At 53.2% G+C, this 139,633-nt stretch overlaps 5 protein-coding genes across 11 annotated transcripts in view; 3 read left to right on the top strand and 2 right to left on the bottom strand.

Annotated features, from left to right (window-relative positions):
- Positions 1-16,111, top strand: part of SPMIP8 (sperm microtubule inner protein 8) — a 16,718-nt gene extending 607 nt beyond the window's left edge. The window contains exons 2-7 of the mRNA XM_077831389.1: positions 4,952-5,013; positions 10,739-10,913; positions 12,277-12,338; positions 14,274-14,338; positions 14,426-14,458; positions 16,081-16,111. Of these exons, the coding sequence (XP_077687515.1) occupies positions 4,952-5,013; positions 10,739-10,913; positions 12,277-12,338; positions 14,274-14,338; positions 14,426-14,458; positions 16,081-16,111 (428 nt within the window). The remainder of the gene's footprint in view (positions 1-4,951; positions 5,014-10,738; positions 10,914-12,276; positions 12,339-14,273; positions 14,339-14,425; positions 14,459-16,080) is intronic.
- A 13,093-nt stretch (positions 16,112-29,204) lies between these two features.
- On the bottom strand, positions 29,205-37,503 carry ZNF319 (zinc finger protein 319). 5 transcript variants are annotated; one of them, XR_013347653.1, is made up of 3 exons: positions 36,711-37,202; positions 31,142-33,196; positions 29,205-29,501 (listed from the first exon to the last, which is right to left on the bottom strand). XR_013347653.1 is itself a non-coding variant. In XM_077831039.1 (3 exons), exon 3 carries the CDS (start codon positions 32,897-32,899, stop codon positions 31,250-31,252), a length of 1,650 nt encoding a protein of 549 aa, XP_077687165.1. In that variant the 5' UTR covers positions 32,900-33,196; positions 36,711-36,868; positions 37,338-37,503; the 3' UTR covers positions 29,205-31,249. The 5 variants fall into 5 exon arrangements, 3 of the variants coding, with proteins under 3 accessions (XP_077687165.1, XP_077687166.1, XP_077687168.1); XR_013347654.1 differs by having other exon boundaries at positions 31,180-33,196; XM_077831039.1 differs by adding an exon at positions 37,338-37,503 and having other exon boundaries at positions 29,205-33,196; positions 36,711-36,868.
- Positions 37,504-38,796: 1,293 nt separating this feature from the next.
- USB1 (U6 snRNA biogenesis phosphodiesterase 1) lies at positions 38,797-48,120 on the top strand. 2 transcript variants are annotated; one of them, XM_077831110.1, is made up of 7 exons: positions 38,797-38,971; positions 40,368-40,522; positions 42,915-43,098; positions 43,735-43,788; positions 44,651-44,756; positions 45,994-46,077; positions 46,460-48,120. In XM_077831110.1, the coding sequence occupies exons 1-7, from the start codon at positions 38,814-38,816 to the stop codon at positions 46,562-46,564; spliced, it is 846 nt and encodes a 281-aa protein (XP_077687236.1). In that variant the 5' UTR covers positions 38,797-38,813; the 3' UTR covers positions 46,565-48,120. The 2 variants fall into 2 exon arrangements, with proteins under 2 accessions (XP_077687236.1, XP_077687234.1); XM_077831108.1 differs by lacking the exon at positions 38,797-38,971 and adding an exon at positions 39,095-39,817.
- Positions 48,121-54,261: 6,141 nt separating this feature from the next.
- MMP15 (matrix metallopeptidase 15) lies at positions 54,262-83,324 on the top strand. Its single transcript, XM_077830984.1, has 10 exons — positions 54,262-54,842; positions 67,727-67,875; positions 68,403-68,525; positions 69,890-70,197; positions 71,100-71,261; positions 72,191-72,432; positions 72,789-72,927; positions 73,873-74,023; positions 75,071-75,186; positions 76,619-83,324. The coding sequence occupies exons 1-10, from the start codon at positions 54,678-54,680 to the stop codon at positions 77,113-77,115; spliced, it is 2,052 nt and encodes a 683-aa protein (XP_077687110.1). The 5' UTR covers positions 54,262-54,677; the 3' UTR covers positions 77,116-83,324.
- A 38,827-nt stretch (positions 83,325-122,151) lies between these two features.
- Positions 122,152-139,491, bottom strand: CFAP20 (cilia and flagella associated protein 20). Of its 2 annotated transcripts, XM_077831183.1 has the most exons (6): positions 139,278-139,490; positions 127,724-127,803; positions 126,376-126,487; positions 125,373-125,561; positions 123,980-124,090; positions 122,152-122,647 (listed from the first exon to the last, which is right to left on the bottom strand). In XM_077831183.1, the coding sequence occupies exons 1-6, from the start codon at positions 139,359-139,361 to the stop codon at positions 122,642-122,644; spliced, it is 582 nt and encodes a 193-aa protein (XP_077687309.1). In that variant the 5' UTR covers positions 139,362-139,490; the 3' UTR covers positions 122,152-122,641. The 2 variants fall into 2 exon arrangements, with proteins under 2 accessions (XP_077687309.1, XP_077687308.1); XM_077831182.1 differs by lacking the exon at positions 122,152-122,647 and having other exon boundaries at positions 123,971-124,090; positions 139,278-139,491.
- Positions 139,492-139,633: the final 142 nt, after the last annotated feature.

The raw sequence follows: 139,633 nt of genomic DNA, 5'->3' as shown, positions 1-139,633 counted from the left end.
CACTGGTAACCCAGAGCACTCTCGTAGCCTAGGTCACATGGACACTGCAGCGAGGCACGAATGTGACTTTCTTCGGTAATGTCATGCAATATCTGGGCACTAGGTGAGTCCGGCATAACCCAAGGGACTCAGCTAAATACACAGCCTGCCCTTGACTACTTTACTGATGCTTGTATGAAGCATGCTACTGGTCCCCAGACAGACTATTCTACCAACCTGTCTTCAAATTAAGATCAGGCTGGTTTCAACAATACAGCCCTCCCATCCCAGGGTAACTTCTCACTTGTACGCATGCGCTAGCAAGCACGGCATAGCCCAGGGGTTCTACTGTAATCTTTGCCCTGGCTCTATAGAAAGATGATCTGAATCTAGATAATACTTAGGCCTGCCATGAGGGCAGGGGACTGGACTAGATGACCTCTCGAGGTCCCTTCCAGTCCTACAATTCTATGGGCTCACCTGAGGTTTGCAGAGCTGGGCACACCTCGGTGTCTTTAGGCTTATCCCTGAACCCGAAGCCAGCAGCTTTTCAGTTCTTTTTGGAAGATGAGACCCCATGCCCACGCCTCGCAGGACAGACGTGGATTTCCGTCCCACAGGAACAGCCCCCATTCACTATCTGCGGTTCAGATTAGCTACGATAAAACCAGATGTGTTTGTCTTAGAAAATGACAGGGGGGGAATCAAAGCAAGTAAAAGTTAAGCAGAATAAGACATGACTGTCTAGACTTCATAAAGTCTACCTAGCCAGGCCAAATCCCATAGCTAGTGTCTATTGATCAGTTCCTTTCATCTCGGCAACGGCCTAGATTGTTCTTGCCAGCAGCAGGCTGGGTTCAGTCAGTTCCAATGCATGTCTCCCCAGGGCTAAGGCTCGTCCCCTCTCTATTTATAGATTCCAGCTCCTTTGTTTTAGGGTGTCAAAATCCCTGGTTGCAATGTCAAACTTCCAGCCAAGCCTCCCTGCTCAATTAGCACGGAGACATTGCTCATTAAGTTTGTGATCCCTGCTCCCCTAAACTGAGAGCAGTTCCTCCCCAGTTAGCAGCTGCAGTGTAGTTAGCATATCAAAGAGTATCACCACCTCTTAGACAGTGCCTTTGTTTTCCTGCCTGAATGAGTGGGGTAGCATATTTCCTTTACCTTGTCTATACACAGAAGTTTATTTGAATCAGCTGAACCGAAATCAGTTTAATAACTGATTTAGGGCTTGTCTACATGGGGAAATTTACCAGCATAATTATACAAAGCTCTATAAAGGGGTTAAGCGAAACTGGAAAAAGACACCTTCTGGAATAAGGGTGCGGCTTCACTCAGATAATCAGCACCTGGCTTAGCCTAGTCTAGGTGCGAACAGTCACGTTACAAAGCCTTACTGCGTCCTCACTGGGGCTGAACTCACCTGTGTGTGTCAAAGACTCCTCAAGGCACATCCCATGGGTCTTTGTGCTGCAGAGCACTGCACTGCTCTCAGAGTAGCAGCCGTATTAGTCTGTATCCGCAAAAAGAAAAGGAGGGCTTGTGGCACCTTTGAGCATTTATTTGAGCATAAGCTTTCGTGAGCTACAGCTCACTTCATTGATGAAGTGAGCTATAGCTCACGAAAGCTTATGCTCAAATAAATTTGAACTGCTCTGTGAGTCTTTCCTAGTGAATTTGTGGATGAACTTAGAATCATAGAATATCAGGGTTGGAAGGGACCTCAGGAGGTCATCTAGTCCAACCCCCTGCTCAAAGCAGGGCCAACCCCAACTAAATCATCCCAGCCAGACAACTTGTTTGTCTTACTGGGCACAGGAGGGGCTTGTGGGAAGGCAATGGACAATGCTCGGCACCCGAGGGGTTTAGCCTGCATCCTGGCTGCAAAGTGGGCCTTACCAGACCACGTGAAAGTGGCACCCAGGTTTTAAGGTGTAGTCCAGGCTGAGGCAGCTAGCCTGGGTGGAAAGAGGCACTAGAGTTGAGTGAGCGGGTTTTGTGTGAGAGGGGGCAACACCCAGTGAAGAGCCAAGTGCTTCAAAGACATCCCGAAGAGTGTCCCCACAGGGAGTGATACTCCTCTAACTATAGTGATATAATTATACTTGGCATAGTTGTACTAGTGACTTTCCCCATGTACACAAGCCCATCATTTAACAGGCGCAAACCTCTGTGTGGACACACATATCAAGTTACAGCTAGCTCTGTTGGTGTAGCGTTGTGCCTGCCAGGCCTTGTCCGCTTGAGGAAGTTGTACCAATTTACCCCCAAAAAAGACCATCCCTGCCCACAGGACAAGCTCACCTCAGGTTTTAATTTACAGAAAACAAATTAACGCTGCATTCAAACTAGCTGCCAGGGCGTTAAAGTCCATACCATGCACACTCGTCCTGCACAGAGCCCCGAGGCCAGTGTCGTCAAGGTTAGGCCCTGACCATGCTCTACGGGTTCGGGCCAGGACGGAGAGCTTCCTTTCCCTGCACTGGCTTCACCCTGACGAGTGACAGACTTTTTATCTGGCCTGCTGGGTCCTGATTGGTCCACGCCTCCTGCCGGGCTGATCATGGGAGGCCACTCCAGGCAAGCACTGGAGGTCTGAACTTGTGGCTCTTCTCTGCATGGGGGGTGCCCCAAGCTGGCTGGTAGCAAACACCTGGAACACCCCGTCACACGGCCCCAATGAGATTCTCACAGATTCATAGAGTTTAGGGCCAGAAGGGACCATCTAGTCTGATCTGTAGGTCACAGGCCATTAAATCTCATCCAGTGACCCCCCCCCGCCCCCCCATGTTGAGCCCAGTGACTCGTTTTGGACTACAGCAGCTCCCAGAAAGGCGTCCAGTCTGGATTTGAAGACAACAAGAGCTGGAGAATCCACTACTTTATGCGCAGGCCAGGCCTGACACGCCATCTGAAATGCACTGTCCTTCTTGAATAGTGGCAATATGTTTGGAACAAGAAAGGCTCATCTTGTCACAGATGACATCATCCTAGGTCACTGTCCAGTGATCCTCACAGTCCGGTGAGGACAGTCGTAGTGCCTCCTAGTGGTTGCAGATGTGAGCCGAGAATGCGGCTAAGAAGAGGGTGCACAGTGCGATTTCAGGGGGCCAAGCCTTCCTCTCTACACCAGCCGTCTTGGGGTCCACTTCCATTTGTGGTACCAAAGGGCGGGGGCTGCCTGTGTATCCTGGGGAAGGGTGTCATGCTCTCTAATCCTGAGGCCTAGTGACACAGAGCTGAGACCTCAGGCAGCTGCCTGTGCCCCGTTGCCACAGATCCTAGTGAGCCTCCCACTTGGCCTCTCACTAGGACTGTTGTGAGGGGGGTCCAACCGTCTATGCTCTGGATCCCCTGGTGGGTTCAAGCCCCTATAGACCAACAAAGTCGAGCCACTGCCCCAATCCAGGAGTCACTATGCACACGCTTAGGGCACAAACGTTCTATCAGGCAGCCCCCTCCGAGTGCTGGGACCTGCCGTCCACGCCCCCCAGGGAACAGCGCTGACCCTTGGGACTCCCTGTCCTTAAACACACCCCTCTTCCAGAACTCCACCCCAAAGGGGCAATTCGTGAAGCTTCTGCTTACAGTCTAACTCTCTCTGGGACACACAGTAGTTGCTAAGCAGTCAATATGCACACACGGTCCAGTCGAACTCCTTTCTGTACCAAATAAAGCACAGGAGACCGTACAAAGCGATCAAACATCCTAAAAGCAGTGTGTCCCTCCCCGCTTACCCTCCCTTTGGCGAATCATCCATGCTCCACAAGGCAGGGTGAGTCCTCCGCCCCCTTGCCTGCCCTGCCCCTTGCAACAGCCTCCTTCATCTTAATCTGGTACAAAATGACTCTCTCCCCCCAGTTCAGTTTTCCCCAGTGAGTCCCTTTATAGACTCCTGCTGGGGTCACCTGCCACTTTTGTTCTGCTTTTTGGTAATTTTCCACTTCTCTCAAGTACCCCCCAGATGATGTCTAGAACAAACCCATTGTCCCAAGTTGTTTTACTTCCACCAGCTTGTCCAGTGCTGCTGATCACTCACCAGGGTCCCTGGCTTGGCAGAGACACGTCACAACTCTGCTAACTCTGGGTGGATCCACACTAGAGGCTTTCCTTGACTGTAACTTCCTGATCCAACTTCATCAGATCAGCCCCAATTCAGAATCAGTGCCGACAGAACTTCGACTTCATCGCACCCATCCATGCTAACATAGCCACTCTTGTTACCAACGCTGGAGGAGCACCCGGATGGCAGGCTTCTGAGGCAGTCTAGCACATAGAGGGCCTCTGCAGCCCTGTCTGTGCTGAAGTCTCAACACAGTTCCTGCTAAGCTGGTTTTTAACACTATTATTTATTTGTAGTATTTCAGAAGAGTCTAGAAGCCCCAATAAACATCAGGACCCAATTGTGCTAGGTGCTGTACAAACACATAGTGAGATAAGCTCCTTGAACCAGGGAGTGTATGTCCTAAACAAAGACAGATGCAGCATGGGAGGGGAAACGGAGGCAAGGAAAGGGGACATGACTTGCCCAAGATGACCCAGCAGGTCAATGGCCAGGCCAGGCAGGAACCAAGGTCTCCTGACGTCTAGCCTGGTGTCATACCCACTAGACAACACTACCCCAGCATGGTTTTAATCAGCAGAGGTGGGGCTAAACTGTTTTAAAGCCATTTTCTAAAGCCCCATTCAGAGTGTTCCATTGCAGGACTCCAGGGGTCACCCTTGGGAAATAGGATCACTCCTAGATTCCAAAATATGTTCTAAAATAGTTTGGCCTTTTGCCCTCACTGGCTGGCCAAGCTGTGTCTGGAGCCAGTTCAAACGCAGTTTTCGAACAGGCTCCAAAGCCCAGTGCTTTGTCTTGGACACACTCCTGGGCCAAACAGGTGGGCGAGGCCAAACCTGCTCTCCACTCTTTGGAAATGACCAAGAAGGCCGCGGTTCTCATTTCTCTCCCTTCTGTTTCCTGCAGAGGATTTTGCCAACGCATCTTTCACTCTGGGAGGAGTCCCCAACAAGCGCCTCTCATCGCTGGTGAGTCACTTCAGCCAAATGAAGCAGCATTATGAGGGACACTTACACATCTGGTGACTTTCTGTCTAGGTCCTGGCCTTCATGTAACCCACTTGTGCCTTCCCCTCCCTATAAGCTCAATCCTGAATATCACCCAGATCCACCTTTGCTTAAGCACTGAGGGACCTTCAGACATTAGCCAGCATCAGCTGTTTGCTTGGCCCTGTGCAAACAAATAAGGAACTACAGTCCCTGTTCCAAGGCACTTACAATCCAGAACAGGTACAGACAAACCAGCTCATGTCTACACTAGGATAATGTTCTTGAATTTGGCAATCAGTTTCCACCACTGGTTCCCAGCTTGTTCCCCAACTGGGGTTGAAAAGAACATGGCTGCTAGTAGACAGAGGCAAATCAGTTTCAATACCAGCTACAGAAACATGCCAAACACCTCCTTCCAACCAGGGCAGAGTATCCCTTCTGGCGTGGGTGTCAAACCAATTGGTCCATTTGTTTTCAGCCCTGGTTGAAGGAAGATGTGGAGAGGGGACCTACGGCTGACATCCGTTGCCCTTGCCTACACTGGACTATTCAATTCTCCCACCATTGCTACCATCAACATAGTTCTAGCAGCAGGAGCCTGAGTGTAGACAGGGCACCTGCATCCTGTGGCATCTTAATCATCATGTTGGACCAGACCTGGACAGGGTTAGATGACTGGTAGGTAAAACACCAGCAGAGGCTCCTGAAAAAAAAAACAGTCCAACTCAAGAAGAATGGTTCACAAAAATCTGGGAGGTGGTTATGACGGGAAAAATAATGCACCAGTTACATACTGCACTGGGGTGTGTACCTGTGGTGGGATATCTAAACCCCTCACTGGACAGCAAAGGGTTAAAGAGCAGATCCCACCCCTGTGCCCTTGCAGAGCATGCGCCAATTGGAGGCGGGGCTTAAAAGGGAGCCGGCGGCCGGCTCAGCTGGGGTAGGGAAGAGTTGCTCTGAGAGTGTCGCAGGAGGATAGAGCTGGAGCTGGTTAGGCAGCCCACGAGATAGCTCTTATGGGGACAAACAGCAGCATGCTGTAGGAAAGGTTTCAGAGTAGCAGCTGAGTTAGTCTGTATCCACAAAAAGAACAGGAGGACTTGGGGCACCTTAGAGACTAACCAGTGTATTTGAGCATAAGCTTCTGTGAGCTACAGCTCACTTCATTGGATACATTCAGTGGAAAATACAGGGGGGAGATTTATATACACAGAGAACATGAAACAATGGGTGTTACCATACACACTGTAACGAGAGTGATCAGGTAAGGTGAGCTATTACCAGCAGGAGAGAAAAAAACAGAACACCCCAAACCTTCTGTAGTGATAGTCAAGGTGGGCCATTTCCAGCAGTTGACAAGAACGTGTGAGGAAGAGTGTGGGGGGACCAAAATGAGGCTTGAATAAAGACTGGGAGTGGATGTGTCATAACACAAAGTAAAACTATTTCCCCATGTTTGTGTAATGACACATCTATTCCCAGTCTTTATTCAAGCCTTATTTCCCCCCCCACTACTGTTCCTCACACGTTCTTGTCAACTACTGGAAATGGTCCACCTTGATTATCACTACAAAAGATTTGGAGTTTGTTTTTGTGTTTGTTTTTTTCTCTCCTACTGGTAATAGCTCACCTTACCTGATCACTCTGGTTACAGTGGGTATGGTAACACCCATTGTTTAATGTTCTCTGATATAAAATCTCCCCACTATATTTTCCACTGCACGCATCTGATGAAGTGAGCTGTAGCTCACGAAAGCTTAAGCTCAAATAAATGTGTTAGTCTCTAAGGTGCCACAAGTACTCCTGTTCTTTTTGCTGTAGGAAAGGGGGGGATAGGAAGTGACCCAAGGAGGCTGACTTGAGGTGCCCCAGGGTGGAAGATGCTGGATGGGCTCTGAGTTGGAACCCAGTCGAGCAGGAAGGCCTGAGTTCCCGTACCCCTCCTACAGCAGTCACTGGGTGGTGGACCATGGACCTGAACCTGTTCACAGCTGCCCACACTAGCCCTGAGAGAGCTGAATTAGGCCAGGTGGGTCTAATCAGCCAATTAAGCTGCAAAGGGGGGAGATTTAGGCTGTGTGGAGAGTGCTAATTAGCGGGAAGCTCACCTGTGAGGGGACAATCAAGGCTTCTGTAAAGCCAAGAGTCTGGTAACAGTGAAGGCTGCAAAGAAGAGGCCTGAAGTCTGCCCCCCACAGGGGGGCACACCTGAGAAAGAGGTTACCTAGCAGCCTTAAGAGGGGGGGTCTGACTAGGACTTCACTGGAGAATGAAAAGCTTGGGGAAGCATAGTAGGACAAAGTCCAGGGAAGAGAGCACTATGGTAGGCGTAGCCATAGCCCTTAACTACTCGCTGTAGGGCTCTGGACTGGAACTCGGAGTAGAGGGTGGGACTGGGTTCCCCGCCCTCCACTGCAGAATGGCCATGCTTGGGGCAGTGAATAGGAAGAATGCGGGAGTGACACAGGGCAGCAGGTGTGAGGCTGCCTGATGCTGCTCGTGGAGAGACACTTTGAAAGACTCCCCTGGAAGGGGGATCACAGTGTGAGCTGGCTGGAGAGCTGAGTCACGAAGCCACATTGCAACTCTGTGAGCAAAAGAAGAGCTGCAAAGGTAGAGGAAGAGAAAGGGGGTGCTGAACCAGGTGGAGCTAATCGCCAGGAGGCGCCACCCAGCAGCATGTCCTGTGACACATACCCAGCAAAATAGAAGATGCTTAGATATTTTGTTACCATTTATTCAATACTCAGAGTACGCTCACTTGCCCCAAAAAACAGCACATCTGTTCAATTTTTTTTTTTGAATAGTAACATTTGACAGACATACCTGGTCTGTTAAATGTGTGTAATCAGAGATTTCAACCAAAAAAATCTCACACACAAACCCCCCAAACAGTAGATGTTCTCCACTAGGATAAACTGCTGGTGGCAAAAGTTGGGATTTTTAAGGGGGAAAAAATATCTAAGCCCTAATTCTCATTTGTACTAAGGCCACTTTTAGCTCTCCAGCAGCTTAAAGGGTTTTTCTGCTTGCTTTAAAACCCTTTACACCATCTTAGCATAAATGAGATTCAGGGCTCTAATGTAGACACATTCTTGGACAACTCGTGGTAAATATCCCTTTGTGATAAGGACATCAGCTGCCAGGAGGGGCATGACTCATTGCTGAAAGGCTTTGGGGAAGAACTGTGTTGATAAGGGAGAGGAGGGGGAGAAGGAACAGGGGGATTGGAAGTGGCAGGAGACGAAAAGGTGTAATTGAAATTGTAAATACACTTGTTTCTTTGATATATTTGGCCCAGATTTCTCCTGAATGTGGGGTGTGTGGATCTTGTTCTCTCTTCGGGCACTGTGGGGGGCAGTTTGAGCTCAGTTTTGCTCCATGGCGCTCTCCCAAGGCTTAGCTTTCTCAGAAGCTAGTTACCTGCAAGGAGCAAACAGAGATAAAGAGGAACTCCTTTCTAAGCTCATCCTCTAAGCAGGATTTCCCTATGCTCCACTTCCTGTCAAAGTTGGATCCATCTGGCTTTTACTCCAAGCTCTGTTAAACTTCTGTTAAACATCCGTCTTTCCTGTTTCAGAACAGGAGCGAGTAGCTTGCAATCACTTTTTATCAGCTCATGCTCTGACTAGTTAATTCCGTTGCCTCTGTTTTTTGTTACCATGTGCCATAACTGTGGGGCCTGGAGATTAAGGCAACAGGACAGTTTCTACAGGTACTGTAATCTGAGGATTTTAGAAGCCAATGTAAGCCCAGAGAGCAGCTATTCATAAAAAACTTTAGAGAGGTAAGCGATGGTGGTTTTGCGGTAGAAGAAGGTAAGGATCCTGGATTGCACCATAAAAAGCTGTTTGCAGTGAGTGAATTCACAGAGAATGCAGGCCCTCATTTCAGATGCTCAAACCCCAGTTTAGCCTAAGCAGTGGGATCATTTTCAGGGCGGGTGATAGGATGCCAGTTATTAGACCAACATACGCTTTGCAATACCCCAGCTGACAGTTGTTGGGACAAAGGGGCTTCTCTTTGCATATTTGTTGGCCTATTCAAAGGCACTATGTTGTGTACTTTTAGTAACCAATGCAAATACAAGCATTTTCCCTATATAAAGGCCATGTGTGATGGAGTGGGCCGAGCATAGGAGCCAGGAACCCCTGATGTCTAATCCTGGCTTTGACACTGTCTGGCTTTAAGCATGTCACATCACTTCAGTTCCTCAATTGTTCCTATTTGTAAAATGGGGATAATACTTTCCCTGTATCACAGAGTTATTATGGAGATTGATGTTACTTGACAGTTCTGTAGCACTTTCTATCCCAGGCTCCCAAATTACATTGCAGGCACTGATGAGTTGATCTGCATAAACCCTACAAGGTAAGTATCTATTAGCAACTCCATATCACAGATCATGGGACTGAAGCACACAGAGGTTAATGAGACATAGCTATAGGGAGTCAGCAGGGAGTCACTAGCAGATCTCAGAGTAGCAGCCGTGTTAGTCTGTATCAGCAAAAAGAACAGGAGGACTAGCAGATCTGCTGGCTCCCTGTACTCTCCCTTGGCCCAGACCCTCAAAGGTGTTTAGCTGCCCAACTCCCATTGAAATCCTTTAAGGATCTAGGCCCTTAAGTGCAAGATTGTTCTTCCTCCATTAATCAGATAAGGTTCACAAGACTTTGCCAAGTCTATAGCATTCTGATTTACACATATTTGCTGCATAAAAATAAGCCAACTAGCCAAGAATCTGGAGCCAGGCCCCTGCCAGGTGGATGTGGATCAGTCTGACTGTAAAAGGATACCAGAGTGAAAAGATGGCTCTGGATTTTCTACTTGCTGGCTGCAGATTAGGGGGAAGGGGAGACTAAACCAGGGGTTTTCAAAAAAAATTTCTGGCGACCCAGTTGAAGAAACTTGCTGATGCCCGCGACCCAACGGAGCTGGGGATGAGGGGTTTGGGGTGTGGGAGGTGCTCAGGGCTGGGGCAGAGGGTTGGGGTACAGGGGTGAATGCTGCAGGGGGGGCTGGAAATGAGGGGTTCAGGGTGTGGGAGGGGGCTCTGGGTTGGGATGTGGGAGGGGGTCAGGGCTCTGGGGTGGGGCCAAGGATGAAGGGTTTGGGGCGCAGGGGATTGGGGCGTGGGATTGGGGCTTACTTCGGGGGGCTCCTGGTCAGCGGCACAGTGGGGGTGCAGAGGCAGGCTTCCTAGGTGGAGGCACGCGAGCAGCTCCATGCGGTTCTCACCAGCAGGCACTGCCCCCCTGCCCCCATTGGCCAGGAACCGGCCAATGGGATTTTGGAGCCAGTGCTCGGGGCAGAGGCAGTGCGTGGAGCCCCGTAGCCCCCCTACCTAGGAGCCGGACCAGCTGCTGGCTGCTTCCGGGGCACAGTGCAGTGTCAGAACAGGTAGGGACTAGCCTGCCTTAGCCGGGCAGCACTGCCACCAGGACTTTTAACGGCCTGGTCGGTGGTGCTGACCAGAGCCGCCCCGGCCCAGTGCCTTCCATTGCGTCGTGACCCACAGTTTGAAAACCACTGGACTAAACTCATGAAATGGGAGGGCACTCTATTGAATTGGCCTGCAGGCCAACAGCATGGGTGGGATGCAAAGGGTTCAACTTTGCTGCTTGCCCTGCACCCCACCCTTCCCTGCTGAGCTCCCAGCTGGGAGCCTGGCGTAACATCCCTTTTTTGCTTTGCTACTCAGGGGATGACCGAGCTGGGCCAGTCCCTCACTGCAAGGTACCGAGCAGGGAAGATGGCTCCGCTCACTCCCAGCACTAACCACGAGGAATGGCCAAGCTACACACAGGCGATGGCTGACTGGTCACGCTTCATCTCCTCTGCTGGAGAATTCAAGCTACCCAGCGTGAATAAGAAAGGTACAGCCAGGCACATGGGAGGGGCAAAGCCTCCCTTTGAAGGAAGGGAAAAGCCATCCTCAGTTCCTCTCTTAGATAGGCAGCTCGAAGACCCTCCTGCCTGCCCGTTTGGGAGACGGGCTCCCATGCTGCCTACTCCTTTTGAGGTTTAATGACTGGAGGCTCTTCCAACGAGCAAGATGAAGCCAGTCCAAGACTTCACTGATAAAATGACAGCTGTGATATTGACCAACACGGCACCCCAAGAGCTGCGAGGGATTGTAGGGCCACTGCCTTGTGGCTTGCCCAGGGGGTTGTAAGTGTGGCATTTCCACACGTACATGCTGCATCAGAGCCAGCCTATATGCACAGTAAACTGCCCTCTCTTTTTGGAATAGCCGTGCCGTCAGATCAGGCTACAGAGCCAGCCGGAGACATAGATGAGCCGGATACCGAAATCCATTCACTCTCCCTGTATTTTCCAGAATGACTTGCTCATAACCAGAGCCCCGTATAGAATGTGATAATGCAGAGTTTTACTTTTAGTTGCCACGTCTGTGGTATTCTAGATTCTTTCCTTTCATAGTAAAAATATTAAGTCTCTAATCCCGATGGCGGCGAAGAAAGCTTTCTGGTTGTGGAATGAACATAACCAATGCTGTGCCCGAGCTGGCTCAGAAAGGTGCAAAAGCTCCCATTTGTCTCCATGGGGTGTTAACTCAGGAACTTAGTGATGACAAGTCAACACCAGTTTGCTGATCGCTTTTGCAGACCGTGCTTCCGCCAAACCGTCCCCAGGCCTTCCTACGTGCCAAAAGCCCCCAATGTACTGCGGAAATTGGCAGCAAACTGGCCAGCGCAGAGTTGAGGGCAGTGTAAAATGAAATGAAATGAATATCTAAATATGTTAGCCAAGGGCACCCAGATGCTCTGGTGATGGGCACCACATCAGTCCCGGGCTGGTTGGGGCAGTGAAGGGGAAAGGACAGGAGGGGCCGTTGCTTTATTCTTTCATTTTACATGGACACTGGCGAGCAGGGCGAAGCAGCTCTCTTGACAGCGCAAAGACCATCAGTGTGGACATGCTGGCCGGAGCTCCCTCCGCCTTTCTCCCTCAGCGCACCCAGCTGAAGGGGGCCAGAAATATTTTAGGCTCTTGCTGCCAACCTTGGAGGACAGGAGCCTAGCACGCAGGGGGGATATTCACCATGAGGAAGTCAGTCTTTTCGCATTCCAGTGGTTGCCATGTGGCGTTCTCCCAGCATGCCCTGTTGCCTGGGTATTGTGTGGGGCTATCAATTCAAGCCAGAATTAAAATATTAGCGTGCGACAGGGCTGGGGTCACTAGTGATAACAACGTGTGCACCGTTCTCTCTCCCCCCAGTGCTCAGGTTCAGCTGTTACGCCGTCAGGTACTTAAAGCCAGACGTCTCTCAGACATGGAGGGTAAGGAGTTCTCGGTGCCACTGAATTGCCGTGCAGCTGCCTCCTGCTGGGAGCCCTGGGGATCGCACGTTGCCTGGGGAAAAGTGGAATTTACGTTTAACCTCCTCCAGACAGGCATTTTGCATCAACACATGGGATATCAGCCACGACCACCCCGTCCTTTCCGTATTGCTCACTCTGATGGAGGTCCTGGCTAGAGGGGAGGGGAATTCTAGGAGTTGCCAGAATGGAGAAATTGAGACCCACTGGGTTAGTGGAACACTGTTATAGGTAGGAGGTCAGACTAGATAATCACGCTGGTCCCTTCTGCCCTTAAAGTCGGAGTCTAATTCACTTCCAGAGCCGGTTGGCTGGTGCTGGGGAAGGCTCTTACTGTAGTTTCATAAACGTGGGAGGAGGAAAGGGCCTTTCCTTCATAGCCTACCAGACTCCTCGACCCCCCACAAGGGTTCTCAGATTTCTCTTTTAACAACTACGACTCGAGTTCATATCCCACGCTGGGCTTTACCACTGCAGAGAATTCCATTTCACCATTCCCCACCCCACAGCCCCCCCGGGATCCACTATTCCAGCCTGACTCTGACCACAGGTAGTTACAGGTACACTCATGCCCCAATGTATGTGCACCGGGGGGGCTGCCTGTATACAAGTCAGGTCCCTTGGGAGATTTGGGTCCAGAGATATAAGGAAAAGCTGTCTGGCAGTTAGACTGCGGGAGGGGAGGCCAGGAAAAGGAAAGGAGCAGGCAGCTGCCAACTGGCAGGAGTATCTTTATAGTACCAACACCATCTCACCAGTAGCAGCAGCTGTCACAGCCCTGGGCTGCCTAAATCACAGGAACTGAATGGGAAGCAGCTCCAAAGTTCTACATTTCCTTCACAGTAATAACTCCCACCACTTCCAGACTGGACCTCCTCTCCTGAAAGCTTCTAGAGTGCTGTACAAGTTGTACTTTCCATTCCCTCGGCACTAAAATGCAGCCACATCTAGGGTGGAACATGGGAACCCTTCTGCACCTGCCACAAGGTTTTTTGCTCTTGTTTCAAGAGCCGGAAGCCCCATGGGCCCACCACTGACCACAAGAATTTAGGTTTTACATCTCATTTGAGCAACTGTGACCCTGGGCACCAGAGGCAGACAGACCTTGCAGTCCCTTCTAACCCTATGATTGGCTCAGGCCTGACTGAGACAAGAGCGCCACCTATTGAAACATGTGCACCACTGCCTACAGCATCTGGATTTTCCATGATTATGTCCCATCCAAGGTGTGACCTGTTCTAGCACTTACTAGCTTCCAGATCTCACCATGTTTTGGAAGAAGGTCTTCCCTGGTCACAGAAAAGGTTTCTAGGTATCTTTATTCTTGGGAAATACCATTTCAGTTCCTTCTCTTGAGACTAATGCAACCTGCCAGTATAAATCAGGTGTAACTCGACTGAAATCAATAGAATTACACTGGGTGGGAGAGGAGAATAAGGCTCAGGTCCTAGATTCTAACATTAGGCACGCAGCACGTCACCCAGGGGGGCTGCTATGGAAACCAATGGGAAACTTGACTTCCACACGTAGTGGTCAGGAGAGACTGGACTCTAGTACAGTGGTCCCCAAACTTTTCCCTCTTGCACCCCCCCCCACCCCTTACCAGTAATGGAACACGTCCACGACCCCCTGGGCCGGGAGTGGAGTCACAGCCGAGGGCCAAGCTAGGGCCAGGGCCAGAACAGAGCTTGGGGCAGAGTGGGGCTCCCTCCCCACCCGCCCGCGGGGGCTGGCTTGGGCCCCGCCATGCTCCTCAGATGTTCCTCTGTGTCACAGTTTGGGGACCACTGCTGTAGTGGCTGGCCAGGTGGCAGCAAAAGGGTGCAGCTGGAGGGGAGGGGGGTGCTACTTGGTTACAGTGACCATTTCTGACCACTCTCTGCGCTGTCCTTCCAGTACTGCCTCAATCAGAACCCCAGCCTGGACAGATATGGACAGAAGCCCCTCCCTTACAACAGCACGTAAGTAGCCCCAGGTTCCCTGACCCAGGCTGCCGTTGTAACCCCTTTGTGCCTTTCTGTGCCTTACAGTCTTCTGTTCCTTTGCAGCAATACTTTCAGGAGCTTTGGGTCAGCCTACAGGTAAACAGCAGAGATGCTTCTGAATTCAGCAAGTGGGCCAAGGCGAGGGGGCGAGAGCTGGGGGGACAAGTGAGGGAGGCAGGGTGGGGGGAGATGGGTTGAGGCTGAGCGCTGAGGGGAGGGAGTGCATGGAGGGAGGTAATGTGTTCTCTCACCCTCGGGAAGTTGGCTGTGGGGAAGGAGGAGAATAATTTGCATAAAGCCCCTTGTCATCCTCCCTCTGCCAGATATTCCCTGAGGGCCAGACAGTAAACTCTATACGCTCCCTGGGGGACTATGCAGGTGAATAACTGCTCACCGATGGAAGGAAGGGGTTCACAGTCAGGATCAGAAGCACACCAGCACCGGCCCCATGCTTACAGCTGGGGAGAAGACAAATGCCACACGCACCCCAGTTTTGATTTGCAAGTGCTAATTGGATTCTGCGTGCGCACACATGGTCAAGGGACTAGCTGTCCTACTTCGGCTTGCTGCCGGCTGGGACAGTCCTAACCCATCTGCCTTTAGCCTAGCCTACATTTGGACAACACAATGCTACTAGGCAACTCTGCCATCACACTGGACTGCTGGCAAAAAAACTCTCCCCATCATGGGCCTGTGCAGAAAGCTAGCATAGGCAGGGAAAGGAGTTAGTGAATCATTCAGCCCTCGACTCCTTGCCGTTTAACATCTTTGAGCCTGTAAGAAGCACAAGAGCATACCAGGGCTGTACAGACTTTACAAACAGTATTGTCTACTGCAGTAGAGTGTATGAATGCCACACTGTCGAGAAGTTTACAGCACAACACTCAGACTTTAGACGCTGTGGTCCTTACACCAAGTGCAATTCCTCCTCCTTGTCAGTCACTCGTATTCTGCTTTAACACCCAGGATTGCTGTAACTAAACCAGCATGGGATATGGCATATGGAAGTGTAGCTTGTGGCCGCTGTCACAAGTTACATTTTTTTCATTTGCGGAGTCTTGCATTTCACTTCTCCACCTCAGCATGCTCTTCACATAGCATGAGCTTTCCTGAGGGATTTTTTTTAAATTGAAATAAATCCATTTCAGGTTACATGCTGTGTAAGAAATCCAGATGCCAATTCCAGATAACTCCAGTTAGGTGTACGTGCTCAAACATTGATCCCATGCCAAAATGAATTACTCTGCACATGTATACATGGAGCATCTACCAGAGCGTGCATGCAAGCCATTCGAATCAACACACTGGTTTGTGCAAGCTCCTACTAGGTGTGAGAGAGCGCGAGCCTGGTACCCTAGGACAAGACAAGTTAGTTCCAAATATTAGAGGTGGGGGCATGTTTACTCTGCACTTTAGAGGAAGCGAATAGGGATGCAGCTTAGGGCACTGCTAAGAAGAGTAGGGAGGAGAGCGGAGGTGGAAGGGACAGAGAAGGGGAGGGTCCCTGGAGTGGATAGAGAATAGGTGGGACTCTGGGAAGGAAAGAGAGGGAGAAGAGGTTTCTCTTAGGAACAGACAAGGGGAAAGGAAGTGCTCCATGTGGGGAAGATGGGCCAAGGCCCAGTACAAGTGCTTAGGGGAAAGGAGGATCACCTCGTGAAGGCATTTGAAGCCATTTGTTGTGCTTCATCAAATGCTGTGTCTGTTTTCCTTCCCAGCTGCTCTCACTACCTCCAGCCCCGGCGCTAGACGGCAGGAAACAGGAAAGGGTGTGGAGCCAGAGGTGAATCTACTTGGCCTCCGACAGCCAGGTCCAACAGCCAAAGCGCACAGGATCCTAGGGCAGCCATGGGGAAGGGCAGGAGATACACATTGGTTCCACTTCCTAGCAAATAAAAACCACTCTTAAAATGTCTAAATATAAACGAAGAGAGGATGAGGGAGGGACTTCCTGGAGGTTTTCAGACCTTTCTCTCCCCTACCCTGCCATTCAGCCTGAGCTGTGAGGAAACCAGGAATGGAAAGTTGGTGTGAGCTGGAAAAGAAAGATGTTTGCTGGACATTTTCAGAGATGCACCAGTCAATTATATGCAGAAGCACCAAAAGGCCCCAGTCAAAGATGAAGGCACCACTGCACTAGGTGCTGTACATATATCAAAGATACAGGCTCTTCTCCTTCCCTGCCATGCACATGTAGCTCAAACAAAGAATGCTGGGCAGAGGCAACCCTTGTGTCCTGTCTGTTGGAGATGTCCATAGTGTCCCGGTTCTCTTCCCCCCCAACCTCCCCATCCATCTAAACCTGCTAGCATTTACTTCCTGTCATTCACTGGGATAAGGCTCAACTCTCCCGCACCCAGCCCTGACCTCCAGAGCACTCTGTGCCTCCCAGGGCCAGGGCCCTCCCCCTGCCCTGTCTGCCCAGAGTCCCTGCGAGAGAGCCATTTCCATACCATGGCGCAGAACTTCCCAGCCCAGCTCTCTGTGCCTACTGGATAGCGTCATGCCTAGCAGCATTCTGCACGGTCTGGCAGAGCAGATTTAGGAATAGTTGGAAGGTGCCTTTAAAATGGCCACAGGCCTAGGCTGGCCCAGAGGAGCTCTTTAAACTTGGGTGAGTCAGCCCCTCTGTGCCTCAGTTCCCCGCCTGTGAAATGGGGATGGATATTTGCACTGCTCTGCCTCTCAGGACTGTCGTGAGGATAAATACCTGAATTGTGCAGGGCTCAGATGCTACAGTGATAGGGTACATGTCTTGCTCCCAGTTAGACAGACAAGCTGGGCGTAACAAAGCAAGTTACTGGAGAGCACGGAGAAGCAGCACTGGAATCGGGCCCTGCTGAGCGGACAGTCTTCGGACAGATGCCAAAGCCAGAAATGCATGGCCCTGTTAGGAGCTGGTGAGGAAAGGGCCATTGCATTAAGTTTTACACTGACCCCTTGCTTAAGAGACATTCCCGGGCTATAATGCTACCCGGAGATGGGTGCTAAGGGAAGGCATGGAGCTGCATTATGCCAGCAAGAAATAGCCACAGTATGTTTGATGCTTAACCATGGGGCAAAAATAGATCCCTTCAATGCCAAAGTGTCTAATTTCTGTGGCTAACGCATTCTGGCACCTCCGCTTCGGTTGAAATTGTAACAAAGGGCAGCTGCCACCATCCAGCGATCAAGGGCATCAGCAGCGACTGGATGCCGGAACTTCAGCGCCAAAAGCACAAGCCCCTACCCCCCCACCCCACCCCGGAGCGACTTGGAACGAAGCTGCAGCTGTTTGAGTGGCTAGTGCAAGACATACTAACTAAGCCAGCCCATTTCAGAATCACCTCTTGGTAGAAGGTGCCGAAATGGAAAGAATTCAGAAGGCTTTGAGTCAAAGACTAACATCTTATCCTGGAGTTTGGCTTGGAGAAGAGTGGACGCAGACACAGGGAGGTAATGCCAGGGGTATATTAATTCTTAAAAACCTACACCAGAAAAAAACAGTATTAAAAAGGTGGACAAGCACCCACACACCAAATGGCTCAGTAAGAAAGGCCAATAGTGGCAAATGGGAGCCCAGTGCTAGGCAATGTCCCATACTCCCGGGAACTAGATCTTCATCTCTATGAAAGGGCTTTAGATTGAATTTGGTTGATTCCTCCTGGCGCGGTATTCATGGCACGTCCGTTGATTAAAACCGGGCTGCGCAGCTCACTGGGCATTGTACAGGGTTTCAGGACGGCAGCACAGTCCAATGGAGTGGAGCACTGCCTGGGAATCTACAGACTAAGGTTCTTATCCCAGCTCTGCCAATGACCTGGTCAAGTCACTGCACCTCTCCCTGCTTCTGCTTCCCCTCCCTCCCTTTGTCTTGTCCATTACACTGAAAACTCTTCAGGACAGGGAGAGTTTCATACCCTGCATGCACAGCACCTAGCCGCACTCTCAGTGGGAACCTTGAGGGTCCTGTTATAACGGGTGTATGAAATAGCGTGAAGCACCTACAGCCAAGGACAGGCATGGGGAAAAGATCAGGAAAGAAACCACAGCAGCAGGATGCTGGAGTAGCTTTTAATAGGGTAATTGTACTAGAGCGATGCAGTCCTAAGCCAGCAACCACAGCCACACCGCTCCACACAGGGCATACCGCAGCAACAGCTGCTTGGTCACAAGACAAGTAACAGGGCTGGGGCAAGTTGGTGCCTGCGATGCAGTTCTATTCCCGGCCGTTCACGTTCTGCCTCACCCTCTTAAACACAAGGACAAGCGCCAAAATCCTACCTGAAAGCTACGAATGCTTTTTCGGGACAACTAAAAAGCCATTCAATGTACGTTAAGCCTGTGCAATTACTGGTTTTGAGGCAGGATGAAAGGAGTCTGTAAAATGAAGGTTATCCCTTCTCTGCTTCAGTATATTTCAGGTGGAAAACACATCACACGTTTATACAGAGCACAGTTCTGTCACCCGCGTGCGGAGCAGTAGGATTTACCTGCAGGAGGTAGGAGCGTCTCAGCGAGACCGGATGGCAGAGTCAGGCCCAGAAGAGAGCAGGCAGATACCCCAGCTGTCTAGTTGCTTGGAAGATCTCATAGTACTTTCTTGTTCATTGATGAGACCCAAGAGTAGCAGGGAGACTTCTGTTACCTGCCATTGAACAAGGCATTGCCAAAGGCATTTAACAAAATGGAAAAGGGAGTTAAGAGACTAATACTTATTTCTGTGTGGCAGGCCCCTCCAAGCAGGGTTAGAAGGAGCTTTTGGTACAGAAATCAGTGTTCACCAATTCTATTGTGCAGTTAAAACCTACCTCAGAACTTTGAGTTGCTCAGTCCACTCACGCTGCTGTAAAGGCCATGTTCATCGCCTGCAAGGAGCCTTACCCCGACTCTACATCCCCGAGAGCTTTATAGGGGCACCAATATAATGGCTATCACAGCTTTGATTCCAAAGGAAGTTTCAGCTCATGCTGCCCATGCCTCCGTGTGTTTTGACGAGCACAGCGGTCTTGTGCCTAGGGTCAGTTTAGAGTGGACAGGCTAAGTTACTAGAGAGCAGAGCTTTAGAGCCATGAGGAAGGATAAAAGAGGGAGATACAGTGCTCTTCCCGGTCTATCCAAGGAAGGTGGATGATCAAAAGGCAACTTACAAATAACAGGACATATCTGCTTCTAAGACAATTAGGAGGTCAAATCAAATACAGCATTTCACTTTCCAGCGAGCTAGGAGTAACAGCACAGAACACTACCAGCTCCTGTCAGTAAACAGTGACCCCAGTCCCTGAAACGGAGAGAAGCCTCCATGATCTTTGACACAGGCCCAATTAAAGGGATTGCACAGAAAGGTGGAAATGAACGATACAAGCCGAGAAATAAAACAGCCCTTCAGTACTTTCAAAGCAGCATGAAGCCTTTCAGTTGAGTGGATTCCAACCACTTCCCCACTGGTCCTTAGCTGATTGCTTCCATTGGAGCCCTGCATCACAGTAGGATGGGAATAATGCCTATAAATATAATAGCCTCTGATGCTACTCACATTCCCACCTGAGTGGCATGCTGGTTTAAAGTTAGACGGAGAATGATAACGGGAGAGGTTTTCAAGGCCAACAGAGCCAATGAAAAGATTAGGAGTGCTTACCTTACAGAGGAGACGACACGGAGCAAACATGTTAACAATACACAAAACATCGAGTGGTCTGGACAAGGAGTATTGACTGGACACTGCTACCATCCTCTCAAACATTTTAGATGTGGAAAGTGAGGCCGCGAGGGGACGTGCCCATGGTCACTCAGCTAATCAGTGTCAGAACCAGGAACAGAACTCTGGTCTCCTGATTTGTGGAATGGGAAAAGCAGTAGCCCTTAAACAGCACTGAACAATGCAAATATCATCACAGGCAACACAAGCTGGTAGGAGAATTCCAGAGCAGCACCACCGAGTTACTCAAGGTGGTGGTGGGGGTAGGCACAGAAGAGGTTTTTCCAATCACAGAACAGCCTTTTTCAAAAAAAAAAAAAACTAAGTGTGATGAGAAATGGTCGCCATTGTGGATATTCTTTCTAAACACCTTTCCATGACATCATTCATTTCCCAAAGACGTTTTCTAAATTACTGAAACTCCTCGTTGACCAAACCCCAGTTTCCAGTAACAAAACAGTGTTTTTGGTAAACGACAAATGTCTATCGCAGTTTCAAAAGCTATTGCAAAATAAAAGAGGGGGACCCCACCAACTTTGAACCCTGTGAAACAGGAACCACTTCAACATTTTGAGCAGAGTCGTGTTCCCACCGTTTGGCCAGCTCTACTTATTACTCGTTAGAATTTAGCCAGCTCTTAACCCTTTGATTTATGCAGATTTCTTGGTTTTATCGTTATTTAGCGAATTCCAAATCAAAAGACACTTACTGTGCAAAGCTGCCAGCGTTTGGGGGGTGAACCTGCCCCAAAGACATACAATATTATCTGATGCTCTAGAACAAAGTTCAAACAGTTCCATATTTTAAAACCCTAAAACACAATTTAACTCCCCCCGCCCCATGTCTGGCTTGGAAATAACCTTACAAAAGAATAAGGAAGCTAGGCAGTGGTGAGGGGAACCCCCCCCATTTACATCAATAATTAGACACAAGGCTTGAAAAACATGCCACAGAAGTTTTAATGCATCTGGTCAGAACCATGCTTCTCTCCCCTCCAAAAAGCCAGGAACCCCAGCAGCACAGAGCCACTCACTCAATACTGACCCAGAAGGGAAGGCAGCCACCTAGCTGAATTGCCAGCACCACCTTCCTGAAGGATCTAGGCCAGGGGTTCTCACAACAAATTTTTTGCTGGCCTCAGAGTGCGGCCACCAACTCTTGCTGGTGGCTGCTCTGACAATTTTTTCCTAAAATACTTAATTAACTTTAGGAAAAACAAATAAATATGCACATATCCATGTCCAAATCATTGTAATTTATTTATGTAGGGGTTTGGGTTTTTTGCAGACTCAATAATAAAAATAATGTACAGTTGTCCCTATTCTTTACTGGACCTAAAGAGAATAGAAACACAAAAGGTGCTTTGCATGTTTTGCTTCTTTGGGTTGATTTTTTTTTTTTAAAGACTTGCTAGCTAGTAAGTCTGTTATTGTGAAAAGTGATGTTTGTATTTTTGTTAATATCACTTTTCACAGCAGACTTACTCAGCCCTGGCAAGCTGAGGAACAAATTAAACCCTGGATGGGGAGGTGGGTAAGGAGGCTGGAGGGCCAGGGCAATGGAGGACTGGATGGGGAGGTGGAAGTGAAGGTCAGGGCGATGGGGGTGAGTCTGGGGATGGAGCCTGGAATCCTGCTGCACGGGTGAGGGCTGGAGGAGGCAGCAAGATCCAGGGGCGATGTGGAGGCATGGGAGGACGGGTTGAGCCCAGGGCCGGAGCCTGAAGCCCTGGGACTGGGGGACAGAGCCTGCTGCTGCCGCATGGCCAGAGCCTGCCGCCCACCACCCCAGGGCAAAAGCCCAAAGCCCAAGCCCCACTGCCCCCAGGAAGGTGGAGAACTCACACTGGTTGCCTGCTCCTAGTGTTAGTGGCTCCAGAAGAGGGCAGGGACCAACCCCTGCTGGCAACCCTGGGGGAGGGGCCTCTGCTTTGTTCTCCCCCCTCCCAGAATCACCATCCAGGAGGCTGTGGCTGCAAGAAAAACCCACGGTGGCCACATTTGAGAAACGCTGATCTAGGCCTTAATTAAAGATTTCCCAGCCATATGATGCTGCCCTGCCCAGGTTAGGGGGTCAAAGTCTCAGGCAAGCCTCCCTTCACAATAAAGGATCTAAGCACGCAATAGATCCAACTTCTAGGATACAGAATTGGAACATTTCCCCTCCCCCTCAAAACCAGGAAAACGTAACATGCTGTCCACATAGTGCAGTGACATTATGGGCTGTTTCTAGAAAGCCAAGAATTTCATTCACTGATGCAAGTGCTACTTAACACAGACCTGGGTTCTGTTCCCAGCTTTGCCACGAAGTCACTTTCCCCCTGTGCGCCTCCTTTCCCAACCTGTAAAATGCAATGACTACTTACCCTTCTTTTGTCACAGTGCTTGGAGATCTAGGGCTGTATATTTATAAGCAGGACCATTTAGAAGGGAGAAATGTTTTGAAGGAGCGACTGCTACAGGATAGGATCCCAAGGGAGACACCTAAAAATGAGGAGGGAAACCGGCTACGTTTGTTGCAGCGTGAGTTTTGATGTCAAGAGATCCCTCGTTCCTGATCCGGGTCTCTCGTTTTCAGAGTTACACAGCCCTGCCATCTCAACCCCCTGACATTAATCGTGTGCTGCTGGACTGTATGTTCTCTCCCAGGTTTAGATCTCAAGGGGGGGTAGGGAGGAAGCAGGGCCACAAACAGGCAAAACTGTTTTCCTCTTTGCATCTCCATTATCTGGCCAAAATAACAAAACCCGCATGACGGAGTGGGTGGAGGGGAGAATAACTTTGTGCATTTGAGAATTTCTATGCCTGGTTTCTGCCCAATTCACCGCCAAACCACAGAGTCATTACCATGCGATGACTAGATGAGCGTTGAGGGAGAAGCAGAGCTCCGTTCGCCGCTGTGGGAGCCTTCCCTGGAATCAGAATCCTTGGAGCAGGAATCGATCCATTTCACCAATTAAACCGTCACTAACTGTATTGGATCCACAGAGCGCCTAGAGCCATCGCTGCTAAGCTGGTGGCAGCGGAAGCCTTTGGCCATAACCTTCCATCCAGGGAAAGCCAGCAGATGCGACAAAGGAAAGCAAAGCACTCATTTCTAGCAGGAGTGGAGCACATCAGAACTTTTCCCTCTTTTGTTTTAGTTTTAGCAGCTTGAATCCTGAACGTTTTCCCATTTCGTGACCTTCGGTATCAGCAGCACACGCTCTTGTTTTTCCCTCCACAGATGCTCAAAAACAGGAGCAGCCCCAGGAGTAGATTTACAAAAGAAGGGTAAACGCCATGGGAAAGAGGGGGTCATGCGTGATGTCCCCCTCTAGAAACCTTACACACCCACAAGAAGGTATAAATAACTATAAATTTATTAGTAAAGCAAAACCATTTGACAATCACACAGGAGAGCTGGACATGTTAATACAATATATATACACACACGCACGGGATACAGTCTTAACACATGGAAAGCAGTGTTAAAGGCACTGCAAGCCACACCGAAGCCTCATCGCTCACGAGTACAATCTCACACAGCCCTGCCAATTCACAGGCACGGAGTCACAACCATAGGTTATGCGGATCCACCTATAACCTCACCCCATCAGAGACTGTGGGTGGGCCAACAAGCCCTCTGCTCCACTGCACCGAAGAACTGCCCCTGAAAAGAAATCAGATCCATGGATCACATAAAACTTTACAGACAAGCACCTGGAGTTAGGGGTTAGAAATCCACCTTGGGGTTCTGGCAAACAGATTCGCTCTCAGAGGTCTAGGGATGTTGGGAAGCTCAGTTCCTGGATGTCTGTAATGTGCTTTCAGATGGCCAGCAGGGAACATGCCATAGGGGAACAAAGCGGATCCCAAATCACAAGAGACGCTCAAGTTGCCAGAACCCAAGACGGAGTGGTAGCCCAAAATTCATACTTGCCTGTCCTTATTGCATCTCTATGGGATGTCTGCATATACAGGAACAAAAATCTTCCTGCGAGTTAACTCAGCGTGTCACAGCTTGATCAAGAATAGTTAACATTCAAGGTTAAGGTTTTTGCATCATTAGTTAACACCCAGTTACCAGCTGCAGTCCTGGGTTGACTGCAATGCCCGAAGGAAATAAAAAAGTGCTCTTCTCCTCCCCAAAAACATCTCGCAGGCAAGTTATTCCAGCGGAGAGCCAGGAGACTGTGCCAACCCATTGTCACACGCCGCTTTTGTCCTCATCCATCCTCCAGTTTTTCCCTTTATTGTTCACTTTCATCAGCACCAACTCTTCCAGAAGCCACATGGCAACCCAACGCTGAGCACACACATTAGCACCCAGCTCTAAGAGGGACACCCTCGCTCCGCATCATGCCCCTACGCAATCACTGAATATGGGACCAAGATCAGACAACTGTACCCAGGGCACAGGTACAAGTAGATTGTACCCATCATGGTGAAGCCAGGATATCCTTCCACCTTGAGAGCTACAGCATGACAGCCCCACCGGCAGTAGTAGGAAGAACCATTTAAGGAGAGATTGAAGTTTTTTAAATTCCATCTTCACAGTGTCAGTGCGCATCATGATACACCGCTACCTGACCATTTCTACCCCATGAACCCTTTAGGGCCCTCCACTAAGTTACTACCAAGATTTGCCTTGACAGTGTCAATGGACATAATTTATTGGAGAAACTGCAACTCCTCAGGCTATGTCTACACTACCGTGGTAAATTGATCTAAGTTGCACAACTCCAGCTATGTGAATAATGTAGCTGGTGTCGACGTAGCTTAGGTTGACTTACCGCCCTGGGTCAATGGGAGACACTCTCCCGTTGACTTACCTTACTCCTCTCGTTCCTGGTGGAGTACCAGGATCGATCGGAGACCGCTCTGCCATCGATTTAGTGGGACTTCGCTAAACCCATTAAATCAACCCCGGTGCATCCATCGCCGGAGCATTGAGCCCACGGTAGGGTAGACATAGCCTCAGGCTGGCGCCTGTTTTACAGCTATGCTGACCAGTCTCCTCTTAGCTCCACCACCTCAGTTTCCTACACAGGAGCATTGGGACACACTTTCCCCATACTTTGTTGCCAACACCCCCGCATGCAAAGCTGAATTGACATGCCCAGGATGGAACTGACCCTAAAAGAGAATGAGGAACAGTGCTGCGTAAATCCTTTCCTAGCTTTGGCTGTGCCACTCAGGGCAATGGCTCTGTAGACCGCAACTGAGTTAGTTGCTCAAATCCCACTGGAATTCAATGGAACTGGGCACCTTCCCCATCAGGTTCCTTTAAAATCCCCACCATTAGAGGTCTTCAAGTAAATGAGAACTACCACTGGTCTCCGAAAGGTATTTATTTTAAAGAAATCCATAGTAGAAAAATAATCAAAATGGCAAAAGGGAAAAAGGTACCATCCTTTACAAGGAGCAAAGCCAACATACGAGGTGCAAGGCAACCCCGAGGTGGTTATAAAAGGATAATCCCCAAAGACGGCTGAACAGCACACAAGAGACATGGGGAGGGAGAAAACAAAGATGTCAAGGCCTCCTGTGGCTATGCTGAAAGAAGGGAAACAGGAAAAGGGCGGAGGACAGAAAGAGACGGGTAAGAAGGAATCTCTCCTTCCTGGAGGCAAATACACAGCTACGAAGAACTGAACACATTGTCTGCAAGCCAGTCACCCGGTTGCAGAGGTATAATGTAGGCACCCCCCACCATCCCACCTTTCTATGAGTTTCCAAAAGTTCCGTCTTTTCATTCCTATTCTTCTGATCTTCTAGAGAAACAGCCACACGCAAGACATACCCCCATCTAGCCAATAACATCTTACAGCTATTGAGCTATTGCGCCTGGCTTCCCGCGCTCAGGGAAGCTAAACCCGTTGGTGAACAATATTTTATCAAGGCTGAGTTACAGCTGGCCGGGACTGTTAGGTACTATGAACAGATGCAGGAGTATCTTTTGAAACGCAGGGTGTGGGGCTACAGATACCCCAGCCGTGTCTCTCTATAAACGTCAGAACGGAAGAGAAAGGAAGTGCAACACAGATACAGAGTTTAACACGTTTTACCCCATAGAGGCTTTGGCCACATTTGCTCTTTGGTTTGAAAGTAAAATGTCAACTGAAAACAGTCAATAGCTGATGAGCCCTTCCGCCCTGTAGGATGGTGTCATCATAACCCACTTTGGAAAGGCAGCCATTGTATCGGCTTCCTGAGCCCCCCAGAAGCAGAACCAGGGGGGTTCTCTTACAAGATTATGTTCCACTATTTCTACCACTTACTCCAGTTTAAAAAACAAACAAACAAAAAACCTGACTCTGAAAGGCACAGCAATGTAAACCAACCCTCTTCTCCCCAACCTAAACATCTTTAAGGGAACAGCTTGTAGTTAAACAATTTTCTTTACCTAATAAAAATCCAGGGCTATAGCATCAGTTCTACCACGTAACTTGTCCCCACCCTGCCCTCGTCCCAGGAGATCAAGGTATGGCCACATACACCTGACTAGTAATCTGCTCCTGCAACAGATGCTGTCATCAGCTGTTAGGACAACCAGCTTTAAGTGGAAATGGACTGCACTGTTACCAAACAGAACACACCAACGGTAGTCCTGAAGCCACACACAGAATCACAGAAGTGTAGGGCTGGAAGGGACCTCAAGAGGTCATCTTATCCAGCCCCCCGGGGCAGAGGCAGGAGCAAGTAAACCTAGGCCATACCGGAGAGGTATTTGTCCAACCTGTTCTTAAAAACTCCTACAACCTCCCTTGGAAGCCTATTCCAGAGCTTAATTTCCCTTATAGTTAGGAAGTTTTTCCTAATAGCTAACCTAAATCTCCCTTGCTGCAGATCAAGCCCATTACTTCTTGTCCTACCTGCAGCGGACACAGAGAACAACCGGTCACCATCCTCTTTATAGCAGCCCTTAACATATTTGAAGACTCAAATCCCTTCTCAGTCCTTCAAGACTAAACATGCTCAGTTTGTTTAACCTTTCTTCATACGTCAGGTTTTCTGAACAGTTTATCATTTTTGTTGCTCTCCCCTGGACTCTCTCGAATTTGTCCATGTCTTTCCTAAAGTGTGGTGCCCAGACCTGGACAGAGTGCTCCAGCTCGGGCCTAACCGTTGCCGAGTAGAACGGGGATAGTTACCTCCTGTGTCTTACACATGAGACTCCTGTTAGTGTACCCCAGAATGAAATCAGCCTTTTTTGCAGCTGCATCACACTGTTGACTCATTCAATGCGTGATGTGCTATAACCCCCAGATCCTTTCCTACAGTACTGTCACCTCTCCCATTTACCAACTATTAGGGCTCCTGGGATGCATCTGCCCTATCTCGGAGAGCTGGGTAATAGCCCTGGGTGTGACTAGACCTGAGAAATGCATGCCTCTAGCTTGCAGGGTTGCAGCTATGAACTGCATTTCCACAGACAGATTGGACATAGATTCAAGACATCTTGGGCCTGGTTCTATTACACTAAGACCCTTTTATGGTGCTCTGGCAGCATGAAGGTGCCTTAAAGTGGGTGGAAATGAGTAGCCCCCTTGCAAAGGGCCTCCCCAGCCACTACTGAACAAGTCTAACATTCCTGTAACACTGGCATCAGGGGCAGGCCTCTGATGCGTATTACCAGCTATTTACTTCACAAACGAAGAGTCTCTGGCAACTACAGTCATACATCAGCATCCTCCATCCCTTAAAATGTGTAAATAAGCATTCCCTTCTCAGAAAAGGGCCAGATCTCGCAACTACGCAATACAAGCCATCCTCTCCATCCCCTTCCAGTTCATCACCAATCATCCCTGCTTTGGGGACTAGCTTAGAAATAACTCACACAGCAGGAAAGACAGAACTGCTGTCTTCTGCCACTGCTGAGTTCAGCTGCCCACTCCAGCACTGAGCAGCCAGGGTACCAGCTACACGCTGGGCTGCCTAGCTCCCTGCTCCCGCCCTGAACAGTTCAGCAGCTCATAGATTTCCTGGCTGGAGCAAGACAGCTAAACACAGCAGGAGAGAGCACCAGAGCCAGCGGGGAATGCAACGAAGGTTAGCCTGGGTTCACATACTTCTAAATTGGCTACAAAAACCAGGGAGAGGTACTGAGCTGAGAACAGATCCTTCGCATCCAGAGCTAGCTGGTGCTCTGAAGCGGATGGGACAGAGACCAGAGTGGGCGGAGAGGAAGAGGGGAAACTATCTCGTTAATAAAAGTAATACTGCCGAGATGCAACAGGAGTGGAGCCTTTATATCGGAAAATAATTTATCTCCCTACCTGAAAGGGGTTAGGAGACTGTAGATGCCACCTATACATTCATATCCGCCTCTACAGCACCACTCGTATCTCTTGTGGAGGGTGTGGTATTTGCCACCCACAATAAATCTATTGTTTGCTGTTTAACTACAGTAGAACCTCATTCATCCACTTTTGGTCTCTCCACAGCCAAGTTTAATACAGTAGCTGGCAGAGCACTAAGAATCATAGAATCTCAGGGTTGGAAGGGACCTCAGGTCATCTAGTCCCACCCCCTGCTCAAAGCAGGACCGATCCCCAATTTTTGCCTCAGATCCCTAAATGGCCCCCTCAAGGACTGAACTCACAACCCTGTGTTTAGCAGGCCAATGCTCAAACCCCTGAGCTCTCCCTCCCCATAAGAGCAAGGTCTGCTCCCCTATCTCGGTGGTGCAGTTTACTGCAGAACATTTACCTGTAGGTTCTGAACTATCAATGCTTCTGGCTGTCAAAACAAAACGAGGGAGGACACTGGGAGCCATTCTTGATTTTTAATTTTAAGTGGGTTTATCATCTTATGAGCCAATCCACCAGCGTTGGTGGTTCCCAATGGATGTCCCAAAGGCATTAGTGCAAAACGCTCTGCAGCTGGAACAAAAATAGTCTCTATAGCCAAGTGTATTGCATGTCGAACAATTTGGTTCTTTAGTTCTCTCCCCACATCCTGAATTTCCATTTCCATTAGCAATGTCCCCTCCAATGCCACCTTTCCCTGACTCCCCCAATCTGACCCACTTATAAAGACAACCTGAACAAGATTAGCTTTTCTTGTTTGTGTTTCAGTTTTACTCCTGTAGTTAAGGATACACTGAACTCTATATATTAACATCAAAAACCAGCTACCTAGAACTGAATCTCTCTTTTTAAAGATCCAAAATGACATCAAATTAAACTATACAGGATTTCTTTTAATGAATATTAACAAACTGCTTTAAAAAAAAAAAGCAAAATGGAAAATAAACGCAGACAGAAAACTTGGTAGAAGTCGGTTCTACATCTCTGAGGCAGTGTGAAATACGAAGAGCACTGAGTCACTCCTCCTGAGGTGCCAGAGGTTCATTTAAACGCCTTAAAGCTGCTCGTGAGGAAAACTCGGGACCTGTTACTTCAACCGTTCCAGCCCCCTGTGGAAATAAGCTCTGGTCCTCTTTACGGTGCTGGAAGTGGACACGGAGTGGGGGATCCTTTGAGAGAAAACAGGTATGACTTAACCTTTTACAGGGTTAATGTGGGTTTCTGTCACCCACAATGGAACTGCTTTTGTGGCCCTATCCATTTGGGCAGCATGCAGGTAGTCTTACCACCACTGCTCTCACTAGTTACAACCAGTGTGCCCCAAATTCAAACACTAGCCAGCCAAGCTGGTGGCAAGGAAAGGATTTTGGGTAATGCAGCAGCACTCTGGCCTAGGAAGTGCCAAACTTTAGTTGAAGAACCCTTGGTCGTGAGAAGCCAACAATATTCTGTAAATGACAGCTTTTGAGGCTGGATCAGCCCAGTCAATGGGAAAACAGAGGATGGTGACTTTTTTTTTTTTTAAAATGGTTCCTGGCTGCAATATAAAGATGCAATTCCCATGAAGGATACAGGTGGGATAAGGGGCCAACAAGAGGGGCCCACAGGCACTCCCAGAAAGGAAAACGTTCATCCCTGACCCTCTGCTAACCTGCCCTCCCCAAGAAGCCAATTACACAGGAGAGAATGAATTCTCCCCTACTCACTGTCTGATCGGAATAAAAAGGTCATGCCCCAAAAGATCACAATTTAATGCCACAGAATTTGGGAGGTTCAATTACAATCCCAAATTCTCAAACTCATTTCTAAACAAACTTCTCTTTTGCTGATTTTTTTTCAAGTTGTATTTTAAGAGTAGTGTTTTCCCTATCCCGTAGTGTTTTACTGCTGATCCCACTCAGAGACCTCTCGCTTTCAGCACAGAGCCCCCCGAGCCTGGGATTGTATGCCCCTCCAAGTGCATCACTGAGTAGCACTATGAGAGAAGGGCTTGCTTTGGCAGCAGTTTTAAGTCTTAATAGCAGAGCTATGCCTCAAGACAGCTGAACTCTTAGGAAATTCAGAGACTCTCCCCAGGTGAGCAGCTTGCAAACTTAAGGTTCTCAGCCAATTATAGAACCAGGAGTACTGGAGATCTAGAGGATTGACCTAGCCAACTTCTCCAAATACCGTCCAGCACTCATGTAACCCTTAGATTGCATCAGAGTTACTGGGGGTCAGGTGAGAGGGAAAGGAACCTTTGCAGACTTCTACAGCCAGCAAAGACTGGAAAAGCAGCAATGGACTTAGTACATTAGGAGCACAGCAGTCCTGTTGCTGTTCCCTCCTGCTCACTCTAGTGAGAGGAATGTCTGGGGAGCTCCAAGGGCCATTTGGTCAACCAGTGCTACTGGCTCAAAACTGCCTTTAAGCAACTTAACTGTATTTGGACTAACAAGCACGAAGGCTCCCACAGCGGAAGCCTGCTGTTTCACTGCCTGGGGGAGAAAGTCGTGCCTGGGTCTGGCTTGTTCCTGAGCCTCTATGAAGGCCAGGGACAGTCAGCCGGCTCTCTCAGGGAAACTCGTTACTAGGTGGTGTGTGTAAAGGGCTACAGTCCCCGGGGGCGGCTGAGCGGAGACCTGCAAACTCACGTCCCTTTGAACTGCAGGTGCAGTGTGAACTACAATCCAGAAAAGGACAAGCAGGTACGGGATTTGCTTTCACTATTTCCTCCCCTTCTCCTCCACTCCTCTGGATTCTTCACATACGGTCCAGCAGATCAGTAAGACACTAATACAGGTGGGACAGAACAAAGAGGCCAGCGCACCGTCAGCCAGGCCAGCAGCCCATCTCCCACTGCCCCACCTGGGTGCGGGTATCGATCCTGTACGCTCGGGGAAGGGACGCGGGCGGGCGAGGAGCCTGCCGAGGAGGCTCACGGCAAGCAGGCCGCCACCTGGTAGGCCCCCTCCGCGGTGTGCTGGACGCTGTGCTCCTGCAGCAAGCCCAAGTCCAGGAACCGCTCCCCGCACCACATGCACTTGTACTGCTGCTCCCGGGCGTGCACGCCGTGGTGCTTGTTGAGGTGCTCGCGCTGCTTGAAGGCCTTCTCGCACGACGGGCACTTGTAGGGCTTCTCGCCCGTGTGCACGCGCCGGTGCCGCTGCAGGTCCGAGGCGTATTTGAACCGCTTCTCGCAGTCGGGGCACTTGAGGGGCTTCTCGCGCGCCGGGTCGCAGCGGTGCTGCACGAACTCCGAGGAGGAGAAGAAGCGTCTCTCGCACAGCGTGCACTTGAGCGGCTTCTCGGCGCAGTGCGACAGCTGGTGCTTCTGGAGGGCGGAGGCCCTCTTGTAGGACTTGCTGCACACGGTGCACTGGAAAGGCCGCTCGGCGTTCTGCACGCACTTGTGCCGCAGCAGCTCCGAGGACTGGTTGAAGCCCTTCTGGCACACGTTGCACTTGAACAGGTTCTCTATGCCGTGCACGTGCTGGTGATAGAGCAGGTGCGAGGGCTGCACGAAGCCCTTCTCGCACAGGTTGCACTTGAAGGGCTCCTCCGCCTTGTGGGTGCGGCGGTGGCGCATGAGCGCGTACTGCTGCTTGAAGCTCATCTGGCAGAGGTCGCACTTGAAGGGGCGCTCCTCGCTGTGCGTGCGCTCGTGCTGCCGCAGGTCGGAGGGGCGCTTGAAGGACTTGTGGCACTCGCCGCAGCGGAAGGGGCGCTCCCCGCTGGGCGTGCACGGGTGGTGCAGCAGCTCCGAGGACTCCTTGAAGTGCAGCTCGCAGACGCTGCACTTGAAGAGGTGCTCGCCCGAGTGAGCGTACATGTGGCGCACCAGGTGCGAGCGGTGCTTGAAGGTCTTCTCGCACACCGTGCACTTGTACGGCCGCTCCGAGCTGTGGGTCCGCTTGTGGTGCACCAGGTGCGAGGACTGACTGAAGCTCTTGTCGCACAGGGTGCACTTGTAAGGTTTCTCTCCGGTGTGGATGCGCTCGTGCCGCGAGAGCTCGGACAGGTGTTTGAAGGTCTTCTGGCAAATGGAGCAGCTGTAGGGCTTCTCCAGCGCGTCGAGGGCCTGGGAGGGCTCCGCCTCGGGCGGCTTGTAGGTCTTCTCACAGATGGAGCACTTCACGGCGCTGCCGTTGTGGACATTGTGGTGCTGCGCCAGGGAGGTCAGCAGGGAGAAGCCCATCTTGCAGACCCCACACACGAAGGGCTTCTGCTCCACCTGGATGCACTGGTGCTCGAGTAGATCAGTAGCCTGGTGGAAGATCTTCAGACACTGAGTGCACTGGAAGGAGCGGTCGTGCCCTGGCAGGCACTGGTGCTCATGGGGGTTGGACAGGTGAGTAAGGTCGTGGCCGCACACACCGCATTTGTGGGATGGCTCCCCAGCCTGGATCGGAGGGTGCTGGTGATGCTGCGGATTGGGGTCTGGTTGGAGCAGGATGCCGTAGACAGCGCAACCCAGAGGGTTCTCAGCAGTGCTCGAAGGGATCGAGTGCTCTGGGAGTGCTGCTGTCCCGGCGTGATGTTGTTGCTGTTGTGGTTGTGGCTGCTGCTGCTGCCAGCTTTCTGACATGCTTGGGAAAAAAAAATGGGGTTTTAGCAGACACAGCTTCAGCTTTTCGGTCGAGGGGAGCAATTCAGAAGATACTGATTCCCAGCAGCTGGTCCTCAACTGGGGGTGGGGAATCCAGCCCACGCTCTAGATCTCAGGATCAAATGAAAAGCACTCCCTTTCGCAAGTTTTTTGGGTAAACTAAATGGAAACCAGAAGCAAAAAAAAAGCGTCTTGAAGACAACAGGAGGCCTTTGTCCGTGTTGACCCAATGCACTCACGTTGGCAAAGGTGAGGAACACACTCCAAGGAACAATTCTGCAAGGAAAGAAGACAGCTCACATCAGTTCCCACAGGTAAGCAAGACAACTGTGTGTTCAACCCTTTAACCCACGGATCAGACTAAAAATAATCTGTTATACCTATTCTATCCAAGCCACATTTACGCAGAAAAGGGGGAAAACTAACTGAACCAGGAGGAACACATACAGTCTAGGCCAAGTTTACCTAGGACCAGAAGGGACCAAGTCCTGCCCTGACAGCCACGCTCCCATTAGACAGACTTTGTCCTAAGGACTAGCAGCCTTGTTTTTTGGCTCCCTGCATTTTCAATCAAGTGTGATGGCCCAGAAAGGGAGGCATGTGTACATGTGGCTGTTTCAGTTTACAGAGAGTCTGGGGATTCTTTTGCCCTGATTTGGGGCTCAGATTGAGACTATCTAATGACCTGTCACCATCTCTTTCCTAAATTCTCAGCAGAGAAAACTATGTAGTCAACTGGATTAATTTAATCAACATTTCAATTTCAAATCCCCATGCATTCACTTGTTATGAAACCATTGGCTAGAGATAGCAAAAGTGGATTGCTCGCCAAAAGACAAGCCCGACCTTTCTAATTATTTCATGTAAACCTCACTCAAGAAGACATACAGACCCTACTCTGACTAAAAATACTGCCCTCCACAAACCCATATGAAAAAATCACTGCACAGGAGCGTGACAGGATCTGCTGGGGTTCAACACACCTACTAAAACCAAAATGTTGTCTCACTGTTGTGCAGCCCAAGGGGGTAGATATACACTGCTGTATGCTAAGAGCCAATCAAGTTTTACGCTGAGATATAACATCATAAGCAGAGTCCACTCTGATCCAGTTAGGACTGGTTGAGTACCAAAGGCTCACTGGGGGAAACAGTCTCTGATATTTCAGGATTTACTTCCAATCCCCAACTTTGTTAGTGTACCTGACACCACAGCTGTAGAAATGAAACAGCCTCACTAAAGAGGGGATTCAAGTGAATAAGATATCTTCTTATTTTGAGACTCGGAAGAACAAGAGGGCTCCAGGGAAACAACTACCCTGCTTACGATGCTTACTACCCCCACACGACATTAACCCGTGAGACTAGAGCAAAGGCCTACTTACAGACAGATCACAGTACCCAAAAAAGTGTTTGTAGCCATATAGGTCTTTTAGTGAACGTGGCCAGAGTACATAATGTGATTGGTTGGTTACAGAGACTGCCAAACTGCTGAAGGGAGGATCACTGGAGCCTACAAACTTGTGCATAATTTACTCATTGCCCCCAATGAAAGGTATCACATTTTCTGCCTCACAAAGATGACTCAACCAGAATTGTAACCCTTCCCGACGCATAACATGGGACTAAGAAAATTTACCTGCTAGTAAGAAGACTAAATCTATTACAGATACAAGAGAAAGATAGTGAGGTAACAGCGAGACCCAGGAGCAGGCCAATCCCCTGGCAAGAATTCCAACACCACCTCTTGGGAAGAAGGAGGGTACCGATATTCCTGCTGGACCACTATCCCAGGCCCTGCTCAAAAGCTCCATCTTTCATACGAGTTTCCCATTAACAGGCGACTTTGGATTCAGCAGAAACTGATGGCTTAGTCTCCCACTCATTGCTGCAACTGTCTCAAACATCAGTGGCAAGTGGCAAAAAAAAACAACCCAAAACTTCAGCTAGCCCATGGCATTCAGCTCAGATTGAGCGGCACTATTTTGGTACTCAATAGGATGCTGCACTAACCAATTTGCCTTTACAACATTATATTTAATGGTGCACTATTCAGAGAAGCCACCAAACTCCTTAGGGCTGGCAGCTTCACTGGGATCTCCCTTTCCAATCCAGCACATTCCACCCTATCCCCAGCTTTAATTTAGAACTATTTGAACTAAAAGAATATCTGCAGTTACACTAGCTGGAATAAGACTAAGAATAGATAATCTCATGTTTCAGGGCATAAGCCAACCACTAACTGTCCAGGAAGAAGAAGAAAAACTTCTCCTGTGGGCAGGTTTAATCTATAGTTAGTTGTTATGCAGTCTGATAGATAAGCAGAGACCGCACTCTGGACTATGGCCTGATGCAGTATGGAAACGGCTAGGTAATACCCAAACAAACAAAGCCCTTAGGAAATACCAACCTGGGTATATTGATATAAACAAACAAGTTAATGCAGGTGTTCAGTCTGGCTCATCCCTTGGTGGGACACAGAAAATGACGACACTTTAATACAGGGGTGGCGAGCCTGCGGCTCCGGAGCCAGATGCGGCTCGTCAGAAGTTAATCTGCGGCTCCTTGTATAGGCACCGACTCTCTGGCTGGAGCTACAGACGCCAACTTCCCAACGTGCCGGGGCGTGCTCACTGCTCAACCCCTGCTCTACCCCCACTCCACCCCTTCCTGCCCCCTCCCCTGAGCCTGCCATGCCCTTGCTCTCCCACCCCCCCGAGCCTCCTGCATGCCATGAAACCATTGATCAGCGGGGCTGCCGATGGGTGGAAGGCGCTGAAAGCTGGGTGGCGGGACGAGGGGGGGGGACACGACTGATATGGGGGTTGCTGACATATTACTGTGGCTCTTTGGCAACGTCCATTGGTAAATTCTGGCTCCCTCTCAGGCTCAGGTTGGCCACCCCTGCTTTAATAAGAGCGTCAGAATGAAAGAGGTACTCTCAAGTTGGAGAAGAGGCTGGCAATGTAGCCATCTCAAACACAATCTGGCCCTTCTGCACAATAATTTGCACCTTCTGCGCATCATTTCTCTTGCCTTTTTGTTATGAACCTATTTGTGTTCTGATCCCCACCTCTCCATTTCAGGCCCAGCTTCACTTCCCGATCAGCCTCCAGGTCACAATCACAGCACCAAGTCCAACTAACTAATACGTCACAAAGAGAAGAGTAACTCCAGAGTGCAGGCCAGCAGCGGAGGCTACATGCAAGAGAGTAGGGCTCAGAATCCAACCCACATAGATTCACAGCACCAAGGGGCATAGAGGAAATCACCTGTGCCTTAATTAAATGGTCTGTTCCCGCAGGTTTACTCCAGCACAAGTGTTCCTCTGAATTTCCTGGCGTTTGTCATCTGCAGCCTACCCTTAATGTTAATATGCTTAATAAATATGTTTAACAATTCCCTAGGAGAAGATACAGCTAGATCTTCAGACGAAACCAAGCACCCTCAGCTGCTACTTGTTCCTCAAAGATATCTTTACCTTTTTACCCTACAATCTGGTAGGCTACCCCACACTCAGCCCTCTATTCAGCTTTCACCCTGGTGGGATCAAGGGAAACCCAGTGCTGACTAGAACAAACTACACCGTTATGTTACGGAGAACTCACAAGATAGTTAAAATATGTAAAGAGAAGCAGGAAACGCTACAAATACCCCACTGAAAGTCCTCTTTGTAATGAGCGTAGAGACATGACAGGAAATAAAGCCTCCCCCTCCATGCCATTCATATTACACCCCCTGTCCAACCAGACCTTAAGGTGAGACATCCAAACCACAAAAGTTTAACTTACAGATCAAAAAAAGAACGTGTTTCCTTTACTTGGAAGTAAAAACCCTCCTCTTTCCAGACCGTGTCCTACGTGTGAAGCTGGGGACATTTCCAGCTGGGAGGAACAAAAAATGCAGGGGAAGAGGAAGGGAGAGACATGAGACAAATCTGGGAGTAGAGCTGGGGAGGAGGGAGGAAATAAACAAAAACAGACCTAATTAAATAACTGGACTCTGTCTCAAGGAGGAACCGCTCCCGGGGTGGGAGGAGGAGGAGCGGTAGGGCGCCCCCGGGGACAGGCTGGCCCCGAAGAAGCGGGTCGCGGAACCCCACAGCCCCCAACGCTGGCTGGGGTCGGGAGGGCCGGGGACACCCCCAGGATTTGGGACACGGCCCCCTGGAGAGGGGAGCGGCGGGGATCCCCCAGCGACAGCGCAGGGAGCGGGGCAGGGGAAGCCCCGCCGGGGAAGAGGGGGACCCACCGGGTTACGGGCAGCCCCACCGTGCCGGGGACCCTCCAGCACTCGAGGCGCAGAAGCCCCAGGTCCGGGGAGGGGCGGGGGGAGCCCCCGGCAGTGGGGGCGGGGAGGCCCCGGGTCTCGGCGGTGGGGGAGCCGCCTGGCCCCGGCGCTCCCGGCTCCCCGCTCACCTGCAGGCCGGGCCCGGCGGGGGTGGGGCGGCCTGTGTCAGCCCGGCTCGGTCCCGGGGGCCGCGGCCTGCGGGCTCCTCCCGATCCCCGAGCTGGCGTAGCGGCCGCGGCCGGCGGCGCAACCCGGAGAACGGGGGCCGAGGCGGGGCCGCGGCGGAGGAGGAGGCGGAGGGCCAGGCGGGCAGCCGGCGGCTCGGCGCTGGGGGGGGGTCCCGCTGCCGGGTGGGGCCCGCTCGACTCTGGGCGGCGGCTGCGAGCCCCGGGATGGAGGGAGTCGGAGGAGGCGGGGCCGAGGGAGGGACCGGGGGGGGGGGGGTGCGCCTTGCCGGACCGCGGGGGGAACTGCGCGCCCACACTGCCCCCTGCCGGGCCGCGACGAGAACTTCTGGGGGCCGCTTATCCCGGGCACCGAGGGGCGGGGGTGGGCTGATGCCCCCGGGCAGGCTGGGGGCTGGGGCAGTGCTGCCCCACATGGACGGGGCAGGGGACATTCTGGGGAGGTCTTGGCCGCGACAAAGACCCCCTGACCCTGACTGCAGGGGCCCAGAGGGGGGTGCGGTGATCCGAGCCCCAGGCCATCGGTCTGAGACGGCCCCTCCCCGCACCCCCTGTAAACGGGGCGCCGGAGGCTGGCCCCCGCTGTCCCGTAAAGCTCGCAGGTCACTCATGATCCTCCCCACGCCGGTGCCCGCTCGCTGCTGCACGCGTCCGGCTGCGGGGTCAGCCCGGATTCCTTGCTCCCGGCACCAGTGCGGGGCTCCCGGGAGGGGAGGGGAGGGGAGGGGGGGGATGGTGCCACGGGCGAGCTGCCCTCGGGGTACCCGGGAAAGAGCCTCCATCCCGGGAGCTGCTCGTGCGCAGCACCCCGCCCCGGGCGCATCAGACAGCAGCAGCCCGGGGTGAGCGGGCGGACGAGACCAGGGTGGGGGGGATGGAAGTTAATTCCTTCGCTCGCTGAACAAGGCGGCAGAGAGGACCCGGTTCCTGCTCCCAGCCCCGTGACGGCTTCCGCGCCCAGCCCCAAGCCTCTTGCCCCCCGCATGCTCCGCTGGGTCAGGGGAAAGCCCGGGTCCACCCACCGGGGATGCAGAGTCCTTCTCTGCACGCTGCGGCCTGAGAGCCGCCCCTCCGCTGCCCCTAGGAAGCGCAGCCCCGGTCCTCCAGCCACCCCGCCGGCTCCCTGGCCCCTCCAGCCTCTCGCCAGCTCGGGCCCCCCCGCTGGCTTCTCGCCCCCTCTGTGGACTCGCTCCGGCTTCCTGCTCCACCTCCCCCGCTCCACGCGAGAGCCTCCCCCCGGCGGCCGGGCGCCCCCGCTGCGGCCTCCCTCCGGCCCCGGGAGGGGTTCGCTCGCCCCAGCCAGGCGGGGCCGCGGGAACGGCGCGGCCGGGGCCCCGAGCGCCGGGGGACGCGACACGCTGCCGCACGGAGGCGCCGCGGCGGGGCGGGCGGGAGGGAGGCGGCGGCGATCCGGCCCCCATGAGCGGGGCGGCGCTGGTGGGCTACAGCAGCAGCAGCGGCGGCTCGGAGGATGAGTCCGGCGGCTCCCCGCGAGCTGCGGCGGGGCGAGAGGAGGGGGCGGGGGGCGGCTCGGCGCGGGGGGCGGCGACCCACGGAGCCGGCCCCGCCCAGACCAGGTGGGTTTGGGGCCGGGGGGCCGCCTGGCGGAGGGGGGCCCCGGGACGTGCCGGCCGCAGCTGCTCGCGTCCCCCCCGCCCCGCTCGGCCTGTTGCTTCGCACGGAAGTTTGGAGTGGGAGGAAAAGAGGGATCGGATGGGGCTCGGCCCTGGCCTGGCCCGCTGCGTCCTCTGGGCCCGACACAACTCTGCCCGTGGCCCTCAGCCCAGACCTCCTGGTGTTACTCCTGGAGCCCCCGCTCAGGCTTGTCTACACGGGGTCATAGCCCGAAAGAGCTGATGCTTAATAGCCCAGTCCAGGGCCCCTGAAATCAGGAAGTGCTGCAGGTCTGGACAGAGCACTGGCAGATCTAGGGGCTTGTCTACATGGGGAACTATTGTGAAATAAACTAGAGTTTGAATTTTAAAGTGCAATAGCTATTATCTCCCCCTGCGGACACAATTATTCTGCACTAAGAGCACCTTTGGCCCGTTTAGTTTAACCCACTTTGGAAGATCTGCTCGCTCCCCTCAGTCCTGGCCTGCAGTACCTCCTAATCTAGGCCTGGACTCCCCCTTAACACAAACACACCCTCACCCAGACCTGTAATGAATGCCCTTTGCTATTTTATTGCTGGATCTCTGCTCGGTGGCCTGCTCTGGTTGTGCTGAATTGTGTAGTGGCTTTTCACTGTCAGTGAGTCGGTTTGACAGGCCAATGTTCAGGGCAGCAGAGTGTTCAGGGACTGCAAGATGTAGGCCTGATCGCAGGGCCGGGAGTTGTCACTTTCCAGTTTGTCAGTGGCAGCCAAAGCTTGGTCGCTGGTGCGTGGTGTTGCATTTGATAACTGAAGTGTTCTCCCGAATGTAAGTGTTTGAAATACAGCGTCATGAAAGTGTCTTCGGGAAAAGCGTGAGTGCAAAGTCCGTTTGGGGAGGAAATAAGAATTGACTGGGGGGTATATTGCCTCTTCCCTTCCCTTTTCCAGGCCTGCAACTGGGCTGTCTGGGATTATCTGTCCTCTGCAAAACCACAAATAATATTGGCAATGGGTAGAGCAGGAGGTGACCTATTGGGCTTCTGAATGCAGTTGGGCTTTAGGTTTCATAAGGGGAGGATGGGAAGAGGGTTAAAACTGGTAGCACTGATTGCACAGGAACTGGTCAGCCACAGGAACCTAGGGCTAACAGATGGAGGCCCTTGCGTTGAGAGGGGGAACCCTTCCTGGCTCCAGAACTGTATAGAAGCTCTCCTTGCTGGCTGACTTTGGAGGAGTCTAGAACACGTCTGTGCAAATGAGGAAGGATAAGCCGTTGTCCATGGCACAACTAGCCGAGGACACTTGCCTCTCTCTGGGAGTGGGCCATGCATGTTAATTTCCTCTTCTCCTCTCTCCTCCCCCCAACTCTCCTGCAGCATGCCGATTCCTCGCCTCCCTCTGCCGGACAGTGTCTTAAACATGTTCAGAGACCAGGAAGAGGAGGTCACGGATGACAGCTCCAAGCACGGTGGACGAGTGCGCAACTTCCCCCATGAGCGGGGCAACTGGGCGACTTATGTCTACCTGCCCTGTAGGTAACTTCAGCCCTGTCCCCTCTGTTTCCCGGTATGGGGACAGTGAATGCTGGAGCAGGGGAAGAAGTGGGAGTGCTGGGGAGAGGAGCACTCTGTTCCAGTGTGGGGCTGGTGTTGGCAGGAACAGATGAGGGACAGAGACCTTTGGGAGCATAGGCACCGACTTCATGGGTGCTCCAGGGCTGGAGCACTTACTGGGAAAAATTAGTGGGTGCTCTGCACACACCGGCAGCCAAGCTCCACGCCCCACCCTGCCCCACCTCACCTCACCTCCGCCTCCTCCCCTGAGCACGCCACGTCACCGCTCCTCTGCCTACCTCCTAGCGCTTGCCGCCGCCAAACAGCTGTAGCAAGCTCTGGGAGGGAGGGGAAGGAGCGGGAACGTGGCGCGCTCGGAGAGGAGGTGGGGCCAGGGCGGGCATTTGGGGAAGGAGTCGGAATAGAGGCAGGGAGGGGGCGGAGTTGGGGCAGGGACTTTGGGGAAGGGGTTGGAATGGGGGGGGAGGGGGTGGGGCAAAGGTGGAGTCAGGGTGGGGGCAGAGGGGGGGTCAAGCACGCACCGGTGGCAGTAAAAGAGGGCACCTATGCCTGGCAGTGGAGTCCTCCATGTGGAATAAGCAGGAAGAACTCGAAATGCTAGGAAATAAACACAACTATGACCTAGTTGGCATCACAGAGACTTGGTGGGATAATACGCATGACTGGAATATTGGTATAGAAGGATACAGCTTGCTCAGGAAGGACAGGCAGGGGAAAAAGGGAGGAGGTGTTGCATTATGTATTAAAAATGTACACACTTGGACTGAGGTTGAGATAGAAATAAGACACAGACTTGTTGAAAGTCTCTGGGTAAGGATAAAAGGGGTAAAAAACAAGGGTGATGTCATGGTAGGGGTCTACTACAGACCACCTCACCAGAAAGAAGAGATGGGTGAGGCTTTTTTTAAACAACTCACAAAATCATCCAAATCACAGAACGTGGTGGTGATGGGGGGCTTCAACTACTCAGACATCTGTTAGGAAAATAACCCAGCAGGGCACAGATTATCCAACAAGTTCTTGGAACGTATTGGAGACAATTTTTTATTTCAGAAGGTGGAGACAGCTACTGGGGGGAGGCTGTTCTAGATTTGATTTTGACAAATAGGGAGGAACTGGTTGAGAATTTGAAAGTGGAAGGCAGCTTGTGTGAAAGTGATCATGAAATGGTAGAGTTCCTGATTCTAAGGAATGGTAGGAGGGAAAACAACACAATAAAGACAATGGATTTCAAGAAGGCAGACTTTAGCAAACTCAGGGAATTGGTAGGTAAGATCCTCTGGGAAGCAAGTCTAAGGAGAAAAACAACTGAAGACACTTGGCAGTTTTTCAAAGAGACATTATTAAGGGCACAAGAGCAAACTATCCCACTACATAGGAAAGACGGGAAGTCTGGCCAGAGACCTCCCTGGCTTAACCAGGAGATCGTCAATGATCTAAAACTCAAAAAAGAGCCCTACAAAAAGTGGAAACTCGGTCAAATTACAAAGGATGAATATAAACAAATAACACAAGTATGTAGGGACAAAATTAGAAAATGCAAGGCACAAAACGAGATCAAACTAGCTAGGGACATAAAAAGAAACAAGAAAACATTCTGCAAATACATTAGAAGCAAGAGGAAGACCAAGGACAGAGTAGGGCCGTTACTCAATGAGGGGGGAAAGACAATAATAGAAAATGTTGAAATGGCAGAGGTGGTTACTGACTTCTTTGTTTCGATTTTCACCAAGAAGGTTGGTGGCGATTGGACGTCTAACATAGTGAATGCCAGTGAAAATGAGGTAGGATCAGAGTCTAAAATAAGGAAAGAACAAGTCAAAAATTACTTAGACAAGTTAGATGTCTTCAAATCACCAGGCCCTGATGAAATGCATCCTAGAGTACCCAAGGAGCTGACTGAGGAGATATCTGAACCATTAGCAATTATCTTTGCAAAGTCATGGAAGACAGAAGACATTCCAGAAGACTGGAAAAGGTCAAATATAGTGCCCACCTATAAAAAAGGAAATAAGGACAACCCAGGGAATTACAGACCAGTCAGCTTAACTTCTGTACCTGGAAAGATAATGGAGCAAATAATTAATTAAGCAATCAATTTGAAAACACCTAGAAGATAATAAGGTGATAAATAACAGTCAGCATGGATTTGTCAAGAACAAATCATGTCAATCCACCCTGATAGCTTTCTTTGATGGGGGGAAGCAATAGATGTGGTATATCTTGACTTTAGTAAGGCTTCTGATACTGTCTCCCATGACCTTCTCATAAACAAACTAGGGAAATACAACCTAGCCGGAGCTATGGGGGAGGGTCAGGCTCTAATCCCGCTACTCTTTTCCCTGGCAGGTGAAATCCAGGAGGAATTGCTGGAGCTGCGGGAGCTCCTCGTTTCCCACGCCCGCAGGTACACGGTGTCGCTCACTGCCATGGAGGAATTCCACGTCAGCCTCTCCCAGAGCGTGGTGCTGCGGTACCACTGGATAAACCCCTTGGTCCAGTCCCTCAAGGAACACGTAGCCTCCTTCTACAGGTAGGAGCAGCAGAACCCTGGAGGCACACTCCCCGTGCGTCCCTCTCTCCTCGAGTCACTCCAGCCATTCCTAACCTCTCAGCCTGCTCTGACTCTGGGACTCCTAGCGATTCCCCCTGACGGGCTGTGGATCCCGGTTAATCCAGTGTCTGCTCTCGAGACCCCTGCGCAGGGGGCTAGATCCTGCCCCATTGAAATCAACGGGAGTTTTTGCTTGGACTTGAATGGGTGCAGAATCTGGCACCAGATTAGTCTGGCGAGCAGGCCAGTGGCCCAGGGGGCTCTGGGGTGAGGAGCAGTGACAGGGTTGCATTGTCTTGTAAATTTCTTACCAAAGGTCTCTCCTGAGTTCAGTGCTTACAGCTGGCTTGGAGACCCCCCGGACACAGCCTCATGCTGTTTTGATGGCTAGGCTTGAGAAGTGCACAGCAGAGTGGAACCGAAGCGGGGGTAATGCCTGATCCAACCCCCAGGAAGCTTCAGTTTGGATGGATTCACCCTTGCTAGAAACAGGCCTTTGCCCATGCGCTTGGCCAGCAAGAGGGAAGCCCGGCTGCAGCAGCTTAATGGCGGGGCACTTTGCATCTCCTCCTTTGTTTCTTTCCCTAGTTGAATTGCTGCTTTCCCCTATTTCAGGTTTTTCTGTACGGCCAGCCAGGTTAAGGTGTATACCAACCAGCGCAAAACCAGGTGCGTGAGTAGCAGAGCACGCTGTCCTTTTCGAGAGCACTGGGGAGTAGGGGAAAGCTGGCACTAGGAGGGGTGGATGGGGCGTGGTTCATGCTGTGTGCAGACCCCTTGATCAGCGCTAAGCAGCTTGGTAGCTGTGTGGGATCCTATCCATTTGTCCCAAAACCCTGCTGCTGTCGGTTTTCATAGCCGTCCTCCCAGTTCCCCCCATCACTTCCAGGCTGGCAGCCCAAAATATATTGATAAATACAGTTATCTGACTGGATCGGTTCATGGCAGCTCATTGAGCTGGTACCTTTGCCTGGTGGTTTCACCTTGCACAGCAGAACCGCAGCTCTCATTCAAAAAAACAATGCAAGTCTCTAGCCCTTTCAGCTGCAAAGGTGACTTCAGTGCAACCAGTCCAGTGACATCTGCCTGAGTCTGCAGACAGCCTGAAACAATAGCCCTGACAGAAGAAAGAGCTGTCCCAGTCATCTCAGTTGTGTGTTAACTCTGAAGCCTAACTACGGTGATTTAAAATGTTGAGATTGTTAACTGTTTCATTGCTGAACAAAACACATGAAAAAGGAGGACCATCAAACTAGGAAAAATTGCTGACTCCACTGTGAGTGCTGGCTTGTGTTGGTGTCATGAACGGGTGGATCTTGGATAGCCGGTGGAGTTTAGGAGAGCTCCGCTACTTTTTTCCCCTCAGTCTGACATATGACCCCAGGAAAGGATGGGGACTTGGTTGCCCTTAGCAACCTGCCCAAATTCATAGGGGACTCCAAGGTAGGGTAGTAACACGGCTCTTCCAGTGCGACAAAAGTTTGCTCGGAGGATCTTCCTGCACTCCATCTTTCTCCCTGTCGGTGCTCAGGACCTTTGTGGGCTTGGAGGTCTCGTGTGGGCATTCTCAGTTGCTGGAGCTGGTCTCGGAGGTGGATAAAGTTATGGAGGAGTTTGATCTCCCAACGTTCTACAAGGTAATGGTTTGTCTCTTGTCTTCTCCCTCTTCTCTGCCAGTCCAAAACCTCAAAGGGAGGCCAGAGCTCTTAGCTGCCTCCCTGGCTTTAATATGGAGGCGGTGGGAACAAGGTCATAAGGGGCTTGAACTTCAGATGCAGCAAATAAAAGGGAGTGGGAAAACATATCACAGCGTGAACTCGCCTCCTGCTTCTGTCCTCTCTCCACTTCTGCCCCTTCCAAGGGGGATCCTGGTTTGTCTGCTCCCATGTCACTCATTTATCCTGCTTTCCCACTGGTGGCCATGCTGGTCATTAATTACTGCCTGCAATAGCACCAAGCGCTCAAGGCTCTGTGCAGGGCATTTCCTGGCAGTCAGTGGCTGACTGGATCAAGGGCCTGAGGTCACTCACTGACAGTAATGCGTGGAGGTCGGTATTGCCAAATGAGAATGGGGCTAGCACAAGCCTTTCACTTCAAGATCACATCCCACCCAGGACTGTAGTGATTTTTATTCATTACCGTCCAATGGCCCTTCTGTGAAATGCGTTTCCCAGGTCTGAGCCCCATTCCCAGGGGACGGGGACATGTCACAGAAACCACCACCAAAACTGGCACCTTGTTGGCAGGAGAATGGCCTAGGGTTGTATGGGCCATGGAGGGTCCTGCCCCGTTCGTCTTTGAGCCACACTGGCAGGTCACTATGCAGGAAGCTGGCGCTGATGCTGCCCGTTCTGTGGACAGTCTCCTGAGCTGCCAATCCAGCATCTTTCTCTGTGCCTAAATTCACTTACAGGGTTTGGGGGTTTTATTAAATAAACTCTGATCTCTATGTCTATGGGCTGAGTTGTGTGCTTGCTTCTGGCTCAGAGGTATCAAACAACTTCTCAGATCTGTATCTGTGTAGGAGGTGTTTTTCCACACATTATGAATACATCTTGCAAAGCTGAGAGACGCTAGGCAGGGAAAGCCAGCCTTTGCTATTGATACCAGAGGTAGGCGGACTGGGAGCCAGGATTCATGGTATCTAATCCCCTCCCTGACACTGACTCGCATTGGGTCGCATTGTAAAGTAGAGATGATGATGCTTACCTATTTCACGGTGGATTGTGGGGCTTCACACATGTAAAGCGCTCTGAGATCCTGGGTGGTGGGACCCAGCAGGGCTGAGTTACACCAGCTCTCTGACTTTGCAGCCACCTTGCCCTGAGCTGCTGTTCCATCGCTCTGTCTGAGCTTCTGTATCTCTCTGTACAGAACCCATCATTCCATATCAGCCTGGCCTGGTGTGTCGGGGACCTGACTGACAAGCTGGAAGGGCAGTGCCTCCAGGAGCTTCAGGTAACGCCCCATGCAGCTGTCTACTGAGATTGGGGGGGGAGGGGGGAAAAAGTAACACACCAGCCAGGTGTTTCCGGAGATGAGGAGGGATTCAGGTAACTTCCCAGCCACATATCTTCAGCTGGGAGCCTTCAGGTGACTGAATTGTAAACCGTAGAGAGATGAGGGAAGAGAACTTTTTAGGTGGGAGTTTGAGTTTGATTCCGCTTCTCTAAGGTGGTTTCCTTATGAGCTGCTTGGGAAGCCTGAAGACCTCCAGCTGCTACCTCTTCATAAGGAGAGCCATGGTCTGTGTGCTGTGAGTGACTGACTTGATCCACGGCAGCCCCCTGAGCTCACACACAGTGACACTTCCCTTATGGGCCCTGGGTATGTTTTCCAGGAGATTGTGGATGGGTTTGAGGACTCCACGTTCCTGCTGCGATTCCAGTGGGATCAGATCCGCTGCAGATCTGGGAACAAGTTCTTCTCCTTCCCTTTGAGGTAGGAGACGGAAAGCCACGCACTCCAGCAGCTCCAACGCCTCCGCTAACTGTTGGACAGTTTGGAGTTTCACATGCATGCCGAGTTGCTGTTCTCAGCTCATCAGCCTAGGGAGGTTTGTAGCCTCAAGCCAGGCTGCTTTTGTTTGAAGCCGCTGGCCCTAGATGTGTGTATATGTGAGGCTGTTAGGTTATTGTGCTTTGTAGACTGCCATCAACATAGGCAGTTCTAGGCTACCTGTGGTTGCCAGATGTGCTGATGTTTTAAGCTGTAGTTGCCTTCTAGTGCAGAGGTGAGGGAGGTTGCTAAGGAGGGAGTGTTACACAGCTGGAAATTGCACTGCATTGCTAAGGGGATCTAGAGCATAGTTACTGTCCTGAGCTCTGAGTCCTTAGCTATTAACTGCAAGATCCAGGTGTGCAGAGTTAGGTCCTTCTCTCTGCCTACAGCTGCCTGGGGACAAGTCCCCTTATGAGGCTCCTCCTCCCCGATGCCTTTATTGCCACACTGGAGAAATTGAGCATCAAATCCTCAGTCCTTGCAAGTCCAGGTGGGATTAAATCTGGCAAAGCGGAGGAAAGCCCTTGACTTTAAGGGCTAAGCAGCCTAACTCTAGTTTGGGACTAGTGGAAAGTGTTCAGTTTAAACGGATCCACAGAGAGACTTTGTGGAGGAGAAGAGCAGCAGGGCCCTGATTTTTAAGAGAATTTTAAAAGGCACAGGGCAGGTTTTTATCTTAAATAGGAGGCTTGTCATACTGCCACAGGCCCAAAAGAGGGCAGTGTTGGTTTTCCCAAGTGAACTGGCTAGCAATAAGGGTATTTGGCAGCCCTCTGATCATACCCAAGTTCAGAATTACCTGCTGTTGTTTAGCTTAATTTGGGCAAGCCAAGAACATCGGTCTCCAGGGCGGGGCGCACCTTGCACCAGGACTAACTCCACTTTCAAATGAATCAAGCCAACTGGGTCCTGTAATGACAGCCCTGGACTGTGAACTGAACTTCAGCCCCTGAAGAGATCCTGTGCAGACTTACTTTCCTGCCCTTGACAGGTGCTTTGGCCTCTCAAGCATTCTGGAGAGGGCAGGCAAGTGCTGCCCAGTATCCATCATTCCATAGTTGTCTTCCAGAAGAACCTGAGGCTTTTGTTTCGTTTCAAACCCTGGATTCTAGTTGCCACAAAGTTGTTTTCCTGGTATATTCTGGACCTGTAGGGCCTGATTCTCAGAAGTGCTCCCCTTGACTTCAAAGGAAATTGTGGGTATTGAGTGCTTCTGAGAATCAGCCCCTCCGTGGCCCTTCCCTCCAGTGAGATAGCAGGGGGGTGGTGTCACTGGCCAATGTGGCTTCGAAAGAGACCAATGTCACAGGGGATTCATTGCCATTTAAAATCGTGTTAAGAAGTCCTTTATGTTTATCAGCTTCTTATCTGCAATATTTGCTTTAAAACATTCTTAATGGTTTCCCTGGGTGGGTTTGTAGAGGCCAGGAGATGAAATTCACTGTTTAAAATTTTGTATTAAATATATACATAAATAAAACCTTCTATTTCTGCCTCTGGTCCCTGTGTCTGTGTTTTCATACAGACTGAAGTCTAACTGTTCTAGCAAGTATTCATTTTCTTCGCAGCCGGTAATCTGACTGTCTTGAGAGCTCAGTTCTGTCAAAGGTTACTTCAGTCCATGCAGCCTTGCACTGAGTTAATTCTGTATGGTCCATGGAGTTTAAGGGTAAGATCTTGAGATCAATGGAAATTTTGATTCTAGTGGGGCCAGGATTTCACCCCAAGTGCGCAGTTATACCAGCAGCCTTTAGCAGGAAACACTTCAACTCTCTTTCCTCCCTGAAAAATAATCCAGGTATCAGGATCTACCAGCTGTTCCCAAACAGTGATGTCTTGAGAAATCATGCTCTGTCACTGTTTGTCATTATTAGGAACACTGCCCCACCACTCCCCCCGTACACAATGTAGTAATAATTTTTAAAAGCCTTGGTGAAGTGAGGTCTTTGTTCCACCCTTATGATGGTGTGTTTGTGCGGCCATGCCAGATGGGATGTGGTGGCATCGACCCATGCTCACAGTGTGGCTTTCTGCCCATGCGAATGTGGCTTGCCCAGGGTGCTGCACGATTGCTGTTGTTAACAGGCTCCCCTGAGGAGGGCAGCACCCAACCGTTGTGGGGGAGATACTTTGTACATCTCTGTGGCCTGCCGCTGGAGGATCTCAATGTGCTTTACAAACAACAGTAGTCTAAAACAAACCCCCCTCTCCACTCTCACGGGTGAGTATCCTTAGCCACAATCCTACACATGGGAACTGAGGCTGGATGGAGTCACTTGCCCAGTGTCTCCCAGTGAGTCAGTTGGAGAGCTGGGAATTCTGTCCAAATCATGTCCCCCTCTCCTGAGTTTTAACTTCATGGCCTTTCTCCCCCCTCATCCATTTGGCCCTCTTTGTAACCTGTTAGCCACAGGGGGTAAAATTCTCTGTCTCATTTGCAAAGTGTCTCAGACACTTAGCAGCCCAAGACCCAGTGACTTTCAGGGAGATGACGGCTCGGCAGCCACTTCTGAACAATGTACCCCTATCCGCTTTACTCATGGTTTGTCCCCACTAGCAATGGGTTAATGTTCGGTTGGTAACCATGAAAGCCCCCGGTCAGAGTTCCAAAGCCAGCACATAGTGCCTTCATGTTGCAGTGTAGGCAGGATTCCCTAACTGTGCCTCTGTAAATGGATCGGCCACTCCTCTGTTCTCCCAGCTCCCTGTGTGGTAGGACGTCCCAGAGGTGTCTTACTAGTGCCTGTCTGTGCAGGTCTCCCCCAGTGAGGCGCTATGGGATGGCTGGCCAGGCTTCCCAGGATTTACCGATACGAACCTGGTGAGGCGGCAGGGTGCTTGGCCCGGAGGCGCGGCACACAGTTATCACAAGGTCACTGGGTGAACAAAGCTGCTGTTGTCCATGCTGAACTCCGGGGTGTTCATTGTCACCCGGTCAGCAGAGGGCTGCAAAGGCCCAGTTGCGCTTGCAGTGTAGACGGGGCCTGAGGCGTGACAACGATGGGCTCCTCAGTTGCTGGAGGCCATGAGGGGAGTTGTATTGTGAGGTGAATGGGGAGAGCTTGCAGGGTGGGACAGCTAAGAGACCCCTGTAGGGTGAGGAGAGGCTGGCTTGGTAGTGATCAGGATCTCAGCAAGGCCCTGTCTTGCTCAGTGTGCAGGCTGGTAGCCTGTGAAATGCTGGAGGTCAGACTAGATGATCTCTGGTCCCCTCTGGCCTTCAGCTCCACGACCTTGTTCGCAGGAAGCCCTTGACACCTCACAGGAGCAGGCGGCAAAATCGGGGTTGGCTTCCCTTGCCACCATCAGTGCAAGTGCTCCTCTGCTTGCACAGCCCTTCCTAGCCCGGCAGGGCTGGGGCGCGTCCCCTCCCATCTTATCCTTGGCAAACAATGCTTTCTTTCTCTGCTGGCCACTCCTGGACTCATCTAAGGGAGGGAGAACGAACCTGGCTCCCTGACTTGCTTCCTTGTCTGTGCACTAGCCTCATTGCTGCTGTCTGCTCCAGCTGGAGAAGCAGAGCTGTTTATTGCAAGTGCTGGAGCCAGCAGTGGGAAGACACCACTCCCTGTCTGATTGCTCCGCTCTTCGTGGACACGCGCTGGGCCGGGCAGGGCAGGGCAGGGCAGAGCTGCCTCACAGCCCAGGGTTCTTGCAGGTGAGACAGAAGCATGTCTGGATCTCCGTCACACAGAGTAAATAGAGTGATGTCCATGAAGGCAAGGGAGATGCTCTGGATTTACGCTAGGGTGACGAAGCAAAGTCCAGCCCTGCCACTGGAGTGGCTTGCTCCAGTCGCTTGGAGCTGGGTCCTCCAAAGACACCCAGTGGTTACAACATCACCCAAGCACTGAGAGCTTTCAGGTCAAGGACTGGAGCATCATCACCTCTTGAACGAGGCAGCACTCATCCCTGGGATGCTCCAGGGCAGTTATGCTAGGGATGTAATTGGCCCAACAAGGGCAATAACTGGAAGTGAATTGCCTTGTGCATCTGTAGGGTCACACGCTGAAATAAACCCGCTGGGAGATGGCTCAGCAGGACATCAGCGGTACGTGCGACAAAGGGGACGGCTGTGTTGCGAGGCACGTTCTGCGCCTCATACAGCCTTGGCTGGGGAACTTCCTGCAGAACTGGGCTCCAGCGTCTCAGCTTTCATTTTATTAAAAGCTCCATTTCCAGCCCTAATGGTTGAGAAGAAAACCTTCCAACTGTGACTCAGGTGTGAGTGAGGCAGTGATGCCTGTCAATTTGCAGAGACCCTGAGCCAATAGCCCAGGGAGGTTTGAGCTACTCCCATTTGTCTCACTGGGGTGTTGACTCTGGAACGTATTAATGACTCTTTACGTGTTGACTATTTCCCTGCCAAACTTTTTAGCAGAAATGGCCCACGCAACAGTACCAAATCCCCCCACCCACCCACACTCACACACACACATTGTATCAGGCTCTCTTTCCCTGTGACAGCTCCTACACTCCAGGTCTGTATGGTCAATACAGAGATCTACAGCCTGTTCAAACTGGAATTGTGGGGGCAAGATACATTAAGTGGACTCCAATTTCAAACTCCAAACCAGAACTGTTGCTAGAGGAACTGTGTTATTCAGGCTTGTATTTAATTCAATAAATCCCATTTTAAATATATATTAAAAAAATCATTTTTATTTTGTCTGAATCTGCCCCAGAATTTCCAGGCCAGAGAAATGCAAGGGGTCTGTGCACTAAATTTAGGTCAAGCTCAAGCTTGCTGCAGGGGTTCTACCTTGGATTTAATTCATTATCGGTTGTAAAATGCTTTGAGATCCTCTGAGAAAAGACACTAGAGACATGTACATTAAAGTGAAATAAACCTTAACTTTACCATTATAACCAGAGAGGCAAGCAGAGCATCAACTGCTACCTTGTTCCCTGCCAACAGAAGACCGTATCCCAAGCAGAGTTTCCGAGAACCAGAAAAGGGAAAACAAGCCAGTACTTTGTTGTTGGTAATCTATTTACATGGAAGGTGCCCAGATACAACAGTGATGGACAGCAAGGCAAAAATCCTGAGAGAGAGAAAGAAAAATGTGCAAGGTTTAGTTCTGCACACATGGCTTCCCCCTTGTGCGGGACACACCAGAGGTTTTTGCCAGCATGGAGGACAAAGTCCAGGCATTTAAAAAACAAAGCAGAGGTTATACAAACAAAGAAACAGTCTCTACAGCCAGAAAGCCCCTTTCCCACCTCTCCACCCTCCCACGCATACATGGGGATAACTTTGTACCCACCTCAGTGGAATTTTAACATTTTCAAGAGCGTTCACCTTAGAGAGGACACCAAAGTTGGCACGTCGTAGCCTACGCTGTTCGATGTACATGACAAGAGCTTGCAACGGAAAAGCCTCCTCCACAACTGTTGAGTCACGACCACTGCACCATAGTACCTAGGCAATAGCACCTGTATTGTTCCGCAGACACCTGGCAGCCATTTTCAAAAGTGACCACTGATTTCGGAAGGCCTCAATTTTTCGCTGCCCAACTGGAGATACTTTCAGAGGTGCTGAGCACTGGCAGGTCCCACTGACTTCAACTGGCATTTTGGGTGCTCAGCACCGCTGAAAATCAGGCCCAAGTTAGCCCCAAATATTTGAGACCCCCAGAATCAGTGGCCACTTTTGATCGTTTCAGCCAGCGTTTATGGTCTCATTGGTTCCTTTTCATGTGTTACCCAGGATCTTAGCAGTCTACTCAATCCTTTATGCTCACAGCTATAGTTATGCCACTATAACCTCGTAGTGTAGCTGTGGACTGCGGTGAAGGAAGGAGCTTTTCCTTCACTCTAGGAACTCCACCTCCTTGAGCGATGGTAACTAGGTCAAAGGAAGCCGTTTTCTGGGGAGGGGGGGTGGATTAAGTCGGCATAGCTCTGGGGTGCTGGAACAATGTGTATAGTGGGGGTGCTGAGAACCATTGAACCCAACTGTACAACCTGGATATAATGGAAACCCTTTCAAGCCAGGGGCTGTGGCAGCAACCCTAGGTCCAGCACCTTTTGGCATAACTGTGTCGTCCTCGGTTTTGAGTGTAGACCGGCTCCTGTCCAGTATCTCCGAAGCCTAACTGTGCCTGTGTGTTTGCACGAAGCTTTGGCTGTGTACATATGTGTGAAGCTCTGTACAAAATTTGTAGCTGTGTGTGTGAGAGTGACTAGTGGTCTGAGGCAGTGTGGTTGTGTGTGGACTGGAGCTGCTACTGATAAGGACAATCAGGAATCTCTCTGCAGTCAGAATGAATGAAATTCCAAGCTCATTCTTCCAACCTAGCTCTGGGTGGTGGTATTTCTATTTCATTTTCATACCGTGGTGAGAGGGATCCACATAAGAATATGGATAGTGTAAGTGCTGGCCAATAAATCCTCATTGAATTGAACTGACTGTGTGTCTGGAGGGGATGCTAATGTGTATTCATGGGTCTGCACATGAGCTGGGGGTCTGGGTGTAGGCACATGATAGGGAGAGTGTGTATGATTATGGCTCTGTGTCTGTGAGTCTGGCTGTGTGTCACTAGGGTCTGTGGGTGCCTGTGTGTGTGTGTTGCTGGGACTGTGTCTCTTTGTGCATGTTGGGGTCTCATGGTGTGTGTGTGGGGGGGGTAGGGATATGGGGGAGTCTGAGATTGCCTCTCTGTGTGTGTAGGGGTGTGTCAGTGTGTAGTGATCTGAGGGTGCGTGTACTTGTGTATGTAGAGGTGTGGGTGCCTCTGTGTGTGTGTGTGTGTGTGTGTGTAGGGGGTCTAGAGTGTGCCTGTATGTGTGTGTAGGGAGCGGGGGGATCTGAGGGGGGGTGTGTGTAGGGGTGTGTCTGTGGGGGGGAAGTGAAGGGATCTGAGGGTGCCTGTTTGTTTAGGGGTGTGTCTGTGTGTGAGGGTGTGTTTGTGTGTGCATGGGTGTGTCTGTGTTTAGGGAGCCAGGGATCTGAGGGGTGTGTGTGTGTAGGGGTGTATCTGTGGGAAGGGGTGTGTGTGTAGGGGTGCATTTGTGTGGGAAGAGGTGTGTGTGTAGGGGTCTGAGGTGTGTGTGTGTAGGGGGGAGTCTGTGCGGGAGGGGTGTGTGTAGGGGTGTGTCTGTGCGGGATGGGTGTGCGTGTAGGGGTGTGTCTGTGCAGGATGGGTGTGCGTGTAGGGATGTGTCTGTGCGGGAGGGTGTGTGTGTAGGGGTGTGTCTGTGCGGGAGGGTGTGTGTGTAGGGGTGTGTCTGTGCGGGAGGGGGTGTGTGTAGGGGTCTGAGAGGTGTGTAGGGGTCTGTCTCTGCAGGGGGTGTGTGTGTAGGGGTGTGTTTGTGCGGGTGGGGGATAGGGTTCTGAGGGATGTGTGGAGGGGTGTGTCTGTGAGGGGTGGGTGTGTGTAAGGGGGTGTCTCTGCAGGATGGGGGTATGGGGGGTGTTGGGGGTGTCTCTGCGGGAGGGGGCGGACGGGGGGTGACCGTGGCTCTCCGCGGGGTGGGGGCTGCCCAGGGCTCGCGGGAGGGGGGCTGGCTGGGGGGGGGCAGCCCGCCCGCTCCCGGCTGCCCCTTTAAGGGCCCGCCCAGCCCCCGCAGGGCGGACAGAGGCGGGGCTCGTCCCGCTCCCCGGCAGCTCGTTCCGCACACCCAGCCAAGGCCGCCGCGAGGAGCGAGCTGCGCCAGGCGCTGCACCCCGGGGCGCCTCGGCGAGCCCGGCGAGCCCCGGGAGCCCAGCAGGGCGGAGCCCGGCCCCATGGAGCGGGCGCGGGGGGCGTGAGCGCAGCAGACAAAGGCGGCGGGCGGGCGGCGGCCCCCGGGCAACTTTCCTGCGGGCCCGGCGCGAGCCATGGGCGCCCGGCGAGCCCCGGCGGCAGGCTCGGAAGGCAGCGGGGCCCCGGGAGCCTAGCGCGGGGTGGAGCGAGCCCCGCGGGCTGCAGGGTCCCTGCGGCGTCTCGGGCTCCCCCGCCGGCTCAGTGGCGGCCGGGGGCTCGGCAGAAGCGTCGGGGGCGGCCCAGCCCCGAGCCGGGGCCGGGAGAGGCTGACCTTGGCCCCCCGCGGGGCGCAGGACAAGCGGCAGCGCCATGGGCGGGAGGGCTCGTCTGCAGCCCGCCAGCCCCACCGGCCTGCGGGGCTGGACTCTGCACCCGACGGGCTGTGGCGAGATGCTCGGCTGGAGCCTGCTGCTGCTGCTGCTGGCTTCCGTGGGGCGCAGCGAGGCGGCGGAGGATGGAGCAGTCAGCGCGGAGGTAGGGGCCCGTGGGTCTCGCTTGCCTGGGTGAGCGTGGGGGCCTGCCGGGGGGCAGCCCAGCCGTGCCCAGCCAAGGACCTCCCCGGCCTCGGGCCGGGCTGGGGGAGCCGCCCTGGGTTTGCCAGGCTGCGCACTTGAGGCTCGAGGGGAGCTCGCCGTGGCCTCGTGGCTTGGCTTTGCCTCTTCCCTGATCGATGGCTAGAAATTGTTCACCAGCGAAAACAGCCCAGCAGCTGCCCAGCCTCGCCTCTCCATGCGAGTGCTAGGGGGGCCGGGGGGGGCCTCGTGAGACCTGCTCTTTGGGCACCCAGCCTGAGTAGGATCTTCCCTTGCTTCGCCTGGAACCGTGCTTTAATAAAGGCACGCTTGTCTCCCCGGGCTCGGGGTGATTTGCCTGCACTTCTGCTTCGAACCTGCCTGTTGCTTTCACTCTGCCCACTGACTAAAAAATCCCTCTGCAACCCGTGAGGGTGTGAGAGCACGGCTCCGCTTTCCAGCACCCCATGGCGGTCGGGGCAGGGGGGCAAACTGGCCCTGCTCCCTTGAGGAGCTGCCGCGGAGCCCTGTCACTGAGTACTGGGCCAACACCAGGCCTGAAGTGGTCAATGGGGGCTGCAATGCCAGAGACTGAGGAGCGGGGGTAGACTTGTGAAAAGTGCCTGTGGCTTTGAATGAAGAAGCGGGCAGGTCCCCGAGCTTGACTGGGTCTTGGTTCCATGGGAATTTACACACCCCCGGGCGAATGCACTGCAGTGCACTGCCCCGACATTGTATCTGTCGCAGGCCCCTTCTCGAGCTCTGGGTTGGCTCCGTTACAGGATCCCCTGTGTATCTGTGTGTGTTGGAACAACACACTTGGATCCTATCGTCTCCATTAGAGGAGGTATCCACGCACAGGCACACGGGACGGTATTACGTCTGCGTGATTTTGGCTGGTGGCCCCTTTGGTCAGTCACACTTGCAACAGCCATAAGTTGCTGTGTACAGTCTCTTCCCAGGCTCCTGTCTGGCCCGGTCTCCCTCTTGGGAAAGCCAGAGGCTGCAGCACTGTGCTAGGTCAAGGGCATGTGTAGCTTCCTCTGTGGGGAGCGAGGGGAACGTGCCCTGGGAGTGATCTGATTGGCACAAGAAAAAGCAACCTGCTTCAAGTACAGGTGCAGAGAGACCAGGGCACTGGCTGCTGCCCTGCAGGAGGCTAGAGGTCACATCTTGGTCTCCGCCTCTAGCTCCATTGGCACCTGATCTTGCAAGATGGTGGATGACCCCAGCTTCCGTAGGCGTGGAAGGCACTCAGCACCTTTCAGGACCAGGTCCTTGACTAGTATGGGCTGGGAATGCTACAGAAGCCGTGGGCCATACTCTCCCCACCCCGAAGAGGAAGCTCTTTGTTGCTCATTGGGGACCCCTTCTGGCTGTTAGGAGAGGAGGTGTGGGTGGGGCTCCGGGAGAGGATCTGTGCCATGTGGTGGAGACCAATTATACTATAATAGGCCTTCACGGAAGCCATTTGGCCGTGAACCAGACCCACCTTCCTGGATTTAGTCTCTAGATGGTGTTTGGGTGAAATAGGACATGGCTGTTGATGAAAAGGAAACAAGTCCCCCACCTCCCTTGTGCTAGCTGGCTTTTATCATGGTAGTGTCTTGGCGTAGGCCCAGCACTGGGATAGCAGGGGGTGCTGTGGATGAGGACTGTAGTGCATTGCTGGATCTGTGAAGAGACCACAACTGAACTAGGAAGGGGCTGGCCAGTTGGGATGGAGGTGAAATGATTGAACTTCAGGAGAAGGAGGCAGCTGCCTCTGTTAACGACTGCAGCCCAGTGGTTGTCAGCAGGGCAGTGTTCTGTTTTCTCCATTATCCCCGTGTACATAATACAAGTGAAGGAGGGTTGGCGCAGACAGGATGTGTCGCTCCCTATTTATACTTGTGCAGTCCCTGCCCTCCCTCCCCACAAGCCCCAGGAGAGGTTCTCCCTGCCCAAGGAGCTCCGCTCTCTACCCGCCAGCACTGAAATGACACAGCCTGACAGAGCCAGCGACTGGAAACGAGGCAGGTGCCTCCTGCTGGATGCAGAGAACGTTTTCACTAAGTCGCTCTGATGCGGATGCATTTCCATTCTGGACCCTGTGGCTCAAACAAAGAGACCAGGACAACTGTGGCAGCCAGTGGGTGTCTTGCTGTTGAGTTCAGGGGGAGCCCGATGGGGCTATAGGCTTATGCAGGAGGGAAGTCCGTTCGAGTCTTGTAATGAGTGATGTATGGAGTAACACAGTAGAGTTGAGCGAGATGTTGGCACAGTTCAAGTCGTGGCTGACACATGGGGTCAGCTGTATGCCCCAGCAGTCACAAGGCTAGTAAGGAAATAAGCGAGTGATTTATTTTTAAATTACAACTGACTGGTCCTGTAAGGAGAGTGGGTGGCTCATGCTGGGGTGGGGAATGGAAGGCAGAGCCTTTCACTGCTAGGGGATCTCCTCCCATCCAGCTGCAGGCCAAGGATGGGCGAGGCTGACCGGTGGTTCGGTGGCCTGTGTGACCGAGGTGGTGGTGCCGTCATTCCAGTCCAGTACCTAATGACCAGGGGTCCCCCAGCACATTGGCTCCTTGGTGGCTGTTTCATCTGAGAGGCTGAGGATTGATTGGGCCTGCAAATGGAAATAGCCTGCCCCAAAAGGGTACCCATCCCCCTGCTTTTCAGGCTGGGGTGAATTGCTGGGCTGGGGTGTGGCAGGAGACACTTGCACTGGCTCTGTGGATGCACAGAGGGGGCTTCAACCTGGCACTTTGCTCCCATCACTCAGAAGCAGCGTGGCTGGGGGAGGAAAACCCTCCAATGTCTGTGTAACACCAGGCCACCCCGTCTACTTTAGCGGGAGACTCTGAGCTTGGCAGGGTTGGATAAAGCAGCAGATGACGAGCCCAAGGAAGCAGAGGCCAGGTCCGCGTGAGGCGGCGGGGATTCGCATGGGTGTATATCGCCATTTCCCTTGCGAAGAGCATCTGTCTCGAGGCTGCCCTTGAGCCGTGTGTGGGGAGTGTAATGAGGGTCTGTGCAGGGAGATCACCGCCTCACGAGCTGTGTCTGTCGAGTTTCATCTGGATGCTGCTTTTCCCCCTGCTCCTGCCCGCTGGTCTGGCTGGGGCGCTGGTCTGGCTGAGACTTCTGGGCCGGGGCTCCCCATCCCCTCCCTCGGTTCCTGCCTCCCAGCCGCCAAGCCCTGACCTGATGGTAACAGAGCGGGGCTGGGTAGGGCAGGGAATTCCTACAGGGCTTGGGTTACGGAGCTGGGTTTCACCCTCCGCCCAGCAGGCTCCTCCCACTGAACCCTGCCTGGGCGTGCAGCCCACTCTGGAAATGCAGAGGGCACGAACCTGGCCTTACAGTGGGGACACTAAATGCTTAGGTGTCTGGACAGGATCCAGCGTTAACCGGTGTGTGTATGCGCGTGCACGTTCAGAGGGTTTGGCCAGGAATCGGCCAAATCTCTGCCCATCCTTTGGGCTGAACTCGCTGTGAACCCTGAAGGTTCCAGTTGGACTCGCTTAGCTCCTGTTGCTGGCAGGATCCCAGCTGTCAATATGTCACAGGGAAGGTGTTACTCCAAGTTCTGCTGCCTTGTGGCGCTTGGCAATGTGGCAAGGGTCAAGGGCACAGTGAGCCCATCTCCCCTCCTCAATCCCCGCTGCAGAGACCGTGACTATGTTCCATAGTGTCACAGCAATATCTAGATCCCATGTGCCGCCCACAATGGCTCTGGCACAAAACTCCTGCCATCTGGGAACTTTGGGAGACCCACTGTCAGGCAAGATAGCAACCCACATTTGAGAACACGATTAAATGGTCACCTTGGCTGAACGGAGAGCCTGGCCCGTTCGGTATTCCCAGCAGCTGGGTGCAGTGAGGGCTGATGAATAGGAGATCTGTGGTGGGGTTAGAGGACATTGCAGGATGTGTCTGTCTTTGGAGTTTATAACCAATGATCTTTACTTTGGGGGGCTGGCTTTCTGAAAATGTGTATAAAAATGTCTAATTAGCATGCACAACTGCAGTGATTGCACATGCAAATTAGGTAGTTGCACAAGTACATGGTCATTTGCATGCGCCATCATCGCGACGCTGTGCAATTATGACTCATGCCCCTGTGCTCCAGTGGGCAAATTCATGTAATACTAATGAAAGGAGCATCTCAATTTCCACCCTTTACAACATCTTAAATGAACTATTACAGAAAAAGGAGAAAGCAAGCAACCTGCTAACCTTACATCCACTTCCAGCCAACGAAAGGCAGTTCACAGCACGCAGTGAGCAAGATGTCCAGCAGGGGGCAGCAGACTGTAAAACTTTCATTCCTAGGACTGGCTTGAAAACCAGCTGGAATTTCACTGGGAGTTTACTAGAAACTAAGATTCAATAACGATCACAGGACACAGCGAGCATCAAAAAGGTGGTGTGTTTTGTCAGATGGATTCAGGTGAACTGAAGGTTTCACTCATCTAGCAAGAGGCCGTGGATGCCAGAAAGCTCAGTGGAGACCAGGGGATTGCCTCTGTTGTTGTTTTAGTACAGGACCTAACACAGGAGGGTCTTGAGCCATGCCTGGGGCTCCTTGGTTCTGCTACAACGTAAACTAATAATAAAGAGCTGCCTGATCATCAGGCCAGGACCCCTGCTTGGAAACGTTTACTGGGCTTGCAAGTATTTGCACTAACCTCTAGAGTGCTTCTAGCCCTTGCACATAGTAAAATGTTGGACGTTAGCGTGTGGGTGTGCTTACAAGGGGGGGTTTGTAATAGTTTTCTTTCTATGAAATGTTCATGGCTCAATCGTTTCAGAGAACTGAAAGGCAAGGATGGCACTCTAGGGGTGAAGGTGGGGGAGTGGGGGTCAAGCATTGTGAGCTGTAATCCCAGCTTTGCTAGTAACTTGCTGGGTGACCTTGGGCAAGTCCCTTTGCTTCTCTGGGTCTCCCTTTCCCCATCTGTCCTATCTACGATCGAGTGTAAGCTCCTCAGGCCAGAGGCTGTCTCACGATGGGTATGTACGGCACCTGCTGCAATCGGGCAGCTAAAGACTGGGGTAATAATAATACATATCCTTCCACGGGGTTGTCATCACCTTGCGGGGTTCCTGGGATGTTGTTCCCATGCTTGGGAAGTTCCTGCTTCTACACTGAAGCAGTGGTGAAAATATCCCATGTAGGGCAAAAAAGATAAACCAAGTCTGATCTCTTCTCCCCTTGGTATTTCAGTATCTCCTAGGGAAGGCTTTACCGTCCACGCTCCTGCTGGGAAAAAACCCTCCTCCTGGTTGAGTTTAAATGTTCATATGTATGCAAAAGCTACTCTCCCCATCCCCATGTGTATGGCAGGCAGGGTTATCTAGTGGTTACAGCAGCATATGAGGCAGCAGGAGGCCTGCCACTGATTTACTATGGGATGTTGCTCAAGCCCTTCTGTGCCTTGCTTTCCGCATCTGTGAAATGGGGATAAACACTCACATTTGTGAAGTGCTTTGAGAACCTCAGGTGACCGATACACATGCAGTGTAAAGTCAGGGGTGCCGTTCAATGTAGTGGATCCATTGCCTGGATTTTGCCCCAGCAGCCAGGTATTAGTAATGAGTCTTTTGATAAGAGGCAGGCAGCCTGAATACAGGAGAATCAAGTCCTACCCCACTGGGCTGACCCAGAGAGGCAGTACCCAACCCGAACTCCCATTGGAGTCAGTGGGGCTCTGTAGGGCACTGCTCCTCTCAGAACCAGACCCCACGTTAACTGGCCTTACAGCAGAGTCCATTTGTACCCCTCCCTACTGTGAGCATTTTCTCATCCAGGAACGTGGGCCCACCCATACCAGCTGAGGGATTGGACCCCCTCTTCCAGTGGAAATCGGTGGGAAATGGGCATCCAGATCCCCAGGGGCACAGCTCCGCCCTGGGGCCTCCTGACTTCAGTAATCCTTTGTCGTGGAATACACCACCCGCTGCAGGATTGTGCTCCAGAGTAGGAGTGTTTATAGTCTGTTCTGTTTCTAGTCCTCACAATTACAGGGGAAACTTTAAAAATGCAAATGTAAAATAAACCACTGAAGTGCTGTCTGCCTGGGCCTGTAGTCAGCCTGAAACAGGAGCTCTGAGAGGTCGGAACATTTCAATCTGATTGTTAACTCTGGAGCCTAGTGATGGTAATGTCACCATTGGATCTGTTTCACTAGTGATCATTTTAGTAGAAACATCCAGCTGAAGAGCTCACCTCCACAAAGCCAAACTGCCTCATACACCTCCTTGGGCACTCAAAACCCCTGAGGCTAGCCCCCTCAGCATCCCCCTCACATCAATCCAAAAATTTGTAGCACATTCAAAACTGAAATATGGAGATACATTCTATTTATTGTATTTCAATCTCAAAATAAGCAAGGAGCTACTGAAATTGATTCATATAATTCAATTTCATATTTTAATTCATTCATACCCTACAATACTGAATATAAATGAAGCTTCCACAGAATTTCCACCTCACCAGAGTGCCATTGAATCCAGGACCCCGGGCAGAATTTAGCTGTGAAGCACACAGAGTGAAGATCTGTTAAGATCTGCCCAATGGATACTCACTCCTCGGCTCTTTCAGCAGACTCATCAAACAGCTGTACAACCCAGCTCTGAGTGGCTGCAAGAAATGAAATGTGAATGGGGACTCACCTGACTAGTTAGCTTCCCATGGCTGTAGTGGGTCACTCAGGGGCAAGTTAGTACTTACGCTGCTGGACCCTGGGCAGGGTTAGAGTCCTGTTTAAGAAGCTTTGCTTTTGACCTCCAGGTTTCATCTTTTTAGAAGGGTGGCATGAGCCTCCTTGGCAGGGACGCAGGGAGTGTGGGGGAACCCACAGGTGTTTAAAGAAATACCCAAGCCCCAGGTATAAGCACATGCTCCATATCACAAAGGGGTCTTTGTTAAATGAGGCATCCTAGAGCCTGGTGTGACAAGAGGCAGCTGCCATATACCGCAAGAGTCCTAAGGAGGAGTGTACTCCAGAGGGACTGATGTTCCTTACCATAGTGATGGTTAGCAGGTGACGTATAGCACCGGTCTCACGGTGCAGTGCTGTCGGGAGCAGATTACTAAGTGACCTTCTGGCCTCCGAGCCCGCTCTCTAGCTCAGCTGCAGTCCTTTTGGGGCCCCTGGGCACCTGTCCAGCGGCTGCTCCAGGCTTTCAGTAGCCTGCTTGGCTATGGATCTAACTGATGGTGATCTGGGTCCTGCCAACAGCATGGTCCCTCTGTGTGGTGGTAGCTTAGCCAAAAGTTTAGCTTTTCTGCCCCGAAGGCCTATGATGGGGTGGAGCACACCTGCGCTACGGGTCTCTGCCTCCCCCACCACTGGGCTCTGGGCCAAGCCAAGTCCTACACATCCTGGCCATGGTGTTCAAGTGAGATGGTGTTTTCGTTAGCCGGGCGGGGTTACCATTACCAGCTCCAGCGTGTAGCCTGAGCAGCTGGCTGCTGTGTTGGGGAGATTGGCAAGGCCTGCAGGGAAGGGACCTCCCAACTCCCAGGCCTTGAAGAGGCCAGAGAGCCCCTCTGCAGACATCAGCCTTGGGGCCAGGCCCTTCCCTTTGCAGCTAGCAGCCCCTGCCCTGTGTCCAAGTCTCTGCAGGGAGCTCCTGTGGAGGCAGGGCATCCCAGCACACAGAGGTGTTCGCTGAATGGGAGCTGGATTCTGCAGCACTGCCTGCCCCAACTCGTGGGGTAACGTCACCTCCCTCCCCATGGCTGGCTGGGTTGCTACCCAGGCAGTCAGACTCTATGATGACTGGAACGGTTTCCCTTGAGGTGGTCTTGTGGCTTGAGCACTGCACTGCATTGAATTCTTGGCTTGTCCCCGTGTTGCCTGAGTGACCTTTGGGCAAGTCATTTCAACTGTCTGTGCAGTAAAATGGGAACATGGGCCTTTCCTTTGTCTGTTGCAATTGGAAGCCGGAACTCTCTATCTCTCTCTGTATGTACAGTACCTGGCACAAAGGGGCCCTGATCTCGGCATGAACCTCTGAGCTGTAGCTCACGAAAGCTCATGCTCAAATAAATTGGTTAGTCTCTAAGGTGCCACAAGTCCTCCTTTTCTTTTTGTGGATACAAATTGTAATAGACCCCATGTGCCTGTAGATCAGATTGCTATTAATCAATTAGCAAATCCATTGATTTATTAAAAAAAAATAAAAATCTGTCACTCCACTCTGGGTTAATCGGGGCTGGTATCAGTGTAAGGAAACAAACCACACAGACTGCTGTATCTTCCTCGTGCAAGAAGAAACATGATCCCAGCTCTTAACAGGTTCCAAAAACCTCTCCCCAGCATGTGCTCAGGGGTGGGGTTTCCAAGAGGCCTGACCCTGCCCTTGTTTGAGCAAGGCTACAAAGCACTCTGGGATCCTTTGCGTGACAGGGCCCATAAGTCATTATTGATTTGGAGCTGTTGCCAGGGAACTGTGACTGCAGCTAATGGAGCAGAGATGTTGTCAGGGCCTGATCCTGAGAAGTGGTGAGGACCCACAGTGCCTTCAGTGGGAGACACATTGTGGTCAGGGCCTCTCAGCCCCCGGTCCAGCTCTGCTAGGGAGATGTTAAGGAAGCCAAGCTGTTCGGTGCTGGGGTGTCTCCAGCCAGGTCTGGGATGGGGGATGGGACGCCTGCCTGGCTGGGCAATGGCCGGGGCAAGTGGAATGAAAGGAACTAGGCAAGAGGCTCCCTGCCAAGCTATATCTATGACCGTCTCCCATCACCGTGCTCACAGTGATGGTGATACCAGCTGCAGCTTCTCCTGTCTCCTCCCCAGCCCCCGAAAACCAGCTGCAATAGCCCAATGATCTCATCCAGTACAGCAAGTCCACTCGCCTGGCCGTTGCCCCGCCTGGCAGGCGTTGGCCATTGTGGAGCGGGCAGGCAGCAATCCCATTCCTCTGCCCTGCTTGTGGTCAATCACTGTGCCTTGCTAACTGGCATCCAGTTCTACAAGGGTTTGCCTGTGACACACTGTGGACGCTGGGTTTTAGTCACTTCTAGGGGCAATTCTTTGTGCAGCACATTCATTCGAGCAGGAGGCCGGGAGTCAAGTGAGCTGGATTCTAGGCCAGAGCCTGCCCCGAGTTTGTTGTGTATCCATAGGCAAGTCATTCCCCGTCTCCATGTCTGTTTCCCCAAATGTAAAACAAGGCTCATGAGCCCTCCCTGTCTGTCACTGAGGAGTGCAGATTCATTAGTGACCTGCTAATTATTCACAGTCGAAGCCAGCTTGCAAAGCCTCATCCGTCAAGAGCAGATTTATCAACAAGAAAATACAATTCAAACGGGTGTTAGCAACGACCGCTCTGCCACGGCTCCCCACACCTCAGCTCACCCTGCCCCACTGAATCCCAACAGACCCTGCTCGAGTGGGCGGGATAACATGGGAATGTCTCTCCCAGCTCTGGGATGTCCATTACTAATCAGTCATTCCAGTGCTTACTGCGTGACAGAGATGCCTAAAGCACCTGGGATCACCCCTCCAGGGAGAGATTTCTCATTTCACACAGCCCGAAATCTAGCCCACCCCTGGGACACCGAAGGAATAACACCGTGCCCTTTATGCTCTCCAGCTGTGGCTTTCAAAGCACTTCCTAAGGGGTACTCGAGCCTCACAAACCTCCCCGAGGCAGACACAGCAGGTTAGGTCCATCATACAGGTGGGAAAACTGAGGCACGGCGAGATTAAGTGACTTGCTCATGGTCATGCAGTGAATCCGGGGCAGCAGTGGACTAGAGCTTAGGAGCCTTAGCTTTCAGGTGTCTGAGAGTCCACTGTCAGAGCACTGGAAACCTTCGCACAGCCAAGTAGCAAGAAAGGCTGTAAGTGTAGCTATGTCTGTGCTGGCGTGGAGATGCTTTACCGCTAGAGGCAGTAAGGGCTGGTGAGGATCTGGCGGCCTCGTGGCTTGTCACCTACAAAAGCTCAATGCTCCCAAAAGGCAAGGGCCCCCATCAGATCCTGAGTTCAGGCTCCACACACAGGGCTTAGCTGGTGACTGCAGCGTGTGGGTTTGGGCTTTCATCCATGTCTATGGCTGCTTTCCCAGCTCCTTTCAGCGGCATTTATTTGGGGCCCATCACTTTGGTAGCTGGTGAAGTATTCAAGGAACCCTGCCCTGCATCAGCTGGGCCCCCTGGCTTAGAGGATTCACTGGAAGGCCACATTCTCTGGGGCAACTCGTTGCTGTAAATGGCAGCCAAGTCCTCCAACAGCCATAGAACAGAAGAGGCAGGGCCTTGGCCCTTCGCTAGCCTGGCTGCCTGTGGGCGTGTGCCCCAAAGTCGAGCTGTGGATTTGCTTCAGTTTGCACCCAGCTTCAGGCTTTGAACTGCTGGATGAGACTGAATTGTACGATCGCACGAGGGGGAGGTTAGAGGAAAGAACTTCTGGCTACGCATTGTGCCTGCCCTGCGTCCCACTGGGCAGCGTGAGGCCACTCTCGAACCCGAGGCTCTCCCCTTGCAGCACTGGGCACTGGCTGTCCATTGCTGGCAGGAAACAATGAGTTCTTCTCAAACCGTCCCAGTGGGCCAGGGAAGAGCTGACTCTGCAAATTGGCTTATTCCACCCTCCCTCCTCCCAGCCCCTTTTAAGGAACCATCAGATCAATGACAGAACACTGGCTGAATTAGCTCAAATGATTTTGCTTCAGGCAAGCAGCCAGGTATTTCACACAAAGAAACCATCTCCTTCCCTGATGCCTTCTTTATACCCATCCTTTCATCTCTGAGGCACTGACTCCGTTTACCACACACATATATCACAAGAAACTGAGCTAACAGGAAGCATCTGGTGGGAAAACAATCCCCTCCCGAACTTTCACTGACAAGTCTCCCTCTTGTCCTCCATACCCTTTTCCCCCACTGTCATCTTCCCCCTGAGTTTAACCTGGACTGTGAACTCCTCAGGGGCTCTGATTTGCTTCCCACCGATAGACCCCAAAACACTTTACAAAAGCAGCCATCACTGTCCTCATTGTACTGCTGGGGAAACTGAGGCAGCATGGTGGGTGGGGTAATTTGCATGGGTGGTGAGTGTCCCTCATTGGGGGTGGATTTTCGGCACTTCTGAAAAGCAAGCTTTAATGGGCCAGATTTTCAATTCACCTCCTCAAGCAATGGTCAGATTTCCAAAGCTCCTGGGCAAATCCTGGCCCAAGGTCACATAGGGTATGTCTACACAGCAAAGAAAACTCCACAGCTGCTCCGTGCTAGCTGACTTGGGCTTGCGGGGCTCTGGGACCTTCCCACTGCCCAGGGTCCTAGAGCCAGGACCCCAGTCCAAGCCCAGAAGTTTACACAGCAATGAAAGAGCCCCCCAGCCAGTCCCCAAGCCTGAGTCCGCTGGCATGGGCCAGCAGCAGGTTTTTCTTTGCTGTGTGGACCTACCCCAAGGGAATCCACAGCAGGGCTAGGAATAGATCTCTGATCTCCCAAACTAGTGCCTGATCCATGGACTATGCAGCCTCCCGCCATGTAAACTGCCACGCTCACCTATAAAATAAAACCCTGGTTTATCTCCTGCCTCACCCACGGGTTGACTTGTTAATCTGCCTCTTCAGGATGCAGCCACCTTTGAAGTTCCCTGGCTAACGAGGCGTTGCTTGCTAGGGCTTTGCAGCGCTCCCTCCTCTGCAGATGGCTTCTTGTGAGTGGCTTGGAGCCAAGTGAGAAATGAGGAAACAATAAGGTGAAAGGATATGGAAAGGGTCAGGAATAACCAGCGCTAGTAACCTCCCCAGCCTCCCTCCTAATGACCCTTCTCCAGTTGGATATGCCAACTCCCTGGGCTATATTCCCGGCCAGCATGCCGCCTCCGAGCTGATGCCCATGTGCTGTTGCTTCCTGGAATCTCCCTGGCCACGTGATTGGCACAGTGCCCGGTTTTCCACCCCTCTCTGCCCATACGCAGCATCCTCCTCTCTGGGACAAGCCTGTTGGTTGCCAGTTGTTGTTACCGTCCAGCAGGGTGGCCCAAGCTAGGATACATGATCTCGGCTTGGGGAGGGATCCGTTCTGGCCAGAGACCTGGCAGACCCACGTGTGCAAAAGGGAGGTTAAAAATAGCAGGTAAATAAAAGCGAAGGGATGGAAGAACAGGAGGGAGATCAAAGCCTTATTATCTGGCGTGTAAACAGCCCCCCAGAGCCTCCTGGACCTGGAATGTAAACAGCCCAGTTCCCTTCTTATTTGTCCTTTGCTCAGAGCAGCGACAGTCAGGATCCTGGGCCTCTGGAGGGGTCTGGGAAGCAGCAACCCCTTATTGCTAGAATTATTTATTTGCATGCCCTTGGTACCTCACAGCCCTGAGTGAGCTGAGGGCCCCCTTATGCTAAGTGCTGCAGCTAGTCTCTGCCCCTTGTTACTCACACGGGGGGCCGGGGGGAGGGGGTTGGATCTCCCACAGGTGGCTAGAAGGCAGCACGTGCAAGTGGGAGCAGTTCCCAGCAGCAGGGTGCCCAGGCTTGTCCCAGCAGCGTGGGAGTAGCCAGCTAAACTGGACCCTTTGGAGCCTGACACCTTGACCCCAGCAGTAAGCACACAAAGCCAGACCTTGCTGCTTCGTAGAGGGGCACGACGGGGACTCTGAGAGGGGGAGATGGGGCTGTTTCCCATGGGCCAGATTGGGAACGGGGCTGCGGAGACTTTCCCCTCCAGGGTAATGGCCTGACTCCAGACCAGGTCGGTAAAGGTAAAGGGTAAAGGCCTGCACTGGAGGTGGAAGGTTTGCCATTTTCTCCCCAGCCCACTGTGCCAGCCAGGTGCCCCAGATCGTGGGCACGGGGAAGGCTCAGCGTGTGACCCTCATGCCTCCTTTGCAGGCCTGGCTCCGGCTCTACGGCTACCTCCCGCAGTCCAGCCGGCAGATGTCCACCATGCGCTCGGCGCAGATCCTGGCCTCCGCGCTCTCCGAGATGCAGAGGTTTTATGGGATCACGGTGACGGGTGTCCTGGACGAGGAGACCAAGCTGTAAGCGTGTGAAAGGGGGAGGGGTTAACTCCCTGCCACTCCCCTCCCGCCCGGGCCTTGGGACGCTCCCAGGAGACGCTGGCTGGACAATCTGGCACGTCGGGGTGGGAGGGCCAGCCGAAGGCAGCAGCACAGGGCCCCAGGGTGCTGGAGGAGGGCGATGGAGGAGACAGAGCTGTCCTCCCGTTACAGCCCCAAAGGGCCCCCAGCTCCCCACACTCTTTCATCTCCCCAACCATAACCACCGCCTGACTCTCCCCAGTGCCAGGCACTCTCAGACGGGTGGGACTTGGGAACCTGTCTGGTGCCCCCCACATCTAGCTTCACACTGGGCTTCCCAGAGCCTAGGGTCTGGTCTCCTGCTGGGTGTTGAGCCCCCCCCACCCCACCCCCAGCCAGTGGTCCTGCCCCACCCCCTCCACCACGTTCTGCCTTGCGAGGCTGCCAGACACGTGGTGTCCGAGCCCTAGCACGAGCCCCACTCTCTCAGTCCTCACTCGGTGGCTGCTGTGCTCGGCTTCCCCCAGGTGGATGAAGCGGCCCCGCTGCGGTGTCCCGGATCAGTTTGGAGTCCAGATCAAAGCCAACATGCGGCGGAAGCGGTACGCACTCACCGGGCGGCGCTGGAGCCAAACCCACCTGACCTTCAGGTATCGGCGCTCGGCCCGCTGGGCCTTGGCTTAGAGAGCCCTGCGTCCCCGCTCGTGCCCTGCGTCCCCGCTCGTGCCCTGCGTCCCCGCTCGTGCAGCGCCGGAGGCTGCTCGGCCTGCCAGGCTGCTAGGGCCAAATGCGGGATGCAGCAGGGGCAAACGGCTCGTCACCCGGGGCCTGACCCTCACTTCCTCTAGTTTTACAAGGGTGTCATTCCATTGTCGTTAGTGGGCAGCAGAGGGAGCGGAGGCGGGTCATGCCCAGGGCACAACCCCCAGGTGGGGCAGCAGGGCTCGGGACCGGATCTGCTCTGCAGAGGGGCTGGGCTCCAGCAGCCACGCATCAGTCTACCTGGGGCATTATTTCAGCTGAGCAGCACATGCAGCAGACGGCCCATTGTCCGGGCCTTGCCGCAAAACAAGCCCCCCCCCACCCCACCCCAGGCTCAGCGCTCGGTGCTAAACAGCTGCCATGTCTGCCTGCCCCGGTGCCGTGCTGCTGTTACCTAACGAGCGGCCTTGAGTTCTGCAGTGTGTAACTCGCCTCGGGGCGAGCGCCTCGGCGGGTGGGAGTGGATGCGGCTCTGCTGGCCGCCCTGGAGGTTGCCCATAGGCTGGCCCTGCAACAGCGCCATCGGCTTCCCTGCTTGGGATGGGGATCTGCCGCTCGCGTGGCTCCCACCCCCCTCTGCCCCCCAGCCGGGAGAGGATGGTTATAAAACATGGGGCAGTGCTGTTAAAGAGATCCCGGGGCAGTAAAATGAAATGGGGCAGTAAAGGGATGCCTCAGGCCCTTTGCCAAGGGACCAACAAGACTCAAAGATGAGAGCCCCTAGGGAAGGGCAGGGCCCAGCAGTCAGGGTATCATAAACCTTGATGTAACCCACTGGCCCAGTGTCTGTGTCCCTCCCCCTGCCCTACCCCGTATGGCTGATCCAGAGAGAACTCCCTGCTCCTCTGCTGTGCACAGGGGATTTGGGGGCTTGCTCCTTCCCCACTGAAGCCAATGGGACATTTGCCATTGACGTCAGTGGAAGCAGGCTCCGGCCCCCAGTGCTTAGCTAGGTCTGCGCGTTGGAGCTGGAGATCCTGGCGTCAGTCCCTGCTGGAGAAAGGTTTGGATTATAATATGTTCTAATACATGAGTAATGCCCCGTGAAACCATTTTTGGGTGAGATGTGAGCTTTCCCCCTGCAGGGTTCGCAGCCCAGATGTTGCTGCATGGGGTTAGTGCCAGAGAGCAAAACTGACCTGAAACCAAAGTGAAACTAACTTGTCTGGTCCTTCTCCTGTCCCAGTTTCTCATGCCTCACAAGCAATCCCACGCTCACTCACCCCCCAACCCCCTGGTTTTGTGCCTCCAGCATCCAGAACTACACGGATAAGCTGGGGTGGTACCACTCGTACGAGGCCATTCGCCGAGCCTTCCGGGTGTGGGAGCAGGCAACACCCCTTGTCTTCCAAGAGGTCCCCTACGATGACATTAGGCACAAGAGGAGGAAGGAGGCCGACATCATGGTGCTCTTCGCCTCCGGTTTCCACGGAGACAGCTCCCCCTTCGACGGCGTGGGGGGCTTCCTGGCCCATGCATATTTCCCTGGCCCCGGGATGGGAGGGGACACGCACTTTGACTCGGACGAGCCCTGGACACTGGAGAACACCGACGTGTCTGGTGAGACTGGCTGGCACCTTGGGAAGGCTGGTGACTGGGGCGGAGAGGGGGGAAAGGGACTTAGTGTGGGGAGGGTGAGTCCCAGGTGGAATCCAGAAGGTTAAGAGATCACTGTGGGCTACAAGTGCGTACATGGGGAAGAGATTTCCAGCAGTAACCATCTCTTTAACCTAGCAGGAAAAGGCATAACAAGAAGCTGAAGCTAGACACTGTCAGGCTGGAATAAGGGGCAAGTTTTTAAGTGAGGGTAATTAGCCATTGGAACAGTGTACCTAGAAGGGTCGTGGATTCTCCATCAGTTGAAGTCTTTAATTCAAGGTGGGATATGTGCCTAAAAGACTTGCTCTAGCTCAACCATAAGTTATGGGCTTGAGTCTGGACTCACTGGGTAGGGTTCTCTGGCCTGCATTCTGCAGGAGCCAGGCTGGATGATCACAGCAGTCCCTTCTGGCTCTAGCAGCTATAGTTAAGGCCGAGTTGAGTTTTACTCTGGTGGGACCATGGCTGGCAAGGCAGGAGGCAGCTGTCTCTTGCCCCCCGGCGTGGGCGCGACGCAGCGTGAGTTGAAGGCTGAAGGGGTTGCCAATGCATTGGGTACACTGTCCAGCGTGAGTTGACTTGGCATGGTGAGTTGTCGTGATCCCAAACACAGCCCCCTCTGGCGCATGGTCAGGGAGAACCGTGGGAGAGGTACTGGCTGGCCTAGATCATGGACAGAGAGCCCCGCGCTTGGCACAGGGAGGCCTGGGGGGAAAGGAAATGATTGCTAATCCCTTGGGTAGTGGGCTGCAGGAGACCCAGGGTTGGTGGGTGTCTTGGGGTCTCTCCACCCTGCTGGGGGCAGTCCCTGAGCTCGCAGCTTGGCTCCCGTCCGCGTCTGACAGCGCATTTCTCCCTTCCAGGCAACAATCTTTTCCTGGTGGCCATCCACGAGCTGGGGCACTCGCTGGGGCTGGAGCACTCCAGCAATCCCAGCGCCATCATGGCCCCCTTCTACCAGTGGATGGACACGGAGAACTTCCAGCTGCCCGAGGATGACCTCAAGGGCATCCAGCAGCTGTATGGTGAGTTGGGTCCCAGGCTCAGGCATGGGGGCTGGGCAGGGCGTGGAGCTTGGCCAGCCCAGCCCAGGTGTGTGTGTTGGGAAGTAGTGACAGGCAGGATCAAAGTCCCTTCCCCTCAGCAAAGCATTAACCTTAAGCTGCTGCTGTTAACCCCTTCGTTGCTGCTGAGCCACTGGTTTTCTGCGCAGCATGGATCCAGGCAATGAGGCAGGTGCCCCTCCGCCCCTTCCTCAGACTTGCCCCCGGATCCCCAGAACCTGCTCTACAGCTCGAGCCGTCCAGAGCAGCCTCCCGGTATCTGCCTGGAAGTGGCTGTCCCCCATGGCCCGGGTCCCTTCCCCTCGCTCCAGACTCCTGTCACACCCTACCGAGAGGGTAGCTGTAGGGAGGACATCGCCATGGGCGTGGAGCATGGGGTTGGGGCTTCTTGCCCAGCGTTGCCTGTCCTTGCCCTTTGGGAACTGGACTGGAGTCCGGGAGCTGGCAGAGGGGCTAGGGAGACAAAGAGATGCTGCTCTGTCCCTTTCGCACCAGACAGTAAGGAGTTAATGATTTGTCATTCCGCCCCCAAGCCGGGGGTGTTTCCAGGCACACAGCTATAACATGTGGGGAACATCGGTCCCCAGTCACAATAAAATCTAGGCACTACCCTGTCTAGCGGGTACCCTGCCCTGCTCGGGTTGTGTCATAGGCCCTGTACTGCTGAGAGCGATTCCCCTGTAGCCGAAGTGGCAGGGGCCTGTCCTTTTGGAGTCATGAGTGTCGAGATCTCACCCCACTGACTCCATGTAGCCCACAAAGTTGGGGGCACGGTATGGTGAGGCCCAGGTGCCTGCAGATTTGTACCAACACAGCTGGTCCTGTCCAGCCCTGCCCAGCCGGGGTAGACATTTGGGAGTGATTTCTCACTGCCCCCTCCTCTTTCCCAGGTGCCCCTGATGGGCAGCCCCAGCCCACCCGGCCCCTCCCTACGGTGACTCCCCGCGGCCCCGGAAAGCCAGACCACAGACCCCCCAAGCCACCTCCCCCCGGTAAACCAGATCGGCCCCCGAAACCAGGCAACCCGGACCGGCCCAGAACCACCGACCGGCCCGACCAGTATGGGCCCAACATCTGTGATGGGGAGTTCGACACCGTGGCTGTGCTGCGCGGGGAAATGTTTGTGTTTAAGGTACCAAGCACCGTTTCTCCATCCTCCCCTGTGCCTCTCTCCTCCCTCCATTCCCCCGTCCCTTCCCAGTGTCTGGTTATGGGACCAGGCACTGGCGGGCCACTTGCCCCCCTGCTGCCCCCTTCCCCGGCTGCCTGAGGTCCCCTCCCCCGGGTCTGCACCCCACTGTGCTCCTCTGCCCTCGGCCTGCGGAGGATGGAGGTGAGGAGACCTGCCCCGGGCCGTCCCAACCTGCCCTACGAGTGAATCCTGCTGCTCAGCCGAGCCCGGGGCCTAGCTCCCCACTCGCATGGGCTGGGCAGGCTGTTTTCCTGGACTGTGCTGAGCATCAAGCCTGGTGGCCTCCTGTCTTAAAGGGCCGATGGTTCTGGAGGGTTCGCCATAACCGGGTGCTGGACAACTACCCCATGCCCATCGGGCACTTCTGGAGGGGCCTCCCCGGGGACATCGACGCCGCCTACGAGAGGCACGACGGCAAGTTCGTGTTCTTCAAAGGTGAGAGACCCGGGGAGGGGCAAGGGCTTTCCTGGAATGCAGAGCTGGAGAGAGGGAGCGATCACTGCTCCCAGAGCTGGGCAGACTTACCCCACCCCCTGGCCAGTGCCCCTTAGTCCTGCCCCACAGCGCCTGCCCCCTGCTGTCCCAGGCCTGGGCTCCCACCCCCTCGGCCAGTGCCCCTCAGTCCTGACCCACATCCCCTGCCCCCTGCTGTCCCAGCCCTGGGCTCCCCTCCCCCTTGGCCAGTGCCCCTCAGTCCTGACCCACATCCCCTGGACCCTTCTGTCCCAGCCCTGGACTCCCCACCCCCTCGGCCAGTGCCCCACAGCCCTGCCTCCTGCATCCCAGCCCTGGACTCCCCACCCCCTCGGCCAGTGCCCCTCAGGCCTGACCCACATCGCCTGGCCCCTTCTGTCCCAGCCCTGGGCTCCCCACCCCCTCGGCCAGTGCCCCACAGCCCCTGCCCCCTGCTATCCCAGCCCCAGGCTCCCCTCCCCGCCCCCTCGGCCAGTGCCCCCAGTGCTGACCCACAGCTCCTGCCCCCTGCTATCCCAGCCCTGCGCTCCCACACAGCGCAGCCAATGCCGGGGCAAAGGCTCAGGGCATGGGGACAGCGCCCAGCTCAGCCTGGCGGAGCTTTGGCCCCGGCTGGGTGAGGAGGAGCCCGGGGGGGTCGGCAGTGCAGCAGGGGGATGGTGCCCAGCAGGGGTGCGACTGCTGAGAGAGGCTGCGTCTCAGAGGGAGAACGAGGCCGGGTGCTGGGAAGCGGGCGCTGAGCTTAGCTCAAGTGGTTTCTCGGCACCATAGCAGCACATGGTCGCAGGTGCCTGGCCAGGAGGGCCCTTGGGCTCCAGCGTGCTGGGCTGGGTGGGGTGACTTGTCTCCTACATGCCACGTGGTCCATGGCCCTCCCACCATCTCAGCTTCCCCTTCCTTTCCCAGGGGATCGGTACTGGCTCTTCCGAGAGGCAAACCTGGAGCCCGGGTACCCGCAGCCCCTCACCAGCTACGGGCAGGGCATCCCCTACGACAGGATCGACACTGCCATCTGGTGGGAGCCCACAGGACACACCTTCTTCTTCCGCGGGGACAGGTGGGTTGGCCCAGCTTGAGTGGGGGGCGCCAATGGGCCATGCGGGAGGGTAGGGCTTCCCGTGGTCTAGGGGTCAGAGCAGGGGCCTGGCTGTGGGGACCCCTGGCTTCTATTTCCAGCTCTGCCACTGGGCATCCTTGGACCATGCTCTGTGCCTCAGTTTCTCCATCTGTCACATGGGGACAATGGGGGGCACCCCCGATGGGATGCACTGAGTGTTGTTTATCATCCTGCTCCTCCCAGCCCCGCATGTACCCTCCCGAGCACTGACCCTTCTGCCACTTCTGCCGAGAGACTTTTCTGCAGCCCTGTGAATTTCTCCGGGCATGGGCCCCGGGCCCCAGCTGCCTCCTCCCCTTCACCTGGGGTGGCAGCCCTTCCCCAAGCTACCTGCAGGGGAGGGGGGATGTTGGAGCCAGGGTGGGAAACAGGAAATGGGAGGGGGGAGGGGAGAGCTTTAAAGACAAGCCTCAGAAACCCGTCCTTGCCTTTGCCCTCCGGGAAGACAGAGTGAAAGCGGGAGATGTTGGCGCATCACGGCTCCCTCTGCTGCTGACCCCCCGCCAGTCCCCCAGCATCTCCCTATCCCGCAGCACTGCGGGACTCAAACCTATGGTGGGGGGGTATCTGTGTGCCGCTCCAACCTGCTCGCTGTGGGCAGGATCCAGCGATCTTAGGGCATTGCGGCTGACGTACGGGTCTGGGAGGCTGGGTTCTAGTCCCAGTTCTGCCACTGACTTTGGCAAGGCACTGCCTAGCTCTGTGCCTCAGTTTCCCCTCCCCGTGAAATGAGGGTGGTGCTCCTACTCCTTCCGTGTCGGCACCTGGTTGGACGGGGATGGGGGGGCCGGCAGGAGTATCCCCCCCCGCGCTTCCTGCGATCTCAGCAGGCGGGACGCCCCCTGCTGGTTCTAAGCCAGGGACGGCGCTGCCCTAGCCGTGCTCCAGCCTACCTGACCCCTTTCTGGCAGGGGGGCTGCAGGGCAGGGGGCGGACCCCTTTGAGCTGCCTGGGTGCCATCTGCTCACAGGGGCATCTCTTCTGCAGGTACTGGCGCTTTAAGGAGGAGACCCACTCCGCGGATCCCGGCTACCCGAAGCTGATCACCGTGTGGGTGGGAATCCCTGCCACGCCCAAGGGGGCCTTCCTGAGCTCAGATGCCTGTGAGTGAGACGCTAGAGCCCTCCTGCGGGAGCCAGCTATCCCCTCCGTAGGAACCCCCTCGCCAGCAGGGAAATCACTCAGCACTGCCCACCGGCTCCTGGATTAGACTTGGCGGGGCAGACCCACAGCTGACGATCTGGCGTGGGCACTCCAAGGATAACAATGATCACTGCCCCTTATGGCTCTTTCAGAAGGGGCGGGGGGGTGTTGCAATTTTGGCTGCAAAGATTACAGTGAGCAAAGCAGGGAGAGTCCCTTTCATCTCTGTATCTCTAACCTCCTAGCCCCTCGGCATCACCCCCTTCTGGCAAGGGCGTGGGAACCAGATGGGCACAGGCCACTCTGAGAACTTGGTCAGTTCCTTGTCTCTGTACCCTGCCCCCTCTTCCCTCTCTCTCTGCCCTGCTTTGTATTATTATTGGTTCCCCCCCCCGCCCCCGGCTCTCTAAGGCTTTGAGAAGCAGCTGATGAGCTTGTTCAACTGCCCACCCAATCCTCCTGTGGAACCCACAGCAGATTGCAGTCTTCTGCTTGCCCTTGATCCCGCGTCGGCCTCTTGGCCTTTGTGCTTCTGACTCCTTTCCCTGTGTTCGTGCTGGGGCTGCGGCTTTTTGGCCTGGCTGCTACCTGTTATACACCTAGCTCCCCAAGGGTTACCTGGCTCCTGGTACCAAAGGGTCACCGTAGCGGCAGCATTGCACTGAGCTGGGTGCAGCGGGTGCGGGAATGGAGACTGGTGTCATCCCCTGAGCTTGCAGAGGGCATGGGACTTGTTCTCTCACCCCAGCAGAGCACCTCATTTGGAGTAACAGGAAGTCCAATTTCCTCTGCTCCGTTTCCTGGTCGCTGGCTCTGCCTAATGCCCATCTTCTGTTCTGTTCAGCAGGGCGCTGAGTCACTAAGCTCCCCCGGGGCAGTGCTAAAGCAAAGGGAATTGTTTGTCCCTGGCGGGGAACAGACTCCCAGCAGGATGTTGCAAACAAAGTGCTCGTTCATACAGCATGTAGTGGGATTCTGGATCCAGGGACTGATAGGGTCAGCTCCTGGGACTGGGTTTTAAAAAGGAGGGTGCTGAGTAATTAAATGATCAATTATATTTGCACTAGGAGAAATTGACTCTCATGCTTCAGGGCATCAGCCCATCACTGCAAGGGTCAGGAAGGAAACCCCCCTCAAAGCACATCCTTCAGCATTGCACAATTAGCCAGGTGCATTATCACCGGCTTTATTCTCCTTGCTCTGAAGCATCAGTTATTGGCTACCACCAGAGGCGAGGATACCAGACAAGTGGGCTGATCAGATGTGGCAGCAGGCAGAATACCAGATGAGGGGGCAAGGCAGGGTGGGGTAGCAGAGAGGGTGTTTCTGGGGTGTGGCTGAGTGGTTAGCGGATCAGGTGGCGCTAACCTATTCTCATTGGCTCCCTTCCAGCGTACACGTATTTCTACAAAGGCACCAAGTACTGGAAGTTCGACAACGAGCGGTTGAAGACCGAGCCGGGGTACCCCAAGTCCATCCTGCGGGACTTCATGGGCTGCCACGAGGCACTGGTGCCGGACCCCGACCCCGGGCACCGATGGCCTGACCTGGACAGACCTCCCTTCAACCCGGACGGCAGGGGCACAGGCGATGACCGGGAGGGGGACGAAGGGGAGGCCGAAGCACGCCCCGATGACCGAGAGGAGCAGGAGGAGGAGGAGGAGGAGGAGGAGGACTACGGCGGCCCCACCCGGGGCAACGGCAACGACGTGGATATCGTGGTGCAGATAGACAAGTACACGCGGACCATGAGCATCGTCATGGTGATGGTGCCCCTGGTGCTGCTGCTTTGCGTTCTGGGCCTCATCTACGCCATCATCCAGATGCACAGGAAGGGGGCCCCTCGGATGCTGCTCTACTGCAAACGCTCCTTGCAGGAGTGGGTCTGATCCTGGACCACCCCCCACCCATCCTGAGCCCCACCCACCCCCCGATCCTCCTCTCCCACCACCATGGTGCTAACAAAGAAGCTTGAGAAGACGAAGCCCCCAGAGCCTTTCCCAGACTACCTTACACCAAGATTTTGCACATTGAGTTGAATGCGCTCGGCCAGGCCTGCTTCCCCCTCGAGCATGTAGGAGACACCCCAGCACAGACTCCTCCTCCTCCGTGCCGACAGCCACCCCCTGCCCTTCCCGTGCCTGGATCAAGGCCGCCTATGGCCCCCTCCCTGCTGGGGGAGAGGGGGGTTGCTCCCAGTGTTCCCGCTGGGCGAGGGAGACCATTTCCGTGCTCTGCAGCCCCGATCTCTCGTCACTACAGGGCTGGCACTGGGGATCAGCCGTTTGCTGGGGGCCCCCATCTCTGCTTCACAGAAGCACCTGGGCTCCAAGCACCGAGCCCCCCATGGGAGGGGACGGCTGGGTGGGTTTCCCTTATGGCCCTCCTGGGCCATGGGGGTCTCCCCCCGTCCTCAGGCGCCACCTCCCTCGGCTGTGTTCTCGGCTCGGCACCCAGCCGCAGGCCCGGAGGGGCAGAACTCGAAATGCTTCTTCAGCTCAGCTCTTCCCCCAGGACTCAGCCCTCCTGGATGTTTCCCTTTGGGGCCCATCCACACGTCGTGCTTGTGTTGTCTGTGCCCCTCTGTGCTGCGTCCTGGCTGGGCCCATGGAGCAGTGGGAGGGGATCCTGGTCTGGGTGGTTCACCCCTGACAGGTCACCAGTCTGGTCATTCCCAGGGGGGGATACGTCCTCCAGCCCGAGGGAAGGGAAGCCTTTTCCCAGCTGGCTCCTTGGCTCATCCGAGGCGGTGTGGCTCCGATGTCTGTTTCAGGGAGAGCCCCCGCAGCTCCCCTCCCCGTCTCCTCGCGTCAGTGGTCTTCGCAGCCCTGCTCCTCCCCGGATCGGGTGGGCCAGCCACTCAGTGCACTGCCCTGGGGGAGTGGGGTGCCATATCCCCAGCCCCTCTTCTCACTCGCCTGGTTTGAACATCTAGTGGCAGGTTTTCCCCACAAGCAGCGCGCTGGCGGCAGGGCCCAGGGGAGATGGCCTCTTCCAGGAGCTGCTGCCCATGGCCACCCTTGGGCTGTGGATATCTGCTTTCCCCTGCTTTTCAATGCCAAGCTCCAGAAAGGGGAGGGCAGTGGGGTAGTGAGGGTGCACGTACCAGCTGGAGAACTGGATTCCAATCCTGGCTCAGGTCACAGGTGACATGAGTTTAACGGCCTCAGCCTTGTGTCTAGCAAGGATTTTTAACGTGGACTGACCAGGATTATACATCTGTTTAGGCGGGGCCCTGTGGCTAGAGTAGCTGGGGGGGCTGCAGGGCAGGACGGAGGGGCATTGGCTGAGCTGGATGGGAGCCCAGAACTGGAATAGCAGGGGGGGCTGCAGGGTATTGGCAGAGCTGAAGGTGCAAGAGAAGCCCGGTTCTGGCGGCTGCTGCTGAGTGTCCAGGCACTGGTTGGTTTCCGAGGCGTGCTGAGCTGGGCTTTCTGGCCCAGGCAGATGGGGTGGAGGTGACATCACTGCATTTATTTCCTGTTTAACTGTTTGCAGCTGGGAAACAAGGGGGGTAAGGAGCCTAAAGATAGCAGAGGTCTCTGGAACCTGCCCTGGGAAGGCTGGCCAGGAGCCGAGGGCCTGTGCTTTCTCCCAGCCCCAGCGTGACGCTGTTTGGTTCCCATCAGGGCCTCCGTCCATTGGGAAGAGGCTCTTACGATGGAAGTCACCCTGTAGCTGCTTTTCATCCGCTTCCTTCTCCCCCGCACACCCACTTCCGAAACAAACCACAGCCTCCGGGGCCTGTGGGAAATGGGGCTGGGAAAGCAGCAAGCTCCGCCGCCCAGCCCCCACTGCCCCAGAGCAGTACGGGTGATCAGAGCCCCACCGGTGCTCTCGCCTGAGAGCGCCATGCTCGGGGGGCGAGCCACTCTGGGCAGGGGTGCAGGGGGGGATGTGCAGCTTAGAAACTCTACCAAATAAAAGCGTTTGTGGGAGCCGAGGGACGGCCAGACACGGGCTTGCAGCTTGGGTGGAACAAAGCTCTGGCCATTGCAGAGCTCTTCAGTCTCTGGAGATGGGGCAGCAAGCCAGGAGAGACGCCTTCCCAGTTTGGTCAGCAGCCTGGCAAACCCCAGATTAGCAGACACTACAGGTTCCCTGTAACTGCACCACTGAATTCGACTAGAGGTTGTGGCCTTATCAGGAACATCTCTTCCTGGAGAGCTGGGATCCACCAGGAAAGGTTGCGTATCAGGAACAAGGGGGCTCTGAACACCCAACCCCAGTGAGTGCAGCTGAGACCTTCTCGCCTTTCTGCTGATCTGGAGGGCAGCACCCGCTCTGCAGATCCTGCCCGCTCCTCCATTCTTGCACCAGACGTGCTGGCTTTCCCCTGCATGGGGAAATTGTCCCAGCACTGCTGATGGGCGCAAGGTGGAGAAACGGGTGGGATTTCCAGTGGGTCCCTGATGCCTGTACTCTGGGCCAGAACCGGCCTGGCCAAATCTGCCTTTTTTCATGGTTGAGTAAAATAGTGGTGGTTTTGTTATCATGGTCAAGGATCAGCAAGTAACATTTCTGTCTGGGCTAGGCCATTTCCATGGCAGCTTTGCACAGGCAAATGGGGTGCGTCTAGGCGGAGGGGATCGGGGTTTGCTACAGGGATGAATTGGCAGCTTGGGCTAAAGATTAAGAGCCAGGTCCTCACTGGCTGGAAATCAGCGTCTCTCCATTGACTTGGATGAGAGCCTCCGCTGGTGTAAATGGATGTGGCGTCACTGAAGTCAATGGAGTAGATCCCCAGTTGGTGTAAACCAGTAAAGCCCCGTTGGCTTCAGTGGAGCGATGCCAGTTTAGACCCGCTGAGGATCAGTCAGTGGAACCGCTTGCTGTCTGTCGCCCCAGGGTGCTGCTCCCCTGTGGGCACCTCAGATGATATTGCAAAAGCAGGCATTTCTCCCAGGACATGGAGCTGCCAGGTGAGATTGTTCTCAGCCCTCGGGATCGGGGCGGGGGGAGGGGAGTATCGCTGGAGTCCCCAGGAGCTTGGATCCCTAGAGCAGTCCTTGCTCAGTTCCCCTCCACCTACCCCCCTCCATGGGAAAGCCCGGGCTCCCAGCTTCCCCGTCAGCGACCATGTGGTCACCTTTGTTTGGAAAAAGCCTTTTGTTGGTTCCAGCCGCTTGTCTTTCCCAGTTGGAGCGTTCCCAGCGTTGATCAGCCAAAGCCATTCCCCTCTTCGAGCCCATCTGGAAGCTGGAGCTGGGCCGGGGCCAGGCACTCGCAGAACCCTTGGCTTTAATGAACGGAAAATTGTTCCATTTTTAAGCGCACAGGTGTGCGCTGGAGAAAGTGCATTTTGGGCCAGGGCTGGCCCAGAGCCCAGCTGCCCCTTGGCTCTGCCTGGAGGCAGGACTCCACGCCCTGCCTTCCTGGAGGCGGCTCGGCTCCCCGGGAGCAGCGTCCCCCCCAGTGCATGTGCCCCAGGGGAGCCTTTCACCTCGCTGACCCTGCTGATGGGACCCTGCAGGGGTGAGCTCACCATGGCGTGAGACTGCTGGGCCCCTCCACGCCGACCCCTGCTCCGGAAGGGCCCCAGAGCGACGTCTAGCTCAGTCACGCAGTGCTAGCAAGGCAGGCCGGGGTTAGGTTCCCAAGGCTGTCAGGCCCTGAGCCTCAGAGGAATTTAGGTGCCTAACTTCCAGGATCTGGGCCTCAGCTCCACCAGGCCCCACTGAATGTGAGCCTGAGGCTCCCTAGCAGGGCACAGGGCACCAACGCTTGAGGTAGTGAGCCCCCCCATTCCCTAGGTAGGCTGCCTCTGAGAGGGGCTGTTCCTGTGGCCTGACGGCTCTCCCCACCCCATGTCGCTCTCTGTCCCCGCATCTCGTCCATGCCCCCGTCAGCACGGGGGAAGGGGACCGGATCGGAGGGTAACTAGCCCTGAGCACCGCGGCTCTGTGCCGGCAGGTGTGGCGGGGAACTGGGGCCCCGGCAATAGCACGAGAGGCCGTGTCCCACGGGCATGGGGGCTCATGGTGACATCCCGCCAGGCCCTGCCCTATCCCTTGTGGTGTCTGTCTGTGTCTCTCTCTCGTGTGTGCACGTGTGTTTGGTTTTTTTTTTTAATGTCCATGCTGGTCATGTTTAACTGCTACACAATAAATCCTACCAAACCAGCCGTGGGCCGCTATCTCGTGCGTCCCCTGCCCCGGCCCCCTCCCCGGCCTGCCCTTAGCATGAGTCCATTTAGCCCAGGAGCAGTTTGCTGCAGTTCCACTCACTTGCCTCTTGCTGCACCCCTCTGCCCTGTGGCCTGCGGTGGCCCAGCCCTGCCCTGGTGCTGAGCACCTGCTGCTCCATTTTAGCAGGTTCCTGGGTGCTCTGCAACTTACAGGGTGAGGGCCCTGGCTGTGGGGGGGGGCACTGGAGCAGATGCCGAGCCTGAGTTGGGCAGGACCAGGCATGGAGATAGTAACAGTCCACCCTGCCTTGGCGCTGCAGAGCCTTGGGCTGGCCCTGGGCACCAGGCCTCCCGCACAATCGGAGCGGGGATGAGGTTAGGACTGGGCCCCCGGGGCTCGGGGAGAGCTGCTGCTGACAGCTATTGTACAGCAAATACCCCTCTGTCTCTTTCATCCTAATTCATGGCACCCAAGCTGCCCCTCCGGCCTTTGAATACTTTCCTGAAGGAGCCAGTCTTTGCATCACTAGCATGGGAGCCGTGTGCATGGACAGCGGGGGCCTCTCTCTAAGGCTGGCTTCTCCTGCCCTCTGACGAACCAGGAGTCATCGCCGGCGCTGGTCCGGCCATGGGGATGGAGGCTAGCAAGGGTGGGTCTCTAGCTTGAACTTCCCTTGCAAGAAAAACCTCCAAGGAAGAGCTTGGCCCTGGAGCCCCTTCTCCAGGAAGTCACGTCAGGCGCAGCACAGACCTGGCTGGCTACATTTTGGTATCTGGGGAGCAGGCAGTCAGTGGAACAACGAGGCTGTGAGAAAAGGTGGCTTGCCTTGTTTTGGCAGCTTTCAGGCAAGGAGGTAGTGGGGTCCCAGCAAGCTGGGCAGGGGAACAGGGGTGATGAGGTGGGTGCGGAGGTGGGCTGAAAACTCCAGGTTTTAACTTTCTGAGGGCCTGTTTGCACTGCTTGATACCCCTGGGAGCTGCATACATACCAGCCCTCAGGAGCGTGAAAGGATGATGGCACCCACCCCTCCCCCTTCCCCGCTAGCCCAGTTTGCCTTCCAGTCCATGCCCTTAGCTCTGCCAGTGGCCCCCAGTCCTGGCCTGCAGAACCCCTGTCTCCTGGGCTGGGACCTCACACCCAGCTCTGCCAGTCCTCTCAGTCCTGGCCAGCTCTGGGCTTTCCCCTATAGTTCCGACACTCTCCTTCCATTTTTCACAGGCTGTCCTCTGACCCCAGCTCCTCCAGTGCACCTGAAGCGTCCCTGACCGCCTGCCCCCATTCCAGTCCCGGGAGCCCCCACCCAGTGCCCCTGAAGCACCATCCCCCTTCCAGTCCCAAGGCACCTCCTCCCCTCCCCTCCCCACCGTGCCCAGCATCTGATGCTCCTCCAGCCCACCAGCCCCTGACATTCCTGGGCTGAGCTCTCAGCATCTTCCAACCCCTAGCAAGCCAGCTGCCGCAGTCCCATTTCCCTGTGCCATCCTCCTCACCCAGTGGAGCCAGGGAGCAGCTGGAGGCGGCATGACCACAGCACCTTATCGGCAATTGCTTCGTTTACTTGGCTGGGGAGGGCCTTTGTTTTCCAGCCTGTGAGATTGCTGAGCAGGTTTAAAGCCAACATAAGCTGCTATCAAAGGGGCCATGGAATGTGGAGTAAACACAAGGCTGGGTTTCATTGCCCTTTCCTGGCGTTATCATAATCCCAGGCTTGCTGCAGCGAAGGTGGCAAACACCCAGGGGAGAGGGGCTTCTGTGGGGCAAGCTTTGAATGCTGTCCTGGCTTGGCAGCTAGGAGAGCATTGCCTGCAGCAGGCCAGGCCCTCTCCATCGGCTGCAGGGGCTTTGGGACAGGGCCTGTCAGCGGGCATCTGCTGCCTGGATCTTCTAACAATGGGTGAGCCAGTCCAGCTGGGAAGTGGGCAAAAGAGGGGAATGTTTTACAAGACAATAAAAGACTGGTTTTGCCCGGCGTTCAGCCTCCTGTGATCTCTGACCCTGGGTGATCATTGGTACGGAGGTGGTGGGCATCGGTATGAGAACCTGGCTCAAGGGGAGCTGGAATCAGGCCCGCTGGCCCAGCAAGGCCCCACCACCACCACTGTCAATAGAAAGACCCTTCTAATGCACCTGGCCATGTGTGTGATGCTGCAGACAGGGACCCCAATCCTGCTGCTGGGCACCACAAGACACACCCATTGCCGTCAAAGGCAGGGCTCCATGTGGAGCAGCTGCAGGAGTCCTCAGCTAGGCAGGCACATGATGCGTCCTGCCAGACCCCACCCTGCAGCGGTCGTCCCAAACCTGGACGCATGAGACCGGATCATGCCCAGACTGGGTCAGAGCAATGGTCCCTCTAGTCCAGTAGCCCGTTTCCGATGGGCCCCAGCACTAGCTTCAGAGACAGCTGTAAGAGCTCCCATAATGCAGTCTAGGGAGGTGTCTTCCTGACTCCTGTCAGCTGGAGGTTAACATGCCCTGAATCATGAGGGTTTCTAGCCCTGCTAAATGTCTGGTACTAGCTAATGTACCTCTGGATGTTCCTAGCCATATAAATGTCTACGATTATTATGAATCATGCTAATGTCTTAGCTTTGGTAATATCCTGTGGCACCGAGTTCCACAGTTTAATTATGCCTTGCATTTAAAACATCTCCCCCCACACACCCAAACAAACCCTCGTTTTCTCTGTGGTCTGTCTGTTGGCTTTTAATGCCATTGATTGGCCCCTCCTCCTACTTTTATGAGAAAGGGTAAATAGACGCTCAGGGTGGATCTGCCCTGATAACCCTTATCATCCTCTTCGCCTTGCACAGCTGTGGAGGTTACTGAGCCTTGCACAGCTGTGGAGGTTACTGAGAGGGGGATATAGTCGCCACAGGAGATGTGTGTTTGTATAAGGCCCAGCCCTATAATTATTGCACTGCTACTTGGCTGCTCTGGCCTTGGGCAGGGTGGCAATAATCCCAATATTGGCCCGGTGTCGGTAAACACAGGGGCTGAGCTAGGACAGTGCAGGGCCAAAAAGGTGGGAATCTTGCCCTGGTTCTCAACCCTAGCACAACCGGCCTGAAGACTGGTGCTGAGGCAAAAGGCTCCAGCATGCTCCACGTGCCAGATGGCCCTGGACAAAAGACCTCGCTGCACCCCATGTTCCTTTGCCCCCTGAAAGCCCAGGGTGCTGGAGTTCAAGACCGAGAGCTTGCTGGCCGGGAAACAGCTGGCCCTGGATTCACAGAGCAAATGGTTTTTCTGGCGGGTGTTGATTTCACCACTGACCTCAGTCCCAGCCCACAGACAGAATAATCCACTGCCTCCCCTCGGCATTTGTTCCCGCTCCCCTCCCCGCCCGCCTCTGCTGAGATCCTTGCGCTTCCCACAGCCGGGCTTTGGAAGCAGATCCGGGCAGTCCTCGCATTCTGCAACAGGAGAGGATCAGCTGCACAGCCCTGGCCTCAGAGGCAACTGACAACAACAGACTTTCCTTTCATGGGGCTGCAGCCGCCAGCCTGATGTTCCTCTTCCCTGCTGCTTGGGCAGAAAGGCCTTTTTGTTATCCGCAGCAGTCCCTGTTCTCACTGAGCCCGCGCGCCAGAGGGCCTGGCCCTGGCTGGCTCTGGCTAATGCCTGGGCATTTGTTTAGTTTAAGAGGGCAAGGTTCGGCGTGAAGGGCCAACTGAGCCCCCCTTGCACTGTGCCCAGCCGGATGCCCTGATGCTAGCACCAGTCCACGGTGCTGCTCGTGACCCTTCTGACAGCCACAGGCCAGGAGTGGCTGTGCCGTCCTCTCTGCAAGGTCGGCTCCTTCCCAGGGGACGGCCGGTGCAGCAGACTGTGCTCGGCCACCGCATGGGTTGGATTGGTGGCACCTGGCTCGGGCCCCTGTGGCGCGAAGGGGCCTGATCCTTGGCTCATGCCACAGGAGACAATGAAGCCACTCCTGATCTACACCAGCGTGGGGGAGCAGAGTCAGGCCCTGGGCTGGACTCTGGGGTATGTTCTCTTCTCCCTGGCAAAGGCGGCACGCTGCTCCATGGCACCTCAGGGACCAGCTGGGGAGATGGAGGTTCTGGGATGCGAACTTCACGGCCGTTAGGACTAAGGCCAGGCGTGAGGGGCTGGGCAGCTGCTCAGTCCTGAGCAAGTGCCTGTGGGAATTAGGAGCCTGCTTCTGTTGGAGCCAGTGTGGGCAAACACAAGGTGAGTGCTTTAGCCCATTAGGGACCCCTGAACAGAACAGCACTTCCGGAGCACAGGGCAGACGTTCCCCAGCTCAACCCCCCACCCACTGCACCTGGGGCAGCAGCCACCTGGAAGTGACTTGCCGCAGGAGTCCATGCAGAGTTGGGAGTGGAGCTCGAGGAGGGGTTCCTGGCTCCCAGCCCTCTGCTCCGCCCACTACCCCATACCGTCTCTGTAACACGGGCAGGCTGGTTGGCCTGCTGCTGCATCCTGGGAGATGATGGGCCCCAGGTGTGACTGGGGTGGGGCAGGATCTGGATCCTTGGTCCAGCCTCTGCTCAGCCTGCATGCAGTTGAGTGGGTTCCTCCACCCCAGCCAGCCCACCCTGGTAGGGAGGCTGGGCCTCGGAGGCTGGGGAGACACCCCCACCCCACCTTCTTCTCCTTGCAACAAGTTCCCTGGAAATCCCAGCTCAGCCGTGAAGTATTTGGCCACCTGCCAACCTGCTGGGAGTTAATCACATTCCATTCACAACACTGCTCCATCCAACACCCCCCCCCCAGACACACTGACCTCATTCACTTCCTCTTCTATCAACCCCCCCCCCCAAATCTCCCATAATGCATGGGCTGCCTTGTCTGACCTCCAGCCAATTACACCATTTGATGGAGGCACTTAATGGCCTCACAGACCTCTGGTCAGGGAGGCAGTGGGGGTGGGGGAGGAGTTGATTCTCGCGAGGGTTCATGCGTGGGATACATGGAGCTATTCCTCTCGGCTCCCTTGGCCGGGGACTTAGCGCTGACTCAAATGAGGTATCAGAAATGTGCTATTCGAGGCCAGGATCCCAACACACAGCGGGGCCAATGCACCTGAATCCTGACCTGCTGCACGCCGAGTCAGTAGCTGTCTCACGCGGCCAAATAGCCACTGGAGTGTATATGGTGGTCACGGCATGCATCTCACATGTGATGTAGAATCATAGAATCTCAGGGTTGGAGGGGACCTCAGGAGGTCATCTAGTCCAACCCCCTGCTCAAAGCAGGACCAATCCCCAATTTTTGCCCCATATCCCTAAATGGCCCCCTCAAGGATTGAACTCACAACCCTGGGTTTAGCAGGCCAAAGCTCAAACCACTGAGCTATCCCTCCTCCCCATCCCGAAAGGTCACAGAGTCCAGTCTCCCTGCCTTCACAGCAGGACCAAGTACCGTCCCTGACAGATTTTTGCCCCAGGTCCCTAAATGGCCCCCTCAAGGATTGAACTCACAACCCTGGGTTTAGCAGGCCAATGCTCAAACCACTGAGCTCTCCCTCCCCCACAAGAGCAGAGGTCCAGACAGGTGCATGCACAGGCAAAGGGAAGGAGGGAGTGTGGCCTAGTGGGATCACGGCAGAGGCTCAGGAGTCAGGCTGGGTCTACGCCCTACACGGCCACTGGCTTCCTGGGCATGTCATTTCTCAACCCCTGGCTGTCCCCATCTGATGTCTCCTCACCAGAGCGCTTGTAAAAGTGCTTTGCGAGCACAGGGTGAAAGATGGTGGAGGGAGCGGGGAGGAGGGCCGGGGGCAGGAGGTCTGTGGAATCGCAGATGGGAGGGGAAAAAGTCCATCCACCTGCTAAGATGAGGGGAGGAGGGCCATGGGCAGGAGGTCTGTGGAATCGCCGATGGGAGGGGAGCAGGTCCATGCACCAAGCTCTCCACGGTGAGAAGTTCTAGTTGCCCCAGAAGGCCTGAGGATGAAGCTGATCGTTCATGAGGATGAAGGCTTCTGAGCAAACGTTGCCGCATAGCCTGACACCAGCACAACAGCTGGGACTGTCCCCCATCGTCCTCTGCTGGCACGCCGCAGCCGGGCAGCGTTCAAAGGCTGGGATGCTGGCGGGGATCATGATGCTTTATGGGAGCAGGCAGGGTGAAAGCTGGATCTCCCGTCTCTGTGGCCCATGCTTGTGGCTGGAGGCTTACGCTGTGGAAACGTGCGGTAGCCTCAGGACCCCAATGCGCACCCGAGGCACATACAGCACCTGCTCCAGTCCCTGCTGAGAAGAGGTTTTGCCAAGACTGTGTGATGTCTGCCCAGGTGGACGTGCTTATGGGATCTGGCCTCCCTGAAACAAACAGCCCCTGCACTGGGGCAGGTGCCAGGATCTAGCCCTCCCAGGCTGCTGCAAACTCTCACCCTGCTCCTGCTGAGAGCAGCAAGGACCTGCTCCTTTCAGCACATGGCCAGGCAAAGCCTTGCAGGACAGCAAGCCAAGGAGAGTGAACCCCAGCCAAGGGGCGCTCACAAGGCAACAGGGCTGGCTGGGGTCTAAAATGTTTACCGATTTATCTAAAAGATCCATCAGTTTGGAGGCTGGGGAGCAACATATCTCAAACCTGGCATACAACACCCCCAAGCACCTCCAAGGTCTGTCAACGCCCCTCCGTCCCCACCTGCAGCCCCCGGCTATCCCAGCCCCAGACTCTCACCCAGCTCTGACGAAGCCCCTCAATGCCAGCCTGCAGCCCCCTGCTCTTCCATTATCACCCCTCTTCTGAGCAGGGGTGGTGCCAAACATCACGGTGATTTACCAAGGGACAGACAGGGAGTAAGGCTAGACCCGTTAACTCACTCTCACCTGCCATTGGGCAAAGTGTGACTGGGAAAAGTTGGGAAAACTAGAGGAAAGCCACATGAAAGGCAACAGAAAAATGACACCCAAACTGGAGGCCAGCGATTCAGGATCAATCTCCAAATAGCTGTGGGGAATTATTATTTACTATTGATATCCAGGTAGTCCCCAGTGTTCCCAGTCAGGATCTGGGCCCCACTGGGACAGGCTCTGTCCAATGCAGGAAGACACAGTCCCTGCCCCATAGAGCTTGCAGTCTAAGACCCATGACACACTTCATGACTGAATTAACCAGAGTCCCTGATGACAGCAGCACCATGCTGGGGTGGCTCGAATCTCAGCTAGACTGCATGGAAGAGCTCTCACCAGGACGAGTAACTGGGCAGTGGGATCGCTGCCATGGGGGAAGCATCACTGCAGGGCATCAAGCCAGGTTAGAGCAGACAGAGGGGAGTTTACTGGGGAGCCTCCCCAGAGGAGGAGGGGGGTCAGCACGGGTGACCCCCGGGGTCTGCTTTCCCCCTGCTAGCTCCAGTTGTGTGATTACCGGCAGATGGTCTTGCAAGAGGCAGCTGTTTCTCCCAGGGAGCCTGCCAGAACGCAGCCTTCCCACTCACAGACAAAGGCCGTCCTCTGTCTCCTCGTCTCTCCCTGCAATCCTAGGAGCACAGTGCTGGGCTCTGTCACCAGCCTTGCAAACACGCCCCCGTCCCTTGCAGCCTCTGCCGTTCAGTTCCCCGCTGGGCAATGGACAGATGGCACCCAAAGGAAAGGCTAGTCTCACGGCCATTTGCTCCAAGGCCATGCTGCAGGTTCATTGCTAAGCCCGAAGCTGCTCTGCTACGGCCCAGAGAGGGAGGAAATCAAGCTGGAGCCAGGCCAGAGAAGCTGCCGTGGCCTCCCGTGCCGTAGAAAATGTCCCTTGCTTATGAAACCCACCCCCAGCCAGTGTGCTGCACCGTCCCTCGCTATTGGTGGCTTGGGTCATGGGTAGAGGTTGATGATCCTTAGTCAGCAGAGCGGCCCTTTGAGCTCAGACCTCCAGATTCCCAGGTTTAATCCTTCCCGCTGCTGAGCCAATGGCTTCATGTCACACTGCCAAAGGTCATCGGGTCGGGCCCGGGGCTGGTTTGTGGGATGTCGTTGAATGAGGCTCAAGGAGGGTGGCTTGGAAGAAGAGCTGGGACTTCATCTCCTCAGTGAGACAAGACAACTAATGCCCGGGTCGCTCAGCCGAACATCCTGCCATGCAAAGGAAGCCGTGCTAGCTATGGCGAAACACCAGCTGCAGCTCCAGATCCCCAGTGCTCCCGTCTGTCCCATCGGTGCCATCCCCCCTCCTCTAGCTAGGGACGCCCCGGCATGGAGGGTGAGAGTGAGGCGTATCCGCCTCATTGCCTGTCACCCCACAATAATAGCTGTTATTATGAGTCAGTGCATCTCCTACAGCAGAACCATCAGGGTCTGGGCCCCATTGGACTTGAAGCTGGGCAAATATATACACAGAGCTGAGGCCCAGCGCCTCAAAGCTGCAATATTTATTTGCCTACCTCCCATTGAACTCAATAACGTTAAGCATCCACATCCCTTGGCGGATCTGGGTCATACAGTCTAGGGGGAGAAGTACGAGAGGGCTCACCAACTATTGAAAGGGATGTCACCCAAGTCCCCTACACTACAGAACTGCCCTGGACTCTAGACCAGACCACCAAGGTGGAGTCAGCACTTCCATGGGCAGCAGCTGCTCTCAGCTTCTCATTTTTTTGGCCCTGTGAAAGTTCAGCAAGGACAAAGTCAGAGGGCGGCTTCCTTCTCCGCTGCTCCCCCCACGCATGCGCGTCCTACCCCACGGCTGGGTAGTGGCTGGAAGCCACGCCTCACTGAGAGTAGGCCTAGGGGTCTGGAAGGAGGCAGCCAGTTTAATTAGCTCAAAGAATCCAGACTCACATTCCCCCTCCAGACCACAGCAGGGAAAGACTCCAGGGCCGAAACTGATCTCGATAACCATGGGGCAGGAATCCAGGGAATGAGCAGCCCATGCCGGGGGAGAGTCATGTAGAGTAGCCTGTCGCTTGTGGCTGTAATTCCCACTGTGTTCCCCATGGAGAGCTGACAGCTGCTGCACATTGCAGGGCTCCCAGGTGATTCGGCCAACACCATTCTCCCAGCCGCACGATAATGCCACTGCATATTTCACGTAGGACAGGCCATCTTACATCCGGTCTTACTGCGGCTTGCGACACTGCTTCTTTGCAAGATGGCACTGACTTGGGAGAGGTTGCAAACACAATGGAGGACAGAGAAATAATCGCAGGGGAGCTGGAAAGATGAGGCTGACACGCAGGAAATGAGATTTATCCTGGGAAAAATGCAAAATAATGTGTCTCCGGGAGGGAGAGGCTCCAATTCCCCAACATTCAATGGGAAGGAAACACACGGAAAGAGACTTAGGGGTGACAGTGGGCAGCAAATTAGACATGGGATTTTCCTGTGCTATAACAAAACATACATGCCAATAGGCTGTTTAATTGCATATGCAGAGCTATCAGGTCACAGAGCAGGGGGTGATAGTCCCTCTGTAAAGAATAAATGAGATACAAGGCATGGGGCAGGAGTGAGAAAATGATAGCCAGCAACTGTGTACACACATGGGGGATGTTCTGATTCTGTCTTTGGTGTACAGCACTTTTAAATGTAAAGGAATTTCCTGGCCTTTCTGCTGTGGTGCACACACACTCCTGGGAGTTGATTCAAGAAGGCTGTTACAGCATGAGTTATACACACTGTGCTCTCTCTTTCCCACTGGCATGTGGACTTTGTATTCGTGCTTTCTTTGATTGTGGCTTCCCTTAATCTCCAAAGAAAGGTCACCCAGACTGATAATGCATGTTTTCTTCTCTGTGCCTGGAAAATAAACGTCTACAACAAGGACAGGAAGGGTTTAAAACATCAAGGAAGGAAGGAATGGTTTAGAGAGGCTCAGGGCTATAACTAGGAGTAAACCTGGGGTCTTAAGCAGTGGTGGTACTTTGCATGTAAGAATGGAGGTATCAATGCTAGTATCTTGCCACATTTCTGGACAATTTTACTATTGCCCCTCTGCCTAGGGGTAGCAGATTTGGTGCTCTGTAGCTCTTGCTCTGGCTGAAGGAGAAATCAGTGCCATGCAGTCTTGGTATTTTCTTAGTGCAGCATGCTTATTGACATTATGTACACATGTCCTTGAACAGAGGTAGTCACAAATGACACAGGTCATCCCCTCATTCAGAAATCCCAACCCCAAACACCAGTGCCTAGATCCCAGGGAGCAACCCTGCCCCAAGAATTAAGGCTAGCAAGACAGAGAGCAAACTCTCCCGCTGTTTGCAACAGCTCTCCCAAAAGAAACTGCATCACAGAACTAACAATTCAGCATTTCTTCAAAGATTGTACACATGCATGCTAAGAAAAAGAACTTGTAAGCCCATGAGTGGGGCCCTACCAAATTCACAGCCGTGAAAAACGCGCCACAGACCATGAAATCTGATCACCCTCGTGAAATCTTGTCTCACCTGTGAAATCTGGCTAATGTAGGGGAGGAGCAGGGCTGGGGGCTCTTACCGTGCGTCAGTCTCCAGATGCTCGTCCTGGCCGGGCTGGGGAGGGATGGGACTTCCTCTTCCCCTGCAGGGGCCTTCCCGGGCCAGGTCAGCCCCATCTCTGGGAACTTCAGGTAGCTGTGCAGCTGCTGGCTGGGAGCCCAGCTCTGAAGGCAGCAGCGCAGCCAGCAGCAGCGCAGAAGTAAGGGTGGCAACACCGTGACCCCCATTCAATAGCCTTGCAACACCCCCCTTACAACCCCCTTTTGGGTCGGGGACCCCCCCGCCCCGGTTACAACACCGTGAAATTTCAGATTTAAATATCTGAAACCGTGAAATTTATGACTTTTAAAATCCTATGACCGTGAAATTGACGAAAAGGGACGGTGAATTTGGTAGGGCCCCACCCACGAGCAATGGTGCCACCTGGTGACTTCTGCTATAGTGATATTCTCCCTCCCTAAATTTGCCCTTCAGCTGGCTACGACGGTCTTCACCTCCTGGCCTAAGCAGTTGTGTCATACCGCCGTGTTCTATTAAGCTGCCCTGGTCCCATCCCAGGAGTTAGCTGCCTTTCGTTGATGATCCCTGTATTGCCCCTTCAGTTTGCTCTGGGAGCCTTTAGGAGGACAAGGAGCTATGTAAACACAGGATAATTACAGTGAATGGGATGAAATCGAGCTAAGGAAAATACAGGCTGGCTGTCAGGAAAAAAGAGCTCGCAGCGAGGCCTCTTAGCAAGTGGAATAGTCTCCTTGGGGAAGTGATGGACGCTCCGTTGGCTGAGTCATTCAGAGCTAATCAGGACAAAGCAGCAGAGAATATACAGTAGGGAGCAATCCTGCTCTGTCCAGGGGGGTGTGCAGGGGTAAGGGCCTAGAGGAGCTAATATTGTGGGTCTTTTCCATCTCTGTGATTCTGCGCTAATTCGGGTCGAGGGAGAGAGACATGGGTCCTATATGAGTCATATGGACCTCTGCTGCCTATAGCTTTACATTACAGCCCCACACCCCAGTACTGCTGTCGTGGCAAGAGAATCAACTGATTTTCCACTGTAAACTCAGCTTTATGGGCGATGGGAGGGCGGGGGGTTGTGAGCTCTCCTGGCTGTGCCAGCTCCCACTTGGGCTATAATATGACATGCTCGGACTGGAGCAGAGATGCAGGGATTACACACAGCAAGCAACCAGAGCTTTCCCTGCGTGCCATTCAGTTACAGCGGCTCAGGTGCTGACCTGCGGCTGCCTAAACAGAGTCGGCACTCAGAGAGCACCTGCCAAGGGGGAACAGCACTGGAGAAGCGACCCTGTCTGCTCCCAGGGCCCTGACCCCGGCAGGACAGCAGGAGCCAGGGATGGCATTTCCGCCTTATCTCACCCTGGTCAATTTCACTCAGGCCTGGGATGTTGCTTCTAAGTCAGATCTTTGTGTTTTATCTCCTATTTCCTGAATAGCCCCTCTGGCAGGAGACCCTTTATCGAAAGCCCTTTAAAAGGCTAAATACATTGCATCCATTGCCTCGCTTTTACCCACTGGTTTGTTAACTCTTTCACGGCCACCTTAGGGAGGCAGAGTTTCCCATTGCAAGGGCCATGTAGATCCCCCCCCTGCCATTCCACACTCACAAGGGGCTTTCTCATGTGCCCCAGGCAGCGATGAGCTTGGAAGGCGGTGTGGCTGGGTTTGCTGGGCGTGGTACCTGTAACAGCACTTAGCTGAGGGGTCTGCCTGCCGGCTGTAGGGGAAGCTGCTGCGGCTGTTTTGGTTCCAGTCACGGTGCGTGTGGGATGCCTGCCACGTTGGGGACCAGGGACTGCCGGAGCTAAAAGCACCAGGTGCTAATGCTCCCAAGCCAGGGCGATATAATGTGTAATTACTGGGGTTACTCTGTACCCCAAGCTCTAGAGTGCCAGTAGCATGCTAGGTGTACCACAGCCTGGAGGCAAGCACCCGTGCTTCAGCATAAGACCACAAGAACGGGCAGACTGGGTCAGACCAAGGGCCCATCCAGCCCAGAATCCTGTCTACTGACAGTGGCCAGTGCCAGGTGCCCAGAGGGAATGAACAGAACAGGTCATCATCAAGTGATCCATCTCGCATCGGCCATTCTCAGCTTCTGGCAAACAGAGGCTAGGGCCACCATCCCTGCCCATCCTGGCTAATGGCCATTGATGGACCTGTCCTCCATGAACTTACCTAGTTCTTTTTTTAACCCTGTTATAGTCTTGGCCTTCACAACATCCTCTGGCAAGGAGTTCCACAGGTTGGCTGTGTGTTGTGTGAAGAAATACTGCCTTTTGTTTGTTTTAAATCTGCAGCCTATTAATTTCATTTGGTGACCCCTAGTTCTTGTGTTATCAGAAGGAGTAAATAACACTTCCTTATATACTCTCTCCACACCAGTCATGATTTTATAGACCTCTATCATATGCCCCCTTAGTCATCTCTTTTCCGAGCTGAAAAGTCCCAGTCTTATTAATCTCTCCTCATACGGCAGCTGTTCCAGAACCCTAATCATTTTTGTTGCCCTTTTCTGAACCTTTTCCAATTCCAATGTATCTTTTTTGAGATGGGGTGACCACATCTGCACGCAGTATTCAAGATGTGGGCCTACCATGGATTTATAGAGAGGCAATAGGATATTTTCTGTCTTATTCTCGATCCCTTTCTTAATGATTCCCAACGTTCTGTTCGCTTTTTTGACTGGCCTTGTAGGCGCTAACCATGGTGGGTCCCCATAACCGCCCAGCCACATGACGAAGGGAAAGGTTTTAGATTCCCTGTGTACAGAGACTTAAACAGTTACAGCTCTGAGTGAGCTCCAGGCTTCGCTGTCCTGGTGCCGGGAGCAGTCCAGCTAAACGGCCAGGCTCTTCAGGCCTGGTGCCTGGGCTGCCCTCTCCAGTCTGGTCTCTAGGTACCCAAATAAGCATCTGTTGGTTTCCGAGCCAGGCTCAGTTAATGTCTCTCCCTGCACACTGGCTCCCTGCCCAGCCACTGCTGCTGCCCTGTAAGTCCCACCCAGACCTGCACCCAGCTGTGATATTCCTGGGGCTTCTCTGCAGCTCCCTGCTGCCATGGGGCTCCCCCTCCCCGCACACCCCACCCACCTCCCTGGCCAGGACCTGCCCCCTTTCCTGGGAAGGTGAAGTGCAACAGGGAGGGGGCTGAAGGGAAATGTGTTCCTGGCTTAGCCTGGAGGGAGGGGATGTGCAGTGGGGAGACGGCTGATGGGAGCTCTGCTTTGCTGATCCATCACAACTTTTCTCTCCTCCAAGGATTAGGCCCAGAGGAAACACTGCCGCATGATTGTGTCACCAGAGCAGCGTAGCAGGGACCTTAGTGGACTGGAGAATTGGCCTGAGTCCCAGGGATCAGAGAGCAGGCAGGGGGCCCGCTGCCTGTGGGGAAACGCACGGCTGAGCCAAACTGGAGAGAGGAGATGGCAACGGTTACGAGACATCATCTGCGTGTGTGTCTCTCTCTCTGTCTCCTCTGGTGGCTGGACGTTGTCCTGACCATTGGTTCAGATAGGTTACAGGCTAACAAGCTCCTGCTTTCCTGCCAGGGCCACCGGCAAGAGGCTTCGCCATGGCTTCAAGCCTTGGAGACCTCTCTGGACAGCCCTTCACCCTGTGAGCCCAGCCCAGCAGCCTCCCTAGCCCAGGGCAATCCTGGCGTTCTCGCTTTGCAGGTGTTTGCATTTCTCCCTTGCATTGTGAGCTGATCCAGCCCTCCCAGTGGGGAGAGATCACTCTGTAGCTCGCCCTCTGCCCTGCTTCCTGCAACCACCAAATTAGATTCCTCTCTGTCCGGGAAGGGGCTGAGTCACTGCGACTGACCCCATTAGGAGGCTGATAGGAAACGTTCATTATCGATCCCTCTCGCTCACCCCAGGATGGACCCTGCAACACTCCTGGCTTTGTTTCTCGAAGGCTGCTCTCATCCAGCGGATGTGAAGTAATGGGCCAGCTCCCCTCCCCAGCGCCCCCTCCCTGAGCTAAAACACAGCCTGCGTTTGTGGCCAGGCAGCCTTTACAATGGACGCTTCTCTTCTTCAGCTCGGAGCCCTGGCTTTACGTACTGTCCTTTAAAATGGGCTCCTGACATTGAGGTGCCAGGCTCCCCCACAGGATGTACGTCTCAAACCCGCCGGCAAAGCCCCCAGCTGCAGACCTGCCCCCCTGCACATGCTCTGGGCTCTGTCCTTGAGGCCTGGTGGGAGGGGATGGCAGACAGTCAGGTGACAGGAGAAAGGAAGAGAGAGAAAGACAAGAGGAAGATGAAACAAAGAATTGAAACTGTCTCTGGTGGGGTGGGGAGGAAGAGCCGGGGTGGGATGGAGAGACCTTCCTACCATCACTCATATTCCCTCTGTGACTGAGCACTGCTCCTCACTGATTTAATGGATTTGAGGGCAGCACCTCCAACCACCTCCAATCATTTAACCCATTAGAGATCAATGGGGGGGGCCTGTTACAGGCACAGAGTGACAGAGGAGGGGGTAAGATCTTAGAGAGACATGCTGAGGAGCTCTGAACCTGCTTTTCAATGCCGATTCCCTCTACCACACCCCGGGCTGGCCAGAGATGCCATATCTGCGCCTTCAATCAAACCAGACAGGTCTCTGGACAGATTCAAGGCGCTCCTCTTGCTCAACAGCAGCTGGTGAGGGGTCCCTCTCCGGGGGTGGGGTCTAAAGGTGCTAACGCCATGCCTGGAGCAGATAAGAAATTACAGGTTTGAAATGAGCTGTTACCACTCAAGAAGGAGATCTTGGAGTCACTGTGGATGGTACTCTGAAAACAGTCAGCAGCAGTCAAAAAAGCTAGCAGAATGCTAGGAAGGGGATCAGGCAGAAAACATCATAATGTCACTATATAAATCCATGGTACGCCCACACTGAGTGCAGGTCTCGTTGCCCCATCTTGAAAAAGATAGATTAGAATTGGAAAGAGTACAGAGAAGGGCAACAAAATTCTTAGGGTATGGAACAACTTCCATGTGAGGAGAGATTAAGAAGACTGGGACTGTTCACCTTAGAAAACAGACGACGAAGGGGGGATATGATAGAGGTCTATAAAATCATGACTGGTGTGGAGAAATTGAATAAGGAAGTGTTATTTACCCCTTTATATAACATAAGGGTCACCCAATGAAATTAACAGACAGCAGGTTTAAACAGACATAAGGAAGGACTTCTTCACACAACACACAGTCAACCTGTGGAACTCATTGCAGGGGATCTTGTGAAGGCCACAAGTATAACAGGGTTCAAAAAAGCATTAGATAAGTTCATGGAGAACAGGTCCATCTATGGCTATTAGCCAAGATGGTCAGGGACACAACTCCATGCTCTGTGTCTCCTAAACCTTTGCTTGCCGGAAGCTGGGACAGGACGACAGAGGATGGATCCCTCTATAATTGCCCTGTTCTGTTTGTTCCCTCTGAAGCATCCGGCACTGGCCACTGTCCAAAGACAAAATATATGAAGCTAGAAGGATCCAATACAATAACAGATTGTTATTAATGTTATTCCACCTGGACCCCATCCTGATTAGAGCTGAGCAAACCATGAATTTTTTGTTCTCTGTCAAGTCTGAAAAATCAGAAAAATCCACCCTACTTTTTTTAAAAAATATTTGGAAACATAGAAAGGTGGGAAAATATTCCTTTTGGGTCCAATGAAACATTTCGTTTCAATTTTAACATTTGTAGACATCTTTGATTATTTTTTAAATAACAGTAAAGGACAGTCAGAAACAAAAAAATTGTATCCACCTGAAACATTGAACTAGTTCGATTTTTCCAGTTTTTTTCCAACCAAAACAATTTGGCAAAATGGACACGAAGTCACAAATGGTTTCAGTGTCACCGAATCTGCAGTTTCCTTGGGAAAAGGTTTTGGTTTCAAAATTTCAAGCCACTCCAGGCCTGATCCCCCTGGCTCAATGGGAGTTTGGCCACTGACTTCAAAGAAAGCAGCAGCTGACTGTCTCAGATCCCGCTAGAACTCCCAGGGGTGCTATGAAATATTTAACCTGCCACGTCCCAGTGGTTCGTCCAGCTCCTAGTCTTGTGCGCTAACCACAACCCGATGCCCTCCTTTGCACTGGCCCATGGCTCTAGCGCGGCAGGGGCTTGGGCAAAGAACTTAGTGATGCTGCATGGCTGGGGGCGGGGAAGCGGGGTCTAGAAAGGAGGGAGAGTGACCAGGATTGCTAAAATCTGGCCTCATTCCCTACTTTACCACCCGCCCAAGCCCTGTGAGACAAGCAGCCCTGAGATAGGAATCAAAACAGGTCTGTTCCAGTGTGGGTTTGCCTTCAGTTCCCTTCTATACGCTTAACCCCTTCAGGGCCCTATGGGAATCCACCTAGGTCTCCATGCACATCAGCGGGGCTGCAGATCTGCCGTCCTGGTGTGTGCGCAGCTCGGGCCACAAAGGGTTAATTACATTTGCAGCTGGCAAGTGGGCAAGGCCAAGAGTGACTGGAGACTCACTCATTAACTGAGCTGATGGAATTTCAGCCTCCATTTGTTCCACTCGCTAAATGATACCCACACTGCTAGGGGAAAACAGGCCGGGCTTCGCAAGCCTGGGCTGAATTTGGCATTCAGGGAAGTGAACAAGTTGATTCGACTGGCTAGAGTTTGACTGAGTGCAGACAGGTGCAAGGGGAGCTTCTTCCACCAGCTCTTCCAGGACCCACACCCAGCTCCGCCACACCCAGCGCTGCCAACGCCCCCGCCCGCCCATCTCGCAGCCCCTCGCCCGGCTCCACCAACGGGCCCCCACCCCGCCACGCCCAGCTCCGCCAACGGGCCCCCGCCACGCCTCGCCCAGGTCTGCCAACGCTCCCCCCCGTCTCGCCACCCCTCGCCCGGCTCCGCCAACGCTCCCCCGTCTCACCACCCCTCGCCCGGCTCTGCCAACGGGCCCCCGCCCCGCCTCGCCCAGGTCTGCCAACGCTCCCCCCCCGTCTCGCCACCCCTCGCCCGGCTCCGCCAACGCTCCCCCCGTCTCACCACCCCTCGCCCGGCTCCGCCAACGGGCCCCCGCCCCGCCTCGCCCGGCTCCACCAACGCCCCTCTGTCCTAGCCGGCAGCACCCACTGCTATGCCACCCCTGCGTGTCTCTTGAGCAGCCAGCCAGTTCTGCCAAGGAGGGCTGCCCATACACCAGCTGTCCCTCATGTGCTCTCCCCTAGGACAGGGCAAGACCAGAGTCGGCTGCTGTGGCCTGGCACCCCTCCGCCATAGCAGTTGTCCACGGGGAGACTTTTGCGCACCGTAGCCTGGCAGCTGAGAGGCGGGGTGGGGGGGAGAATGGGAGCCATGCACCCTTGGGTGGCTAAGGACCGGTCACTGCCCTATGCTGCCAGGCAAACATGCCAGCAAGTGCCTCAGGTGAGCATCAGATCAAGGGTGGGTCCCTGCGGGCTACATCAGTCTGGGCCAACAAAGCACGAGGAGAATCCCTGAGGGGGAGTCTTCAGGGAGTCATGAGACACCCAAAGGCTGAGCTTCCCGCCATGGCTAGAGGGGTCGTCATTGGCTTCACGCAGACTGGTGGTTCAGCGATGGCTGGTGGCCCTTGGGACGGGATGGGCTCCGGCAGGAGGCAAGGGAGGGCTTGGGCTTGCTTCAGCTCTGGGCAAGTGTCTGGCTTTCGTGGCCACCCTCATCGTTAAATCATCGACGATTGGGAGTGAGCAGAGGCGGGGGCTAGAGATCACACCAGGGACACAATGTGGTGCAACAACATCAAAGCCCCCTCCACACCCCAAAATGAGTCACATGGCAGATTCCCACCGGGGCCTGACCCATCCCCGGGGTCGCCCCGCAGGGGTCCGTGGGCCCGACCCATCCCCGGCGTCGCCCCGCAGGGGTCCGTGGGCCCGACCCATCCCCGGCGTCGCCCCGCTGGGGTCCGTGGGCCCGACCCATCCCCGGCGTCGCCCCGCTGGGGTCCGTGGGCCCGACCCATCCCCGGCGTCGCCCCGCTGGGGTCCGTGGGCCCGACCCATCCCCGGCGTCGCCCCGCTGGAGTGGATGGAGTAATACTAGGGATGGATTTGGCCCAGAGGGTTTGCACGAGTGTAACTGGGATGAGGATCTGGCCCAATACCTGTGCCTGGCTGGGTCTCGGGTTCCCAGTTAAGGCCAAGCCTGTATTATGCTCAAGCTTGTTGAAGTGTGTCCCAGTCCGAGTTTACCATCCACTTCTGCTAGGGGCTGGGGCACTGACCCGCAGCCTGGGCTCCCCGACCCAGCCGTACAGGCTCCGAAAAGGGACAGGGTCAAGGAGCCACCCGCACACCCTTTCCCTGCAGCGTCTCCATGACCCCACTGGCCCCCCACCATTCAGCTCATTAGCAACCCCAGGCTAGGCTGGGAGCTGGAGAGCCAGCGAGCTCCCCAGTGGACGGGATGTGATTAACCAGATCAAACGCGGCCTCACACGCCATCCATCACCACGGGCAGGAGAGGTGACGGCTGCTGTAGGGTGGGGAGGCTGGCTGGGCTTCCCGGAGCACTGCTGTCAGCGGGCTGGGTTTGGGAGGGACCCAGGGCAGAATTCCCACCTCCTCCTTAGCTAATGGATTCCAGCGGGTTTTCCTGGCCACTGGAGCAGCTCGGGGGGGATGTCAAGCTGTAATTGATGGCTCCTCTGAGGCCAGGGCCCCGCCCTGGGAGAGGGATCTGGCGGCTGCAGGCCACGGGCAAAGAGCCATCTGCAGAGACAAGCACAGCACCTTGCGTCTGAGCATCTCCTCCTGCTCTGCAAACACCCCTGCGAGGCCGGGGCTAGATCCACTGGAGCAGGAGGCAAAGGCAGGCTGGGACAAGTGCTCAGGTCTAGGCCTGCCCTGCGAGATCAGTGTCCACAGATAGCAGGATTCCCTCAGGCACCTGCCCCCAGCTGTTCCTTGGTTCCCCCCTGCTCTGTTGCAGCCGACACCTGGAGGGTCTGTGGCGGTTCCCTGTTTCGTTAGGACAACGAGGTCGACAGTCTCCCAGTGATGCCGCCAGCCCAGCGTTTGTGACGTCAGAACCCCTTCCATGGTGCTGAAGCACCAGGCCCCAGTCGGCTGGGCTGTGGCCGCAGAGAATGAGCTGTCCAGAGGGAGCAGGGGGAGGCTGGTTTCAAGGGTGAGGCCTTCTGCTGGTGCACAGGTGCCCTGGCAAACAGCAGCGAGGGGTAAAGCACCATAGTAACAACAATACAGGCCCTTCCACGCCCATAGCATCTTCCCTCTGGAGACAAGCACTCTACAGACATCAGTGACCCTTGGTGCGGTAGGGCGAGAACATTAGCACCGATGGGGAAACTGAGGCATTGGCCCAGTGAATCCGTGATGTACCTGGAGTAGAACACAGGTCTCCAGTCCTGCGTGCTCCATGCGCCAGCCTACCCTACATCATGGTGGGTAAAACACTGTGTGAAATAGGCCAGAGTAGAACTGGGGCCTGTTACGCTCTCCAAAGCCTCTGAGCGCCAGAGTCCCAGAGGTATCCAGTGTGCGGCACTCCAGCCATTCTGGCAGGACTCAGCCCACGCAGGTTGCCGCTGTAGGCATCTGTCCCAGGCCTCTGCAGTGCCCTGCAGTTATCTTGTGTTAACAGGGAATTTCCGAAGAGCCCGCAGAAAGGGCTGGCGTTGGGGCCGAAGGGCATCAGCCTGCGAGAGCCAGAAAGGTCGAGGGATTGGAGCAAAGTCTCTGCCTCCGAAGGGCCGCATGGCTCCCTGAGCTGAGTCCCGTGGGCAGAACTTCATGCTGAGGGCAGGGATCAAACCCAGCTCCTCCTGCTCGACAGCCCCCGGCGCTAAAGGAGAATCTCCACCAGTCGGCACACTAGGGCCTGCACTACGTACCTGTGCACAAAGTGCCCACTGATCTCAGGGTGCCAGACCGGGCAGCCATGCAGGATACATGCCAGGGCCTTGCCCTAGAGGTGGATAACAGAGCTGCTGTGTAGATTCGAGAGGAGAATTTTTCCATTGGATGGGGGGGGGGGTAGGATGAGCTCCGTAGTGTGTGTGTGGGGCGGGGGGAATGCCAAATGTTCTGCTTCCATCCGCAAAGAGCAACTATGCGCCTTCAGTGTACGAAGGCTTTTAGTTTAGATTCAGGAAAACCAATACCAAGAAAAAACAAACACAGTCCCCTTGAACAAGAAGGAGAGAGAGCGCCATGTGTGTGTCTCCTCGGGACCAGCCTCTCAGAGAACAACATGGCTGCCAAACTCTGCATCTTGGAGGGGCAGGTCGCAGAAAACAACAGGCCTCACCTTTGAGTGGCCATGCGCCCCTCACAAACAAAGCAGAGCACGGCTGCAGAGCCGCTGAGCACTCGAAACGGTCTAAACAGAGAACCCCAGCTGTGCCGCCGGTAAACTCTCTTTGGCCTCTCAAGCAGGGCCTTGGGGCAGTGCTCCAGGAGACCTCATCAGCCATGTGGCTTGGGCTAGGCAGGTGGTGTTAATGGGTTAAAACTGAAGACAAGAGACAACCTGGATGAGCCTGGCACGTGGGTTGGGTGGGGACGGGGACGGGAGCGATGCCAGCGTGGTGGGCTTTTGCCCGGCGTTTCCATGTCCAGCCCGTCAGGAGCCGGAGAGCCAGCACTCTGCACATCCGCTGAGCGGCGAGGCTGGAAGCATCCCGAGCGGAAGCCACTGTTTACACAGAAGCTGATGCCGCTCCCAGATACAGGCAGCTCCTCTGACCTTCCGCCATCGCGCTCCGGAGGGCAGGAAGCTGGTGACGCCTTCCAGCAGGCGCTGGTGAAATAGCCCTTTCTTCCTGCTGCTGCCTCTGGGGGCTGGGACCCGGCAGAGGGCTTCGCTAGCTGCCCCACCTGTCAGGGCCCTGCAGACAGAATAGGCGGGTCTTACTCCGGGCCTTCCCCAAAGCTTTTGCACCGAGCAAGAGACTTGGGCCGCCCAACCACTGTGACCTCCTTGACTCTCCGGCCCGCCAGCACCTTGCTCAGAGCACAGGCCCCATCCTTCGCCTTCTGCTTCAGATTTCACTCCTCCCCTTGGCCCGGAAGACCCCGGACAGCCAGGCTTCCATCCCCATCTCGCTCCACTCTCTGTTCTCGGCCCTTTCCCCACCAGCCCCTTCCGTCTCACCTCTGGGCCAGCCCCATGGCTGGAGCCGCAAAGCCCCGCGCTGAGCCACACCCTTTTTCCAGGATCTCCAGCCGCACCCCCCATGTCTCCTCATGGCAAACGGCCCAGGCTCCGCTGCTCGGCGTTTCGCTGCACCCAGGCTTTGCCTGCACTCCGACTAGTTCGCGCAGGAGAGCTTCGGGGCCGGGATCTCTGTGCCGTACCCTCTGTAAAGCACCCAGCATGCTTGGGGCACCAAGACTAAGATTGGGGTGCTCAGCTGACGCCACCTTACAGGGGTCTGCTTTCCAAAAAGTGCTGAACCGCCCAACCCCCCCCCCCCCCCCCCGTGCTCTGGAAACCAGACCCCTCTAAGGTATCTCCAGCTCCCCCCCCCCAGAAAAGGGGGGCCCCAGGATCACTAACCAGCCTTGAAAATCTTGGCCTAAGTAAATTAACACATTATAAAATAAAAGTCATGATAGGGAGATAGATGGATTCCTCCTTTCATGGACGGACCGTGCACCGTCATCCCCTGGAGTTTTTCTAGACTCTAGTGCTAACGGGACAGAGCCCCTGGCCTGGGTAATGCCTTATTCCAGACTCGCTTTGGTTTGATCCCTCCCCCAACCCCTTCCTGCCTTTCTTCCTGTCTCATTTCCTTTCCTTCTTCTTTTTGCTCTATTATCATTCCCACGTTCCCTCCCCTCCCTCTCTTCCTCCCTGTTCTTGCCTCGGCTCAGGCTTTGCCATTGTCTGTCCCTCTTTCTCCTTCGTGTCTTTCTTACCGAGGCAGCACCGTCTAGTGGTCACAGCAGGGAGCTGGGAAGTCATGGGTTCTAGTCTCTGACCTGCTTGGCAACCTTCAGCAAGTCACTGCCCTGCTCTGTGCCTCAGTTTCCCCATCTGTGAGGACTCTCTCATTTAAGATGCCCATCACCCTGGCTCAAAGTTTGGCAACGCTAAGCAGGGATGGCCCACCCCTGATATCTGGGGAGGTTCTGACCCAGCTCTAATTACTGGTATAATACCCCCTTTGGGTCTCTCTTCTCTGTTACCCCCATCCGCCTTCCTCCTTCACCCTTGTCCCATCCCCTCTTTCTATCCCTCTCCTTTCATCTCCCCCTTCACTCTGTCTCTCCTTTCCTGCCAGGGGGACTGGGGAGCGCTCTGGCCCCGACCCAGCGAGGTGCTGAGCCCCTGTGTCTGCCGCTGCCTCTCTTGGAATCAGGCCCGTCGTTTGGCCAAAGTGTCCCTTTAATTCCCTTGGCTCTCCTCCAGGGAGCAGGAACAGCATACAAGGGAGCCTGGCGGCTGCTGGAACCCAGCCTGGGAGTGAGGCGCCGGCAGAGTCCTGCAGTAAATTAAACCAGGCCCTTTGCGCTGGCCTGAGAGCCACTAATTACTTTAAAAGGGAAGGACAATCTCTGGCTCTCCCCATCCCCCCAGCTGCCTCCTCTGGCTTTAATGGAAGCTCTGTTGAGAGCAGAGAAAGGCCTTCTTTATCCTCTGGCTGGGAACCCTCTTTTCTGAGCCCTGCACATCAAAGGGCCCCCAAAAGATGCCATTATGTCCTCGCTCCAAAGGCCCCATTGTCCTTCCTTTGGGACCTGGGCCATCTTAAAGGGACAGCAGAGCCTTTCCCAGCTCCCTTGGTCTCCTGTGGCTGCTCCTCGCTCAGGCTGTGAGAGATCTGGGGGACGTGGGCTTGGGTTGGGGGGGGAGCCATGATGCGACCAAGAGCTGGCTTTTCTCAGCGGCGTCCCTATGTTTCGGGGGGATGGTGCTGAATCCATCCCTAGGAAAAGCAGGGGAAAGCTACCCCTGGGAGACGGACTCTGGCAAAGCAGCCTCAGCTACCATGATTTTGCCCCACCCCAGTATCGTGCCAGGAAATGCCACGTGGAGAATGCACGTAGACCCAGATCCCCAAGAGATTTAGGCACCTAACTTCCATTGACTGACCTCTGAGGATCTTAGATCTTTCGATCCCACAGCGATGGGGGTGATAGACAGACGGGCAGGATGCAGGTCTCCCAGCTGCAAACAGGTCAGTGCACCTACTGCAGCGTCTCTTCTGTGCCCATCCCCATGGCCTCCACCTGCTGGTGTCTGGTGACTGGTGACTGGCCCAGCCATGCTGGAGAGCCCCAGGAATGAGGCACTACGGGACTTTAGGACTACACTCTGTGGAGGTCGAAAGCGTGATCCTGCTGCTTCCAGCCCTCTTTGCCCTTCATTATCAAAGGGGTCGGAGAACGGAGGGTCGGAATACCGAGCCAGCGGCCTGTCTGGGGCTGAGTGGGGCACAGGGCTAAACTTCAACGAGTGTGGGTCATAATGCCACTCGATATGGGGGCCCTCTCCAATGAGGGGCCCGGGGCAAACTGCCCCTTTTGCCCCTCTGGGCGGTCCTGCCCCCCAATTGGTGCCCCTGCCAACAAGATGCACTGAGCATAACGTGCATATGGCTGAGACAGCTGTCACGCATGGCCCTGCAGCCCAGACACACAGGGCATCCTGTGCCAGGCTACCTACAAAAAACTTGACAATGGTTGGGCAGCTGGTATGCGGAGATCCTGCCTGTCTTGTTGTCTCATTGTTACCTTGTATTCCCCCATCCGGCCGTATCCAGCTGTTGTCCCTTGGCTTAGACTGAGCTTGTAAGCTCCTTAGGACAGGGACTGCCATTGTTCCGTGTCAGACCACTGCCTAGTGCACTGGGGTCCCGGGCCATGGTTGAGACTCCCAAGCACTCCCATAATACAAACAAGAGATAAGAAGAACATGCTGGACCCAGCCTCAGAGCCTGAACCCAAAGGGCTGAGTTGGGAGGTGCAGAAACGAGCTCGCACAACCCGGGAGCAGAATGAAAAATAACAGCAACCAGCCTGGCAATGGAACGGGGGATGGTGTGTCTGCATTGGTGCCACCAAAAACAAGACACTGAAAGAATCTAACCACGGACATTGGTGTTCCCATCTGCACAATGGGTGTCCATCAGTACTCCCTGCATTCCCAAAGCCCTGTCCCAGCATGCACTGGGCTCAGCAGGAAAGCTGGGATTGATAGGTTGGCAGCAAATTCCTCTTTCAATTAAGCCAAAGTCCTGAGCTGGGATTTGGGGTGGGGTGTCCACAAGATCCACCCTTAATAATCTCTCAGTTGCATCTATAAACCACCATACTCAGGTTTGAAAATCCACATGCCCCATTGTCCAGTCTTGACTCGCAGTACTGCCCTTCCTGGAAAAGCCCTGTTGTCTGAACCAGTCAGAGCCCTTCATTTCTGAGGAGGACAAAACCTTGTTCACGATCGCAAGAGGTTTGAGATGTATGAGGCCTGAATTACTGAGCCGACTAGCTACAGAGGAACATCTGATGGGGCAGCAGCTCTGTGCTGGAGGCCAGATTGCCTTGTTACAAACTGGCCCTATCAAGCACCAGTGGGATAATCCATCCCTGGTGGAAACCCACCAGAGGGTGGTTTTGTGGGTGAAGCGCTGAGCTGGGACTCTGGAGATCTTGGCTCATGCTGCAGCTCCGCCACGGACTCTCTCTGTGACCACACGCTGGCCCAGCAGGACTTGAGCTAAAGGGCTTCAGCCACCGTGCCTGAGCTGAGGGCTGGAGCGAACACACTGTAATACCAGCCCTCGGTTATCCTGCTTTCCCTAAGGCGGGTCAGCTGAAGTCCTGCTGAACCAGCCAACCTTGGGGAAACCAGGCACTGCCAGGGAAGCTGGGCGTCTGGGAGCTAGCCATGAAAGAGCGGAGGGTTCTCTAAGAGCCCCTGGCTGGCTGGATAGAGCAGATTGGATGCCTGACGGTCTAGCTGTCCATCTGTTTCACCCCGGGGGGTTGACAGATACGGTGCAGCGACAGCCACCTGTGAACGGGCACTGATAACACCCTGCATCGCTGAGTGCTGGGCCGTCCCTCCCATTGCTCTCGGGCCAGTTCAGGGTTTGGTTTGGCTGCCTCCGGAAGAGCGGTAGCAATCCGAGCACGCAGGGCCTGGGAGTAACCTGCGAGCGTCACTGAGTGCAGGCCAGGATGAGGCCCCAGCACTGCCGGGAAGGGGGCTGCAAACTCACTTGGCTTTTAAAGCAAACCAGCTCCCACCCCCAGACCCGCAGGTAATGGGGAATCACCTGGGTCCTCACTAGGGACTGCACATGGCATACGGACAAGGCCAGCAGCACGAATGCATCGGCTAGCTTTGTCTGTACCTCGCTAATGATTGTTCTAGAATAAACAAGGATGGCTTTCAATGACCCAAGCCCAGCCCGCCGGCCCCCCAGCTGGGCCCTGCTGGGGGGGTCTAGGGGACAGTCGCTCCACCATCCCACTGGAATTTGGGGAGGCAGGAAGGGAAAGGGCCACAGAACTTGATGGGCTCAAGCCTCCGCCCCAGGGTTTGGACCTTGGTGACATCTCTGGGTCTGGGTCACTACAGGCCAAGGGGCCGTTCACTGGGTTTGGATCGGGAGCCGGGGTTGGGACTGGACCCGGGCTCCGGGCTGTCCAGATCTTGGCTGGGGCCGGGGGAGGGCTGCTTCCAGCCCCTCCCGCCCTGCTCCTGCCAGACCCGCTGCCAAGCTCCAGGCCATCTGGAAACTCTCACTGACAAAAATGAAACAGCGAAACCAGGAGACAAACCTGGGAGTTGAAAGCTGGACCCAGCCCCATCGCCATAGCAACTGGTTTCCGTCACAACAGCCAAACTTGGCACAGGGCTGGAAAGCAGCTGAGCCCCACTGGGGCTGATGTAAGCATCAGCCCCGGGGGGAGCGGGAGCCCCTGCCAGAGCCGGGGGAGGGGGCTGCGGGGTTAGGGTTCGTGATGCTCGGGGAAGTGCTGGCCAGTGGCTGTGCAGCCCTTCACACGCTGCTGCTCGGCCGATCCCCCTTGATCCTGACTTGCAGCCCCTCCTGCTGTGCCGCCCTGCCCCCCTAAACAGCCCTGCCAGTGCCCCACGCTCAGCAGCTGCAGCAGCCTTTGCGTCCTGTCCTGGGCACCTCAAGGCCAACCATGAGACATATACTCCTGCCCTTCAGGCTTACACGCCCCCACCCAGCTCTCCCAGTGCACCTCAGTCCTGACCCACAGCACCCCCTGCCATTCCACTGGTGGGGTCCCCCCCTGCCCTGCCAAGGCGCCCCCGCCCTGGCCTGCCACTCCACTTCCGATTCTCTCCAGAACAGCACGTTTTATCGGACCACACTGTGTGACCAGCCTGAGCAACAGCCGATTGTCTGGTGAGCTCCATCTAGACTGTGCTCTGCGAACAGACACCCCGGCCTGTGCGGGGACCCAGCACGCAGCCCATGCAGGAGGGTCCCCTGCTCCTTGGTCGGCTGACCAGCCAGCAAGTGTGAAAAAACAGGACGGGAGTAGGGGGGTAATAGGAGCCTATATAAGAAAAAGCCCCAGATACTGGGACTGTCCCTATAAAATCGGGACATCTGGTCACCCTACTCCTTGGTTAGGCTCTAAAGGCTGAGCTCAGCAGCATGTGGATCGGGCTCAACGCTGCTGCAGCCAACAGTCCCGGTCTCAGCAGCAGATGTGAATAACTAAATAAACTGGAGTGAAGAAAACCAATTGGAGATTTGCTAGGAAGGAAGACTGGACTGTGCCGAGTGGAGGCAGGGAATCCATTTCCCCAGCTTGTCTGGACCACTGCCAGGATCTTGGCGTAACCCTTCCATGGGAAGAATCAGAGGAGGCCGTCCCGTTGCTGCCAGCCCCAGCTGTGGGCTATTCCAGAGCCGCAGAAACAACTCCCTTTGGTAAAAGATTTTCCACCTTGGCTGGGTGTCATGATAGGAAAACCCTATGTTCCACATCTGGAGGTTATCAATGCAAACATCTGGCAACTGGCTGGCAGGATTCATAGCCAGGGAAGCCGGAGATAGGGGGACCCAAACCTGCACCCCAGGCAAAGGCCCCTCAAGCTCTATTAAAGGGGCAATGCTGCTTTCTCTGCGCAGCTGAGCTTGCCCTCAGTGGCAACCATTTAGTAGTTGGAGTTAGGATTTTCTGCAGTTTAGGCCAATCATAGCTTGCCTGCAGGAGCCTCTGCCTGCTCTGGTGTTTCAGGGACTATCTCAGGCAGACTGGGTCACAGTTGGCAATGGCCAGTACTTCCTGGGGCTGGTACGAGCAGCCGCTCATAGCAGGATCTAACCACAAGAATTATAGCAGGAACAGGTGTGGCCCTCCCCCTCATCAAACTGCCATGGGAGAGAATTCCTTCCACCTGGCACAGAATCCCCCGCCCCCTCTCCAGGCTCTGGGGGAGCAGGACTGGGGCTGCAGACTGAAAATCCAGTCCCTGCCCCCTATGCCAGAAACAGCTGAGGGAGTCGCTCCAGCTGCTTGGTGCTAATGCAGAATCTTAGCCAAGTTCTAGCCTGCCTTCCCCTCCGGGAAAGCCCATGTAAAGTCAGTGGGGCTCCGTGGAGGGTGGGCCAGGGCAGGTGGCCTTTGCCTGGCAGCTCTCACTTGGGAGTTGCTGCACTTCAGTCTGAGGCTAATGTACTGGGGCAGTTCCAAGGAGTCCACCCCCTAAATCAGGCTCTAGACTTCCCCGAGCAAGCCCCATCCCCCCAGAGGGGCCAGTCTGCCATGCAGGGATCGCTCACCAACATCAGGGAAGGGAGGTGAGTGAGTGCATCCCTTGAGGGATCCAGAAGAAGCTCCCTCTCCACTGGACACTCCTGCTTTTGGGGAAACTTTTCTTCCTCCAGGGCCTGATGCTTAGAGATCCCTGGAGCTCAGCGCTTGAACAGGGGAAGGCTGATGTGGATCGACACAATTCCACTGCACAGCCAGACGGCAAACTCTATCCAAGGACTATTCCCCTAAGCTCTCCCTGGGCAGTATGCTGAGGAACCCACCAGCCACAGAGCACCCCTTTTCCAGCAAGCCTTGCCAGCTGCACGGTATGCCTCAGTGCATGGCAGCCATTGGATGCCTCCTGCAGCCCTGGCCCTCTGAACACTGCAAGATTCAGCAGGCAGCGAGGCTGGGCTTGGCTTCGGCTCCCCACTTGGCACAGGCAGGGGACAGCGTTATCATCTCCAATCAGTGCTGGGAAACTGCAGCTGCCCTCCAGCAAGCCACGTAGTCACTAGAGCCGCTGTTTAGGCTTGTTTATGCCCCGTTTTGGAGGTGGGTCTCCAGCCAGCTCTGCAAAAGTCATGCCCCAATCTCTGCAGCATTCAGCACGGCCCTGGCCAGACTGTGCCCCGCCGAGGGCCACATTGGCAGCCTGCTAGGAGCACTCGAGGGCCGCGCTCCATCTGCAGGTCCCAGCTGGCTTGAGTTAAGTACCATCACTGGGATCATGAGTGAGCCTGGCCTTCTGGAGCCTGTGCTTTCCCCACACCTGCCCTCCACGTTAACACCCAGAGTGCGTTTGGCCCTGCAGTGCTGGATGCGCCTCTTGGCAGACCCCGCTCGTTCCTAAGAGGTTGGATGGGGGCAGCTTCTTCTGGGGACAGGAGCCGCTCACCCCTCCGAGAGGAAGGATGGCCAGAGGTTGTGGCACTAGCCTGAGCTTTGGGAGCCCTGGGTTCAAGTTCCTGCTTTACCACTTGGGCAAATCACTAAGCTTCTCTGGGTCTCAGTTTCCCTTCTGTACAGTGGGGATAACAGCCCTGCCGCACAGGGGGTAGTGAGGGTGAACACACTAAAGGCTGCTACAGTGATGTGACCCAGTTAAATGCCAGAGCTAGATTACTGCCTCCCTTCTCCAGGGGGTGGTGGCATTCTCAGCCTGTAATCTGCTGTAGATGTCCCTTTCCAAAGGCACGGGGGGCAAATTACATGCACAGTCAATATGGCCAACCTCAGGAGTTTAAAAATCCAGAGCTGTTTTTGTTTAAAGAATTGGGAGACACTTTATTTGCCTTCTGATTGTGAACTTTTAGCAATCACTTGGGTTGTATTTTCAAGCTTTTCCCCTGTAACTAAGCAGGCGATAAACCTGTTGACGTTTTTAAATGAAAGCTGATATTCTCCAGCAACCTCATGACTCCAGGAGCCGGAACTTTTAAGAAAAACACCATAAATCGTGAGGGCCAGCATGCGTGGCTGTGGAGAAAAGGAACAGAGCATCAGAGCAAAGCCAAGTCCAGAGCCTGGCTCCCAGATGGGAGGGAGGAGGTCATCTGCATGTCCCATTCAGCCCTCGGCTTCCTTGCTGGGACTGTCAATGGACGACCCAGTTAGTGCCAGGAATGTTATGTGACCGTCCAGGTATTTCGCCATCCAGGTTTCTGAGACTTTCAAATATCCAAAGGAGAAAGCTGGAGTTGGAAAAGACCCCCGAGTTCAGACTCGATGACCCCTGGCAGGGCAGGAGACAGCGCCATCTAGAGGCTGCACCTGATGCTATTCGCAGAGTGCCCTAGGTAGGGCCCTACCCAAATCGCCATGCATTTTGGTCAATTTCACGCTCATAGGATTTTAAAAATCGTAAATGTCATGCTTTCAGAGATTGAAAGCTGACATGTCAGGGGGTTGTAAGTGTGGGAGTCCTGACCCAAAGGGCGCTACCGGCAGGGTGATTGTAGGGGAGGGTGTGGTCCGGCCGCCCTTACTTCTGCGCTGCTGCCTTCGGAGCTGGGCCCCCAGCCAGCAGCCGCCGCTCTCCGGCCGCCCAGCTCTGAAGGAAGCACAGAAGTAAGGGTGCAATACCACGACCCCCCTGAAATAACCCCACAACCCTCCAGCAACACCTATTTGGGTCGGGACCCCCAGCTTGAGAAATGCTGGTCTCCCCCGTGAAATCTGCCTCGGGTCAGGGAAAAGTACACAAAAGACCAGATTTCACGGTCCGTGACGCATCCTTCACGGCCGTGACTTTGGTAGGGAGCTAGCCAGTGGCACGCTCCGAGTTGTACGACACACCGAGGAGGACGTCATGCCCTGGGGGCTCAGAGCAAATAGATTTACCGGGTGTCATTCTGCATTTGAGCGGAAGACAGAGGGCCACCTCCTCAGCCGGGATGGCAGGACCCGGCTCCGGTGGCTGCTGTCGACGCCAGCTGAGGGGTGGGCCTAGATCGCTGAGCAGATGTCACTACAAGGGCTTTGCATGAGTCAGGGGCCAGTTAACTGCCCAGATCACACGTGGGCAACCCTGCTGACAGTGGCATTTTCTCTCCAGAAGGGAGAGAACAGGGCAGGAATAACCCAGCATCCGCTAATAGCGCCCAGAAACATACTGGGCAGCTAGCGGGTTTACGGTTCCCACTGGCTTTCTCCCACCTCCAGAGAGCCATTTCCAGGGCTGTATAATGGGAGAAGACGTAGATGTAAATTGCTGGACACGCGGATACTGGGAGGGGTGCAATGCTGCTGCTATTTCCACCCTGTTGATCCTGCTCGAGGCAAAGGCTCGGACGCCCCGGCAGCTGGGTCAGCTGAACCCAGCTGCCCCTCCCTGTTCTCTTCAAACCGGGGGAGTTTGCTAACAGGGCGTAGATGACACATAAATAGCAGAGGCCTGGCAGGCAGATGCAGATAAGCAGAGAGCCTATCTCGCAGGGGCCCCAGGGGACAGGCAGAGAGGACGGAAGGCCACATGGGTTGGCATGGGGCTGGAAGCCCGAAGCTCCCTCCTGTTCACCCCCGCTCAGTGACTGGGGCCCAGCCACCTAATCTCAGTCTCCATTTCCAAATCTTTAAACTGGGGCGGATCCGACCTATTTCACAGGGGTTGTGGTGGGGAGCAAACAGTCAGTGCTGGCAAAGCCCGTCGAACTGCAGTGGGCTATGGCCGGTGTGTGCAACACTGCCCTCTACTGATGGAATCGCACCTGCACAACTGTGGAGCGCAAGCCCTAGCCTACTACGAGGCTGATTCCTATTTAGCAGCAGCAGCAGTAAAGGCTAGTGGTTCAAATACATGAGGATCTGAGTTCTAGCCCTGCCTTCCCAGTGGCATCCTTAGGCCTTGGCTACCCTGGAAAGTTGTTCCAGTCCAATTTAAAATGGCCGTTAAACCAGTGCAAGGTCCTGTGTGGACACTGATTGCAGTTTGGCTCACACCAGTTCCCAACTGATTTAAGCTATACTGAAATAAGAGCATCTACACAGAAGTTTGCACTTGTTTAACTCAGTTTCACTACACAGCTTAAGTTAAATCAGTGGCAATTCCTCATGTAGAAAAGCCCTGAGTTTGCCACCAATTTGTTCTTCCTCCTGGAAGAATAATCCTGTGTGATCAAGTCCACTGCCACTGATTTCCTGCGTAGCCCTGGGACAGGCTCTTGAACCCTTGGGGTGTGTTTCCCCAGCTGTAAAATGGGGATAGCATACAGCTTCAGAAAGCACTTTGAGTTCCTCTGATGGGAAGTGCTACGGACGGCCCCCACATAACTCAATGGTACGTCACAAGCCGACTATCCTGTGCAGGGACTTCCCCGTAGGGGAAGAAACCAGGTGAAATAGAACCCAAAGCAGGGTAGAGGAATCACAGTTGGTAAAGGCAAGCCAGTGACTGTCCCTGCAGGAAGGGGTCGGGGTGCTTTGTTGGGAAAGCAGAATAAGATGGGAAAGATGATGGAGTTCTTCAAACCAAAGAGTAGCTTAATGAAATCCCTTCCAGCGCTCCTATTCATGACTTCCAGCGCTCCCATTCATGCCTTCCAGCGCTCCCATTCATGCCTTCTTATCTTAGTGCAAGAACAAAGGGGCTGGGAGTGAAAGGAAGCACGGTTCAGATGGATCAGAGGAAACACTTTTGCTGTTTCATGCCGAGCGCCGTGGAGCAGCAGGGTTCAGGGCCAGGAGAAGTCCGGTGCGGTGCAGAGCACAGGAGGGAGGGTTCATGAAAAGCGGTTGACGGGGCTGGCTGCTGCTGCAGAGCTTGGTGGCTGACTCCCACTGGGAACAGGATCAGGCCCCCGCCACTCAGGCAAACAGGAATAACTGTTTGCAGCTCTGCTCGGCGTGCCAAAAACCAAGAGGAAATCCACCTTCCCAGGGCTGGAGGGTGTGAGCTGCAACTTCCCCTCCCCCAGGTTAGCACTGCAGCAGTGGGGAGGAAGGGTGCAGTTGCACCTTCCCCTGAAGCATCAGCTGTTGGCTGTGCGGCATGGCCTGATGAGGCAGGAGATGCAGTACCAGGCTGGCTGGCCCAGTGTGGTGGCATCTGGTGGGACTGGAACCCAGCGTGGGTGGAGCACTGATGGGATCTGGCTCAGAGAACCCTCTGGGGACAGACACTGCCTCGCCTCTGCCTGGGGTGGTGCCCTGCAGAGGGAGGACACCGCCTGTTGGATGGAAAGCTTTCCCCTATTGAAAAGAGGCTGGGGGTGGGGAACAGACATGCTGGGAACCTGCACTAGTTTGTTCCTACACCGTGGCTATGTGCTGAGCAGCTGCCTCCCCCCAACGTTTGGCTTGGCCAGTGGTGGAGCGTGGGAGAAGCAGCCTGACTCCCCTCCGACGCTAGGCTCTTGCTGCAGTAACCTCAGCTGACCTAGTGCCCATAGCCTAGAGGATGCATCTTCGAACACCTCGTCTTCTGCCTCTACACGCCAGGCCAGCAGAGAGACAGCGCACAGCAGGGAGCCCCGTCCCACTGGCCTGCTCCTCCTCGGTAGATTTCTCTCCAGGCTCCGGGCAGTTCTGAAGCAAACAGATTCCAGTGGGGACGATCCCACCACCAGAGCTGGGCACCAGCTGCTGGACTCAGTGATCCCAACTCTGGCAACAGGGCCCCTGCGAGCTTCCCCACACATCCAGCTATGGGGCTTCCCCCTCATCCTTTCACTCCAGGGCCTCCCTACAGGGCCTGCCTGTCCCCTCCTCCAGGCACTAAAGAGGCACTTTCTCATTCGTGTGGGCAGGAGGGAAGTGCAAGAAGCGTCTTTGAGGAAGGGCAAAGATACTGCTGCTGAGTTGGCCTTAGCCGGGGTAGACATGGAGCTGATCGTTTTCTTCTTTGATGTGTGCCCTTCACCCCAGGTGCAGGGAGATCTACCAGCCATGAAGAGAGTACCAGGCCCAGCTCTTTGACCTGATGCCACTCCCCTAGCCCTTTCTATGCCATGGAGGGCAGGATGGCCAATGAACATATCTCCTGCCCTCGTGCTAGCCTGTAGCTAAGCTCACGTCTGCTCATGGAGTGTTTTAGGTAGGGCCGGGTGAACTACACAGTGTTGTAATTAGCAGGTATGTTCCAGCTTCTCCACACAGCTCTGCTGATTCCCCTCCATTCCAACCGGCAGCACCCGCGGCTACCCACCAGCGGGGATGCCACAGCCCAGCTCTGCCGCTACATCTCGACTGGCAGCAGCTCCAGCCCTGGCCTCCCCTGGACAGCTTGGCTAATGAACCTCCACCTGGACCTGCGACACCGCGGCTAGTCCAGACCTAGGCTCCTCGGGGGGACTTCTGCTGTCTACAGTAGAGTTGGCAGAGGTACCACCTCTGTTCTAGGACTGGGAGAGCGGGTAGTTTGTGTTACCACAGCACCACCTAGTGTCCTCTTTCTGCTCTTCGCAGGTTCCAGGGCTCTCTCCTGCATCCCTATGGTTAGTTTTCAGGAAGCACAACCGTTCCTGATCCCAACTAAACCTTGCGGTGCTTGGGTGGTCCATGCTTTCATCTGGCCCGGGGAAATTTTAACCCTCTGTAGATTGCTCTGGGCATTTCTGTAAATGAGCTGCTAAGGCCCCGGTATGGTCAGGGCTTCTTGGGCAGAAGCCAATGACAAAACTCAAAATAAATATTTCCCTCCCCTTCTGCAACTGTCCGCACCACATTAGACAGCAGCTGCAGAGGCTTAGCGCAGGGGCAGGGAAAACAATCACTTCACAAAGAATGCAAAGTTGGGCTGAAGACACTTCTTTGGGCTAAAGAGACCCAGCAATGGAGGGAGCTCTTCACATACGTAGGCGAGCCCTGAGCAGCGGATGACATGCCTGCACCAGGAAGCCTACATGCCTGGGACCGATGTCAACGGGAGCAGGATATTTGCCTTTGGGACACATGGGACCATGGTCCATAGTAGACCCTTTGAGAAATGCTGCTGCTCCTAACTTTCCTCTTAAAACATTAGGGACAACAACCCTCGCTTGCATGGTTGAGAAGCAGCATGATCCAGTGAGGCGAGGACAGGTCTAGGAGTGAGGGTCTTCAGTTCTATTCCTGGCTATGGCACTGCCCAGGTGAGAGACTTTGTCTATCTAGCTCCGTGATTCTGGGGGCAGGGACTCTTTCACCTTACAGTGTTCATCCAAAGCCTACCACACGGGGACAGCTGGGGACTCAGTACTTCCGTAGTACAAATAGCAACAGTCACTACAATACCAATTTCGACAAGCTGTCCATGTGCAAAAGCACCAGCCTGCTGCTAACCCCAACGGAGGAGACTTCAGTTCAGAACATCTTCCACTTGTGATGGTGCCTGCTGCCCCCAGGAACTCTGAAAACCTATCTGTGAATCAAGCCCCTGAAAGCGTTAACACCAAATTATTCTTGAACCTCTTCCTTGGGATAGCCTCGAGATGCGAGAGCACTGGTGCGTCTCATAAGTGACCTAAAAAGGCTCAGTAGCCATTCCTGGGTGGAGGGGTCAGGTAGCCATCTCCCTGCTTTATTTAGTTGTCCGTCTGTCTCTATTCCACCCAAGCGCAGAGTTCCACTACAAGCATTTGCTTATTCAAGTAGCTGTGAAAGAGGTAGAAACAGCTGCCAACAGAGATTTCTCATTAGCAGGAGCATCTTTCAGAGCTACGCCCTGGTGTCTTCACCCCTGAATGCAGCAGCTTTGTGGAAGGAACACCCCGGAGTTAGAACCACAGAAGAATAGCAATTGCTGTGCTCTCTAGGACCATAGCCAGAAGGGAGCCAGCTTAATGCACCTACCCAAGCTCTTGCATGCCAGTGGCTGGTGTTTCAGGGTATAAGTTAGCCACCGTGGCTCTTGCTCACAAGTGCAGGGTTGCATGGATTCCCAAATCTCAGGTCAGGGAGACATAGCAGCAGCTGTGGAGAATGACTGATGGTGGAGCATCAAGTGGGGATTACATCTCAGAATCAGGTGGGTGTAGTCCATACAATGAATACCCTGGGATTACTGCAGTCCTTGCACATTGAGGAAATTGGGTCCAATCTCCTAGCTCAGTGCACTACAGCTGTAAGAATTTATAACCATATGAGGGAAGCTACCTCTGAACTCCAAGTAGAATCACCATGGGTCAGGAGACAGATGTTCAGTGATTCATAAGGAGTAAGAGTCCAGATACTACCAGTGTGTCTGGACTTGAGAAGGAGGTTGCAAGCAGCGATAGGCCTGACCGCTCCTGAAGCAAGTCTGGCTACTATCGCCAAGACAAGAGGAGATGAAACCTAGCAGCTCAGGTAGACAACTACTCAGCACAATACCCTGGCTAATATCCGAAACTTTTAAAGAGATATTAGACAAATCTTTTCTTATGCCCCAAACGCACAGTACACCCAACTGAATAAAGGCTCTGGGCAGAATGAAGGCATTCATAACGAAACAGCTAGAACCTGATCCCAATGTGGGAGGACGGCAGGCTGCAGAAGAGAGATCAAACAGCAAGATAGTGACCAGCTACAGAAAACGATCCCTGCACTTCACATACGCATTGCTTTACAGTCCCAGATTCCTGTGACTTTATTAAACAATCTCCAGCTGACCAAGGTGGTCTTTCCCCATGATGTTTGACTGCTTTGTACCTGCTAGTGGTAATGCATGGCATGGTCATGGTTTTCATGGTCGCTAGCACTTAAGAGACCACAAGCGCCAAGCCCCATCGTGCTAGGTTTCAATGTCAAGCTTGGCTGATGGGGAATCTCAGTCTCATGAGGCTCACCTGAGACCTCTGCTGGTGATCAGGAACAACAACGGCAGCGTTTCGGAGGGAGTTCTACTTATCCTGGCTCGGCTCAGTAAAACAAGAAGGACAGTAGCAGAGGATCAACAGCTCTTTCGCAGAGACTTGACTTGGGCCCTACTGCAGCCAAGGTCACGGATGTCACCCCTGAGGACCGCCCTCTCCACATATGCATGAAGGAGCCAGCCGGGTGGGAAGAGGCCATGACCTCAGGAGCTCACCTAAGTACACGTGGATACACATGCACGAACACAGATGCTATTGAATCAAGTCCGAGACAGCAGACTGCACTGGAGTATTTTATCAGCAGCAGTGCACCCTAATGACCACAGCAGAGGCCTAGGAGCCAGGAAGAGCTTGCTGCTCGGTTAAGCTGATCTGAGCCAGGACGTGCTGGGTGTTCTTGGGCAAGTCACTTGTCTCTTCAGACAACCCAGCCGGAAAATGAGGCTAAAAGCAGGAGCTTCATTGGCTGTAACAGATGCTGTAACTATCAGCTGAGGGCAACGGAGGCCATCTCCCATCCCTTCGGAACGGCGCTCGCCTATCTTTTAGGACCGACTGACCCATGTTCAACTAAGAGATAGGCGAGCGCCGTTCCGAAGGGATGGGCGATGGCCTCTGTTGCCCTCAGCCAATCAAGTTACACAGGAAAGAATTTTCTGTAGTATCTGGCTGGTGAATCTTGCCCATATGCTCAGGGTTTATCTGATCACCATATTTGGGGTCGGGAAGGAATTTTCCTCCAGGGCAGATTGGAAGAGGCATGGGGCACGGGTCACTTGCTGGAGGATTCTCTGCTCCTTGAAGTCTTTAAACCACGATTTGAGGACTTCAATAGCTCAGACATAGGTGAGAGGTTTTTCGCAGGAGTGGTGGGTGAAATTCTGTGGCCTGCGTTGTGCAGGAGGTCAGACTAGATGATCATAATGGTCCCTTCTGACCTAAAGATCTATGAAAAAAAACTCAAATGAGTCTTTGCAGCATGCATCCCCCAGCACAAAACCAACTACGAGTGCAATATTCTGCAGGTATTTCCAGCACCACACAAGGGCAGTCCCAGCAGCACAAAACACTACTCTATCCCTCACACACACGCATTACCCCAATAACGCACGGGTGTGCGATGCAGCAGCCTCAGTCTCAAAAAGCCAGCACTGGGCGCTTGTCTAGACGGGGAACTTAACTGGCACTGCAGAATAATTATTCCAAAATAAAGTCACTTTTATCACTACAGCACTATAGACATGACAGTCAATTTCCCCATGTGGTCAAGCAGTGACCCCGTGCCTGAGAAAGGAACTGGGGTGTATCTCCCCCTATCACAACAAGTCTGACTCCTTCCACTACGTGAAGGGGGAAGATTGCACTCCCATTGATCGGTTATAGTACAACACACTGCAACCTCCACACTCAAGCGCTTTCCACAGCTGAGATTTCAAAGGGAAGCTTCGCCTTTGATGTAGAAAACAGGCTCTTAGCATTTACAGGACTGATCAAAGAGCAGGCGCCCTGGCTGATAAAGAGAGAACATGAGGATCCTGGAAGCGCGTGGAGGCAAGGAAAACTCATCTCTTTGGGAAAGAATCTGCTCTGCATTGGGTTGAAAGCCTCTGAGATGTCGGTTTGGTATTTGCTAGGGCAATGCAGATTCCTTTCCCTTATGTCCTTAACAAGGCACAATAAAGATTAGAAACCAGGGGAAGGAACTGGCTGCCCCAAGAAGTAGGAATTAGCAAGAGTATTTTAGATTTCCCTTCTCTCTGCTGGCTTGCTTTGCAGGACAGCCAATTCCTTCCTTTCCCCAGGTGTCACTGCCATCTGTACCCAGGCTCTCATGTAACCCAGCAGATGGGAGCCCAGCAGAACACTCATCCATAGTTACCTTGTACAGGTGCACAAAACATTTATGGACAGAAATATTCACAAAAGTGATTGATACCAGAGCTGCTGTACCTTTCCTCCTGCACCCACGAGCACCAGTCACAGCGAGAGCTCTTAAGAGAGCGTAGCCTGGATGGGCCTAAGATACTGAGCTATTGACCAGTGGGCTAAAGATGGACCTTTAACACTAGCAAGTATTCTGGTGCATGTTTTCTCTCAGGAGAACACCTACTGCCTGTCTTAGCCCTCAGAGATCAAGGCTCCTACATGCCAGCAGTATTCAGTCCCTGTTGGATGGCGCTATCAAGTTCTCCCTCTTGTCCGATGACAGCTAAAGCACTGATCAGAGAACAGCACTAGGAGAGGCGCTTGGTTGAACTACACTTTGTGAATCCAATTCTGTCTGACCCAAAAGGGAAGGACAGCTTTCACTTCCAGCACCATCAACACAAGCAGGAAAATACCATATTTTGGTTTGTATTAAAACTATTGAGAAACTTTGTGGCCACCAGTTTATTCCAGCAGGCTACAGCTGGAAGATTTAGTAAGGATGGTGTCCCACTGAAGACAAAGGTCAGCTGGGGGCAGTGTTCCCTCTAATTTTTTCCATCCATGTGCAGAATGAATTTTGTCACAGTATATGCACCAGTCTCAAGGTAATGTGCGGATGTGCGCCACCAGTAGAAACCAAAAACTGAGATATTTTCTCTCTCTTTCTTTTTTTTTTTTAAGTTACCATAGGGATAATTACTCCAGCCAGGACAGGTTAGGCATTTGAGAACTCCTTACTCAAAGAATTAAATTTAAGCATAAGAGAGAAATAAAAATTATGAAATGCACAGACCAGCCAAAAAAGTAAAACAACACACTTTGAAAGAAGTATCAAAGTATCTCAAGGATGTGTCGGGAGGTGAGTGTGACAGAGACACACACTGTGTGTGTGAGAGGCAGACGCGCATTGCCCCTTTAAGTAGGCTGTCCCCATCCCCCCCTTGGCTCTGCACAGCGAGTGGGAGGCTCCTGGGAGCAGCTCCAAGGCAGAGGGCAGGAGGAGCACACGGCAGTGTGGGGAGGGACACCTGAACTGCCCAGCACTTGATAGCCCACTGGGCAGATGCCCAGCCGCGCAGCTTACAAGGAACTTAGGCTGGGGGCTACCCATCATGCCTGTTTGATCTCCTTGCCATAGTTAAGAATCCACACAGACAGGAGTCTCCGATTTTGAAGCGTTAAGGACATTTGTTGAAAGCAAAGCAGAATCATCACTGGACAGCCTCGCCAAGTAGTGTTCTATTCATGCTGCTGCTCCCTGGTGCCTCTTCCGAGCAGGCACCCCACAGGGGGGCAAACAAGAAGTGCCTTGCCCCAGTACAGCAATTCACTTTGCTCTCACTGCTGCTATAAAAGAAAGGAGTTACCAACCTGTCACTGGCCACCTGAAGTTTGTATCCATGAGCAAAGGCTTCCACTGGGGGCCATGTTTCTCTCCTCTGGGACTTACTGGTCATCTCAAAGAAGCCAAGATCTCCCCCCCCCACCACCTCTCACTTGCAGTCAAGTGCAGCCTTTGGCAAGCTCAGTAAATGTGTCTGGATAGATTACAGATGAACTTCATTAAGGGCAGTCTTGGCACTGAGCAGATGGGTGGGACTCAAACAAGTCTGAAGCCAAGCCAAGATTAAGGGTGTCAATGCAGGATTGATGCCTCCCATCTTCTATATCCTCTCCCATGTTAAGTGTTTTATTAATCAAAGCTACCTGGAAATTCAGTTGTTAGAACACCCCCCGATATTTCCTGCCAGAAGTGCTCTACAAGCAACTCCAAGGGGGTAAATTTCAGCCTCCTTGTCAAAGGCCACCTCCCCCGTTAGACCCAGAGAGAGAAGGTCTGTCCGTCACTCTTTAGCTTGCATTACGGACATAAGTTTGCTTACATTAATTTTGTTAAGACTGACACAGAATGGAAACGACACTCACCCAGACTGGGTTGAGAGAGGAGAAAGGCTGGTTTAGAACAGGAAAACACTGTGCTTTAGCTCCTGCTCTGCTAAAGCTCCAAAGGAAAGGAGCAATTGTTAATGTTTGTGTTATTTTGTGCCTTTCCCTACAAGTGGCTGTTCGAAGGCTAGTCAGAGCTGGAACAGGTTCTATAAATATACAAATAACGGAGTGAATCCTTCCATTGTGTGCAGATAAAACTGAATGATTTGCGGCTCCTGGGAAAGCTGGCTTATTTATAAGAGACTTGCATGAAGGATACAGACCCATCTTCCGGGGATGAGCAGTACGCATGGAGAGCCACCCTGGGGTAGATTCTGCCCCCGGGTTTGAAGTTGCCCTGTATGATGTGGCTAGTGCACCTCTAACCACAGCACTGCTGGGCCTCTGGGGAGCAGGCTGCCAATCCAAGTGCAATTCAGAGTCAATATTAACATCTGGGTCGCTAAAGAGATTCCTCAGAGCTTTTTAAGTCCAACCATCTGTGAGTGAAAGAGCACCATCAAAGGAGTGAGATGCCTGGACACACTTACAAACAGAATCAAATGTTTAATAACTTTCAAAATATGAGTATTACATCCATATTTAGAGCACATATAAAATAAAGATGGAAAACCAGGAAAGGAAAAACACATTGGTATCTTTGAGAGGGCACACTTAACCCTGTAATTCCACACCAGATCCTCTCTTCAGACACGCTACTCTCATTTTCTTGGTAATTCCCCCAAGTGAGGCAAAGATTAGGTACTGCGTCATTCACAGTGTTTAGACTCTGCTTTTAGGAACAGCCAGATAAATACTCTGATTCTGTGCTACCTATGGACGTACAATGCAATTCCAGTACTGTATTATTACATGGTTAGTTGTGTCCTGCCCAGGAAAGGGATACCAAATTATTCAATAGTTACCCTATGCAGAGTGCATTTAGCTAATTGTGTTTCATTAGGACATTCTCCTCCACCTGCCTTCATGTTCATACCGAGCCATGGCGCGTTCCTCGTGTTTCTTTCCAGTGCAGTTTATTGCTGAGGGGGCACAAAGGGGACAGGATTATTAAGCAATTAGCACCTGACAGTGCTATTCCAACGTGCCCCCGTGTTGCGTGTAATTGTACAGAAGGGAATGCTCCATTGGCAGCCTTAAACGATCTTCATTTCTGGCCACATGCTATTGCCATGACCTTTGCAGCATATGATTGTTAACCCAGCCCTTGACCTAGCCCGAAACAAACATCAGTCTCCTTGGGGTGGGGAGAGAAGATGCACTCCCTTGAGAAGTTTCTCCAAGTTCCTCCCTGTCTGTCTTATTCCGCCCAGCCCAGAAGCTCTTTCATGAGGGTGTCTGGTCAAGGAGGGCTGGACATTTATCTATAAAGCCCCTCAATACTGATCCTGAGACTAGACTGATCACTGAAGAATGATCCAGAGGGCTCTTCTCCCACTCACTCCAAGGACACTGCAGCGCCTCTCCCTACTCTATGGCAACATACTCATCCTTCGTCCCCGCCCACAGCAATGATGCTCCCAGTGTCAGAGGGACAGGGATCAGAGTGGAACTCTATGGGAGTCAAGGTAAGTGACCAGGGAAGGATGAGACAGAGGCGAACACCTCTGCTTGGATGAGGGCATCAGCAACAGCCAGTTTGTCAACAATTCTATCATCTCTCACTAGCGAGAGGGGGGCAGCTTCTGGGGTTCAATCCCAGAACGGGATGAACCGAGACAACAGCAGGGAAATCATAGAATATCAGGGTTGGAAGGGACCTCAGGAGGTCATCTAGTCCCACCTCCTGCTCAAAGCAGGACCAATCCCCAACTAAATCATCCCAGCCAGGGCTTTGTCAAGCCTGACCTTAAAAGCCTTTAAGGAAGGAGATTCCACCACCTCCCTAGGTAACGCATTCCAGTGCTTCACCACCCTCCTAGTGAAATAGCGTTTCCCGATATCCAACCTAGACCTCCTCCACTGCAACTTGAGACCATTACTCCTTGTTCCATCATCTACCATCTCGCACACTCCCTTCCCCACCAAATTTGGAAGGCCTCCTAGGGGTGGGGAAGGGAACTGAGTCTCCATCTCCTTCAGTGCTCTGCTTCCTGGGGAAGACTGCCAATCAATAAACAACTTGAGATATTGCTAGTGATTTTAATAGCCGGGAGCCAGTGATTGGCTTAAGTGGCAAGGGCATGTTCCCTACTGTGAGCAAAGGGAAAATGCTTTTCTGATACAAATATCATGTGGAGGCCTCTTATTGCTAAAACATCAGGAAGGAGGCGGAAATGCGAGACAAAGGAGAGAGATTTTTGTGATGGCCCTAGCTGCTGCTTCCTCACTTCTCCCTCATCAGGCTAGCTCACCTTGGCCTTGTTCTGAACAGGGAGGTACAGCTTGAACTCTGCTGGAAGCTCATCCTCAGAGTAGAGTCTGTCAGAAAAATACACCCTCCGGATGCGACAGTTCGCATGGATCTGATGATGGAAAGACGGAGAGAATTGGCTGCATCTTTAACATCCTCTCTTTATACTTCTCCCCTTCAGCTTGACAGTGGTTTGGCTCACAACACACCCTGTCCTCACTCGTCGATTACAGAACTCTCCCATCATCTAAGAATCCCAGATCCAGAAAATCCACTTTGGTGATCAGTGCTGCAGGCATTATGCTGATCTGCTGACTGCCCCAGAGGCCTAGTCAAGTCTTCCTGGAGGTATCCTATTCCCCCATCTTTCTTCCTAGCGGCTTTAAAAGGTAGCAGCTCCTCCTCCACCCTCTTCTGAAGTGTCCTAGCCACCCATCATGCCCTTGGTTTTTATAGCTGGATGTCCCAGTGTCTCATGAAATCTCAAGTACTGGGCTGAAAACGGACTGAAAAGGGGTCATGATAAACAGCAAGGTAGCTGTTTAGGGAGGGCGAGAGCCTGGGAAGCAGTGTCTAACTGGGCCATATATAATGACCGGAACATCTTTCAGAATTTCCAGTACCTCTGCTCATGTGATTGGTACAGGCTCGGAGATGGAAGCAGAGCTGGTTCTTGTTCTGTCCTATATTAGCACCTTTCATTCTTCAGGAACACATTCAGCAGATGGCACATGTCTGAGAGCTGGCTAAAGAGATCTAGGCAGAGCACTGGAGACTCCACAGAATCAGCTCTGCACTGGCTGCCAGATGACACAAGGTTCCTCACAACTACCCCCATCTCTGCTCTCTACTGCTCCTTTCTTTATCAGAGCCCTCGCTGTTGGTGAGAATAGCAATTCTGCCCCTCCTTAAGATTTCCCTGCATAGGAATGAGAATAAGGGCTTCCATCCCACTGGCAGATGTGTGCCTGGCATCCCAAATAGACTTAAATACCACCTCACCCCAGAGGAAGCATCTCCCAAGCTTCCTCACGTAGCTGAAGGCTGGTGAGAAGAGACCATAGATGCAGCTAGTTCCATCATCTGAGAAGCAGCTGAATTAAGGGTGGGGCAGGGCTGAACCCCAATATAGTCACCCATCACTAATACATGAGGTCACGAGCACCAGTGCTGCTCCCCTCTAACGGTGCACAGTTAAGACAGGTAACTGGCTAAGAAGTCAAACAGGGTGGAGTCCAGGCTCCCGTTCTGCTTGGACTCCAGCAGCCCAATCTCCTGGCTAGCAAGAAGGGAGACTGCAGGGCATGATTTCTACGGCTATGGAGGGCGGGGAGCCCCGACCTCTGAGAAGTAGGCTCCCCGGCAGCAGCTGGGCCGTTTGGCCTAGCTCATACCTGGACCCTCAGGGTCTCGATGTAGTTCGTGCCATAGGCGCGGCGTGTGAAATCGGACAGGTTGAACTGAATCTGGTTCCAGCCGTCATCCAGCCGCATGGGCATGGTGCAGATGAAGGGCTTCACCCGGGTTGTGCTCTGGTAGTTACTGGCCCGGAAACGCCTGCGCACATTCTTATCATCCAACACCTGATGCAGAGGAAAAAGACAGTTCTGCTGACGTCTGTATCTCCTTGACAGGCTGAGTTCACTCAGGACAGGCCGTCTCCAACCCAGAGTCAGACTCCAGGAGGTGCAGTAGGACAGGACTTTCCCCTCCACTTTACAGCTAGAATATTTAGAAGTCAGTGCCTAGATGCAGCATGAAAACCTGGGTTTCAAACATGGTCACTACATTCTCTCATGGCCATAAGACAGGCTGCAATGGTAGAGAGGGCTTGATACTAAGGGGCTGAAGGGGAAAAAAAAGGGAAGATCTTGTGGTTGATGCACTGGACTAGGAGATCTTGCTCTGCCACAGACTACCTGTGTCACCTTAGACAAGTCACTTCATCACCATACTAATAATCCCTAGCTCTTCTATATGCTTTTCATCTGCAGATCTCAAAGTACTTCATAAAGGAGGTCAGGATCAATATCCCCATTTTACCGATTGGGAAACGGAGGCACAGAGGGGGAAATGACTTCCCCACAGTCACCCAAGAGACCAGTGGGGGAGCCAGGAATAGAACCCAGGTCTCCTGAGTCCCAGTCCTATGTTCTGTCCACCAGGCCACCGCTAACTAGGGCCAATGTCAAACAGGGATAATATTTTTCTATCTCACAGGGGTGCTAAGAAGAGATTCATTAGTTTCTACAAAGTGCTCAGATATTATGGTGATGGAGTCATGAGTCTCGAGACAGCCAGCTCCCACTCTCTTTATACCCAGCAGTTATTGGGGACTAGGGAGATACTCCCCCCTCTAACCCCTACTGAGGCAGCTCTGCATGTTACCCCACTCACCTGCACTTCAAAGGTGAAGTATTTCTTTAGGTTCTTAATGATCATCACCAGGAAGGGCAGTTTGATGCCCAGTGTCTTCTTTGGGTCAGCAGGGCAGGTGATGTACGTGGTACTGGGAGGGAGAGAGACACTTAATATTTCTAGCTCCGTATCTCAGTCTGCCTGGTACATGGCAGATATATCAATAGAGCACATTCTGAGACAGATCCATATACAAGAGGAATTAGCCAGGAAGCCCTTCTGCTAGATTTAAGCTTTCCAGGTCTAAGGAGTACACAAAATTGCAGGTCACTTAGAGACACTCTTCTGGTTACTACCTTGCATGGATGCACTATGCTCCGCTGACACCCTTCGCAATTCCACATGGTGCACCAGTATGCTACACTTTGATCATATGGGGTACTAAGGGATGGTCAGCCAATCAGATTACCCGAACACACCTAGCCAGGCAGATCGGCCCAGTGGGGGCCTCAGTGAAAAGGTGGACTGTTCCACTCCAATGGGGAAAATACTGGAGGGTGGGGAGGACTAGGACAAAACCACCATTCAGTTCAAATACACTCTTCCTTCCCCACCAGGTTAATAGAAGACTTCCAGGTTATCATGAGATCTTCCTGTTCCCACTTCAAGCACACAGCACTAGACCCTCCCTCAGCCCTTGATCTAAGCAGGTAGCACCCTCAGAACAAAAGAGCAGTAACTCCTAAGCACTACATGCGTTTAAGAAAGCATTAGAGGCCAGACAACCCCACAACTTCGGGCCAAAGGTCTGACAAGCTCTAAAATCCATGTGTCTTGTAAACAAAAGCCTCTTATATTTTAGCTTCCTACTGCTACTACGATGCTTCACTCATCCTCAAGTCTTTAACTGAGGGAACAATTGGGTCTTAGGACAATCAGATGCAAGAGACGGTGCATTGCTTTTGCTACAATTCAGCTCTCCCCTGGCACTAGATAACCTATGGGCTACAATGCCCCAAATTGTCTCTAATAAAAAACACAAGTTATATAAGGAGAAAAAGAAAACACCTGGCTATTACTAGGACTTGATGAGAGAAGGGAGACATCACTGGCAGTCAGAGCTCAATTTGCATCCAGAGCTCTATAAGCATTTTAAAAACTCCAGCAAAAACCAAAATGTCTTGGAATAAAAACAGAGCTTGAATGGGCCGTGCTACAGAAGGGGCCATGTGATTTAGAAAAATCTCACCAATAAGCTCGGGGGAAAAAAAGAGATGAATAGCCTTTGGGAAAGAGATGACGACTGAAGCGGCACCATGATCATTCTTCTGTTTGAAGTGCTAACGCTCCATAGCATGTTAGGATAAAGAATGGTCTCTTACTCTACCTGACATTTGTTCCTTCAATCTCCAGCACCAGTGACTGGATATCGTTATCAGTAATTCTTTTGATATGGCCATTCCGCACCTAGAACAAGAGAAAGTGAAACAGTTTGTTAGCCACGGGAGAGATGAAAGACAACTGCCATTCCTGAAGCGCAGGGGAGATCTCCCAGCCCAGAAGAGCACGCTAGAAAGACATCCCACAAGAACTTCTCTCGGCAGTCACATGAAGAAATCAGATGGACACCTTCCGTCATCCCATACAGCAATTACTACTACAGGACACGATGCCAGCAAACGCCTTTACTGAGAGTCTGCAAGGTCCAATGTCATCTCCAAATGCTGACATCAGAGGCCAGAAACAGTACCTTGACAAACAGTACACAGCAAAATGCATGCTGAGTCATTCGGATGCATTTAAGTCTAGTATATGAAGGCCCAAAGAATGCTCAAGCCAGACAAGTACTAAGTTAAACCAAACCAGGGAAAGGAGCGAGAGGTTGTAGCAAAAGGTACAGGAAGCCCAGGTCAATTTCTTCCCTCCTTAATCCGTGACTCCTGCAGGCCAGTGCATCCACACCCAGCACACCCTCTCCACTTACAGGACTTTTACCTCCTGTGCGCTACTGCCCATTGCTAGGGCAGGACACTGTAGCCTGGCATGGTCAGGCAAACAGCAGCAACGGATGAAGAAAGCCTGTTTAAAGTCATACTAATAATGCTCACCACTGAGGTCACATGCAAGGTGCTTGTCACGCGCTGTTCAATGCCTCTGGGAAGGTCTGAGACAAGAGCCATTAGCTGCCCTTGCAGGACATCACCTGCTGCAGGTGAATGAGTTACCAGCTATGTTGGGCCCTGGGTGTGGGGCGAATTGGGCAGGAGAAGCTAGAGGGAACTCCCCCCAGTGGATGCCCAGACCCCTCACAAGGATTTGGGACAGACTCATGGCTGGCAGCACTGAGTTCAATGGGCTGAGATGAGACCCTCAGAGGCCTCATAACCCAATTCAGACTACTCTCTCTCTGACTAATAATGGAGTAAGGCTAGGGGGGGGGGGAAGCCATGAATTAGAGCTGATATGAGATCTCCAATGATCCAGTAAAGTCAGTCACAGCCAGGTCCCTGCACAATGCAGGAAGGCCAGAATAGGAATCAGCATAGTAATTCACACTTGCTCTTCTCAGCAACCAACTTATGCTGAATCTCCGGGTTTGACTTCATTTTTTAACAAAACAGCTCGTTCCACATTTAATAAAAAAAAAAAAAAAAAAAAAATCGAGATCTGCATTTAAAGGCACTTTGCTAATGAAATCACCTTGTGCGGAATCAGCACATTGCAACCGTGTGAATCCATGATTCAACTTATATCACACCACTCTGCTGCTAAAATACAGGACCACATTAACCATCTAATGGGAGGAGTCCAGTCATATGTAATAAAACGATTTACAAAACCAGCAATTCATCTTCAAACTGCTTAGTCAGTTGCTCTAGATGGACCTACAGTCTATAATAATGTGTGTGTTTGCCAAAAGAGAGAAATAAGGAGCCCACCTCTCTGTGGTCTTTAAGGATGTCTCTATTCAGATCACCTGAAATGGATGCTGGTAATGGTAGGAATGCTAGCATGGATTAACAGACCATATTTTTAATCCCATTCCGAGCCATCACAGATAAAGATGTTAAGCTGCCAGAGAGAGACTCCTCAAGGGATAGCAGCGTATTCCTGTTCTCCAATCCTATGCCTCTTCTGCGCCAAATACATCTCCCATTTATTTATAGGTCTGTGTAAAAGAAACTAACATGGCAATGTTAAGATTATTTGATGTTTGTGTCACCTGCAACTGGAATCATCCCATTAGAAGACTAATGTGGGGTTCTATATATTAGGGAAAGTAACACTGTTAGCCAGGTTAGATAAGAATACCTGCTCTCAGGCTACATTACAGCTTTCACCATTGGTAGGCCCCTTCGTTTTTGGTTTTGATTTTATTTCATTTTTCCTGGGAATTTATCAGTGTTTATTACCACAACAACAAAAACAGCTGAAAAATCGGTGCAAAAAATATTAAAAATTGTTCTTGGTAAATATCAGGGTTTAGTTTGGCGGACAGAAGGACCGGGGAGAAAAGTATTCAGTAGATGAATGCTTTGATTAACAGAATTCAATGTGGTTGGCTGCAGAACTAAAACAGAACTCAAAATACAATGCCACTTCTGAGTTTAAGAAAACAATATCCCTTCAATCTCCAATAAAACTTGTTTGGATAAACAGTTTACTGCTGTAGACTTAGAACTATATTAACATTTAATAATTGGGCCCAATATTTAAAAATATTTATAAACACTCACTGTGTTATGTGAAGTCCTTCAGTGTAATTTCCCAAAGTCCTGCATAGCATAGGCTCGCAGCAATCTTTTTAAGGAGACTTTTCCAAGACCCAGTCTCCTACAGTACTGCATGTAGCTGAAACATGTACGTGGTGGGCATGAGATGCATCAGTACCTTCAGATGCACACGCACTTCAGAGCTTGCCTGCGTACCTGTTTGCTTATTGTGTGTATCTTCACAACAAATACAGAGCTTTACTTCACCAGGCAGCTTTGCATATACACACAGGCTAATATATTATCGTAATACACATCTCATGCAATGTATTTTAGTTTCCTAATAAAACAAGTTATTTTTTATATATTTGAAGGATACAAAAGTAGGGTGAAAAAATCAGAGAAAAAAATATTACTTTTTGTAAAACCTGGGTTTTTTTTATTTATTTATTTTTTTTATTTGTTTAAACTGAAAATGAAGGGGCTTAACCATTGGTAATCCCAGGACTGTACCACTGGCAGGCCAAGATTTCTTCGCGATGAAAAGGAGAAATAGGGACAGTTCAGTTTTCCTTAGTGTTCTTTTCCTTCTGCCACCAGGTCAATTTAGTGCAATGTGAAATTGACTAGTCATGGTCCATGAAAGCCAGTTTCTCTCTCCAAACGCAAGAGACACATTGAATGATCACAGAGGGAACGTGTTTCTTCTTACAAAACTTTCCTAGGAGCAGGATGAGGAGACAAGAGGAAAGATATAAGGTAGGCAGGACAACAGAGAAAGCATGGATGAGACAGCCAAGCAGGGCAGAGAGCATAGTCATGACATGCATCCAAGGGCAGAATATAAAGAATTACAAAGAATTTGGGATGCCAACATTTAGAGATGAAGTAGACTAGTCTACAAAAACAACAACAGTTTGTTAGGGTAGTAGATGAGTTGATTAGCTATCATAACCAAAGTGGGGTACACAGAGAAAGCAGCATAAAACACACACACAACCCCTTTCCAAAGGACTCTATTGGCACTCAGACATTGAGCCCCGATCCTTCCCTAGAAACTGGGGGAAGTGTGGGGACAACCAGCTTGTTTCACAAAGGCCTCTAAAGATTCATCAGAACTAAGTTATCAACCAGAGCTAATTTGACGCTCCAAGGAGAAGACAGCTAAAAGGCTCTGGATACCATTACTTAACACCCCACCCCATGCAGTTCACTACCCCAGAGGCTGACATCCTGATAGCAGTTAATACTGATTACAGCAGCATTGCTCAGCGAGGGATCTCTTGATGTCGTGGAAAGAGAATGTTTATAACTATAGATTACAGCAGATGCTCAGCAATGACCAGTGCAGTTAAAGTGAAGGGGTTTTTGTTGCAACTTTGAATGCTCAGAAATTACACTTCCAGAAAAACTAATTTTGAGCTAACATTTTCTATGCATTGTCACATCCCAAAGATGACTTTTTTGGAAGTAGAGGGGGAAAAAAATCCTATCAAGTCCTATTTTATGCAACTGTGGATATTATCATCCATATAAATGGATAATCCTAGTCTGAGTTACACTAATTTACTAATTATTAACCTGCCTGCACTCTAAAGACAATCAAATTCTTATTCACACACTCAAAAATGGCTGGACTTCAAAGGACGCAACCATCTTTAAAAAAAAAAATCAGTTTTGTATGGACATATTTTTTACCTACCATTGTTACTAGTAAGACCTTAGATCAGTGTAACTAGAAGATTGGAGAAATGTAAGATTAACTCAGCCCTTGATAGAAGAATTCAAGTTCAGTCCAAGTGGTGAATAGTGAATTAAATAGGCTGAGGGAGACCTCTAGAGGTGCCAACAAGTATTTTATTGCTGTCCAGCATTAGTGCAGACATGGGTAGGTCATTTCTGCGGCTGGAACCATGCTAGCAACAGCTGTGTTTAAACTCTGCTGTTGCTAGCATCATTTCCCTGACCGCTGTAGGCGTGGATTCTCCTCCCCCTTGAGAGTCATGCTAGTCTGACTGTGCCATAGTCCACCCATACATGGGTATAGCAGGGTTTTCTAATGTGGTTCCAGAAAATGGTCCCTTCCACACTGGCCAGGGAAACCACGCAAGTAACAGCTATTTGTATTCTGTGGTCAGATTCCAAGAGTTATTTGGTATTCAGGTGATACTGGCAATACACTCCATTGCTAGAGAACAGCATTTGAAGTTGCTCTAACTTTTAATCTTTAATCTTTCAGTTCAAGGAAAGTCTCAGTAGTTCCGTGCTTGGAGAAATCATTCAGAGAATCAATCCATTTGATAAGTTCCGTTGAACAGTTTCTATCCACTGTAGCAGAACAGCTTGCAATGGGTTCCCCTGAGATCAGAGAGCCAAGGGCTCAGGAATGAAGAGAGGGTCTGATTAACTAAGTGTTAAAATGGAGATAGTGACAGTGCCTTGCAAAACAGGTCTCCCAGAAAGGCCCGGATGACTCTGAAATGGCAGGAGATGCACTCCCTGAGTAAGTGATCTGAAGACTGATCTACTCTGCACAAAAAAGTCTAAAAGAGCTAGAAAACACATTCTGCATTTAGGGGGCTCTGGTGGCTGTTCTGGCAGGATGGTGTTGGGATAGGCACTAGCTCTTCCTCTACCTTAGAAAGCGAAGGATGTCCACTTCAACTTTCAGTGGCATAATCCACTTTGGACTCCAGAAGCAAAGTCTGTGAGCATGATGCTAAGTACAGAGCAGAGGAGTGAAAGAGCTGCCCTCATTGCCAAACCACCTGCCCAGAGACTAACTGCAGCCCATGAGAGGGGGAGGGAGGGAGGGAGAGAGAGTAAAAGAGAAGGAATGAAAAACTAACTCATAAGGAGAGTTGAAAGCCACACTGTTCACACAGCATAATCAAGGAAAGGTTTCCAGTGTCCACGTTCGTCTATGTAAAGTGAAGTCAGGGTTCCTTCCCCACTCTGAACTCTAGGGTACAGATGTGGGAACCTGCATGAAAGACCCCCTAAGCTTATTCTTACCAGCTTAGGTTAAAAACTTCCCCAAGGTACAAACTTTGCCTTGTCCTTGAACCGTACGCTGCCACCACCAAGTGTTTTAAACAAAGAACAGGGAAAGAGCCCACTTGCAGAAGTCTTCCTCCCCAAAATATCCCCCCAAGCCCTACACACACCCTTTCCCGGGGAGGCTTGAAAATAATATCCTAACTAATAGGTTAGAAAATCATCAAAGACCCAAACCCCTGGATCTCGGGGCAATGGAAAAATCAGTCAGGTTCTTAAAAGAAGGATTTTTTTTAATCAATCAATCAATCAAAATTTATTTATTTATAGACAGAAAGAAAGAAAAAGGTAAAAATCACCTCTGTAAAATCAGGATGGAAAATATTTTACAGGGTATTCAGATTCAAAACACAGAGGATCCCTTTCTGGGCAAAACCTTAAAGTTACAGAAAACAGGAATAAATCTCCCTCTTAACACAGGGAAAATTCACATAAAACAAAAGATAAACTAATCCGCCTTGCCTGGTTTACCTCTACTGGTTGCAATATTGGAGACTTGGATTAGGATGGGTGGACAAGATGGATTTCTGTCTGGCCTCTCTCAGTCCCAAGAGAGAACAACCACATAAACAAAGAGCACAAAGAAAACCTTCCTTCCCCCAAGATTTGAAAGTATCTTGTCCCCTTATTGGTCCTTTGGGTCAGGTGCCAGCCAGGTTAGCTGAGCTTCTTAACCCTTTACAGGTAATAGCATGTTGCCTCTGGCCACTGTATAGCACTGTATACAGAAGGGTGGTTACCCTTCCCTTTACATTTATGACAGCTTCCAAGATATTTAGAAAGACTTTGCCCTCTCCCCCCACCCCCATCTACATTAAGAAAATTGGCATAGATGTAACTACATCAGTAATAGTTACACCAGCACAGATCCTTGATGTAGATAATCTGTACCAGCACTTAGTAGGGTTTACACCAGGGCATCTTACCTTATGTTACCAGTGATGACATCAACACAGGTACATTACTGCCAGTTTCCTTAACAGACAATGCCTAACAAGACTACTAGCTCTTGACATATTACAAGTGAACCCAGATCTTCAGGAAATGCTAAAAATCTCAGAAGACCCCAACTATAAGCAGAGTAAGAGTGCAGGTGAAAGAGTGACAAACCCATTTACTTTTAAAAATAGATTATTAAAAGAGCATTTTAAGAGTAATTGTAAGATGGAAACTGAGGTTCAGCTGTGCAGGGTGCCACAGTTGAGAGGCATGTCCCAACTTTAGTCTAGTTCCCAATGGACATTGACCCCCTCATCACAATGAGCTGGCCCAGAGTTCAGCACACTTCACCATGACAGACAAGTATCTGAGTGGCCCAGCACTCGGGAGAACAATAGGTCAGCAGGCAATGTAAGAGCATTTGCACAATTCCCACCCAGACTGTCCATCTCTAACCAATGCTGTCACTCACTTAGGCCATGTCTACACTGGGGGTCATAGAATCATAGAATATCAGGGTTGGAAGGGACCTCAGGAGGTCATCTAGTCCAACCCCCTGCTCAAAGCAGGACCAGTCCCCAACTAAATCATCCCAGCCAGGGCTTTGTCAAGTCTGACCTTAAAAACTTCTAAGGAAGGAGATTCCACCACCTCCCTAGGGAACGCATTCCAGTGTTTCACCACCCTCCTAGTAAAAAAGTTTTTCCTAATATCCAACCTAAACCCCCTCCACTGCAACTTGAGAACATTACTCCTCGTTCTGTCATCTGCTACCACTGAGAACAGTCTAGATCCATCCTCTTTGGAACCCCCTTGCAGGTAGTTGAAAGCAGCTATCAAATCCCCCCTCATTCTTCTCTTCCGCAGACTAAACATCCCCAGTTCCCTCAGCCTCTCCTCAAAAGTCATGTGTTTCAGTCCCCTAATCATTTTTGTTGCCCTCCACTGGACATTTTCCAATTTTTCCACATCCTTCTTGTAGTGTGGGGCCCAAAACTGAAGACCCACTAAATCGACTGTTCTCTAGTCGACTCCGGTACAAGAGGAGTAAGGTAAGTCGACTGGAGAGCGTCTCCTGTCGACGCAGCGCGGTGTAGACAGCACAGTAAGTCGACCTAAGATACATCAACTCCAGCTACATTACTGACGTAGCTGGAGTAGCGCGACTGATGTTGACTTACCCCAGTAGTGTAGACAAAGTCTTAGAATCATAGAACCATAGGGTTAGAAGGGTCCGCAAGGGTCATCTAGTGAATGTCTAACTTCCTGCCAAGATGCAGGACTTGGGAGCCCTTACATTTTAATGAGACCATTACAAAAGAAAAAAGAATGGCTTACAAACCTCATGGTTAACAACATCCCTATGGGCACAAGTATTTCTCTTAGAATAGCACTTCATCCACTGGCTCAGCCTTCCTCTAGATCTGTTGTTTATTTCGGCCCTGATCCTGCAACTAACTGCTTGCAAACAGGCTGCTGCTATTAACTCCAATGAGGCTCCATGCAGGCACAGCAATCTTCTCACATGCAAGAAGCTGCATGACTGAGGCCTTATAAAGCTAGCATTTCTTACAACCTGGATGTTGGCCGAATAGCGTTTAAAAAAACAACAACATTTCTTCGCCCTCACAGGGGTTTGCAACACAGTCCACTGTAGTATACTAGGAAAGCACCACGGGGCTCTCATTCAGACCACAAATAGGCCTTGTTTTATTTAATATATTTAGCCCACATCCCTGAAGCAGCACAAGGGATCCCTGTAACAAAACACACCTCCAATTTAACGGGCACCTCCAAAAAGAAAAAAGAAGGGCTCTTGCCTGCCCCCAACCCAACCCTCTTTTTGAGCTGCTCTGTGATGTACAGAGAAGGCCTGAAATGGCTTTTATAAATAACAGATGTTTTCCTGCCTGCTAAGTTACATTAGAATTTCAGGTCTTATGAATGGACAACTAGTGAGATTATGATGTCACAAGAGACTGAATACTAAAGCAATGGGGGGTGGGGGGGAGAGGAGATTTAGTCAGACTGTTTCTAACTTATTTTTGAGTTGGTTTTTGCAGATCATCAGTGACTAATGAGTACTCTGGGGGAAAGGGATGCCTCTGTTAAAGGTTCAACACCTGCAAGAGCTGACAGACATCCGAGAGGCCTAAAAAGCATTGCAGCAAAACCAAAGCTGACATTCTTGCCATTTCTATGTAAGAAAGTGTCTTAATTTTTAAGACTTCTTTACACATCCTAAAGTGGCTGGGAGGGTGCGGTACAACACCATTTTTAACTGCCCTTTGCAGGCCACTTTTAGAAGGAACATAAACAAAACAAAAGCATCTTTGGCTGACATCCTACTGCTCCAAGTAACACCCAAGATGACTAACTGACAGAGCAAAAAAAAGTTACCTATTTTTCCCCAGGTTGTTTACTTTGACCATGACAGAATATTGCTTACAGTCACTTTAGTTTTTCAGTTGCTATACAAAAGACCCCCACAAACATGGGGTGCTAACCATAGTGAAATAATTAAACTTTTAAAAATAGAAACATGCTATTTTCAGACCACAACATTTGGCAAGGAGATTTGGGGGCAGGGGTAGAAACGGATACTTATTTGTATCTCATTTTCTAAAATTAACTAGATTTTACACTGACTACTTCATACTGTATAGTGTGCGGAGGGAAATTTTTCTTCTTGAGGACCTCAAAGTGCAGTATGAGTCAAAGAGAAAACTGCAGACACTAAACTAGGTATTTCGAAGACGAGACGCTGCCTTATTAACACACAATCACTCTTGGGACAAGGACAAGATCTCTGCATTAAGGATCAAAACTGGTAGAAGTTCCGAGGACTGTTTCTTATATTTCAGAACACCGTATGCTGCTGCTTATCATTAGGGCTTCTATTTTCCAGTGTTTGTTTTTAGGAATTTTTCAGTTGTACATAGATGCCCCAAAACTGCATATGTGGGGCGGGGTTCCTGGGCTCCCTCTTTGCATACAGATGCTCCCCAACTTACGCAATCGTTCAGTTCTGGAAAGCCTTGCGTAACTCGAATTTTGCATAAGTCTGAAACGTATACCCGAACGTTACGGAGAAAAAAAAAACCCCACAACTCCTATTTCTAGCTTACGGAACTTTTTCCGTAAGTGCAAATTTGCATAAGTCAGGTCTTGCATAACCCGGGGGGCATCTGTATACGGTAATGAGTAAACTCTTCGTAATCCTCTCTAGTGCGCTTTAACGTAATACTATTTTAAAGTGCCCTAGGGAACCGTTAGTGTGCACCAGCAGGGTCAGCATGGACCAATTAATGTTCCACACTGTAGCGAGCTTTAGAAATCAAACCATCACAGTCTGCATTACTGCTCTGTGCAGGCAATCCTTTAGATACAAGTAACCATTTTTGGGGTTATTCCAGATAAACCCCTGATTTCTTTTTGGGGAAGGACTTGTGGTGGGCGGGTATGGGGGGGAAGTTTCTTATCAATTAAAACTGAAAATCAGATGCTTTCCTTATTACTTATAGGCAGCAGCCTCCATGACACCTGTAAACGACAAGCTGTGAAGTAGCTTCATGGATGGAACAAAAGTTGGCTAGCTTTTGCAGAAGTGGCTCTGCAAATTAGAAGGTTACAATACTATATTATTGAAAGAGAAAGACTTTCAAGCAATGGTATTTGAATGCTGCACAGCCAGCTCCAGTCACTATGCCAAAGGACAAGTAACATGCATTGCCTTCAAGACAGCAGGAGCTCACAAGTTTCCTGACTGAGACCCAAAGAAAGATCATTTTGTGACTGTGCCTTTCCCCAAGAGACGATAGCCCTGGCCTATCCTGGTGCACCCTGCCCCATGCATGAGGACATACTGCATTTGGAGGGTAGCTTGTCAGGAATGGGCTCACTCCTCCAGGAACTGTCCCAGAGCAGAAGAGGCCCCCCGCCACCCCCCGCGTAGACCTGCCAAGCAACCAGTGATGGCCAGACCTGGGATGCAGGTTGCCAGGCAGCTGGTTGCCATAGGGACAGCAGATTAGCCACCTCTCAGGATCTGACCGGGCACAGACACGGCACTGAGGCCCCTAAGACCCAGGGGAGGAGTCCATGCCCCCGCGCAACCCACGCGTCCCAGAGACCGCAGCCCGCCCCCCGCCCCCAAATCGCAGCCACGAGCGGCTTCTTGCTGCCACTGCCCCCGGGGAGTGGTGCCAGGCACGGGGGCGTTGGAGGAACCCGGGGCGCCTCCCTCCCACCCAGCTCCACCGTGCCCCAGCCCGCCAGTACCTTCCTGTCCCAGATCTGCAGGGGCCCGGCCCCGATCCCCGCCACGCCCCCCTCAGGCGCCGGCACCTTCTTGTCCCAGATCTGCAGGGGCCCGGCCCCGATCCCCCACCCGGGCTGGCACCTTCTTGTCCCAGATCTGCAGGGGCCCGGCCCTGATCCCCCCCCCCGGGCCCCCCCAGGCGCTGGCATCTTCTTGTCCCAGATCTGCAGGGGCCCGGCCCCGATCCCCCCCGGCTCCCCCCCCGCGCCGGCACCTTCTTGTCCCAGATCTGCAGGGGCCCGGGCCCGATCCCCCACCCGGCCCCCCGCGCCGGCACCTTCTTGTCCCAGATCTGCAGGGGCCCGGCCCCGATCCCCCCCCGCGCTGGCACCTTCTTGTCCCAGATCTGCAGGGGCCCGGCCCCGATCCCCTCCTCGCCCCCCCCCAGGCGCCGGGACCTTCTTGTCCCAGATCTGCAGGGGCCCGGCCCCGATCCCCCCCCCCGGGCCCCCCCAGGGGCCGGCACCTTCTTGTCCCAGATCTGCAGGGGCCCGGCCCCGATCCCCCCCCGCCCCCCCAGGGGCCGGCACCTTCTTGTCCCAGATCTGCAGGGGCCCGGCCCCGATCCCCCCCCGCCCCCCCAGGGGCCGGCACCTTCTTGTCCCAGATCTGCAGGGGCCCGGCCCCGATCCCCCCCCGCGCCGGCACCTTCTTGTCCCAGATCTGCAGGGGCCCGGCCCCGATCCCCTCCTCGCCCCCACCCAGGCGCCGGGACCTTCTTGTCCCAGATCTGCAGGGGCCCGGCCCCGATCCCCCCCCCGGGCCCCCCCAGGGGCCGGCACCTTCTTGTCCCAGATCTGCAGGGGCCCGGCCCCGATCCCCCCCCCGCCCCCCCAGGGGCCGGCACCTTCTTGTCCCAGATCTGCAGGGGCCCGGCCCCGATCCCCCCCCGCCCCCCCAGGGGCCGGCACCTTCTTGTCCCAGATCTGCAGGGGCTTGCTGCCGATGCTGTACAGCACGGAGAGGAAGCCGCTCTGGAACGTGTTCTTGAACATCCCGCCGCCGGGGAGGGGAAGGGTCTCGCGGCCGGCCCGGCCCGGCTCCCTCCGCTCCTCGCCGCCGCCGAGCCCAGGCCACTCGCTCGCCGCGCGGAGGGAGAGGTTGGGTCAGCTACCCCCCCCCGGAAGGGGAGGAGCCTGCATGAGATTCTTCCGCGCCTCACAATGTTCCCCGTGATTAGCTCCGCGCCGCTTGGTTCAGCCCCCTTCCGTCGGGTCGCGCACCGTCACCAAGGAACTACTTTCCCCTGCAGCCGGAACTACTCTCC

This window comes from Eretmochelys imbricata, chromosome 12, assembly GCF_965152235.1.
Source record: "Eretmochelys imbricata isolate rEreImb1 chromosome 12, rEreImb1.hap1, whole genome shotgun sequence".
NCBI classification, from domain to species: Eukaryota; Metazoa; Chordata; order Testudines; family Cheloniidae; genus Eretmochelys; species Eretmochelys imbricata.
This window is presented reverse-complemented; position numbering and strand designations above follow the sequence as displayed.

Excerpts from the sequence above, each read along its gene's own strand:
- ZNF319 (XM_077831039.1), bottom strand. The coding sequence starts at position 32,899 with ATGTCAGAAAGCTGGCAGCAGCAGCAGCCACAACCACAACAGCAACAA.
- USB1 (XM_077831108.1), top strand. The coding sequence starts at position 39,564 with ATGCCCTTTGCTATTTTATTGCTGGATCTCTGCTCGGTGGCCTGCTCT. Across the intron at positions 39,818-40,367 it reads ACTGAAGTGTTCTCCCGAAT|CATGCCGATTCCTCGCCTCC; the intron begins GTAAGTGTTTGA and ends ACTCTCCTGCAG. Across the intron at positions 43,789-44,650 it reads ACCAACCAGCGCAAAACCAG|GACCTTTGTGGGCTTGGAGG; the intron begins GTGCGTGAGTAG and ends GTCGGTGCTCAG.
- MMP15 (XM_077830984.1), top strand. The coding sequence starts at position 54,678 with ATGGGCGGGAGGGCTCGTCTGCAGCCCGCCAGCCCCACCGGCCTGCGG. Across the intron at positions 67,876-68,402 it reads CTGGACGAGGAGACCAAGCT|GTGGATGAAGCGGCCCCGCT; the intron begins GTAAGCGTGTGA and ends GGCTTCCCCCAG. Across the intron at positions 72,928-73,872 it reads CAAGTTCGTGTTCTTCAAAG|GGGATCGGTACTGGCTCTTC; the intron begins GTGAGAGACCCG and ends TTCCTTTCCCAG.
- CFAP20 (XM_077831182.1), bottom strand. The coding sequence starts at position 139,361 with ATGTTCAAGAACACGTTCCAGAGCGGCTTCCTCTCCGTGCTGTACAGC. Across the intron at positions 126,488-127,723 it reads ATTGAAGGAACAAATGTCAG|TACCACGTACATCACCTGCC; the intron begins GTAGAGTAAGAG and ends TCTCCCTCCCAG. Across the intron at positions 125,562-126,375 it reads ACTTCACCTTTGAAGTGCAG|GTGTTGGATGATAAGAATGT; the intron begins GTGAGTGGGGTA and ends CCTCTGCATCAG.